This window comes from Mangifera indica, chromosome 6 (assembly GCF_011075055.1).
Source record: "Mangifera indica cultivar Alphonso chromosome 6, CATAS_Mindica_2.1, whole genome shotgun sequence".
In the NCBI taxonomy this organism is placed as follows: domain Eukaryota; kingdom Viridiplantae; phylum Streptophyta; class Magnoliopsida; order Sapindales; family Anacardiaceae; genus Mangifera; species Mangifera indica.
The window spans coordinates 18,650,405-18,794,583 of NC_058142.1; the positions used below are offsets into that span (position 1 = coordinate 18,650,405).

The 144,179-nt window shown below is 31.8% G+C and overlaps 11 protein-coding genes and 1 pseudogene across 17 annotated transcripts in view; 6 read left to right on the forward strand and 6 right to left on the reverse strand.

Annotated features, from left to right (window-relative positions):
- The first annotated feature begins 4,510 nt into the window (after nt 1–4,510).
- On the forward strand, nt 4,511–19,662 carry LOC123219107 (protein CHROMATIN REMODELING 4-like). The gene is given in 12 exon segments (XM_044640854.1): nt 4,511–5,361; nt 6,725–7,047; nt 8,593–8,694; nt 8,827–9,603; nt 10,134–10,229; nt 10,786–13,551; nt 14,808–14,965; nt 15,445–15,559; nt 16,245–16,327; nt 16,685–17,327; nt 17,416–19,418; nt 19,420–19,662. Coding segments are annotated over 11 exon segments (6,990 nt in total). The 5' UTR covers nt 4,511–5,361; nt 6,725–6,828; the 3' UTR covers nt 19,448–19,662.
- A 9,021-nt stretch (nt 19,663–28,683) lies between these two features.
- LOC123218226 (urease accessory protein D) lies at nt 28,684–32,420 on the reverse strand. Of its 2 annotated transcripts, XM_044639520.1 has the most exons (7): nt 32,291–32,420; nt 32,129–32,194; nt 31,922–32,041; nt 30,880–31,113; nt 29,970–30,052; nt 29,268–29,436; nt 28,684–29,117 (listed from the first exon to the last, which is right to left on the reverse strand). In XM_044639520.1, the coding sequence occupies exons 1-7, from the start codon at nt 32,399–32,401 to the stop codon at nt 29,004–29,006; spliced, it is 897 nt and encodes a 298-aa protein (XP_044495455.1). In that variant the 5' UTR covers nt 32,402–32,420; the 3' UTR covers nt 28,684–29,003. The 2 variants fall into 2 exon arrangements, with proteins under 2 accessions (XP_044495455.1, XP_044495457.1); XM_044639522.1 differs by lacking the exon at nt 31,922–32,041.
- An 836-nt stretch (nt 32,421–33,256) lies between these two features.
- On the forward strand, nt 33,257–34,947 carry LOC123219055 (50S ribosomal protein L7/L12-like). The gene is made up of 2 exons (XM_044640766.1): nt 33,257–33,440; nt 33,962–34,947. Exon 2 carries the CDS (start codon nt 34,065–34,067, stop codon nt 34,710–34,712), a length of 648 nt encoding a protein of 215 aa, XP_044496701.1. The 5' UTR covers nt 33,257–33,440; nt 33,962–34,064; the 3' UTR covers nt 34,713–34,947.
- A 288-nt stretch (nt 34,948–35,235) lies between these two features.
- On the reverse strand, nt 35,236–38,656 carry LOC123219763 (annotated as a pseudogene).
- Nucleotides 38,657–38,662: 6 nt separating this feature from the next.
- On the reverse strand, nt 38,663–40,098 carry LOC123219056. Of its 2 annotated transcripts, XM_044640768.1 has the most exons (4): nt 39,781–40,098; nt 39,498–39,573; nt 39,013–39,146; nt 38,663–38,731 (listed from the first exon to the last, which is right to left on the reverse strand). In XM_044640768.1, exons 1-4 carry the CDS (start codon nt 40,034–40,036, stop codon nt 38,727–38,729), a joined length of 471 nt encoding a protein of 156 aa, XP_044496703.1. In that variant the 5' UTR covers nt 40,037–40,098; the 3' UTR covers nt 38,663–38,726. The 2 variants fall into 2 exon arrangements, with proteins under 2 accessions (XP_044496703.1, XP_044496702.1); XM_044640767.1 differs by having other exon boundaries at nt 38,663–39,146.
- Nucleotides 40,099–43,476: 3,378 nt separating this feature from the next.
- Nucleotides 43,477–49,556, reverse strand: LOC123219151 (protein FAR1-RELATED SEQUENCE 1-like). 4 transcript variants are annotated; one of them, XM_044640913.1, is made up of 11 exons: nt 49,366–49,555; nt 48,619–48,720; nt 45,707–48,015; nt 45,549–45,605; nt 45,386–45,454; nt 45,210–45,278; nt 44,992–45,060; nt 44,825–44,893; nt 44,167–44,235; nt 43,990–44,091; nt 43,477–43,788 (listed from the first exon to the last, which is right to left on the reverse strand). In XM_044640913.1, exons 3-10 carry the CDS (start codon nt 47,978–47,980, stop codon nt 44,014–44,016), a joined length of 2,754 nt encoding a protein of 917 aa, XP_044496848.1. In that variant the 5' UTR covers nt 47,981–48,015; nt 48,619–48,720; nt 49,366–49,555; the 3' UTR covers nt 43,477–43,788; nt 43,990–44,013. The 4 variants fall into 4 exon arrangements, with proteins under 4 accessions (XP_044496848.1, XP_044496847.1, XP_044496851.1 ...); XM_044640912.1 differs by lacking the exon at nt 48,619–48,720 and having other exon boundaries at nt 49,366–49,554; XM_044640916.1 differs by lacking the exons at nt 44,167–44,235; nt 48,619–48,720 and having other exon boundaries at nt 49,366–49,556.
- A 1,264-nt stretch (nt 49,557–50,820) lies between these two features.
- Nucleotides 50,821–56,993, reverse strand: LOC123219066 (UDP-N-acetylglucosamine diphosphorylase 1). Its single transcript, XM_044640785.1, has 15 exons — nt 56,521–56,993; nt 56,385–56,439; nt 56,111–56,262; nt 54,234–54,273; nt 53,917–54,009; nt 53,723–53,835; nt 53,552–53,626; nt 53,088–53,127; nt 52,894–52,976; nt 52,724–52,801; nt 52,346–52,489; nt 52,022–52,089; nt 51,823–51,937; nt 51,564–51,720; nt 50,821–51,323 (listed from the first exon to the last, which is right to left on the reverse strand). Exons 1-15 carry the CDS (start codon nt 56,701–56,703, stop codon nt 51,226–51,228), a joined length of 1,494 nt encoding a protein of 497 aa, XP_044496720.1. The 5' UTR covers nt 56,704–56,993; the 3' UTR covers nt 50,821–51,225.
- Nucleotides 56,994–66,386: 9,393 nt separating this feature from the next.
- Nucleotides 66,387–68,548, forward strand: LOC123218617 (protein RGF1 INDUCIBLE TRANSCRIPTION FACTOR 1-like). Of its 2 annotated transcripts, XM_044640122.1 has the most exons (4): nt 66,387–66,855; nt 67,522–67,596; nt 67,684–67,824; nt 67,938–68,548. In XM_044640122.1, exons 1-4 carry the CDS (start codon nt 66,655–66,657, stop codon nt 68,262–68,264), a joined length of 744 nt encoding a protein of 247 aa, XP_044496057.1. In that variant the 5' UTR covers nt 66,387–66,654; the 3' UTR covers nt 68,265–68,548. The 2 variants fall into 2 exon arrangements, with proteins under 2 accessions (XP_044496057.1, XP_044496058.1); XM_044640123.1 differs by lacking the exon at nt 67,684–67,824.
- Nucleotides 68,549–77,664: 9,116 nt separating this feature from the next.
- Nucleotides 77,665–81,392, reverse strand: LOC123218164 (thioredoxin O2, mitochondrial). Its single transcript, XM_044639418.1, has 7 exons — nt 81,060–81,392; nt 79,909–79,974; nt 79,766–79,816; nt 79,555–79,634; nt 79,063–79,107; nt 78,531–78,625; nt 77,665–77,847 (listed from the first exon to the last, which is right to left on the reverse strand). The coding sequence occupies exons 1-7, from the start codon at nt 81,295–81,297 to the stop codon at nt 77,838–77,840; spliced, it is 585 nt and encodes a 194-aa protein (XP_044495353.1). The 5' UTR covers nt 81,298–81,392; the 3' UTR covers nt 77,665–77,837.
- Nucleotides 81,393–86,611: 5,219 nt separating this feature from the next.
- On the forward strand, nt 86,612–94,045 carry LOC123218881 (copper-transporting ATPase RAN1-like). Its single transcript, XM_044640536.1, has 9 exons — nt 86,612–87,061; nt 89,377–89,991; nt 90,285–90,714; nt 90,909–91,234; nt 91,577–91,635; nt 92,046–92,388; nt 92,669–92,842; nt 92,953–93,210; nt 93,394–94,045. Exons 1-9 carry the CDS (start codon nt 86,771–86,773, stop codon nt 93,868–93,870), a joined length of 2,973 nt encoding a protein of 990 aa, XP_044496471.1. The 5' UTR covers nt 86,612–86,770; the 3' UTR covers nt 93,871–94,045.
- A 21,527-nt stretch (nt 94,046–115,572) lies between these two features.
- On the forward strand, nt 115,573–116,515 carry LOC123218576 (GATA zinc finger domain-containing protein 11-like). Its single transcript, XM_044640067.1, has one exon. It carries the CDS (start codon nt 115,668–115,670, stop codon nt 116,343–116,345), a length of 678 nt encoding a protein of 225 aa, XP_044496002.1. The 5' UTR covers nt 115,573–115,667; the 3' UTR covers nt 116,346–116,515.
- A 19,680-nt stretch (nt 116,516–136,195) lies between these two features.
- LOC123219764 overlaps nt 136,196–144,179 on the forward strand; it is a 20,376-nt gene continuing 12,392 nt past the window's right edge. The window contains exons 1-2 of the mRNA XM_044641743.1: nt 136,196–136,245; nt 136,338–136,439. Of these exons, the coding sequence (XP_044497678.1) occupies nt 136,196–136,245; nt 136,338–136,439 (152 nt within the window). The remainder of the gene's footprint in view (nt 136,246–136,337; nt 136,440–144,179) is intronic.

A 144,179-nucleotide genomic window follows, 5' to 3' on the forward strand; every position in this document is an offset into this window, starting at 1 on the left:
TTTATATGTTGAAATGTATGTGTGTGTGTTATATACAAAACAATTATAAAAAAAACAAAGATATATATATATATTAAAAAGTAAACAGGTGACCTATCCCACGTTTTGAATTAGAGACTGTTTGAACTGTTAAATTGCATGAAGAAAAAAACTGTTTTATCAAATAAACAGTGAAGACAGTTTTTTTGCCACTGACTTCATTCCACGTTTTCACTGTCTTATCTAATGAATCATGAGTATTATTATAGCTTGTTGAAAAGCTCTTTGAATCCTATTTCCAATGATATATAACTTGTATGAATTAGAGATAGTTTGGACTGTTAAAGTATTGTATGAACCAAAAGGACTGTTTTACCAAATAAGCAGTGAAGATAGTTTTTTGCCACTGATTTCATCTCACGTTTTGACTGTTTTATCTAATGAATTATGAGTGTTATTATAGCTTGTTGAAAAGCTCTTTAAATCCTCTTTTCAATGATATATAACTTGTATGAATTAGAGACTGTTAGAACTGTTAAATTGTATGAAAAAGAAGGTTGTCCTACCACATGAACAGTCTCATAAACAGTATTTCACAGTTTTTGGATAGGAAAGAAAGGAGAAACAATGCTCAAATAAATTTTGGTACCACCACACCAAACCAAATTCCCTTAAAATTTAAAAGGCCAAAGGACTTATTCCTACTCAAGGTTTGTTGCATTCTCAAATTGGTTTCCGTTAACTATTAAAAACTCAAATATCCACTCATGAATAATTAAAATTAACATAATTAGTTAACATTATCTATTCCCCCTATAAGTTTAGAAAACTAACAATTTTCTCATGATTAAACTTTGAAATGTTATATTTTCCTCTTGGGTTTCTTTCTTTTCTCCCTCTCTTTTCCAGCACCATCACCGATCGACTTCTTTTTCCCTCCCCTTTTCTGTTGCCATCTCTGAATGAAAAAAATCTTCGACGAAAAAGACGTTCTTCAGCTAGAGATGATGTCAAAAAAAGGGACAGAGCGAGAAGTCAACTAGTGATGGTGCTGGAAAAGGGAAGATAAAAAGAAAGAAACCTTAAAAGAAAAATATAATATTTCAAAGTTTAACCTTATAAAAAATTGTTAGCTTTTTACATTTAAAAAAGATTTGAATAATATTTTATTATTTTTAATATATTAATAATTAAATAATAATTTTATCTAAAAAATTAATTAATTTTATTAATTTTAATTATTTATAAATATGTGTTTGAATTTTTAATAATTAATAAATACTAATTTAGTAGGACAACAAACCTTGGGTGGAAATTAATGGTTTGGCCAATTTAAAAACCTAATAACAATAATAATGATAAAAATGAAGCTTAGAGAGAGGACACTGAATGGTTTAAATCAACATATTTGGAGCCATGTGAAAGTGGACCTCCCTCTCTGAACCGTCAATCTCACAAAGCCAAATTGGTCAAAAAAAACACGTACGGCTCTACACTTTCAATCACGCATGACATGATCATATAGAAATTGAAAATATGAAACGTATGTTTTACATCATACATTTTTTTTTTTTAATATAGGATTCAAGTTTTACCCTTTATTTTTTAGATTAAAACATAAAACAAAATTTATGTAAACTATATCTAAAAAAAATAAAAGTAATAATACAATATATAAATATATGATATTAACAAGTATAAATAAATTGGTTTGTTATCATATAATTAAATAATTTTAGTACTAGAATTGATTCAGACCAAGTTTGAATAAGATTCAACTGAGAATTTATTCAAAAAAAATTGCTTAAGATTAATTTGAGATTAATAAGTTAAGGTTTGAATTCAATTTTAAAATAATTTAACTATGAATTTAATACAAACTAATTTAAACTTGAATAGTTAAATTAAATTAAATTCGACTTATTTGATTTGAATTCAAATAACTTGATAGAATGGGATAATAATTAAAATAGACAAAATTTTTTCCGTTTACACTTTTTTAGGCAAACGCATAGTAGTTTTATTTTTATAAGCAAAACTTTTTATAACTCAAAAAATACCCTCCCAGCCCTGTATACGTAGGCGTTGGAAGGAAAACTTGAGTGCGTGATGCGTGCAGAGTGCGCGCAATGCGTGCGGTGCGCGAGCAGTACGCGCACCCTGATTAATATATATAAACAAAGTGTGAGGGTGCGCGCACCCTTTCTTTTAAATATATATATATTAAATAATATAAAAAAATATAATAAATAAATAAATATATTAAATATTATAATATTTAATATAATATATATAAATAATAATAATAATAATTTTTAAATATATATTATATTATTATATATTATATATATAATATTATAATATAATAAATATATATAATAATATTATTTATATATATATATATATAAAATATATGCACTGTGCGCGCACTGCGCACTGTGCGCACTCCGCGCACCACGCACTCCGCACGCACTCACGCACTCTGCGCGTACTCCGTACGCACCCACGCACTCCGCATGCACCCACGCACTCTGCACGCACCCATGCACTCAAACCTTTCTTCCCGTGCCTACGTATACAGGGCTGGAAGGGTATTTTTGGAGTTACAAAAAAATTTGTTTATAAAAATAAAACTACTGTGCGTTTGCCTAAAAAGGTATAAGTGGAAAATTTTTTGCCTATTTTAATTAATATCCCTGATAGAATCTAGCCCTAATTTTAGATGAAGTCTACAACTAGCTCCTTGCAAAGTAGACACCAAATAGACTATCAAATTCTAAAAAGGGATAAGGACTATTTCCCACCCATTTTTTAAGCCTATCTCAAACCTATACCTACGTAAGATGAAAAACCTTTTCTCTCACCCATGACCAAACTGCCGTCCAATTTCTCAATTAGGGATAGGGGTAAAATTGATATTTTACTGTTTATATTAAAAAGTTATAAAGTTTATTACTTTTCACCCCTTTTAGGTTTTAGAACCTAACATTTCATCTTTAACCAAATTTTTAAACTTTGAAAACTAACATTTTCACCCCCAAACCTAGGGTTTCCATATTTTTCAAAACACAGCCGTCCCCAAAAACTTTCAAAATTAGCAGTTTCACCCTCATTCTTCAACTTCATCTTTCGACGTCGTCACTGACCTCCTCCTTCTCCTGGTGCGACGAAGAGATCTTCATCTCCTCATCGCACGATTCAATAAAGAGATAGAGATCTCTTCGTCACACCATCGTGCGACGAAGAGGTCTTTCTTCGTCGCTCCACCCAGACGACGAAGGACGAAGCTTCGTCATCCTTCGTCGCTCTTCGTGTCATCCAAATGCGACGACGAAGCGTCGTCCTTCATTTGTTCTTCTAGATTTGGATGACGCTTTGTCGTCCAGATCTAGGCGACGAAGGGTCATCCTTTGTAGTCAGAGATGCGAGATTAGTAGAATGCGTCGGTTATTAGTGGTGGCTGGAGAAGGAAGCAAACCCTATGGGTGAAATCTAAACTTTTTAAACTTTGAGGATGGGTTGAGTTGTTAGTTTTTAAAATCTGTAGGGGAAAATGGTAAAATTTTAAAGTTTTAAGGTTTTAAATAGTAAAATATCGATTTTGCCCCTGTCCCTAACTGAGAAATTGGACGGTAGTTTGGTCATGGGTGAGAGAAAGGGTTTTTCATCTCCTATGGGTATAGGTTTGAGATAGGCCTAAAAAATGCGTGGAAAATAGTCCTTTTCCCTTCTAAAAATCATGTATATCAATGTTAGAACCATCCAAAAAAGTAAATACATATTTGACATATAATATCATTAGACAAACCTAAAAATACTATCCCCAAAAAGTAAATGCGTATATACCATATAAATCACTAGACAAACATATAAATGTCGATAGATAGTCGTTAATTCATTGGTTTTATATAAAACTTGTGATGGCATCAAGGTAGAATGGAGCAAAGTTTCCTTTTTATTGCTACCCTCCTCCTCATCTTCCTAATATGTATGGTATGGGATAAGAGTGGACAAAACACAAACACACACACACACACGTATACAAGTAATATTATATACACAACAACTTCATCTTCGTCTGGGAAGATGGCCCCGATAAAGTTCTCCGTCTTCTACTGCTTCTCTGAAGCTGATCGGGCGTCCAAATAGGAGGAAAGAGACTGTCGAAGGGAGAGAATGCTTTGGGAGGGAGAGACCACCAGCAATAGAGTCGGAGATTTTAAAACGAAATCCTAAGGTGAAACTGCTATTTTTTAAAACTTAGGCTGGGGGAAAGTTTTGGTTTTTAAAGTTTAGGAGGGCAAAAAGAGATTATATTTTAATTCATTTTCAATATTATAGAGAAAATGATGATTTTACCCTTACTACTGTTAGTTTTAACTGCCCATAAGTGGGTATTTGGTATTATCAAAGTTAAAAGGGAAAACTTGCGAATACAAGATACCTTGGGTGGGAAATAGTTCTTTCGCCTAAATGGAATAGGCAATCCCTTGACCTTACCCTTCATCATCCCTTACCACTAGTTTAGAAAGCAAAAGGTAAACTGCCAAATTTTCTGAACAACTTCCCCTTCTTTAATACAAAATCATGTTTAAAAAAAAAAAAAAAAGAAACCTCAAAGATTTGAAAGGCCTTCATCGACCTTACCACATTTAGCAATCCTTTCCTTTCCTTTCCTTCTTGTGATTAGTGAAAACACAGAAAACTAAAACCAAATTACAAAAAACAATAGTGTTAAAAAGTAGAAGCAAACAACACAGAAGAAAGTGAACGATTAAGGCTGCAACACTGAAGTAAACATGTCATCAAACACTTGGGCGGATTTTCACATGAAACGAAACGAAACGAAACGTTCTTCTTCGATTCTCCTCTCAATTTCTTCTTGTTCTTGCTGGTGGGTGTTGGAAATTGAGAGTTGAGTTGTAGAAACGGGGCCACGTGGCAGGATGTGAGTGTTAGGTAGCTGTGTTGTAGAAACGGGGCCACGGGTTGAGAGGGAGTTTTGTTTTGGTTGTGTCTCTCAATGAGAACTGCCATGTCAGAACGTCCTATGACCCCGGCGAATCCGTATCTTATGCTCTCTCTCTATAAAAACCCCACACTTTCCCTCTCTATAAGCAAAAACACTTGTGTATCTATCTATTTATTTATTAAATTTTGTAACTTTCTCCGTTTTGTCTCTCCCTTTCTCGTATTTCTCTCATCCGTATGATAGAGCTAACATTCTCGCTTTAGCGACCTTCTATGTCCTAGTCGTTGTGTGGGTTTATTTGGGAATCGCTCACAATCTTGACTTTCTATCTGTGTTATCTCTTAATTGGGTTGTGTTGTGAGCAGCTATCGTGTTGATTGTTTTGATGCACAAACAAGAGAGGGAGATTGGTGAGCCTTTAAATTTGTGTGGGTACTGTTTATTTCTGTGTTTTATGATTTTCTTTTGGTGGGTTTCTGTATGGGTGTGCTTAATTTTGGCATTTTTAAGCTGATTTTTGTGCTGCTTTGGTGGTTTTGTAATGCTGGGGGGTGTTGTTTGTGGTTAGTTTTGAGTTTTGTGGGTTTGAGATGATTTTGTAATTGGCTTTTGTGTGTTTGAGTAGGTAAGTGAAATGGGTTCTGGGTTTAGCTTCAGTTTGAATATGTGTACTTGGTTAAGTTGTTGGGGCTTGATTGTTTAATTATGGAAGTTTGTTTTGTGGTGTATTGTTGGACATTTTATGACTAACTGGTTGATATATGTGTTGAACTAGATTGAACATGCTTTGTGGCTGCTGGATTGGTCAGTAATGTGTTATTCTAGTCATATGGTTATGGTTGGTTGGTGCTTCTATTAGTGCTCTGTTGATGATTATTTTGAAATGGCTAGCTAGGAATGTACTGATTTGATGTTGTATTAGGTCATTAGAGTTGTATCAACTTTGCATTAAGTTTTGTTAAGGTGTCATGCATCTTTCATTAATATTCACTTTCATGTCTGGTAACTATGGAGTCAAATCTTGAGTGAAATGTGAGCTGTTCCATTATGTTGACTAAGTTCATAATAATTCAATGTTGTTGCATTTCAATGTGTAGATAAATGCTGCAACCTCTTTAAGTTTCTATGATAGTCTTTTACTACTGTGATGCATCACTCAGTTGGATCGGTGTCACAGTCTTTATTTTAGCTCAGTTATTGGTCTTTCCATTTCTGTTTAACCTCTGGGCATTGAGTTTACTAACACCTGGCTGGATTAATCTTTAACTTGGTTTTTTATTCTAAAATTGAAGTTTTAAATTTGTCACTTGAAATTGTTTCTGAGATCAGAATTGGAAATGTTCGTTGTTTGTTATCATTGTGTTTCTTTAGCTGTATTAATGGATTCTTGTTCGTTTAGCTAAATATGTTCAGCTTTACGTCTTCTTTGACTGTTACTGTTGGTAGTACTTGTCTATAAATGTTAACTCTAATGTCATCAAATCAGATGATTAGTGTCATTTGCAGAAGTTGAACTTAGGTTAATATACATTGTGACTTTGATAATTCTCTTGCATTTTTCAGTTGATATTTTCTGTGCTTACCTATCCAAACACATAAAGCCTTAAAATTTTATATTTATATTGTAATGCTAATGACTTGTTTTCCCCCTAAATGGCTCATTTTGTCGTAGGTGATATGAAGTTCACTGACCAAAGTGTTGAATTCCCATTGTGTTTTATACTCTTGCAGTTTGCTACCCTGTCTAACCCCTTTTCTATTGTCTAAGTGTAGGATCACTTTTCTTAGATGTTGTCCCAGTTAGGACTTAGATTTTTCATTGAGCATGACATGCCTACTTTCGCTATTAGAGACAATGTGAGACCTATCGGTGGAAGATGAAGGATAACAGTTCTTCGACTAGTAAAATGATTAATAGAAACTGGGTCTTGAAGCGAAAAAGAAGAAAACTTCCATGTGGACCTGATCTATCAAATGGTAAAGAAGAAAACTTGGGAGGCTTAGAAACTACAAGGAATACCTCTTCTTCTAAATGCCGGCTGAAGATTGAAATAAATTCTGATCGGTCTTCATCCAAGAAGAAAGGAAATGATGGAGTGAGTAATCATTTCTTCTTTTTAGCTGTATCTCTTATTTTATTCTACTTTATCATATTGATTTTTGTGACCATGGACTGTCGTTGTCTGTGTCATGAATATCCTGGTATAAATGGCTTTTCTAGAAAATCTTGCTCCTTGTTTCTGAGGGTATTCAATCACTGAATCTGTGACTGAGCAGGTGCTGGAAAATATCTTTGCTATGTTTACCTGTGCAATTCTTGTGCTGAAAGATCATCATTAAATCCACCAGTAAAATCTCTGACAACATATAGACAGTTTGAGTTACTTCACAATCAGAAATGGACAAGGAAAAAGAAGAGGAAATGATTTTGCATAATTTACTTTCTTTTCTGCTATCTTTGTTAGACTTTATTTCTACTTTGTTATATTTTGAGTTGTGCTCATCCTGATGCATGAGTTTTGTTGGTTGCAGATCTTCATATTTTCCTTTTAGCATTTGCATGCTCCATTGCAAAATTTTCTTTTCATAATTCTTGTTGTTGGTTTTATACAACAGCCATATGGAAGATGATAATTAGAGTATTATAACTTCACATAATGCATTTGCTACTCATGTTAAGTTCTATAATATGATGAGTGAAGTGGCTTGATCGATAGGCATATCTTTATCAAGAATAGGAAAACTGTAACACAAAAATAGAACATTGCTGCTAATTTTTGTCTCTAAGATTGATAGTAAGTAGAGGGTAGTAGCAGTGTGTTAGGAACTCAAACTCTTATTCAACAAAAACAAAAGATAAAAACACAAAATATACAATAAAATAAAACTATTTCATTAATCAAATGGTTACAAAGATAAACTAAATAATTCAAGGAGTCAGGGCCTCTCATTTTGGACAGTTCGAGGAGTCGGGGACCTCTCATTTTCCGGCAGTTTGGGGCACTAGAAGCCTCCTGAACTAGCAAAGTTGGCTGCCTAAATTATAAAACCTTAGAATATTTTTTCTGCTTTTCCATTGTGCTTTGTGGGACTTCAGGCCTGAGGATTGCTGATTTTATTATTCAGGTTCAAAGTTGTGTTTCAAATAAACTTGTGTTTGATGACAATGTGTGTTTGGATAAGCTCAATTCTGTTGTGAAACACATGTCCTGTTGTATCCCCTCTCACTCAGGCTTTATTAGGTTCTGTGTTTTTCCTAACCTTTTGTGCTTTATGGTAGTTTGATCTTTTGCATCTTTTAGTTTTGTCTACAAAACTCCCAAAATCTCATTCATCGAAGTTCTTTTTGGCTCTCAGCCACTTATATATTCATCCCATTGTGATTGAGTTTTGCCATTACTTCTGTAGTTGATTTTGCACATAAGTTTCTGCAGTATTTTTTTTTTTTTTGAGCAAGTTAATCATAATTATTGTAACGAATAGAGTGAGGTTGAATACTGTTTGATAATATAAGGTTATATTCTGTCCTGTAGAGGGATCTTTTCTTTATAAATCCACTTTAACCTTAAGTATCTGTTATGTCGTAACTAACTGGTGGACTTATGGTCTATGCAATTTTTTTTTTTTTTTTTGTCTTTCAGTATTATTATGAATGTGTGATCTGTGATCTTGGTGGTAATTTGTTGTGTTGTGATAGCTGCCCCCATACCTATCATCTTCAATGCCTTGATCCACCTCTTAAGGTATGCTCACATAATCTGTTACAAGCCAGCAGTTTGGGTCATGAACCTTTTTTTCTTTTGTTGGATAAAGTAATCTACATTGCTTTTTATTCAGTTTTTAATTTCTTTCTTGTTATTGAATATAATTTGAAGCGCATTCCCAATGGAAAATGGCAATGCCCAAAGTGCAGTCAGAAAACTGATCATCTCAAGCCCATCAGCAATCTGGATTCTGTTTCAAAGCGGGCTAGATCCAAAATAATCACCATAAAATCTCAAAGTGGGATTAAGTCACCTGGTACTGACAAAGTATCCCAGATTTTCGGAGGCTCCGTTCTCTCTAAAAAAAGGTCCTTGAGTAAGGGGAAATCTGTTTTAACACCCTTGGAAAAGAAATTGAATTCCTCCCAAGTAGATGTTTCTGATAGTACCAAACCAATGGGTACATCTGTTGGTATTTTTGTAGAGGGGAGTTCATCATATGTGAATGTTGATAATGTAAAAGAACATAATATGTCTCCAACAGATTCTCCTATTGACAGGAAGTCCCCTCCTGCCGAGGATGATCTTGCTCTTCCTGAAGTGACTAGATTAGAGCCAAATGACGAAGCTCCTGAGGAGAAGCATGACTTGCCTTATGCTAATGGATCTACAGGAACTAAATTTGTACATGCAACTGTTACTTCATCAGACAAAGCTACAAAACGAAAAGTTGAGGCTAGTAACGAAGAAAGTAAAAAAAAGCATAGGACTGATAAGAAAAAGCGGTCTGCCACTGCATCTAAAAAACGGAGGTCCACAACCAACACTTCCAGTCCTGGAACTAGCACGGTTCATGAGAAGCAGCAACCTGTTAATAATGGGTTGTCTGCATCTTTGTCTGGGGAGAATGTCAAAACAAAGAGTTCAGATAGTGGGAGAAGAGATGAGGTAATTTTTATTATTTTTGTGTTTTTACGATATCCTCTGGCCATATGGACCATTTCCTTTCAATTTCTGAAATGATGTGGAGAACAAATGTTTTCGTCATGTTTTGTTTCTTCTTATGTTTTCAGCACCTTAGCCCGTGTCCAGTGTTGTTCTTACATTCTATTATTTTTCTTTATCTTCTAAATTTAGTTATGCTTAAGCAAACTTATATTCAAACTTTTCTACTTAATTCATTTTTCAAATGGTATGGATTTGCGAGTTTTGATCGGTTTTATCTAGGACAGATGCAAATATTATGGAATACGTAATGCTAAGTCAGTTAAATTCAGCAGCTAAATACCTTACATTGCACCTGAACTTTATAAATTATGGTTATCATCATCACCTCCATGTTAGAATTTTTATTCTTATACTGTTGGCCTTAATATTGTTGTTATTATGGCTGCTATTTGAATAAAAATCTTTGTTGTTTTACATTATGATTGTTCTTCTTAACCCTTATAACTTTTTTCAAATCATGAGCTACCCAGGAAGCGGCACAGCCATTAGATGAGCCAGAGAAAGCAAGGGTTTCTGTTGATGAAACACTGATGTGTGAAGATACTGTTTCCTTTGAACCTCAGCAGGTAAATTAATCTGCTTGTGTCAATCTCTGAATTATAAGAAATACACTTTCTTATTAGTAATTTGTGATGACATTAATACCCTGTTGAATAAAGGTTTTTCAATCGTAAACTTCCACATTTAGATTTCCAATCATAAATTGTGGAATTTGGACAGCATGGGAAAAGTTTTGAAACTTTTGACTACTCATGACCATTATACCTGTATTGAAATGATGAGAATTCTTATTTTATGTGACGTAGATAGGGTAAAATGGTAAAATTATTTGATGCAGTTTCTTTCACTTTGGCTAGCCAAACATGCTGTGTTGATAATTTGTAAATGAAGAGGTGTCTATTATTTTCACTAGTGGTTTTCTCCACTCTTGTATCTCTCTTCTTTTACTCACATTAATATATTTACCTACAGTATCCTATAAATAAAGAAATGATGAGGTGGCAATCTTTCCTTTTCTTTTTCTTTCCTGTTTGAATGGTTGAAATTATAGTTTCTGTACCATTTTGGCCTAGACTAATGCAATATAATACATATTATTGTTTTATACGATCTATGTCACAGGTTGATCGGGTTCTGGCATGTCGAATACAAGGTGGTGATGCAACCTCTTCATGCCACATATCTGTGACAGTTGGAGATGACTTGTGTTCTGATGATTTTGTAATGTCAGAAAATAAAAACAAAATGGAGGAAAAATCTTCTTGTGATATAGATCTAGGTTCTAGAGTTGTGGAAAATCTTGCTGAGGATTCTCCTAATTTTAGCAGAAGTCCTGATGAGGAAGTAAGCATGAAGAATGAAGTCAGGGTAGACCAAGTACATGTATACAGAAGATCTGTAAACAAAGAATGGAAAGAAGAAAATGACATGGATTTATCAGGAAAAAATGGCAATGATTTGGGATCTGCAATTGTAAATGGTAAAGAGCAAGATGAACTCGCAAAGAGCACAGAAGCTTTGGGAGAACAAAATGAAAAGATGGTGGAGGAGAGTGCAAATATTAGTTTGAGGAATGATGCATGTTCTATGGTTTATGAGACACCTATCCCCTGTGAAACCATTGACATGAAAGAAGTGAATACAGAAATGAGAACAAAGAGCAATGCTGAAAACAAAAATAAGGAGACCACTGTGGCCAAATCTGCACATGCTAATGGAGAGACAATATCATATGAATTTTTGGTTAAGTGGGTTGGGCAGTCCCATATTCATAATAGTTGGATTCCTGAAGCCCAACTAAAAGTGCTGGCTAAGAGAAAACTTGACAATTACAAGGCAAAGTATGGAACTTCTGTGATTAATATCTGTGATGAAAGGTGGAAGCAACCTCAACGGATAATTTCTCTCCGCACTTCCAAAGATGGGACACGTGAAACTTTTGTAAAATGGACTGGTCTTCCTTATGATGAATGCACCTGGGAGAGTTTAAGTGAACCTGCTCTTAAAAGCTCATTGCATCTGATTGATTTGTTTGATCAGTTTGAACGCCAAACAGTGGAAAATGATGCTTCTAAGGATGATTTACCAAGGGGGAAGGGTGATTGTCAGCAAAGTGAGATGGTTGCTCTCTCAGAGCAACCTGAGGAACTGAAAGGAGGTTTATTGTTTCCTCATCAGCTTGAAGCACTAAATTGGTTGCGGAAATGCTGGCATAAATCCAAAAATGTGATCCTTGCTGATGAAATGGGTCTTGGAAAAACAGTGTCTGCTTGTGCTTTTATTTTGTCATTGTATTTTGAGTTTAAAGCTAAACTACCTTGTTTAGTCTTGGTTCCACTTTCTACGATGCCTAATTGGCTTTCTGAGTTTGCCTTGTGGGCTCCCAACTTAAATGTTGTTGAGTATCACGGATGTGCTAAAGCAAGAGCCATTATTCGCCAATATGAATGGCATGCTAGTGATCCCAATAAGCCGAATAGAAAGACATCTTCCTATAAATTTAATGTTATGTTAACTACTTATGAAATGATTCTTGCTGATTCTTCTCATTTACGAGGAGTTCCTTGGGAAGTTCTGGTGGTTGATGAGGGCCATCGTCTGAAGAATTCAGGAAGTAAGCTGTTCAGCTTGCTCAATTCATTCTCTTTCCAACATCGTATTTTACTGACTGGTACCCCTCTTCAGAATAACATTGGTGAGATTTATAACTTGCTTAATTTCTTACAGCCTGCTTCATTTCCTTCATTGTCTTCTTTTGAGGAGAAGTTTGATGGTCTCACAACTACCCAAAAAGTGGAGGAATTGAAGAAACTTGTTGTCCCACATATGCTTCGGAGGCTTAAAAAGGATGCCATGCAAAATATCCCCCCTAAGACTGAGCGAATGGTTCCTGTTGAGTTGTCATCCATCCAAGCTGAATATTACCGTGCAATGCTGACAAAGAACTATCAGATACTGCGGAATATTGGTAAAGGGGTGGCACAACAATCAATGCTAAATATTGTGATGCAGTTAAGAAAGGTCTGCAACCATCCATATCTCATTCCAGGTACTGAGCCTGAATCTGGATCAGTAGGATTTCTCCATGAAATGCGGATAACAGCTTCAGCCAAGTTGACTTTGTTGCATTCCATGCTTAAGCTGCTATATAAGGAAGGTCATAGAGTTCTTATATTTTCACAGATGACCAAGCTTCTTGATATTCTTGAGGATTATTTGACTATAGAATTTGGACCTAAAACTTATGAAAGAGTGGATGGTTCTCTTGCTGTGGCAGATCGCCAGGCAGCTATAACACGTTTTAACCAAGATAAGAGTCGATTTGTCTTCTTGTTATCAACGCGTTCTTGTGGTCTTGGTATCAATTTAGCAACAGCTGACACTGTCATTATTTATGATTCTGATTTTAACCCACATGCTGATATCCAAGCCATGAATCGGGCACATCGAATTGGACAATCTAACAGACTTCTAGTATACAGGCTTGTAGTTCGTGCTAGTGTTGAAGAACGCATCTTGCAGCTTGCAAAAAAGAAACTGATGCTGGATCAGCTTTTTGTGAATAAATCTGGATCTCAAAAGGAGGTGGAAGATATTATACGATGGGGAACAGAAGAGCTATTTAATGATTCTCCTGGTATGAATGTTAAAGATACGGGTGAAAATAGTTGCAACATAGAAGAGGCAGTGAGAGATCTTGAACAGAAGCACAGGAAGAGGGGTGGTGGTCTGGGGGATGTGTACAAGGACAAATGTACAGAAGGCAGCACCAAGATTGTGTGGGATGAAAGTGCAATATTGAAATTGCTTGACCGTTCAAATCTTCAGTCTGGTTCACCTGATGCTGCTGAAGGAGATATGGAGAATGATATGCTTGGCTCAGTAAAGGTGAGGTATTATGCTTTTCTTGGTACATTCAATACATTTATATGGAAAAATTTTGTCGGCTGCTGATTGAAATTATTTCTTTATTTTACTTTTGTATTTACTTAAGCTATTGTGAAACAACTCATTGTGTTAGTTTTTTTCTCATCAGTCCTTGTCTGAAACATAACTTAATGCTTTACTTAAAATGGCCATGCCCTTTGCGATGTGGGAAAGAAGAGCTTTACTTCAAACAAGTCAATAAATTGTATTAAAATAAGAAAATCAAATTTAGGAAATCCGAATCTATCATTATAAGTAATCAATCCCACTCAAGCAAGTAACTGTTTGGTGTAACAAGTGACATCCTAAAGTAAATATTTTCTAAATGTACCAAGAATTCTTGTTTTGGTATCAATATCTTTTGGGCCACTGTTTTTCCGCCCATCAGTCCGCTATTGTTGCAATTTTCCGTTTCTCCTTGAACTGTCATTTCTTCTTCACTAGCTTCTTCATTGAATTTAATCTCTTTTTTTTTGGGTAAGCCATTGAATTTAATCTCCTTTGCACCTTGAGTTTATATTCATTATTCATCCAACAATGAGATACTTGGCTTACAAAGCTTTTGTGAAAATTTTCTGATCTAAATCCAGATAGTTCAAAGAGAGGAAATAGAGGTGTGAATAAGAAAACAAACATCTACCAAAACAATAAGGCAATAACATACTATGTAAATTGGTTACTACTGCAGTGTGGTCATAATAATTGTAATTTCCTTTTTTCTTACATTAAATTAAGTACTCACACTAATAGTTGATCCTAAATTTGTATGATGTGAAGTCATGAAAGTTGTAGTTCTGTATAAGCATTCAAAGTTGCACCACAGCTCTAGTTTGAAAGGTTGTTGTGAAGCTTGTTTTATTCTATGAAAAGGGAAATTAATCTGTCCAAATTATTCTGCTTATGCTATAAAATTATAAAATAAGGATGCAGTGGCCCTGACAAAGTTGATGTTACTGGACGTAGAAAGTAAAAGTATCACCCCGTTGTAACTGAAGAATTTGCAAGGTTACTATGAACTGCTCATAACCTTGGTCTATGTCAAGAAATCAGAATGGGAATAAAAAACAAGAGAAGATTTCTTTATATATTTTAGATTCTCTTTTTACATCATTTCATATTAGATGGTATTATGCTATCACCCACTTAATATTTAATGAAAATAAATTTTTACCATATACATTTATAATTGAATATTCTACCGGGTTCTTCTCAAGCAGTCCTTGGAATGGAATGAAGAAACTACTGAGGAACAAGGGGGAGCTGAATCACCTGCAGTTGTGACTGGCGATATTAGTGCCCAAAGTACTGAAAAGAAAGAAGACAATGCTGCTATCGGTCCTGAAGAAAATGAATGGGACAGGCTTTTGCGTGTGAGGTCAGGATTTTTTTTCTTTAGTCTGTTTATCATAGTTTCTCTGCAGTTCTATATATCTGTTAGCACTGCTGTGTGATGCTTTGCTAATTTGCTCTAAATCTCATAATTTGTGGGTTTGCAGTTGAGGTATAATTTCATCGGAAACTTACTTTTGTGCCATTAATATTCAAGATTTTTTCCATAGTAGGAAGCTTAACTAGTTTGGTCTATCTTGGTTGAGCTTAAGTAACAGTCATGTCTTTTATTTTTCTTGGTAAAATGCCATAAATTGTGCTGCTGTAAAGATATTTTGTTTAAATCACGACTGTTTCTATTTGATGTTTGTATTTTAAAGAATATGCATTGGTGGAAGTTATGCTATAACAAGGCCAAATAAGAATTTGGAGTTACAAATTTATAATGCGCCCCAGAAACATAGTATTAGAACCAAAGACTCGTTGGACCTTAATTATTCTTATTTGATTCTTTGCATAACGTAGATGGGAGAAATATCAAAGTGAAGAGGAAGCAACACTTGGTCGGGGGAAGCGCCAGAGAAAAGCTGTTTCCTACAGGGAATCATATGCGGCACACCCTAATGAAATATTGAGTGAGGTATTAATATGCTCTCTCTGCACACAAGCATGTCTGCTTCCTGATACATCTTATCCACTCATTATATTGCTGATGGAGATGTGATGTGGTTCTTTGATGAAAACCAGGCTATCCATTGCTTTCACTGAATTATCTTTCTATTTTTTTTTTCTCTTTTTCCTTACATATTGTCTCCTTGCATATTTGTCCAAAACCCCTTCCATAACTGAGAGAATGTATCAAACCTACCAAAATTTTGTCTATTCCTTTCAGTTAGTATTCATATTAGGTTTTTAAATTCTTCCCTCTCTGAGTCTTTCTGAATCTCTCATCTCTTACACATTAGTACTTAGGAAAGTTCAATTGTTGAGGGATTTGTTAGCCCTTAAGATTGAATGAATTTATGTCTTTGCAGACTTCTTGGTTCACATTTTTGTTTAGTTATTTTAATGTTTTGTCCAACCTTTTTGTCATCACAAAAAAACTGGTAGCATCTGCCTAAATTCTTGGAAACCTCTAATGATGACAATTTATTTATGTCAAAGCTGAAACTCCTGAAACATTTTACTTGACTGCATAACCCTGAATAATTTTGTGAGCTCTCTCTGAAGCATGTGTTCATTAATTGTATTGTCACTAGTTTAAATCTATTTAACTCTTTTGCTCTGTATTCAAGTTGGTTTCAATCATCAATGTGTCTTAGCAGAGTGGTGGTGAAGAGGAAAAAGAACCCGAACCAGAGCCCGAACGGGAATATACACCAGCAGGTCGAGCTCTAAAAGCGAAGTAGTAAGTATAGTTATTTTCAAGTGATCAGATGTCAGCATATACTGTGAAACTGCTAACTGATACCATTACTTTGTAGAATTAAAAAGACTAAACCATTGGAACTTGTCTTAAAAATTAAAGGTTGTGCTGTAACTATCAAACTCTTAGAAAGTTTGGTAGATTTGCAGATTATTAATAATTCCTTATGTAGCAGAGTATTTGGATATCTATGTACAGCTTATGGGCCTGTACAGCCTATAGCCCCTTGAACATTAGTGTAAAAAAAAAAAAAAATCAAGGTGATGATTTGCTGAATAGCCATGGTAAAATTTTTGACATCATGGTTTTTGTTAATTATTTCTAGTTGTTATTCAACAGTTCTAAGCTTCGTGCTAGACAAAAAGAACGGTTAGCACAAAGGAATGCAGTTGAAGAATCATATCCTTTTGAGGCAACACCTGATCGTGCTGCTAATAGGGATGAGGACGGGGATCAAGTGACTGAATCAGTTCAACAAGTCAGAGTGAATTCTTCAGCAATTGATTTGGAGGATGAGAAAGTCAGTTGGCCCTTAGAGGTACCAAAGAGCAACAGTGACTCAGCTCTAAAGCTGGGTAGGCTCTTAAAACACAAAATGGGTGGTCATTTGGATCTCTTTGTCAATCCTCTTGGTCAGCCCTCTCCTGACAATACCCCTCAAAATCACCATCATCAGGGCACAGACCATACGGGCACACTTCCTTCCAACAATTTGTTACCAGTTCTGGGGTTATGTGCTCCCAATTCTAGTCAAATAGAATCACATAGAAACTTTTCAAGGTCACATGGTAGATATACCAAGTCAGCTACCGGGCCAGAATTTCCATTTAGTCTAGCTCCGAATTTTGAAACTTCAGTTGAGACAGAAGTAAGAGGTCTGGAGGGTACTCTGGACAAATCAAAATTGCATGATGCATCGGCTGAAGCTTTACATCATTGTATTAGATGTAGCATGCCAGATAATCGACTCCCATTTAATCTGGTACTCTCTCTCTGTAGATTTTGAATGCTGTTCCATTCGAAAAAACGCTGCCCCATTTATGCATATGTTGGCTTCTTTTTCTGTGCAGTATCCTCTGCCCTCACATGGAAAAGTTTCTGAACATCTAGAAAGTGCTGCTGCTGCATTTGCTGAATTTCAGGAGAAGTATATGATACCAAATTTACCTTTTGATGAGAAATTGCTGTCTAGATTTCCTTTTCTTGCAACAAGCACAGGAGCTCCACATCAGGACTTGTTACCTAGCTTGTCACTGGGAAGCAGATTTGAAGCTGTGAATGACTGCATGAAAGACCTTCCAGCAATGCCACCATTGCCAAATTTGAAATTCCTCCCACAAGATGCACCCAGATTCAATCAGCAAGAGAGAGAAGTTCCTCCCACATTGGGTTTGGGTCAGACATCATCCACATTTTCTTTGATACCTGAAAATCACCAGAGAGTGCTTGAAAACATAATGTTAAGGACTAGATCTGCTTCCAACGTGTATAAAAGGAAACTTAAAGTAGACAGCTGGTCTGAAGATGAACTGGATTTTCTCTGGATTGGAGTTCGCAGACATGGCCGGGGCAATTGGACTGCTATGCTTAGAGACCCCAGAATGAAATTCTCCAAGCATAAAACTCCAGAAGATCTGGCAGCTCGGTGGGAGGAGGAACAGCTTAAGATCTTGGACAGTTCTGCTTTTCCAATGCAAAAATATACCAATCCTGTTAAACCTACCAAATCTTCCTTGTTTCCAAGCATTCCTGATGGAATGATGTCACGGGCACTGCAAGGAAGTAAATTTGTTTTGCCGCCAAAGTTTCAAACACACTCAACAGACATGAACTTGGGCTGGTCTGATCTCCCCTCTGTCCTGCCAGGTTTTGATCAAGCAGAGCAAGTTAATTTGCCTTACGAGCATTTTCAACCTATTCCAACTTGGAATCCTGATAAATATTGGGCAAATTTTGCTGGAGATTCTTGTGCTGGACCCCCTGGTAGACCTGGGACTTCTTCTAGTGTACCATTGGAGAAGCCATTTATGCTCAATTCTTTGGGAGTGAGCAATTTGGATTCACTGGGTAGCTCTGATTTACTGAGAAGGGGAGATGAAGACATTTCAGCGAAAAGTCGTAAGCTTCCCAGTCTATTGGACAGATCTTTGAATATGCTGCGTGACTCCAACAATAACTTGGGTGGTGGTGAATCAACCAGTTCTGGACTCCTTCCTGAATCAACTAAAGGGCTTAATGATTTCCGTTCAAAGGGGAAAGAAGTTGTTGGAAGTAGTTCTTCTAATAACAAACTACCCCATTGGCTTCGGGAAGCTGTAGGTACTCCTGTTAAACCACCAAATCCCGAATTGCCGCCTGCTGTTTCAGCAATTGCACAATCAGTTCGCATATTATACGGGGAAGATAAACCAACTATTCCTCCGTTTGAGATACCAGTGCCACCTCCTCCTCAACCCAAGGATCCAAGACAAAGTCTAAAGGGGAAGAAGAAGAAAAAGAAGAAGCGGAAGTTACATATGCAGTGGGACAGTGCTGTGAGCAGCCAGATGTTCCAAAGTAGCCTCCCTCATATCAATGCTGCTTCAAGCACTATTGTTCCTGTTGCACCATTCCAAATGCTCCCACCACACGTTACTGGTACTTCAGGGCTTCCTTCAGCAGAATCTGACCTTATGAATCCTGTCAATTTAAATATGATGAACCCGCCATCTTCTTCGGTGTACTTAATTCCCCTGAAGAAAATGAGCTCAGGGCTATCCCCCTTTCCGGAAGTGCTTCAACTGATGGCATCTTATGTGGCTCCAGGCCCACATTTGCCAGCAGTTTCAGGCATGTCAAGCTCAAGCTTCCTTGAGAGCAAGTTCCCGTTGCCAAAATCTTCAAACCAAGTCGACCAAGCAGATCGACAAGGTTCTCCCGAAACAATGAAGGCTCAACAGAGCTCACCCAGTAGCAAAGGTCAGCTTCCACTGGAACAAGAACAGCAAGATAGTGGCGATTCCAGCAAGACGCAAGCAGACCCTAGTCGAACCGAACAGCCTCCTGCTGTGGAGGAAATATCCTCCGAGGGAACTGTCAGATCATCCTGTGAGTGACAGTTAACCCTAGCCTTAATACACTAGTGAAAAAATAGGACAGTACTATTCTTTCATGCAACTGGAGTTTCCAGGCTTTCAATGATGTGCTCAAATTTTTGTATCCATGGTGCAGAGTGATGAATTAGCAGCATATATAGGATCATTTAGGACTCTTGTCGTGTAAAGTTTCTGTAATAGAAAAATGAAATATAGTTGCCTGGTTGATATTTGCTTCTATCATTTTCTTTTCTTCCCTCCAAATGAGCTTCACTCTGCATCTTCTTAATGGCTTTCTGCACAGGTTTACACAATTTTGGGTGCTAATGGCTAGTTACTATTGACAAGAACAGACTGATTGTATGTACAACTACATACTTTAAGAAATGTCATACCAACCAGCCTTTGTATGATCCGAAATGAGAAATAGGCTAATATTAGGGCTAGATTAAGCCCCGTGTTCAATTTGATTTGAATCAAATATGGATTAATTTTTTAGTTTAATAAGACAACTTAAGTCTGATTTAAATTTTTTTTTAATGATATTGATTATCCAGTGTTATATATCTTATGATAACTTGTGACAATATCTTTTATTAATTTGGATGAATTTAAACTCAAATTAGACTGATTATGAAATATTGGAATCTAAACTTAAATCCAACCCTGCAAATAATAGTTATAAATTATAGCAGTATAAAATTATTTATTTTTATATGTAATTAAATAAATAATGTGATTAGCGTTAGTTGAGGATTGTTGTCTGCCATTATTTGATTGCTTCGAAACTGGCATTATAGCTGATTTGCACATGCATGCCACCGTTTCTGTATACAATACAACCTTCCTTCTCTCCACGATTACAATATAATATAATTATATTATACTTTTCATTGAATCCTCTATTAATATTAATATGATTATATTATATAATATAATAATATTATTCATTTTCATCTGGCAGTTACTAACAAACCTGCAGTGTGTGGTAAAATATAACAAAATGCAAATTAAAAATTATATTTATCTGAAAATTAAAATTATTATAATACAGTGATCACAAGGTAAGGTATATTTTTAAAATTTTAAAATCTATTTGTAATTTTTTTAAAATTACAATGTAATAATTAAGAATTTTTTTATTATATTATCATTATTATTAAAAGATGCACCTTATAATATGATTCGATATGTGATACATGATATAATACATACGATTCAACCACTACGGTCAAACCCTCTTTTTCTTTTTTAATTATAATATAAATCCATTTGGGCTTGCCTTTAATAAGAAATAATAAATTATTAAGATGTGTTGAGCTAATTTTTGGAAGGAGAATGGTCTAATAATACTTAACAGTGGTCTAGAGCTTAGTTATACAATTTCATCGGAAAGTTCACAGCAAATGATCAGATCAGAATCACCAATTAGTGATAGTTGATAATCAAATGTATGAGAGAAGGCTATTGGATTATCCGATGTGAGTGAAAGCTTTTTAAAAAAAAAACATAAATTTATAAACGAAAGCCAGAAGGTGGATCATTTAAAACTTTTACAAAATAAATTAATTATATGTATATATGCAAGTAGTAATATCCTCATAAAAATAGAAAATCGAACTTTCCTATCCTACCTTACAAAATTAAGAAGAAAAACACCAGTTGCCTTTTCGCAATCACTGCATCTAATTGGATCACCCTCCTAATTACGGTATCAAATACGACAAAAATTTGATATTGATATATCATTAATAGAGATCCAACTCATATTTACTATCTTGTGTCGTACCCCACCCCTCCAAAAAATGGAAGGAAGGAAGCTAAGCCTGCGACGTTGGACAGGTAGAGGGTGATTTTGAGGTGGCAACGAACCTGGAAGAGAAAGAGTAGAATTTGTAGTAATAATCTTCGTCGTCAAGGAGGCTGCCAGAGCCGGAGGTGTCAAAGTTGAGAGAGTAGCTTAAAGGGTCGTAGTGGTATTGGAACGAACAACAAGGTCTGGTTCTGGAGACGTTGGTGATGTTTAAATGACGGTGCAGCATTTTGGAGCCATGTTTCTTGAGCGTTTTCAAGACTTTTGAGAGGGGTTTCTTGCTCATGCAGCAGTAGGTTGAGTCGCTTTGTGAAGCGGAGGTGGCGGCAGTGGAAGTGGTGGCGGTGGTTTTTGGCCAACGGAGAAGCCACATTTGGACCATCTTCTTCACTCAGTGTGTTGCGGTGACGCCTTGTTGGAGTGTGAAAAGGTTGATAAAAGTTTACTTATAGAGATATGAGCGTGTGGGTTGCAAGGATGAGAGAGCGCGTGGACCTTATTTGGATCAATTCTAATATTTACACAATAAAATTGTGTTAGTAGGGGTTATTTTATTTTTAAAATTTAACTATTCAATCATATAATAATACATCGTTATTTATATATAAAAATTATATATATAAAACACTACTCATGTCTATATTAAAATTAATGATTTATTAGTTGATTTGATGTAATTTTATTTTTAATTTAAAATATTATTATTATAGTATAAATTAATTAATATATATAGTTTAAATCTAAAATTTTCTTTTAATCAAATCTCAGTGTGAATACAATCTGATTAGATTGGACTCAAATCGCTATCAATTTGAATTAAATCAAATAAGAATTAAAGAAATTTCAGTTTAAGCTTAACTCAAAATCGACACTTAGCAATGATTTTTATATTTTTTTATTATCATTTAATAATGGATTTTTCTTCTAATGATTTTTCAATTAATTTTTTTTTACCATTGTTATTTTTTCAAATAACATTTTTTCTTCCTCGTGTTAGTATTCATCACTCAAATAATCCAAATAGAGTTTTGAATCAATCATTTTGAACTCAACCTAACCTGAAGCTAACCCTCAACTCAAATCACATTCATCTTGGAAAATTGATGTCAAAATATTTTTAGGCAAAGACTATTTGCACCCAAATTTTAATGCAATCTTAAGTCACACCCATAAAGTTTAAAAAACTCAAAGTCTCTACTTATAGTCGAATTATCATTAAAATTTTCTATTAAAGACAAAGATAAAATCATCATTTTATTAATAATATTAAAAAAATATATAATTCATTTTATTTTTTCCTTAAGTTTTACAAACTAACAATTTCATCCATGTCTAAAATTTTTTAATTTTAAAAAGTCACATTCCCCTCTCTCCAAACTTTAAGGTTTTTTTCTTCTTCTCTCCGGTCATCATCTTCGATGCCAATAATCTCTCTTCTCTATCCTAAATCGTTGGTTAATGCATAAAAAATAATTTGGAGTGGATCTCTTTCATCACTATCATGATCTTATTAACATGTTTATTTCTTTTCATTATGTGAAGCATATTTATTTACATAATTATATTATCATTATTTTTCTCTTATCTTATACATACATAATTATACAAAAATAAATTAAAACCTTATTTTGAAATTGACACTATTACTGTACTAAATTTATGCTCAAAACATAACAGTAAAAATAAATTTTAAAAATATCATATTCATAATTATTTACTTATGCAATATTACACCACTAATTTTGTGTATCACTTGATGACAAAAGTTTCAATGTATAGTGTTAAATCATACCATCATTATATCAAGTAAATTAAAACTTTAATTTTATTTTATTTTTTGGTAAAGAGTAACACTTGTTTGAACTAAACTAACTTTTTTATATTTAATCAAGAGATACTTTTTTAACATAATCAGATCTAAATCAATTATATCAAATATGAGAAAATCTCAAATTCAGTAACCTAGATTATGTTTGAACTAACCATATCAAGTAAAATAAAATTATGAGTCTAATAATTAATTCTATAATTATTATATTAGATAAATTAAAAAATTATTTTTTATATATCTACCTATAACTAGTTTCGAACTGATGTTATCTTATTGCCTGAGTACCCTGACTACATATAGGTACACTAATAAAATCATATTAAAGTAAATGGTAATGTAAGGAAGAGAGTCCCCCAGTCAACGGGGTTGGATCTCAATGGGTAAAGCAAGTGTGGAGGCAGAGAAAGGGAGATCACATTCACATGGCTGGTCAGAAAAGAATGAGGAATGAAAGAGGAAGAAGAAGAGGAGGCACATGGGCACGGCATAGCAAAGAGACATGAAATGAAAAAAACAGTAACGTTACTTTTAAACTTCAATTATTCTTCCTTTCTTTCTTTCTTTCATTTTGAGCAGAGATTTGCAAAAACACTTCTGCAAAAAGTCTGTCAGTGTCATATTCACAAGCCTTCTTGTGATTTGACTCATCAGATGCACCTCTCTCTCATATGAATCACTGTCCAGTCCTCTCTAAATCTATATTGGAATTGGATCATATTTTATACCCATTCAAATAAATGATTCAATCCTACTTTTGCTCTTATTCTAAACATAATTGCACTTATTTCCTATGCTTGCATGCACTTTAAAAAGCAAGCGTGAATTCAAATCAAATTCAACACAATTAAAGTTTAATTTGAACTTTAACTTTAACATAAAATGATTAACTTAATCTTAAAATAGAGAAGATGAAATATTAGAAAAAAAAATCATCAAAAAAGAACAAAAAGAGTTTCTAATAATACAAACTCCAACACTAATATTGATCTCAAATTAAATTCGAATCAACTCAATTTGAATTTATCTTTATTTATTTTCTTTATTAAAATATCATTATTTTGTTAGATTTTCAAATGCGAGCAAGAATTAAAATTGAAATTGAAATGAAAGTAGAAGTAGGGGTGGATTCAGGCTGAGTTGAGCCCAAACACCCCTCGACTCTAATTCGGCTCGTATTAAAAAACGAGTCAAATCTTTCAGTTTGAGTTTGGTTCGAATTTTAATCAAACAAATTTGAGTAAAACTAAATTGAACCGAATATCAACTTTTGAGACCAAATTGTCTTAGATTATATCTAGACCGTATTGAAAATTAGAGATCGTCCCATCTCTACGTCCAATTGAAACATTCCAAAAATGATCTCTCTATTTAGAGGATGATAAAACAGAAATAAAATCTAGAGAATATGAAAATGAATAGTTGGTTTAAAGATAATTTGATAAAGTTCTTACTGTGGTGACAATTGAGTCTTTTGTAATTAGAGTAAGAGTATCTACATAAAAAAACTATATCATGACATTCTTTAATCGAATTGAATTCAAGTTAAATTGAGTCAAACACTCTTTAACTTAAGTTCAGCTCTAATTAAAAAACAATCCAAATCTTTTAACGCGAGTTTGATTTAAATTTTAATCAAACAAATTTATACTGAGTTAAATTAAGTTCAATAGATTTTTAAGAGTGGACTGGCTCAGCTGATATCCAAGCCTAAATAGGGGACCAAAAAAGCTTTAATATCTGATGAACTTCTGGTGACAATATATATATCATGCACGTTAGCCAAGAATCGTATATTTCCCATATGGGTGTGAAAGTATTCATCTAATATATGCTTTCATTAATTTTTTTAACTCAAAAGAGTTTACTTGAAAAGAAAATTTGGTTGGCTCTGCTTTCGCTAGCCAAGTTCACCGTATCTAGCTATAAATTTCCCTTCTCTGACTCCACCTAAACCAAGATACCCTTTTGCTTGCTTTTTCAAAACCCTTGCTCAAAATCTCTACAATTCGAACAAAATAATTTTATATGACAATACATATACAAGCACTTTTAAGAGAATAGACACACGTACAAAAGGGATAGATTCAAATCGGTCCTATATTAAACAAGGGCTAATTCAAGTCCACCAATTTGATTGGTTGGTAAAATTAAATGTCAAAAAAGAATAAAAATCATCAGAAAAAAATAGTTTTAGTGTAATAGTATTAACGAGCTCTCACTTGAGTTAAGTTATTAATTTTTAACTCTAATTTGACTTATTTAAGCCAAACATAGATTTAAACCCAAGTGGTTTTAATTCAAATTCATTTTATAGATATTATATTTATGAATGTCTTATACTTTTAATGTATTATATCTTTAATCTAAAAGAATTAGTTCAAAATTGATTTAAAATAAATAAATTGAAATTCAAAATAGATTAAGAGGCAATATAATTTTGGATTTAACCTAAGCTGTTTTAAACTCAACTTATTTAAATTTTAGTAATATTTACACTATATTTTTGGATATTCGGGTCTAATGACTAAAATTAAAAATTCAAAAAAAAAAGGATAAAGGTGGGCATAACAGATCCCATATATTTGATGGTGTCAGTGTAAAGAGGTCACGCGGTTTCAAAAACTGAAGATAAAAAAATTATAATAATTGAAAGTTGTTTTCAATTGTGAAACTTGTTGGGCAGTGCCACAATTTTATTATTTTATTATTTAATTAATTAATTATTATAATTTTTAATTCCATAAAATTAAAACTCTAAACCTATGGGCTTATACTGTTTCATAGCTTCATGTTACTCTAATAAGAGAGATTTATTTATTTATTTGTTTTATATGTAGGTTTCACGTTACTCTTTTATTCTAACGAGAAAAGTCAATTATCCTATGCAAGAAATGTCAGAATTAATAGAGGGGAATCACCCATATGTTTTTTCTTGTTAAGACCTACACCAAGTTTTGACCCAACAAAGGCTGTTTTGGATAGATTTAATTTTAAATTAATTCAAATTAAATTTATGAATCAATCTTAAGTTCGGATTTTAATTTAATAGTTTAGTTTGATATCGACTGATTTATTTATTTAATGACATTATTTTTCTTATTAATAATATTATTTATCTTTTCAATAATATTATTGATAACCTTTTAATGATATTGTACACTTGTTAAACTAAAATCTAGCTAAGCATTAATGGTTTGATCTCTGAACTTGATCCAATATCATAGTCAACTTAGCTTAGATTGAACAACCCCTAAAAAGTGATTCATATCAACCGATAGTTGGATTGGTTGACTAACAATCATACCGATGTATTGTTTAAATTAGGCCAAAGGACTTACTCCCACCTAAATTTCATTGCATTCTTAAATTGATACTTATTAACTATTAAAAACTCAAACACCTATTCATGAACGGTTAAAATTAACATAACTAATTAAGTTTTAAAGGTAAAATTATCATTTAACTAGTAATATATTAAAAATAATAAAATATTTTTTATTTCTCTTTTAGATTTAGAAAACTAACAATTTTTCCTTCATGATTAAATTTTAAAAACTTACATTTCTCTTGCAGGGTTTCAATTTTTGGGGTAATTTTCTAGCCTCCAATGTTGTCTCTCCCTCTCACAATGTCTTCCTCTATGAAAATAATATTTAAAATAATTTTATTTACTAAATCATTAAATATTAAATTTAAACTACGTTTAATCAAAATTAAATATAACCTATTGGTCAAGCATGTCCATTTCCACTTTCAATTGCAAAAATTAGAAAAAAAAATTATTTTCATAAAATAGGTAAATAAAAAATAACACCAACATATATCTAAACATAAGTTTAGCCCTATTGTGCGTAACATACTCTACTCTGTCATGGCTAAGACTTGACCCGAGTCCCAATACTCCCAAATTTCTCAATGTTTTTTTATGTTGATGTCAACATATATTTATTGGTTTGTTTGACCGAGGTAACTTAACATTCAAACCGTAAATTTGGCTGGATTTGATGGTTTAATTGTAGTTCAACCTAACTCGATACTCTAAATTGGAATTGAAAATTCTAGGACAGGACTTGCCCTTGGGTTCCGTTAGACGGATCCAACGGGTCGATCTGATTAATTTCTTAATCAGAAATATTATTTTAATAACTTGCTTAAGACATGATTAGTGGATGATATTCAATTCAATTCAATGCCATGCATAAATAAATAAAAGTGAAGCACAATCAGGTCAAACATTTTGACTAGGAAATCATGTGCCGTGCCATGCCATGCATATATTCTCCAAACTAAAACTTTATCTTATTTTGCTAAATTCTATGCCTCAACCTTTATTTTAATGTTCTTATATATATTTTAAATTTTTTATCTATGACTCCACACTCTTGTACACCCTTGTTTTTAAGTTCAAAATATTTAATTTTATTTTTTGTCCCAAACATTGATATTAATATTTTATTTTTAACCATTAATTAATTCAAAGAAATTTAAATCTCATCCATTTTAAATTTTATCTTAATACAGATCACATGTATACTAATCCAGTTTGGGTTTCAATTGTTGCTCAGTTTGAACAAATTAAATTAAAGATAAATTTTCATCTTATCAATCTCTAATTATCTCAAGACTGATACATCAATATCGTCCTAATATATTTGATAATTTTTTTTATTTATAGTATTTTTTTTTTAACAATTCTTATACTTTTTCAAGGGTATTATTTCAATCTGAAGTGAGTCAAACTTGTTTTGATTCTTGTTTAAATTTAATTCGAATCCATCCTAATCACAACATTAATACTAATTTATTTTCCTTACTAAAAAAAGTCTCACAATATTATTGATTTCAGATGATATATTCATAATATTAATTTACAATCTTGGAGAAACTGAATAAGTCAGATTCAGTTCACTTCGTAACAAGTTAATTAAGTATATATCTATATAAATGAACCTAGTTCTTGTAGAATAATTAAAGTATAAATTATCTTTTGGAAATTCACAACCATTGGCATTGCATACATTTATGGACTATCTGTCTGAAGAAGATTTTGTATTTTTTGTGTAACACTCTTACCACAATTCATAGTCAAAATATTATCTACTTTAAACATAAAATTCGTTATAATTTTGTTTTTATGTTTTACAAAAAATGTTTAATCTATATTTTATCATCTATAAATAATGTGAAATGATAATATATAGCACTATTTATAGTGCTTTGTCGATGTAAAATTTATCTACAGTATTATATTCACTTCCCCATACAAGTTAAGATTTATCTTATTACTGCCCAAATATATAAACTAAGTGCACTAAAAAATTCTAATACCATTTATAACATCTTAATCCAATAATCTAACCATTTTTAAGAAATTGTCTGTGTCAAACATATAGTCTGTAACGGTTTCATTTTTCTGAATACCCATAGGATGTCCATATATACCTTAACATCTTTCCCCGTATATTGTTAATATGAAATTTGCTTACATCTTGTCATCAAATTTGTTTTATTGGGAAGATGCATGAAACTTGAGTTTCTTTCGTGCGATCGTACAGATGAATAGTCTATTTGCAGAGGACTAAAGCTGCAAATTTGTTAATGGGTTGGTAACAGAGCAAAATTTCGATGATAAACTTAATGAATCACTGTAATTTATAGAAACTGACTGTTATAACAGATCGAGAAGATCAATTCATTTTTATGTCCGAGTCAATGAAAAAGCTTTGCCACATAGTATTCATGAACATAACGTAAGCATATCAGGAAAAAGCCTCCATGTTCCTGTAAAATTTTGCAACCTTGAGCATCTAGAAAGGTTTTGTAACGCACCATTCAGATTCGGAGCATAATTTCTTGCAACTTCCACATAAAAGTAAAGAATCTACTTCATTTGATAGTCACAGGAACTTCAACAAGGCAAATGATTTTCATAGCGCTTTTTCAACAATACGGGGATACCCCAAGTAATGGCTCCATGCCGGCCAATTGATGCTGCAGGAACCTGTATACTGATTCAGTTGTCATGGCAGCAATTCTAACAACAACACCTATTCCCTGCAGACATAAAGAATTTAATGGAACCTTGAAGCATGTTACAATGACAAAAATAGTTTTCCGGATAAGTGCAGTGACACTCTCATTTGAACACTTTGACTGGGCTAAATTTCAGAAACTTCTGCAATCCATGAAACTGGTCAAACATACCTTAGGACCAAAGGCACTACAAGAAGCAATAAAGTTTGGTTTGGCCAAAGGATGATTCGAGTGTGTTTTCCCATGGTTGCTCAAGCCAATGGAAGGAGCGTATAATTGTTCAGACATCATCCTCTTCACATTTTCTTGAACTTGATTTTGAATATGCTTCAGCTTTGGCCTGTAATGCACCAATCAATTTAATCAATTTATTTAAATTTTTTATATAAACCTTCAGAAAACTACACTTCAAAACCATATAAACACCACACCAGAAATTCACTTTCTTACGTGAGATTCAAGTTCATACATTACACTTGGGATCCTAAAATATCACAGCCTCAACGCTCACACGGACTAACTATGTGCTAGCTCCCTACTAGCCCTAATCAAACATTACAATATCAACGTCACCACATGCGTCACACAATTGCGACTAAGAGACATGATGATGAGTCTAATATCAAATGATATAAACCTTAGGAAAACTACACCTTAAAAGCTAGTTGTTGAAATTAGATAACCCAAAATCATATAAACCTTACACCAAAGTCCACACTTTTCAATATGAAATATAAGTCTCATACATTAAACTTGAGATCTTAACAATTTCTAAAATAACCTTTTAGCATAATGAAACTAACAAAAACAACATTGAAAACTTGTAGAATTGTCAAGGTGGAGATAAGTTATAGTACATGATGAAGTATCTACCCTAAGAGTATGACCATTGCAATGACTTGGTAGTCTTGCATTCGTTCTGCAATATTGGTAATGCCTCCTTGTTCAAGCAGTACCTGTAACAACACAATTAATCAATTGTAACAATGAAAGATATGAAGACATGAGTCTACAAGTTTTCATGCGTGCGACTCAAACTTTTATATATTATTTTTTAAGAAACAAATGTAAAGATTATGTGATTTGTTTTTGTATATGTTGTATCAAATTAGATTCTTTAATTTTTAAACAAATTGGTGATAAAGAAAGCAAATGAAATTACATAATACAAGCTGGACATCAAATCTCTACCATGCCTACCACAAATAATATTACATTATGGCGATTGCCCTTGCAGTTTGGATCCAGCTACATGAATCACTATACATCGTTAACCAGCTGCTATACATAACATAAGAGTTTACAAATATAAACAGCAGGATGTTGACTTGAAATGGGCAAGTTTAGGAGATTTCAGGAGTAAAAAGTATTGAAGATATTATCAGAAACGTAGCACCATAAATGGCACAGTTATCATTCAATGAAACAAAGAATAAATGATGGCTGCTGTCTAATGACAAGCATATTATTATGAAATGTAGAGGTATAGTCATGCAAATAACGGTTAAAAACATAATCTGTATAATACCTCTTTTAAGTGAAATTGGCTGGTTCCGTGGGCTTAATTAGCTATATGACAACTCAATTTTGCGATTATGAGCTCTCACCTCCCACAAATATTAACAAAGATAAAACGTTCCCACTTCAATATCTAATAAAATACAAGAGACTTAAGGCATGCACATTTATTAATTGACAATGAAACCGATAAAGTTGCAAGTGATAAGGACATGTTAAAATTTTCCATATGAAAATTGACAATAATAATAGATAGACAAATTACCGTATCTAGAAACAAAGGCTGATCACCATCTGCAAATATGTTGTTGGTGCTCTTATAAAGTTGAAAATCCCATTTCTCCCCATTTTGATGGCGCCCACTGGTAATCCAGTCAACAATAACCAAATTTGAGTCTGAAACCACTCTGAAAAATTGTTTCTGAGAATATCTTGCAGTGGAAAAACATGTCACAGGGTCCGGAATCACAGCTAAAAGGGCACCACTCCCAACTCTTACCTACTGCACACAACGATAACCTGCTTTTACTTCAAACCATTCACAATACCAAATAATTTTTTTTATAAATTATGAATTTTATGTCTAATCCTACATCATATTAAGACTACATCTGCAAAACATCATATTGCTAAGTCTTTCTTCTTTCTTTAGATCAATGCACTAAACCACAGACATTAGTAAGAAAGACATAACAATTGATTAACACAGCCAGAAGCATGATACAACAAGATTTGATCACTAGGCAGAGCCATAATAAGGACAGAAAAATAATGAGATACAATTGTGTTTTGGAGCACTTTCATTGCCATTAAAAGGACTTTTCTGACAATTTCACAGTAAAAGCCTATGAGCCTATTTAGTGGGGTTTCTCTACAGGCCAAGAGAGCTTTTCAATCCTACAAGCACTTTTGCATTTTTTTTAGCTTGTTTGGCTATATTTAAAAGTGCTTATACATTTATAAAAATATCCACATTCAATTTTTTAAATTTCTCTTGATCTATTCTTAAATATTAAAACCCTTTTTGGTAAATTAATGAGAAAGATCTTTTATTTCCTGGCCAAACAACTAACAATTTTTTTATAAAAACGCTACTCTACTAAGCTCTTCTTCCTCTACTTGAACAAGCTGTGCCAGATGAACCCTAAGCATCTTCTAAGGAAAACTTTATAGCTGTTTTTAGAACAAACTAAAAGAAAGCCCTTTTCTCACAAGAAAAGCATTTAAGTACTTTCCCTTAACTTAAAATCAGTCAAAAGTGTTTTCTACAAAAGCACTTCCAATGGCATTATAGACAAGAATTTTACCTCCAAGATCTGTTCAGAACACTTAGACCCCATAGACTTATACACTTTGGTGGAAGCTTGAGTAGTTAAAACAACAGTGCAGGCATCTCCAATACTAAATTCACAAGCAATAGAATCTCCCTAACACACAACACAAACACATTTTTATTAAAAAATCAAAACTTGAAGAGCTGCAAGTCAAAACAAAGAGGAAGAGATGTAACATACAGAAACAATCCCACCACCATAAGTGAGAGTATAAATCCAAACCGCATCAGTTTCCGAAGAACCCACCTGCAATGAACCAGTAACGTTACCGGGTCAGCAATGTAATCAAGTAAAAATGAATACATGAGGGAACAAGAAGGGAGAAAAAAAAAGGTTAAAAACCTTATTAGGGATGAAGAATTTAAGAGGGTATCTGGAGAAGGATCTGGTGACAGTTGATTTGCCTCTCACTTTCTCAACGACCAACTTCCCTGTTAGTGCTTCTGTCTCCATCTCTGACTTCGAGGGTGTCTTCTGTGAGTTTACCAAGGTTTTTAGCAGCAAGGTTGTCAAACAATTTGGGCCGGGGAGGTCCGACTGGGCTTGGCGATCCAAAAGTTTCTTCGGACTTGTTGGGCTGGGCAAAGACGGGCCGGGCACATTCTTTCTTTTAAAATAATTTTATGGTTTTCATTAATGAGCAGATTTGAATACTTAAATTTGAATTAATTCATATTGAATTTAAAATTAAAATATTTTTATCTAAATTCAAGCTTTATCTCATCAATTATGTGTCGGTTTTGAACTATAATAATAATAAATATTAATTTGTATACTAATGATAATATAAAACCATATGATTTAATGATAACACTCAAACATATAATAACACGTTATTTTTAATATAAAAATTAATATTCATTCATTACAAAACATAATTTTACTCATACTTTTTTAATCATCAATCATAGGTTTAGATTTAAATCAACCTGAGTCATGAATATAAACGGACTCAAATTCAACTTGATTTTATTATGACAATTCGAATTGAATTCTTTCCAAATTTAAATTGATCAAAGATATTATCAGAAGTTCATCAATAAGAAAAATAATATTATCAATAAAATAAATAATATTAATAATAAGATAAATAGTATTATTAATATGATAAATAGTATAATTGAAATTTTAATTCATATTCGGTTTGAATCAAACTGAACACCAATTCTAATCGAAATTTTGTTTAAGTCCAGCCCTATAGCTCCTTGTACTTGTAAGGGTGATAAACCATAATCTATAAACCATTGGGGTTATTCAGCAATCATTAAACACATATGGGTTGAAAAAATTAACCAAAAGGAAAAACACCGCGATAAACCTAAGCAGGCCCAGTTGCTTCTTGTTTTGATTCCCCACTCTACCGTTCAGCACGACCCACCGCAGAGCAGCTACCATCACTGGTCCGCCACCCAGAACTAGCTGCCTCAATTTAGTGCCCAGAAACAAATTCCTGTAGCACTGGATTGCTTTGTCGTGAAACGTTCATTTAAGGGTAAATTCTTGACCAAAATATTGTAAATTGAGCGGATTTATATGTGTTTCTTTATATCATCATGCTTAATCTGAAATGGTTTTCATTAGCTTGTATATAATGTTCCTCCTCATAAAAAATTCAATCTTTATATAAATACTATGAGATTGCTTTTTGTTAGTTTACTCAATCAGTAATGGGCTGCTTTTTTTTTCTATAATTTTTGTGTTCAATAGTTGAGCTGCTTTAGTTTTAGTCCTTAGAAGACAAAATCTAAAGATGAATAATCCTTTCGTCGCGAGGAGGGTTTTTTTTTTTTTTTTGAATCAGACATGAAGTGTCATTTGAGGCGAACATCATATTATTGATAAAATTCGGAACAATTTTGTTCAGCTCATTCACCTGCCCAACTGACAGAGAGGGGAAAAGTTAAATGAAAAACTTAAAGGCACTGGATTCAAGCTGTATTTTGAATCTGAACTCACTATAATCGTAGTCTTTGTATCTGATTATTTTTATACTGTTTTTTTTTTTAATTTCAGGCTATGAGTTTTCTGCTGTAAATTGAAAGTGCTTGGCATTGAGTATTTATAAGTTAATGCGACAAGAGTATTTGAAGAGGTTGCCCTGAATAAAAAACAGAAAATGAGCTTCATATCAAGGCTAAGGTGTCATTTGCCAAACTGGTTTTCTAGAAATCCCATTGTTTATCCTATGGCAGGACTAAACTTTTTGAACTTTAATGGGATGGTATCTCGGGACTTTGGTCAAGCTGCAATGAAGGATGAGGAGGAGGAAGTGGAGATCGATCCAAGGAGACTCCCAGCTGATTATGATCCAGCTACGTTTGATCCTACAGAGCATCGTAGTCCTCCAACTGAGCGTGTTTTCAGGCTTGTAGATGAAATAGCTGGACTCACCCTATCTGAAGTTGCAGAACTGGGTGCTATTATAATGAAGAAGCGAGGAATGAAGGAACCACCAGTTGTGGGGGTAATGAAGCCTGGCGCAGCTGGTTTGGCTGGAGTGGCAATGAAGGCAACAGCTGCAGCTAGCAAAGAGGAGAAGAAACCTGAGAAGACTGTTTTTGAGTTGAAACTGGAATCATATGAAGCTTCTGCAAAGATTAAAATTATAAAGGAGGTTAGGAGCTTTACAGATTTAGGTCTCAAGGAAGCAAAGGATTTGGTAGAGAAGACACCATCGATATTGAAGAAAGGCGTGTCAAAAGAAGAAGGTGAGCAAATAATTGAGAAGCTGAAAGCTCTTGGAGCAAAAGTTGTTATCGAATAAATGGAAGCTGATACTGGGTAATTTGGTTCCCTTGAAGTTTTCTGATCTAGTTACTGTTTTCTTAGACACTTTTTGAATCTCCACCAAGTTTAGGGTGAAGATTTTATTAGTGGATGCTACTCACTGAGTTGATTTTTGAGTTTTATTTGGCTGTAATTTTGACCAGCAATGGCCACAAGTGTGTCAACATTTTTAGTGGGAGGAAATTCATGAAGTATCTTTTGCTTTCTTTTCATGCAGTTTACATGATTGGAGTTAGAAAAAGGAAATAAAAAATAATTAGACTGAGGCCAGATTATGTTAGTCTTATGCCTACACTTTTTAATCCTTGTTTGAAACTATGATCTTTGTTAGGAACTTCTTTAAAAATTATAATTTTTTATTAATTTAATTCTTTATTCTTTCCTTGATAGGGGAAAAATCCTGCATTTCTACAAGCTTTTACCATTAGAGTACAGTTTTTATGATTTGTACAAGGATAAAATTAATTTGTGTATGATGGATAAAACAAGAGATTATAAAATGGCAAATAATAATAACATACTTTATATCTCAAATAAGCATATTGGGTTAGAACCAATGTTTTAAAATTTGGACCGGATCAGCTAGTCTGATTGAGACTCGGTGGCTAGCCCGGTCTGAGAACAGCTTCTTCCAAACCAAAGGCCAAAATATCTAATGACAAAACCTTATACTTTCTCACAATGTGCTAAGATTGAAGCACAGGGCTGGATCCAAACGAAAAGTAAAGGAAAAGGTCAGTCAGCTTCAATGCCTGAAGTGCCTCACAGTGGTGAGGGGCAGGGAAACCCCATATTTCATATTTGTTACAGCAGTCTATGACATCCTTGTCTCTAATGCTGCCACCAGGCTCTGCGATCACTACTCTGCCTTCACATGCCTCTTCCACAGCATCTTTCCAAGATGTTTATAGAACAATTAGCATCCAGATTAATACAGATGTATAAAAAGTTTTATGTGACCTCCTCATTTGTGCAGGAATGGTTTAACAGGTGCATTATGTCTTAGGGTAATTACTGAGATAAAGCTTAAAGCTGGGGCAAGTCAATTTAAGATGTCATGATTACCAACTGGGAAGAAAGCGTCGCTCGCTAGAGCAGCTCTTTTAACCTCATCTCCTGCCTTCCTCATTGCTATTCTCAAACTCTGCAGACGATTTGGCTGTCCACTTCCCATACCCAGCATACAGTTGTGAAAATAAAATGGATCAGATTCTTTCAAGTCTACTAGACATTCCTATTTTCAGAAGAAAGATTACATAGCAATCAATAGAAAAGTACCAACCTTCGCTATGACAATGGCATTACATGCTTGACACAGCCAAGCAAATTTTGCATCATGAAGATCATTTTATTATGTTGTTTTATCAGAAACAACATTGAATTGGATATCTTGGGGAGTTAAATCAACAGAATCCTGAGCTAAACAGCCACCACCAACTTGTCTGTGCGAAATTTTTCCCTTCTTATTCTTGTTTGCCTCAAGGATCCTAAGAGTCTTCGATCTTCCATGGAGAATCTCAAGACACTTCTTAGTATACTTGGGAGCAAAAAACAATCTCATAAAACATCCGAGTTTCTCCATCTGTTGGACTTCTAAACTCTCAGATTTCCTTAGCAAGAGCCTAGAAACAAAAAAAGACAATTAGAATCGTGATGTAAAGGTTCACCATCTAGAATTAGCCAGGAATTCAATCATCAAGCACTAAAGCACAGGTAACGTCTAGCTTCTCAGTGAAAATGATGTGATTTTATCACACGGTCTTTAGATATACAACAGCAAAACCATTGTATAACTTGAGGCAATTCAATCCGATAGCTTAACTGAAATTCCTATGGATGAATTTAACATTGGGTGGAACTAAAAGCTAAAAGTACAGAATCACCTCATCAACTTCTATGTTGAAGGCAACAATACCACCAAACGTGCTAACTGAATCTGCTTTCACAGCTAAACTATATGCTTCAAGGATATCATCACGTGATGCTACTCCACATGGATTTGTGTGCTTTACAACTACACATGTAGGATTCTTAAATTCTGATACACAATTCCAAGCTGCATCAGCATCTAGATAGTTATTATATGACATTTCCTGCACCATGAAAACCAAAAGCACATGAGATGGAATTCAACCACCATATAATATCAGAAGCCAAGAAAAAACAACTACTATAATGGATTCTGCCAATCAACAAATCCTGTGAAATCGTCAGATCTCATTAAAATAGCCGTGATAAAACCAAATGAGTAAAAATAAGATCTATATCAAGTGTTTATATCACTATTTTACCCACTTCTATTCTGAACTATATGACCACACTGACTCACATCACATTTTCTAACAATAACTCAAAGTTCATACTCTATGTTTATTCCAGTTGCTAATATTCCTAAATACCAAGTTTGGTCTTCCTTTCAACTGTAAAACCAAGCTTTCATTAAGATATGATAAATAAACTGACTAGAATAATGTAAGGCATGGGAAAACACCTAATATAGGTTCCTTTATACATTTTTCTTTCTGTATTCAATGGATTCCATAGTCAAAATAGCACACAAGTATAAGTTTCCCTAATAACAAATTAAGCGTAAGTCAAACTTTTCAAAAAATAAACACTTCACTTTCCAGGCAAATTATTGATGGAGGTAACATATTCTCATGTTTGATGAATGACAAATAGCTCTGATACATACTAACCTTCCCATGATGCTGAATAGCTGTTGCAAGACCACCAGCATTAAACTCCAAAAAACTCTTGTCAACATAGAATGCAGCCTTCTGGTAAGGATTTTCACCATAACGAAGAGAGCTTTTGAGTGAAAGGGGGCACTGTTAAGTTTGGAGGGAATTTATCTACCCAAATAAATCAACCAATCAAAAGACTTCATCATGGTAGAGAATACTTGAATACCACAAATAAACAGTTCCCTGCAATCTACTTTCAAAGAAAACTCATCAAACGGTTTCGTTTTTTGGTTTATTAGCCAAGGGCATTTCTGTTGCACACCCAAAATAATTGCTCTATTTGATGGATTAGCTAAATCCATAAAACAACTTTGCGTCACTAAAATTAGATAGCTTTATAAGTTTTTATAATTGCCCCACTGGTAACAGTGTTGTGTATAACTAAACATACAAGGAAAAACCAATACCTTCCAAAGTCTGTTTCCACAGCCATTCTGAAACTGCAGAATCATAAGAAACATGCTGAAAAGCCTTCCAAGCAAGTTTTTTTTCCGAAAGAGTTCATCATCCTGATTTCCTTTTAAGAAATTCTAGGAGTGCAGGATAGTCTTCAGAATCAACCACAACCAAAACATCGTTGTGATTCTGTTCAATACATATATATATCAGATAATAACAGAATGTTAAATTTGGCTGCACACATATATGATTTTGCAAGTGGTTAATGACTTTAGACCAACAAAATGCTTCTGTTGTCATTGTATGTCAATTTATGACATGAAAAAGACCATTTATTTAACAATGATAAGAATGAGATAATAAATTTAGATGATATTTAATGGGATTGAAAAATATGAATGAATTCAGCTACATATTTTTTAAGTTTGGAGAGAAGCAAATTCATTATTATTATAGTCTTACATGTAAAAATTCAAAAATAAGAATTAAACCTTAGCAGTAGCTCTGATCATGGTAGGGCCACTGATATCAATGTTCTCGATTCCATCCTCAAAAGCAATCCCTCCAGCAGAACTTTATCATAGAATGGGTACAAGTTCACAGCGACTATATCAAATGTACCTTTACATAGATTGTTTTAGCAAATAGCAACCCTGTTCCAAATGTCCATAACAAAGGGAAAAAATTAAGAAAGAAAAAAAATCAATGATCATACAAGTATTATAATTGCATTTTATTATTACCCACCAATTGCATGTTCATCCAGAGCTTCCATATGATATTTTTGGTCCCTTCTAGCAAGAATACCCCCATGAACATTGGGGTGTAAAGTTTTCACACAACCATCAAGCTGCACTACAAAACTAATACTATTCTTGTAATGCAACAGGAAAAGCTAAACATAAAAAAAAATAAAAAAAGATATGAGTACCCTGCAAAAGGAAAACTTAAGGGAGTGAAAGATCTAACAATGAATGAGTTGAGTTTGATTAATGAACAAGCTCAGGGCCTAAATAAAGTTGAAGATGGACATGAATTTAACTGATCAAACTTGAAAAACATAATACTCAGCAATGTTTAATCAATCATTTCATATGTGATTATTATTTATTATTGAAACAATAAGAATACCATATAAATGCAAAACTGTGTTCCAAAGATATTTTAACATTTCCAGGAACAAGGTGAGCTGTTCTACTTTAGTCATTGACACCACAGCCTTTTCTAAAGAAGTAGCCGTTCCTCCAGTTGAAACAATTGTGTATCTGCATATAAATATAGAAGCCTGATTTTAATAATAAACCAATAAAACAAAAGATTTTCCATATATCAAGAAATAAATTACTAAAAATTCATTCATTTCACTGTTCTCCTCGCATAGACTAAGAACAAGATAAGAAACAACTATTTAAATGACCATGATCTTTGATTAAAATCGAGCAATTAGTTTCATAATTAGTCAGAAAGACTATCAACGTCCCACAAAAGAAAAGAACCATATGCAACTAGGCCAAAGCTTGACAGGGCAGAGCCAAATTCACTGATTAGAAATAAAAACAGCCTCTCAAAATTATAAAACTTCAAAACAATTAAAAAAGAAAGGTTGAAGAATCTACCCCACTTCTTGTAGTCCAATTCCAAGTAAAGCCAGGTCCTTCTTATCTGACAAAGATATCAAAGCTTGCTTCTTCCCTACAACAAATATTAACAAAACCCTCTCATAAACTAATAAAAGACAGAGCTTTTAATCAATAAAGAACTCAACATAATGTACTAACAAAAGCATACTAAAAACAAATAAAAATACGAACTTTCAATCAACATAACAACTCAAACACAAGATATGAAACACAAAAGTAGAAGTTCAAAACTTTGAAAGAGAAAACAAGAAAATGGTACCAGAAGCGGAAGAGCGCGAGTCATGGGTTGGAGCAGAGAGGGTTTGAGAGTGAGACATGGCTTTGACGGGACAAATCCTGGAACGCAGAGAAGAAGAGGAAGAAAGCTGGACATGAACCCAGAAGATAGAAGAAAAATATATTCTATCTTTGTGGAGAACAACAGAAGACACAGCGAAAAGCGACGGTTGGGCAGTGTTAACGACGGATGTAGCGGCGGCGGTGGAGGCTGTAGACGCGGCAGACACGTTGAACATGTCTATGAAGTGAGTGGAGTCGGACACTTAAAAATTGATTTTATGTAGTATATACGTATGTATGTATGTACGTCTGTGTTACATATGAGTGAAGAAGAGATAACGTCAAGGGGAATCCCAAAATTTGTGTCTAAAATCACCCAAAATTCAGGGTGTTTCAAAAATCTCCATTTTTAACCATTTGAATAAATAATAAAATTATGGATACATTATTTTATATATCATTTCTCGATTGAATAATTTTAAATTAAAAATAAAATAATATTATATCATATAATAATATATTATTTATTTATCTAAATTGTATATTAAAAATATATACATATAGCATTATTCTTTTATGGGAGGGTGGGAAAAACATGACATTTTTTTAGATAGTTTTGCACCATCCACCCTCTCATGAGTCAAGATAAATGACGTCACCGAAAATCTTTGAAATTATCGAAAATCCATATTTTCAAAACACCCTCAGTTTTCAACAATTTTTGTGAACTTTTGCAAAAAAAATTGTTGGTCTTACCCCTATCTCAAGGGTTGTGTGTTATAACCAACAAAATGATCAAAATAATGGATTTTGGGAAAAATACAAATTCAAAAAGGTTTTAGACATAGGTATAAAAGATCATCAATGAAGTTATCTACCTTAAAATATAACGGTTGATAGTATAAATTTGGGCGAAAAAATCATAAGTTATTCCTCAACCCTTGAGGGTTGTGTGTTATAACATACAAAAAATGGTCAAAATTGGATAGTTTTTGAAAAGCATGGATTAATGGCATTTTTCACATCATCTACCTCTCTTTCTCAATGTATATAAAACATAAATTATACATAAACCTAACCAACTGATGGGGCAAGTCAGGTTGGGTTAATCCAGGTGTGAGTAAAATAAGTTAAGTTATACAAGTAATCATCTCTAAAACTCGTACCAAACTCTACAGGTATGGATCAATTTGTATATTACCCATTAATATTAATTTCTCATATTTTTTTTGTTTTTATTACTTTAATATATTCATTTAATTTTTATTTCTTTTCTCTTCAAATATATAAGTTTTTTTTGTAAATGAAAGAAAATTTATCTAAAATTATAAAAATATTTTTTATAAATTTAAAGAATTTTAATATTAAATACGGAATAAATATTTATAATAAAGTGTTTAGTGTTCATATTCTTTAACTTTATTTTTAATATAATAAATGTTTTAATTTTTTGATAAATTTGAATTTATTTTATGTCAAGATAAAAATATATATATATTAAATTTATATTAGATATGTTGTAAGTTTAATGATGAAGAGGAAGAAGAAGGTAAATAAAAAAGAAATAACTAGTTGCTCAAGGATACCAACAGGCATGCCAATCCCACTCGCAAAAATTTATCACCCATTGGTGCGGGTCCACAACGGGTACAGATTCAAAAATGTAAAAGTCATATTTATTTTTAAGTGAGTTACCTACATATCTTACGGATAACCTATCCGTTTTGCTTGGTCTAATTGTATATAATTATTTCAATTTCAACTCTTATTAAATGTCTCAACTTAAATATACAACAATTTTTTTCTTGGGTTATAGAAAAGAAATAAATAGTATAATTATGATTTGAGATTAAGCAAAATTTTTATTTAATAGTCATTATATTTTTCTATTTTTGAAAAAATATACATTTAATTATAATTATTGTCCTAATAATTAATAGTATTATGAATTTTCAATAAGGGGGTGTTTGGTTTGGGTAATATTTGATTACTAAAATAGAAAGATTATCTTGAAGATAAATTACTTAGAAGATTACTGGATATAAATAATTACTATGTTTGATAAAATTTGATAGATATAAATAATTATTGTGTTTGGTTAAAGGTAATAAAAGATTACTAATAAATTATTTTACTTAAATACCCTTGAATATAATTATTTTTTAAATATTTTTTATATTATTTGTCATATTAATTAAAAATAAATTTATTTTTATCTTAAAAAATTAATAAATAATAATATAATTATAATAAACTCAAGATTACCTCAATAATCTTTAAATACCTAAGGTGAATGTGGTAATCAGATTACCACTTATATTATCTGTCACGTCAGTATTGGTAATAGAAGATTACTGTAATCTTTTATTACTGACAAACTGAACAAAGGAATAAAAGATAGATTACCAAGGTAATCATAAAATCCCCCAACCAAACGCACCCTAAGATTTTAAAATCTTTCACACACATTCATATTAACATAACTTCGAAATTCAAATCAAATCTTAAAAAATATTCAATAAAATTATGTATATCTAATTTAGGTATATAAATATATATAGACTTATATATATCATTACATAATTAGATAATTAAAAATAAAATAACACTCAATCATGTGATGACACAAATAAATGTGTACACATTTATATACCCAAAATTAGTATACATAGTATTACTAAAAAATATTTACATATAAATTCAATTAAGAGTGTTATGAACTCTAGGTCTAGATTGAATATAGATTGGCTTGAATTTCATTTAAGTCTTAAATAATTAATTCAAACTCGTTTGAAATTGTTAGAGACTTCGTTGGAAGTCTTCGATGAATGAATAATTTCCTCAACAGAAAGTATCACCAAAAAGAAATTCGAGCCAAACTATTAACTTAAAACTCTAACTTAAATTTTGTTAAAATAGAACCAAACATCGATCAAGCAAAGTTGGCTATGTTCTAAGTCCACTCCTATTTTCATTATACATAGTGTGCTATAATTTATCCCATTTCTCATAATTATAGGTGGTTTTGTGACTCTGAAGTATTTAATAATAGGCCAAAGGACTTATTCCCACTAAAAATATATTGTGTTTTAAATTTTCATCTCTTAACTCTGAAATTTTCATTTACCCACTTATAGGCTATTAAATCTGTAAGTTTTAAAGATAAAATCATTATTTCATATGTAATATTAAAAATAAATTTAAATTTTGTTTATTTTTCCCTCTTAAACCCAAAAAACTAATTATTTCCCTCATAAGCCGAATTTTTAAAAAATAACATTTCTGCCTCTATGGTTTAGTTTTCAAACTTCAACGGCATCGTCGACAGCCTCTCCCTCTAGACACTTCTTCTCCTTTCAATGATCTTTCTCCTCTCACCTAAACATCCAATTGGCATTGATTGAAGCTAAGAAGATGAGGAAGACAATTTGTCTTCCTAACAAAATTATTCATCTTCCCAACAAAGTTTTTCATCTTTCTGGCTTCAATTAATGTTGGTTAAAGGTTCAAATAAGAGGAGAGGGCAATCCGATCTGATAATTAATATAAGTTTAAATATCAACCCAAACCGAACTGATCATTGGGTCCCAGTTGGTCCGGTCGAGTTATAAAACACTAGTGTTTATTACATTCTGATAATCATAAATATTGTACATTGTCATATGAAAAAGGCAAATTTGAAATCCAAGAATGAAAACTTGAAATTAATAACTGAAACCTTAATAAATAAAGAAATTTTTGATTCGGAATAAATCTATACAACCTAAGAAAGGAAAATTAGACAACCGCAAACTGCACAATATTTACAAAATTAGCTCTTCTTAAACTGGAGCTTACAAAAACCTTACAAGGCCAGCCTTTATATGTTTTTGACATCTCAAGCTTTGCAAAGTGGTTCCCTCTGATAGAGTCCTGGAATTGCAGATGGAGCTTGTGGGAAAGCCGATAATGTCAAAGCTCATTGTTAAAATGCAAAAATCTAATCGACCTGTGAAAGGAACCATATTTTTCTAGAATTAGAGTACTGGTGATTTTGGATAACAATGAAGAGTAGAACAAGAATGAGGGATGAGCGCGAACTTGTTAGGAAAGACATTTAAATGATAGAATGTAATGCACGACTGAAAAACATGCAGCAATGGTACATATAAATAGCATAGGAATGTACGGTGGCAGAAAGGTTGAACACCTTAGACAACTTATACTACAGCAACTAACGGCTAAGATGTTTCGAGTGCAAATGTTTTGACAGCATGCCATGCAACTGAGAGGGTCCAACATTGGACTGGTCCTGGAATAAGAGTCAAAATCAAATATAAGAATAAGTGAAAAAAAATGGAGATCTTCTCATGAGAGGTTTGAGTACCATATCTTGTAAACTGTCTTGAATATCAAAACAATTTGGAATAGTCTGCGATCTGAATTGTAATTGCCCCTGCAAGCATGTCCTTAGTAACATTAACAGAAAATATAATTTGTGATTTTTATGTGTTTTGGGGTGTCGATAAGGTAAAATAACTGTCAAAAAGCACTGTCTCATCATCATGTGTTAGAAAGTGTTAGGATCCCAAGTGCAAGGTATGAGACTTGGATCTCACATTGGAAAGTATGGGCAACTAGTCTGGGGTTTATATGGTCTTGGGCTCTCCCATCTTAATAGCTAGCTTTTGAGGTGTGGTTCTCCTAAGGTTCGTATCATTTGGTATCAGAATCATCACCATGTCTCCCAGTTGCAATCATACGACGCGGGTGGTGATGCCGGCATTGCAATGTTCGCCCGGGGCTAGCAGAGAGCTAGCGCACAGCCAGTCGGCGTGGGCGCCGAGGCTGCGGAACGTGGTGGTACTTTAGGATCCCAAGTGCAAGGTATGAGACTTGAATCCCATATTGGAAAGTATGGGCAACTAGTGTGGGGTTTATATGGTCTTAGGCTCTCCCATCTCAATAGCTAGCTTTTGAGATGTGGTTCTCCTAAGGTTCATATCAAAAAGACATCTTTAGCAATCAGATAACAGAATCCATACCATTCCATGCATTCTTTGTTGCGCCATGTAATGAGCATCATGGATCGGTGCAATAGAGTTCAATTGTCCCTACCAACATGAACAAAAGCAGAAATTAGATACAGTACACCAAGATTAAACAAAAATGGTATTTAGTCAGACATTATTTAGACTACAGTATGCATTACCAGCCCTTGCATATTGTGTTGATTGCCATAGAAATCATCACGGTTTGGAGTCAGCGAAGTTAATTGTCCCTAACATATATCAAATGGCAAATGTAGGTTAAATGATTTTTTTTCTTTTTTTGGACAGAAAAAAAGGTCTTGTTATATTAACACAGTGAATCTTAAAATTTAATGACTCCAGATTTAGCAGTCCAACGAAAAAAAAGATTATCTCATACCATTCCTGGCACAATTTGTTGAGTTCCAAAATAGCCATCCAGGGGTGGAGCTCTTGAGTTTAGTTGCTCCTAAACATTGATACACAATTGGAATTGAATTTCAAGAATACTCATCTTTAAGGTAAGTATAATTTCTGATTCAACAAATTAGATTTACTATTTAAGTTACACCATACCATCCCTTGCATTCTTTCTTGCATCTCATAAGAACAGTCAAGGGCTGGTGCCCGTAAATTTGTGTGTCCCTACAACAAGTATGGAACCCACAGTAAGACATTCCTTTATAGAGAAATATCACAACCCACGTTCATGCAAATTAAAAGAAGACACAGAACGAACCATTTGTTGCCAACTGTCATGTATCCCAATGGTTATAGCCTCTGCTTCTGGATGTACCTGGTTAATATGCAAAAGTCCACATAGATTAGATGATTGTTTCAGAGAATGCAACACAAGAAGGGATGTAAGCATATTTACCAGTAAGAACTCAAACTAACCTGCTTTTTCTTGGATATACTATCCTTTTTATTTGTCTTTGATGTGTGGTTACCTTGGTCCACTTCTTCGTAATGTTGATGACCTTGCATTGGTGGTGAGGTTGATTCCATTACACTCTGGATTGAATTATTCACACTCTCACACTTTCTCAAAGCTTCTTCCAGTGCACTGAATACAATGGTGTAACTCTCTTGAGATAAGGACCCTTCATCACCCAGCTTAAAGGCCAGTCGACAGAGATCATTATAACGTTGAACCCTAGACTTGTCCACATCTGAAAGTTCTGTCCTTGTTTGTCTACTTTTTGCATCCTTCGTCCAACGTCTCAATATATACTGCGATGGAATGCTGTGTACACCAAACATTTGCAGAACGATCATCACATGTCTACAAAGAAAACCATTGAACTCAAATGAGTGACATAAACAAGAAACATGTGAGGTAGACTCATTCCACACAACAATGAAATCTTGATTTTCCTCAAAATCTTGAACCCTAAAAGTTTTCGTTGCTCCAACTTCGCTTTCTTTCCTTGGGTGACAAGCAACTACTCCCAAAACTTCCACCTGAAATTTCTTAAATATAGCATGTGTGTACATCGTCACCATTTGTTTCCCAAAAGGTGATGGAGATTTTAATCCAGGCTGTTTATGACGAGTCTCAAAATCTGCTTTTGCTTCCTCTTCACACTTCTCTCTCAATATTACTTTGTATTGTTCTATAAACTCTTTCAGTGTAGTTTTCCTCTGCATGTATTTGTCAAGAAAAGAGTTTATACTTTCTGATCTTTGCGTTGTAGACATCCCAGCCAAAAAGATGTCTCTCATGAATGTCGGTATCCACCGTTCACGGTCTTCATACAATGACTGAAACCACATATCATTTCTTAAATTGAACCTATCAACAATTTTCCACCATCTCTTTTCGAACTGTTCATTTGTAAACGATTTAAAGATGCATTTGTTAAATTTGGTCATAAAATTTTCATGCTGCCTCATCACATAACTGAGCTTCTCAGGAATCTTGCTGAATATATGCCATAAACAAAAGCAATGACGAGAATGAGGAAAGACTTCTGAAATAGCTTCTTTCAGGGCTTGGTCTTGGTCCGTAAGTATCACACCTGGAGCACATCCACCCATTGCCCTAAGCCATGCCCGCATAAGCCAAACATAAGTTGATTTTGTCTCATCAGCAACTAATGCACACCCCAGAAGAAGAAACTGACAGTGATGGTTAACACCAATAAATGGAGCAAATGGCAATTTATATTCATTCTTGATATACGAGGTGTCGAAAAAGACTACATCACCAAAACTACTACAATCAACCCTCCCTTTAGCATCAACCCAGAAAACATTTCTCAGGCGCTGCTCTTCATTCAAATCAATGGCATAAAAGAAGTTAGGATTCTCGTCTTGCATGTACAAAAAATGGTCAAGCATAACTTGAGCATCTCCCTCATCTAAAGTCAAATGTTGCGCACTGCCGGGTTGATTTGTGGCACTGCCCTTTTTATTCTCATGTTTCTTATACCCACCAGATTTTCTCGACATTGTAACAAAAATTCGTTTTGTTCTATCCCGGATAGCATGCAACGCATCAACATTACTATTACCTAGATCTAAATTCCTATGACTGCGAAAATAATATGCCTGGTCCGGGAATATCTCATGGTTATGTTCCTTAATGAAACTACGAATAATCCATCTACCATCTTCTTGTCTTCTCTTCACGTGCATGCAAGCCTTGCAATCTGTTTTTGACCAAGATCGATTAATTCTACCACGTTTTTTCTTAACAGGAACACTTGTCATGCCATTAGTATCTGAAACAGTTTCTGTATTCTCAGGTGTACTTGATTCTCGCTTGTTTCCATACCTAGTGCATACAAATTTTGCATCAATAAATTTCCCAGATATTCTAGATCTGCGGCTGGCTTTTATTATAGTGGCAAATCCCACAGACTTGGCATATTCTTTATAAAATGAAAATGCTTCCTCCTTTGATTCAAATTCCATTCCCTCATGAGGCTCTACATTTTTTACAGAATTCAAGTTTATTCCATCTCCAGCATATAACTTCTGCTGTCTACCATCTACCACTGTTTCCTTAACATTAGGCCCACTATTTTCTTTATTATTCCCAGAATTCACAATGGCTCCAGCTCTATTATGCACTTCATCATCCCCGTTGACCATATTAACATTCACATATGACCTACAGTCTTCCTTATAATATTCTCTGGATGGTTGTTCAAGATCTATACCCATGGAACAATCTCAAAATGAATTTGTTACATATGTACCTGAAAAGGTGGACATGAAAACCGTGACTTGCTAGATCCCAATCAATGAGTTACCACAATCATCCAAGAATTCCAGAATTTTATGTAACCTAATTTTACATGCAAACCAAACCAAATAAAAAGTATTTTTTTAAGTTTTTCAATTCCAGCTGTACAATGCTTCTAGAGGATATTTCACATAGCATCTTAATTAATGAGTAACTAACAGTCCATTCAAGGCAATCCATAAAAGGGTCTAAGGCCAAATCTGTCATGAGATTGAACATGCCATTGACAAGGAGATTACCAGGCAGCCACGACACATGGTCATATCTGTACTCAAGTCATTTCATGCTTGACTAACAATACACAAAACAGATTATGTTGATATTCACATGAAATCCCACTTATCAAGAAACAAGTGCAGTGCAAAGAGTATTAATAGTTTCCTATAGTCAAAAACATGTTTCCAAAGTGCTCAAATACACTTCAGAAAAAAGCATCACAAAGAAAGCACCATGATAATTACCTAATAATGTTACCAGCTAGCCAACGCAGCAAAACGAAAATGCTTAAAATTCACATATGATATATTACTAAATAGCATTGTGTCATAGCTCATACCTCGTTACTGAATTATTGTTGAATGTTAAAAATATAAAATTGCAAACAATGGCATTGTAGTCACAAAAATCCGTCAACTCAAGTCAGGGTACTGCAAATGCCCTGAATACAAATTACAGTCAACAGCAACCATTTCACACTAAAGCCAACAAACGAGTAAACATGCCATTGACAGAGAGATTACCACCGAGAATAATAACTAGTTAAAATGCCAGAACCCATTTCATTAAATTGGATTACTAAAAAGGAAAAAATACATAGGAGTCAAAAAAGGAGCATTTCACTCAAACTACATGCAGAACAATTATTCACAAAGTGCTTAAAATACCAGAAAACCCAGTTCACAATTGATTAACTAAGAACTAAGAACAAATAACAAATATTATAGTAAACGATCAATATTTTCAGTCATATGACTAAAAATTAACTCGTTAAGTAGCTTCAAGAAACAGAACATTAACGAAAACTGAAATTTTTCACATAGAGTCTATAAAGCGAGGTACATATTTACAAAGCGAAAACAAACAGAAAAATTAAAATGCCAAAAAACCTAGTTCACAAATTGATCAACTAAGCACAAAGAACACAAACAACAGTAAAAGATGAGGATTTTAAGTCATGAAGTAAAAATCAACTCAGAAAATAGCTTAAAAAACAGTTGAAAATCAGTAGCTGAAGGGGCAGACAACAGTAGGCAAATTAGCAAATCGGGAAAACAAAAACTGAGAGAAAGTAAGAAAATTTTACATGAACTGAAGTGTGATAATGATTTGAATGAGAGTGAAATTTTGATTTTGAGAGCGAGTAGGGAAATTTTTTACGGGGAGAATTGATAGCTAGGGCAAAGGAGAGGGATCATGTACTCGCAGTTTTGTATTTACGATACTCGCTCTGTGTTGCCTGGTGATGCCCATGTGTCATCTGGACCCATCTCCAGCTCCGCCATCCTTTGAATGTGGACGTGTGATATGGCAATGTGGGAGGTTTTAAACACCATAAGGGACGTTTGGTTCCAGATTTTCAAAATTACCTCAATAATCTATTTTTTATCAGTAATATTATAATATTTTTTTATTATTAACATTGGTATAATAGATAATATAAGTAATAATCTGATTATCACTTTTACTTTAAGTATTTAAAGATTATCAAAGTAATCTTGATTTTATTATAATTATATTATTTATTAATTTTTTGATATAAAAATAAATTTATTTTTAATTAATATGATAAATGATATAAAAAAATATTTAAAAATAATTATATTCAAGAGCATTTAAATAAAATAATTTATCAATAAAATTGTGAACCACTTTGGGTACACAAATGTGTATACATTTATATGTGTCATCATGTGATTGGATGATTTTAAATTAAGAATAAAACAATAACCAATCATATGATGACACATATGAGTGTGTATACATTTGTGTATCCAAAATGGGTACGCATAGTATTGCTCATAATTTATTAGTAATCTTTTATTATCTTTAACCGAACACAATAATTATTTATACCTATCAAATTTTATCAAATATAGTAATCATTTATACTCAGTAATTTTCTAAGTAATCTATCTTCAAGATAATCTTTCTATTTTGATAATAAAATATTATTCAAACCAAGCGCCCCCTAAAGGTTTGATGTAATTACCATTAAGTTTGAATGTTTGAAAAATGGAATTATAAACCTAAAAGTTTGAGTTATTTGAATTTGATTCTTGAATTGAATTCGAGTTTATTGTTAATTGGTTCAGCAAATTTGTAAGTTTATAATTCGACTCAAGTAAAATATTAATAACACTTACAAATTTTGCACTAAAATTGTTAAAATTTTATTTTTAATTTTAAATATAGTGGAGGAGACCAGGGAAAACTTTTTACCTTGTCTAATTATTAATAAAATAACAAAACAAAAAAGAGTTCAAGAAGAAAAAGAAGAAGAATGCCATGAAAGTTTAGTGGCAAATCTTTGATCTCGAAGCAAGCTTAAAATAAATAAGTCAAAAATTATCCAGCTCAAACTCAAATCATTTGAATTGAACAGCGATCTAAACTGAAGCTTGGATCCAAGCCTCCCTAACTAATATTATATTCCAAAGCCTATTTGATTGTCTATTTTTTCCTGGTCTAAAAATTTGTTTTTCTGCTGAGGAACCTGAAGATATATAATATAACCCAATAGCTCCAGAAAAAACGAAACTCAATATAAATCTCAACGTATTTATATAACTGTTCATTCTTTACGTCCGAAACTTTACATCCAGAAACTAAAAACGAAATATAACACTAACTTGATCACCAAATCACTTGAAAGTTTCACCCATTTGTGTATGCATGTATGTAGGTGGGCGTGTACAATAATACATGCGTATGATTGGAAAATGTAGGAGCACGATTACATGACAATAACTTGAATGCTAATAAAACTGCACCAATCTCATCTAACAAGTATATTAAGAAACTGTGTATCAGTACACAAACGTATACACTGCAGTGACCTGCTACACTCCATCTCGATGCAGGCATGGGAACGATTAACCTTTTCCAGCTCAGTTTTTTACTATGATGATGCCGCAGAAATGAAGAATATGAAGATTAAACTCAACTAGAAAGAAATCTCACAAGGTGCATGAAATGTTCGTCCACGGCATATAGCCTCCAGGTTTTCTCCAGCATAAGAACAAAGTGGTGAGACCTCCACACCTGGGTAGCAACCAAGCCAGAAGATGAGAAAAATACAGAATTGGTGAAGCAGCTAATGCTATTGAAATGAGGAGAGCAATATCAAAATTTAATACTTTTTTTAGAGAGCCGGTTTAACAAGAAAGTTATATCGTAGCATGACAACTATAAGTCTTCTATGTTGGTTGACAGCCTAAAGCTGTTGAATTATTCCAATGAAATGTGGTATGTATATCCACACAACGCAAATCAAGGAATTACCAGTTGCATATAAGGGCACCGAATGTGTTAAAAAGCCACCAGCAGCAACCACCCAACGAGTATGGAGTCGGAGAACAAGTAGCCGAGCACTGTCCGGGGTGTCAAAATTTGATCCGTTGGCATTTTTCACAGGTGCAAACTCCTCCTCACGCAATACCTGAAAATCAGCAGAAAATATTTTCCGGAGAAATGGTAACATCAATCATAAATAAGAAACGAACCAAATGACTGAAATGAAAAAAAAAGTAAGGAAAGTCACCTCAAAAAGTGCAGTTGAAGGAGCATAAGGAAAAGCGTCAAATATGAACTGTTCTAGTTTGAAGCCCATCGTATATCCATGGATAGAAGGTATTTTTTTCTCAGCAAGATGGTAACTGCGTTCACAATGCATAGAATTAACATTTGCATAATGATTAAAAATCCAGATCACCAACTACAAGAAAGATAAAATCACTAACACGCTGTCTTTTTCAAGGCCATTTGCCACTTGGTTCAGAAAATCCAAAGTGAACATGTGTAGGCAAACCTGAAAAGTAAAAAAATTGTAAACCAGTTCAAATAAAAACTTTAGTAGAATGCAAAACATAATTTATCTTGCATATTTATATTGTATTTTAGTTTGATGAAAGTTTACAACAAAAATTAAGTTTGATAAAATTCGCAAAAGCATGACAACACAAAAATAAAAAACATATACTACCAACGAAAATCAAGCAATGAGCATTATATTATTAGTCAAAAGTAAGCAGTACTATGCCAAAGTACAAGGCAAGAGACTATACATTACTCCAACAAAAACGAAGACGTCCAGTCTCCTGATTGATTGCAGAAGCCAGTGACGGATCTAACTCACTGTACTCAACCACAGTGAGTGGTCCACCTTTGCCTCGCCTTACAAACACACCAACCTTTTCTTGGGGATATGCCTGTAACCACAAGCAGAGGAATTAACACATGTAGCCTTATATACTTGCTTGATCTAGTTCTTATATATAACAAATAAAACTTCATTGACAAAATGTTTTGAGCAGGGTTAAGCAGAATAATGACAGCAGCTATACCAAAAATCTAAAGCGACCACCTTCTCAAACTCAAAATCAGATTAACGTCAGTCAACTTGTATGATTGAAAGTTCAAGTCAGATGCAGAATTTTAGTTACCTTTCGGACAACTTTTGCAGCAGAAGCTACGCCTTTATCAATAAAATATCCCAGGAAAGTTGAATCAGCAACGCGAACCTGCTTTCAAGACACTAATCACTATATCTTTAAATAAGGAGATAAAATTTATCAGCAACATAAAGACAGTTGATATAGACAAGAAAACTAACCAGAGCATTGTCAACTCCATAGCAGTCCACATATTTGATCCCTCTGCTGGCCATATCTTCTAACAGTTTTGAATATTTCAAAGCTGATCAACAGAAAACATCCAAACCGGTTAATAACCAATAGAAAAACCAAGAATTTTCTTTTTCATTCAGCAGAATTGCAATACCTAGCAAGTTACTATTTCAAATGGTACCTGAATATACTCCACCATTTCCATCTGGAGCTTTAGAAACCTGGCTTTAAACAATTAAATTCAGATAACCACCATATTGCACAAGAGGTGTGAAACTTAGAAGTTGGATAAAAAAAAGGTAAATATGGAAAGGCCAGAAGACAAAAACCATATCTCAATAATGGTAGCTACTGATAGGAAGCACTTGTTTCACATGCCTAGTAAAACCAGAAGCACTTTTTGTTTTTCCAAATTTCACTATTATCTTATAAAAATTTTCAAAAATTACCAAATTAGATAACCATCTTGGCATTCCTTTAGCAAGCCTTTTCTTTATGCAATTAGTGGGTTGTTTTAGCTATGCAGACTATTAAGGACACAATTTCCATCTCATTAGATCTGCATGGCTCAGAAGTTAACAAAACCAAGGAGCAGTTCAGGAATGAGGACTCTTAATCAAGTTATTTACAAAATGAAAAACATACTTTGTATGGAGTCTCCATAATAAATCTACCGTCCTTTGAAACACAAGGTATAGTGCCTTGCTGGAAGAAAGTGACCTACATCAAAGAAGTGTCATTCAGATAAAAACAAAAAAAGAAAATGGTAAAGGATAGAGAATCTTAAAAAAAAAAAAATTACTGAAGGTGTCTTACTTGATCTGCTTCAAGACCAAAGTACTTATGACTTTCAAAAAACTTGCGTGTGGCATCATCAGTAAATGGACTGGTCATTATGTACCAATGAATTGTGGCGGAACCAGCAGAACCTACAACAGCAGACAACTAAGAATTATATTACTGTGTCAAATGAAGTATACACACACAAAACTTAGAAAGATAATCCTTACCTTCACTTGCAGCTTGAGCAGCTAATCTTTGGACACACAATATTCGCTCAGCTTGAAGTTGAAACAGAGACTTCCCAGATGGAAGTCCAATATCTAAAAAGAAAAAAAGAATTAGAAACAATATATAATTAAAGAAACAATTTCTTTTAATGAATTTAACAAAATTTCTGAAGTAGTTTCAATAACTTGAACAATAAGCAGTAACAGATCATTACCACCTCAAACTCCATACAAAGGGTTTCACAATTATTTTCATTTACACAACTTTGAAGAAACCTGAATGGCAGAACAGGATCAAAAAATGAAAAATTACTCACTGAAGCATCCCTTTGGATCTGAACTTCCCAGTCGAGTTCCCTGTATCAAATTCCCAACATGGGAAAACATTAAAGAGGCGGTTACATACAGTCTTAAAAAAGAGGAACAGATGTTAACTTGTCAGAAACCCAACCGCAAGGGACATATATAGAAGGAAAGAGTCACAAGAATGGATGCCTGTGGAGACGGAACAAAATTGTCCTGAAGTGCAAATGGAGATATAACAGGATAATCCCCACATTGTAATAAGACAAGAAAAACTTACAACACTTCTCACTATGCTAGTATACTAGTGAGCATAGATATACTCATATCAATCCCCACCAGCCTCATGGTAATCTATATGAGCTTTGGAATTAGGATGACCATTGAATATTCATAGATACATTAATTCCTTTTTCTAATGATTCTGATAGTTAATAGATATCTAACTTAATTTTGTTACCATCAAAGTAAACTTAGAAATATATTTACACTTTCTAAAGCCAAATACAAACAAATTATTAATGCCAACATAATTTTCCACAATACATATTTGATATAAGATTTCCCCACAATCAATCAAGATTGAATAGTGTACAGAACTCCTGGTACACTATGATATAATACCTCTAAAATTTTCCCAGGAAAGAGGACCAAAAAAATAATGATAATAAGGATAAAATTTTCCTGAACCCAGAAAGAGAATTGAGAAATTGAAGCAGGGCAGGTAAAAAGCAAATGCTTATGACAAAAATTTTATCTAATGTTAAGATATAATATATCTACAGAGTTCTGTCCCAAGAGAAGCTAGAACACCTAATAATAAACCCGTTCTCAATTTGAACTCCACACTCTTGAAGGTAAAAAGTTTGTACAGGTCAAAATTAGGGATTGATGGAGAGAAAAAAACATAGCAAGCAGCCTTCCACAAAAGCATGAGTAACTCTACTTTGCCAAGACTGCATTTTATTTTACTAGAAATAACTGAACCAACTATAAAGGGTAGTTCTCTTTTGGCTTCTTTTTCTTTTTTTAATTGTTTTGCTTTCAGAAAATATACAACACATTTTTTTCTAAAAATCAGCAAGCCTCAATAGTAAAACCTCCATATTATGTTATTGAATAACATAAAATGAAAAAATTCGGAGCATAATGTGATATTCCTAGAATGAATGACCAAAATCTTAGATTCAGGTCGAAGGAATTAGTTCCAATATAATTCTTTGCTCTCTAAAGCTCTATGGGTCCCTAAATTTGTCTTTAAGCAACTTAAGAGTATTCCTCCTTTACACTCAAACCAACAAATATTTTCATGCCAATGTGCAGAAGGGCCTACACAGGCAGGTAAACATAAGTCCTCTCTGTTATAATTCCAATCAATATGGTACTAATGTTCTAAAATTAATATTTGTTTCCACTGTCACAAATTACCAGCTAAGCAGAAAACCATTTTGCTTTATGTTATTAGTGTATACACCTTAATTATAAGAAAAAGGATAAAGGAATCAACTAAAGCATCATTTTTGTGGATAATAAGGAGTTACAGAATTGAATTTTAGGTAAACAGCATCTATCAGCAAATCGACATTAGTCGGAGTCCCAACTACGCAAGATCATAATAACCAAAAGGAGAGAGATATTCTTAATGAAACCACCCACAACAGGTCTAACCAGATTGTCAAAGCAAACAGTGATCATATGGCCCATGCTTTCCATTATCAAGTAAAGATGTCAAGAAAAGCAACATCATAGCAAAATAATGGAGATAGACACAGCAGCAGTAAACAATAAATTCCCTTTCCAAGTGCATTATATTGCACAACATAAAAGCAAAAGGCAATTAATAAATAGTAATCATGATTATATAATTATAATAGTAAAAAAAATAAAGTACCTGGCCGCCAGATAAAAGCAAAACAGCTAACTTTCCTTCATAAATAGCCTTCAAACCCATCTTCCACCACCTCTCTCTTTCCTCCATCGTCCTCTCCTCCACCGTTGACACGCTCCTCTCCGGCACCGGCTCAATCGCTGCCACCGGCAGCCCTGTAACGTTACCTCAAAACCATCATCAAAAGTTCCATCCTTTACCATCAAAAGACATTTCTCTAACAAACATATATACATATATACATATATATATATAGGTTAAAAAATAAAAATACAACCTTGAGATCGAAGCGAGCATCGAATGATCCGATCGATTCTCGAAAGATCCAAACTCTACAATACAAAATCAGATTAAATTTAAAGAAAAAAAAACAATATTAATTAAACAAATTGTGGGAATATGGAGAAACTGACCTCGATGTCCTTAACGAGGAAGTCACGTTCGTCGGGCGAGAGCTCGTCCCAGAGGGCGAAAGCGTCTTCTTGTCCGTAATCTTTAAGGCGTTCAAGCAGCGCCTGAGGTGGGGGCGGAGGGGGAAGTAAAGCCACCGCCGAGGTGGGGTTGGTCTCGGAGCCGACCACCGTTGGTTCCCTCATGGTATCCAGATCTCTGTGGTGGGGTTTGAACTTTGATTCGATATGGGGTTTGGTTGGAAGGATTTATAGAGGGAATCAGAGAAAGATTGAAATGAAAGGCAAATAAAGAAAGGGAGATCAGTTGGCGTTAGAATAACCGCCTTTCATTTCTGGTTTAGTGAGTGACGGAATCAGTTAAAGATGAAGAACTTTCAACCACACTCAACACATGCAACATGTCATGGACTCATTATTACCGCAACATTAGTTTCATCCACGGAACGGTGCTACACCTCGTTTTACCGACAGTATGGGAGGAAATTTTCCCTACACTGGACCGATATGGTTAATGATACCCAATGGCAATCTTATGTAGGGGTAACACACAGTATCAATACTGTTATGGTGAAAATTCTACCACCCACGAGTACCTGAAATCAGAATAGAAGTAAAAAAAAAAGGCCAAACGACTATTTCCCACCCAAGGTTTGACGTTTTCTCAAAGTCCCCCCTTTAACTATGGAAACACTAAATACCCACCTATGGCCGGTTAGATTTAACAAAACCCTAACGCCTGAAAATTTTATCTCTTTTTGCCCCCCTAAACTTTAAAAACTAAAATTTTCCCTCAGCCTAAATTTTAAAAAATGGCAGTTTCACCCTAGGGTTTGGTTTTGAAATCTTCGACGACCGTTCCGACTCCATTGCCGACGACCTCTCTCTCCCGAAGCAGTCTCTCCTTCCAGCAAATGCTTTCCTCCTATTTGGAAGCTCGATCGGTGTCGGAGACGACTTGGGAGACGAAAAACTTCGTCGGGGAAGACGAAGTTCTTCGTCTCCCCAGACGAAGCCGTCGTCTTCGTCTAGGAAGACGATTGTCTTCCCAGAAGAAGACCTCTGGGAAGACGACCGTCTTTCTAGACGAAGCCGATCGAGCCTCCAAATGGGAGAAAAATATTCGTCGGAATGAGAGGCTGCTTCGGGAGGGAGAGACCATCAGCAATGGAGCCGGAACGGTCGCCAGAGATTTCAAAATCAAACTCTAGGGTGAAACTGTTATTTTTTAAAACTTAGGTTGGGGGAAAATTTTAGTTTTTAAAGTTTAGGGGGGCAAAATTAGCTTCTATTTTAGTTTATTTTTAATATTATAGTAAAAATGACGATTTTACTCTTATCACCGTTAGGGTTTTGTTAAATCTAACCGGTCATGGGTAGGTATTTAGTGTTTTCATATTTAAAGGGTGGAAACTTGAGTCGTTTGGCCAAAAAAAAACTCAAATAAGATTTTTACAATAGTTTGGTTTATTAAGTTTTAAAAAAGATTTTGACAAAGTACTATTATAAGATTGAATTTAGCGTAAATAACTTTTAATTTAAATTTAATTTAATTAAAAAATTATTCGATTTAAATTCAATAAATCAAACATAAAGTTAAATCTGAACAGGTTTTGCTTAAATTAAATTACCCCTACTCCTTGGAATATGAACATACAATAATGTTAGGTAAGATTGGGCAAGCATTATGGATATATTGGTAATATATGCATCTTGAAAAATTGAAATATACTTGTTATAATTATTATAATCATTTAACTTTATAAACCTACAAAAGTTTAAATCGTGTTATAATTCGTATGGAGTTTGTGATGTTAGCCAAATGTAATATAGTGTACAAGATGTATGGAAAAATGCCTAAATTGGAGAAGTGATGCCTTGAATATTTTTGAAGGGCTAGGGTCCACACGTATGTATGCCTCCTACCCAACAATTTATACATTTTCTCTATCTCTATAGATCTATCATTGTAACTTTGTATTGCTGTAACATCTCAATTCCCAATGCCCAAATCTTAATTTGATTGTCGGTTCCTAATCTTGATAATTTAAGAGTTTTTAAATTATTTAATCAGTTTTATTTTAATATCTTTAAACAATATAAAGTATATATGTAAGATTTATTTAGAAATATTAAATTCATCCCCTTTTGGAGATACACAAAGTGACTCGATATATTCAGATTTAAGCTATTTCAAATCAAATTTGAGTCATTTTAAGTTGAATTCAAATTTTTTTTTAAATTGAACTTAAGTTTCAATTTATTCATATCAATTTATTTCTTTTATATTCAAATTGATTTTAAATTAAATTTTATTCGTGTTTAACCTAAAGTGAAACCAACTCTAATGGGATCAATCAAACAAATACTACAATATATTTACGTTAAGAATGATTTTTTTTTTATGTTCACATTGAATGAATTTCTAATCCAGAAAGTTGCAGATCTTTCAAGCAAAAAAGGAATTCAATATTTATTTATACATGCATAGATCGACTTTTCTATTTCATATATTTTAAGGCAAATTTTTCATGAATTTCAAGGTTTATTATTTTTCATGAGTTTGAAAATTTCTATATACTCCCCTAATTTTAGCCAATTTAATTAATAATAAAATTATGTGTATGATATATTAATATATAATTTATGATTTTGAATTAAAGATAAAATAATATATAATTACATAATAATATATCATTTAAATATTTAATTATATACTTTAAAACGGTGTATATTTCCTTAATTAATATTTTAGTCTATTTCATGTTAAATTTTTGAAAAAAAAAATTCAAAACCTTTGAACCCTTCGAAGCATTTTGATATTAATAAACTTAAATATTAATCAAATTATTAATTGATATTTATCATCATGTAACAGTAGTCAATAATTTTCAGATTGATTAATAAATAAATCTTTGTAGTGAAGTTAAACAAGTTTAAGATACAATAATTAAGTTTGGCCAAATTAATTATCTCCTATGGATGGCTTGTCACGATCAATTAACAAATTTCAGGTAATATGGAACAAATAATTGCCCAGCAACCGGGTCTCCGCCACCTTCCTACAAAGGTATCAATTCACTTTGAACGAGCATTCCATTCAATTTAAGTTAAATTTAAATTTAAATTTTGGTTTAGTAATTTGATTCGAGTTTAATTAAAATATCTTTAATCAATTCAAATTTATTATAATAGATTTAAGCAAAATTTGAATTTATTTTGTTTTGGTTAAGATTGACTCGAACCCAATCTTTTCAAAAAAGTATTAGTATGTATAGTAAAGTTTATTTTATGAAAATGTAGAATTGAATCTAAATCGTCTATCAATTGACTCTATACTACACTTGAGATTTAATCCCTTAACAACTTATTCCATATGTGGTAGGTTACAATTGTATCATACTGTAGTTATACTTGTAACTTTAGCTGTGTATCACTAGCATATGATTAGCTTTCTTTGACATTGGCATTATTGAATAAATTATGGGGGAAAGCTGCTGCTTACATGTCAAGTCAAGACATTTATCTTTGTCAGCCACCCATAGTTGATATGGGAATACCAACCATAAAAGTTTAAGCACATAAATTAAAAATATATAAACAATTTAAGCATCTTATAATAAAATAAAAGAAATAATGATCCAAAATGTGATCAATCTAATTTATTCGAATGTCAAGACATTTTATATTATATTCGAATTTTAATAAAATGGTAATTGTCTATCTTTCAAATTGTGATTTATCAGTGTATTATGTTAATTTTGAGAGAAATTAAGATAATCCAATTCTTTTATGGACGAATATATCAATTTTCCTTTCTCGATTTCATTGGTTATAAATTACTTTAATTTATATATTAAATGTTGAGTTGAGGGTTATTTGAAGAAATCAATGGGTTGAAAATTGTAATTGAGGGTCAGTCAGACAATTATAGTTAAGATTCATGTCACAATTAGGGTTATTTCATCATAAATTCATGTTTTTAATTATATATGTTGCATGACTATGTATCGCATAAGTATCATGCATATGCCAAAATAAAATGTAGATTAATAATTAAATTATAGAATTATTCATGCATTATTTTGTGCCTCCAAATTTTCATGATTATATGTAGAATATTTGAAAAACGCCAAAACACTTATTCCCAATCAAGGGTTAGTCTATTCTCAAACTCTTACCTACTAAATTTAAAAAATTTAAATATTCACTTATTAATTATAAAAATTAACAAAATTTGTTAAATCTAAGGATATAATTGTTATTTAACCAATAAAATAAAAAGAAATAAAATTTTATCTCATTTCACTCCTTAATTTTAAAAACTAACAATTTTTCCTCAACCCTAAGTTTTAAAAAATTACATTTTCCCCATATTAGAGTTTACTTTTCTTTCTCTCATTTTTCAGCCACCTTCTCTGTCTCTGATCGACAGCCTATTCCCAGTCTCTTCATTTTCTTCATCTATCGAAGATGGGCGAAGTTTTCTTCATTTTCAACAAATCATCTTGTTATGGATTTTGCTTTTTTTTTTTTCCTTTCATCATGATTTGTTATGAAGAAAACAAAGATAGATGATTTGTCACGATGATGAACTGTGTGAAGGCCCTTGCTAGCGTTGACTAATCATGACAGACGATTTGTCATGATGACAAAGATAGGCAAATCGTCCATTGAAGACAACACATCGACAAACAATTCATCTTCTTCGTTTTCAAAGGATGATTTGTCTGATTCATTTTTGGTCACTTCATTTTTTATGGACGATAAGGCTGGAAGAGAGATCGTTGGGAGGGAGGGAGGGAGGGAGAGAGACTGGGCATGGGTAGTTGGTCGGAGATAAAGAAGGTAGTCAAAAAATGGGAGCAAGAAAAGTAAACCCCAATAGGGGAAAATATAACTTTTGTAAATTTATGATTAAGAGAAAATTGTTAATTTTTAAAATTAAAAGAGAGAAATAAGAAAATTTTTTATGTCTTTTATTTTGCTGTTTAAATGATGATTATATCTTTAGATTTAATAGATTTTGTTAACTTTAATGACTGATGAAAGAGTATTTAAATTTTTGAAATTTAACAAATGAAAGTTTAGAAATAGACTAAACCTTAAGTGGAAATAAATCTTTTGGCATGGGAAAAACAACATTTAAAGTATTCAATTATTACATTTTTTTTTTTTTTTATTGATGGACCAAACTTAATTTTTTCATTAAAAAAATTGAACTTTTAAATTAACCAAAATTTTCAATTATCAATTAAAAGGAATAAGCATTCACTATACATTGTTAAAAGTATTAAACTAATTATTTTGCTTTAAAAATAGAGTAAAATAAACAATTTTAATTATATTTGTTTAGTACTTTTAATAGAAAATATTGAGATTTTGATCTCTTTTATCAGAAAATATAAAAATTTGGATTTTTTAATAGAAAATTTGGTTTCTTTAATTGAAAATTTTAAGTGTTTAATGCATTTAATAAAAAAATATGGGAGTTCAATCTATTTAACCAGAAAAAAAAAAAAAAAAGAGAGAGAGAGAGATTGTTTGATAACTCTTTTGATTGTTATCTGTTTGAGAGTATACATTAAGTTTTTAAATATTAGTGAAATATATTTTACTTTCATTAAAAATTCTTGAGGAGATATATATATATATATATATATTTCATTATGTGTATAACTCCTTTTTTTCATCTCTTGAGTTTTGATGGTCTGAATTGAATATGCTATGGATTGATTCAGCCTTATAAGATAGTAAACAATATAAGATTTATAAGTTTGTTATATATGTGTAAACCTAATGTAGAGTTCAACCCTTGTTTATTTATACTTATGTTTTTTGGGCACTGATCATTCATTACCCAAAGAAAGTTTATTTCAAACTGCTAATTTTTTTTCTTTATATGCCAAATTGAGAGAGATAAATAAATATTCAAATAATTATATCATTTTGGTCTTTTTCGCATTTAAAATACAAATCAATAATACTTGATAATTTTATCTTCAATAATTTATTTCCATGAAAATAAGTTTGAAGATGAGGAAATTAAAATTCATACTCTATTTACTATAAATATTGCAATTTTAGATTGAAAAGCCATGTAATTAAAGTTAATGTTCATGTAAAAGAGACCGTTTGAATTTATACTTACTTTGTGTTAATTAATTACTATAATATTTTGGCCTTATAGAAGATGGCCTATTGGGCCTTTCTGGGCTTTTGAGATTGCAAAAACTATTTTAGGCCCATATTTTCAAAATAATTCATACTGTCACTTGTGTTACAATATGTATATTTTTTTCACATAAAATAAATTGTTAGGCATAATTATCAAATTATGTTATTAATGGGATGTGTAATAACCAATAAATTATGATAAACCAAAATTATTATAATAATTTATTATTAATTTTTGGATGATAGAATTACTCGACAAATTAGTTTTGATTGGATAATAACTCTTCGTATAATCTTTGATTAAAAGAAAGTAAAGAAAATAATTATTGTAAATAACCGTCAAGAAAAAAAATTTAGAAACCTTATAAGAAAAAATCATTGTAAAATAAATAAAATAGAAAATTTAAAGAGAATATTTGGGAAAGCTTGTTGCACATGTTTGGCATTCCCATGTGCAATTCATTTTTTCTTTTGCTTTGGAATTTGATTTCATATAAATTATTCTCTTTAATTTTATTTGATTAATGATAAGTTATGAGTTGGTTCGCATTTAAAAATTATTTTACTTTGTATTTTTTTGCAGCAATTTTTAAATTTATTAGTCATAATTTAATGGTGGTTAGGTTAATTGACTAAATATTTAATTAATCGCTTAAATGAACCATTGAAAATATAATATTGCACATTTCCCAAAATTATTAGACAGGACGGGAAGACTACAATTTGGTGTTTCGAGTCATTCAATAAATAAACAAATAATAAATTCAGATATTCGATGGAATTAAATAAAAATATAATAAAGGGGAGCCGTACCACCAAACCCATTTACAACGGCAAATCTCCAATTCTCACCCAAACTTTGATAAAAGAAAATAATTCAAAGTTTGAAAAGTCTATTGTTCAACCCTTCTACCTATTCCGTTAGCGCGACCAAACCATTCGGTTTTTAGCATAGATTACTAATTTGTCTTTTTTAGCAAAATTACTAACTTATCTTTACTTTTTTTTTATTATAATAAAATTATGTCTATGTATTTTAAATATATAAATAAAAAGATCTTTGCTATATATTTTTAAATAATAGAATAATCTTAAATTAATAATAAAATAATATTTAATAATTATGAGTGTACTCAGAATCTATTATACCTAGTAATATTACTCTTTTTATTAAAATTATATAAAATTCCTAAACTCACTGTAAATATTAATTATAATTTTATTATGTTTTCTGTTTTATTTTTCCTTCTCTTTACTCGCTGCCCTCCTCTTCAGCACCACCACAACACAACACATTCTCACCAGCTTTTCACTCGCTTCCCTCGTCTTTATCAGTTCCAGCAGCACCCCACCCACATTTTCATCATCACCAATGAAAGATCCAAAAGTAGAAAACGATGAGATGCACTTGTATCCATCCATCATCACCAACGCCCAATCTTTGTTTATGTCATCACAGTCACTGCCACTATCACACCAAATGCTGTAGAAAAATTATTCATGCAAAAAAGTTTGTAATTGATTCTTCTTCACAATTAAAAGTATTATCGTCCGTCCATAACGAAAATGGCAAACTAGTAAATCCCACCTATACGTATTATTGATGATTTTCTCACATTGATTTATTAAAAAAATGCATCATCAAATCTAGTATTCTCAATTAGAAAAAGGAAGGCAAATTTCTCAGCGAGAAAGAAGAAAAACAAATGGAGATTTCCTAAGGAAGAAGACAATAAGGAATAAAGATTTTCACCTAGATTAGGAAGGAGAATGGAAAAAAGGAAGATAAATTTTAAATTAGATTTCTAAAGGAATATGAAGAAAAAGGAAGGGATATTTTCAATTAGATTTTCGAAGAAGACCAGAGAAGAAAATGAAGAGAGATTTTCAATTAAAGTTTCAAATGGGAATGAAGAAGAAGAAGAAGAAGAAGAAAAATGAAGCAAGATTTGTTAATGGGTATTCAAACTAATAATTATGGCATCCAAATAATCGATATCATAAATTTGAGAATATTTTCCATTTGAACCCTTCAATTATATTTTGTATCTTTTTGAGAGACAATCGAATGGTCCTCACAAAGGTAACATAACCCTTGAAACGGCTTTATTAAGATTCATTTTCAGATATTTCCTAATATGTTAATCTTAAATATTTGATTCAATCTTTGAACAAATCTAAACTTACCAAAAACGTCTTAAACAATAAAAAGAGTAAAAAACTCAAATCTAATCTAATTAATGATGTCGATAATTATTTAATTTCATTAATTAAAGGATGTGAAGCCAATTTACCAGAGAAGAGAGTTAGGGACCCAATCACTTAAAAAAAAAAAACAAAAAACAATGGGGAGGGCAATTTGGCAAATTAACAAAATTGGGCGGTCAAGGCAAGAATTAAAAAATGTAGTGGTAAAATAGGTATCTTCTGTCTGTCTCTCTCCTCGACTCTCAAACTAATTTTGTTTTTTTTTTTCTTTTTAAAAAAATATGTTAGATTTTTATTTAATAACAATAATGAGATAAATTTAGAGTAATTTTAGTTAACATTATTTTAAACTTTAGTTTTTATCTATTTGATTACAATTAAATTAAATTATGTATATCTATTTTAAATATATAAATTAATATGTATTTCATCATATAATTGAATGATTTTAAATTAAAAATAAAATAATATTTAATTATATAATAATAAATAAATATTTATTTATTTATATAAAATAAGTATATAAAATATTTTTTATTAATTTGATAACATTAGCAAGCGCGTTTTCAAAAAAAAAAAAAAAAAGAAACTGGGATGCTTTGATTATTTAAATTTAAATTTATGAAATTTCTTATAATTTATAAAATATCTTCAGTTTATATGGCTAAAAAATCACGTATCCTTGTACAAGATTAACTTTCTTATAAGAAAAGCCTAACAAAATTTGAATCAGGCAACTAATATAAACTTTTATAAAATTGTCACAATGTTTAAATTTAATTCCATTTTCCCCTAATTTTATATGAAATCATTTTACATGATTTAATTATTACTTCAATTCATACAAAATAATAGTACATCAGCTTTTCAAGTTCTTACTAATTAATAAAAATTATTTTCATAATCTATTTTTTATTATTTATATTATTTTATTTGATTTATTAGTAATAAAAAAATTATAATAATATTTTATTAATTATAATGATACAATAAATAATATAGATGATAATCTAATTATCACTTTATAATTTTGATAATATTATAATTATATTTTTTATTAATTTTTTAAGACAAAAATAAAATATTTTCTAAACCAAATCCCTCCTCTGGTTAACCTAATTACAAATTACCCTAGAACTATCAAATTTAACAAAACCACCCCCTATGCTTTAAAACCTTTTGGGATCATTAATTGCAATATTTGTTAATAACCTTATCATATTATATAAATAAAACTCCCCTTATTGGTTGAGTTTTTAGTAGTTTTTGAAAATAATATAGTGTTTGAGAATTCGGATCTGTCAAAGTAACGGCTGGGATTATTCCTTAAAAGTTTAAGATTGCAATTAATTCAAAAAGAGACAAATATATAAACCATTCCATCAAAAAAGCCCTGTAACTTTAAAAACTAACAAAAAACCCCTAAAGGGTAGTTTCTAGTTTGTTTTAAGCATTACACTTCACACTTGTACAATGCACCGTCATTGTCCTCTCTCCTCCTCTCTCTTCTTCCTGCTCTCTCTCTCTCTCTCTCTGTAGAAACGACAAGAATTCTGTCAAATCCACCATATAAATTTGATAGAATTACACTAAATATGTACCTGTTCTCCATATGCAAACTTGCACAAGTCTTGTTTTCTGAGTAGGGTTTTCAAAATCACTAAGCCAGACTAAGTAATATTAATCTAGCAAGAGGTAGTAGTTATAAATTTATCAGAAAAACCACAGAGAAAGGCCTGATAAATTGATTCGATGGGAAGAGAGGAGTACTCTCATGGTGGGGGGATGAATAAGCCTGCATGGCTTCAGGGTTTGATGGCTGAGACTTTCTTTGGAGCCTGTGGCTTCCACGAAAACCGCAGGAAGAATGAGAAGAATGTGTTTTGCCTCGTTTGTTGCCTCAGTCTTTGCCCCCACTGCCTGCCTTCTCATTGCTCTCATCCCCTTCTCCAGGTTCACTTCTCTCTTCTTCTGCTAAAAGTTTTGTTCTTTTTTTTTCTTTCAATTCTGATATATTAATTCTTCTCTGTTGAATCTCGGTGATTTTCCAGGGCAATTTTTGAAACTTTTTTGAGTAATCAAATCATACCCTTGTCCAATTTTCTTGAATTAATTTCCTCCATGGAACTTTTTTTTTTTTTAATAATAAAATTCATCCAAATCCATCTGGTAGATGCTAAAAATTCAGTACAGGAGAATATGGCTACATTTTTTTGTAGAAATTATTAATAATTAAATTATTTGTTTTGGTATTTTTCCCAGTCTTCAAGAATGTTTAATGTTCAGGTCCTGTATCATTCTTACTTTTTTGGAGATTGTTGTTTCCTATATTATATATATAAGAAGACCTTCCTTTTTATCCATTTTTTCTGCAGACCTTCCCTCAGCTGTTGCTTTCAAAGAAAGTGAAACTTTGACTCAATTTTTCTCTATTCAATTACTATTCTTATGACCGTACTGCAAATTTAATTTCTCCTTTCATTTAATGTTTTTACCATGACCATGGGCGGTTGGTTGCCTAACTTTTCACCTAAAATTCAATCACAATTTGTAAAAAAAATACCAAATTTAATTTCCCCTAATTTTAACAATTTATTCGATTTGGATGTTGTGTCACAGGTGCGACGGTATGTTTACCACGATGTGGTTCGATTAGGCGATCTCGAGAAGCTCATCGACTGCTCCTTCATTCAGGTACTTGTAATATTTTTATTCGCGAATTGATTGGTAGTATATGCATCCGATGCTGGTGATGCTAATTTGTGCAAACCGTGGTGGCAGCCCTATACAATTAACCATGCCAAGGTCATATTTGTGAATCAGAGGCCTCAATCCAGGTCCTGTAAGGGCTCTGCCAATATGTGTTTCACTTGTGACAGGATTCTCCAGGACTCTTTCCATTTCTGCTCTCTTTCTTGCAAGGTTTTTGAATTTCTCCTTATAATTAAGGTGTTTACTTAGCTTGGAAGTGTGACTGATTGATATACCTGTGTGTGTGTCTCTCTCTCTCTCTCTCTGTGTATATATATATATAGGTTGATTACATGGTGTATCGAGGGCAAGATCTCTCAAGCATTCTCTTCAGGATTCATGAATCCGACTTTGCAATTTCACAAATTGAGGGATTGAGAGTGGACGGTTCAGAGATTATCGATGACGATGGTCTAATTACGTCAAACTCCATCCTTGAGGATCCTTTGCAGGACAAAAATTCCTCGTGTTCCAATGACAATATGGGCAGTTCGGAGATTTCACATGCACCAGTTGTGGTTAATAAGAAGAAAAAGGGTTTTCTCCCGGGGATTGTTCTGTCCCTGAGCAACAGGAGAAAGGGTGCCCCTCAGAGGGCTCCTCTTTCTTAGATTAAGCATGGGATTAACAATAAGATTATCTATAAATACATATTATTAATTAATTAGGACGCTTATAGGGTTGACGGCTGTGGATTAATTGATCACGATGTAATTTAGGATGGGAGATTTCATTTTCTGTTCTTGTTTTCGTTTTCGAATTCGATCAGAGCATTTCTGTTGCTGACCATAGGTGAATGTAGAGAGATTTGAGCCAAATTGTTAGCTAGTCTCTTGATTTCACCAATTTTGTACTTGATCATGTAATGGAACTTGCAAGTATACATACTTATGTATGTATGTGTGTGAGAGAGAGAGAGAGAGAGAGTGAGTGTGTGTGTGTGTGTGTGTGTTATTTCTATAACCTTTTTAGCTTATTAACTGTCCTTAGTTGTCATTTCCTCAAATTTTCTCATGAAAAAATAATAATAATAAAGATATGTATTACCGAATGGAGATAATATAATTCTCATTTTAAATAGGAGAAGAGGAAATGCTTCTAGACCTAATCGGTAATTTTTTATTTTTTATTATAGAGAATTGAGGTAAATCTTTGCTAGATGGCAAATGTTAAGTGCTAGTTAATAATAATTACTGAATCAACCAATTCAGTAATGTTACAATGTTTTTATCTAACAAAATTACATTTGGGGTTTGAACCATCAATATTAAGAAAAATTGGATAGGACGTGAAAGTTTAAGTGTGAATTTAGAGAATCTAGATTCAACAACATACTCTCATAAATTGACTTTAATGCATGCATTAACAACTTTATATGTATCTATATTAAATTGAAAGGTTTTGGTGGAAGGTTGTAGGATCAATCTCTCTAAGATTTATCGACTAAGTGGTCGAGTTTTGTTAAATGGGGTTCCTTGTCATAAAAAAAATTTGTTTAAATCATGTAAATGTTAAAAAACATTGAATCATATAGTCTCACAAAGTTGAATGTCATATAGTCTCACAAAGTCTCGAGTTTGAATCCCAAAGCAAGATTAGACAATCTTTGAATGATCAAATATTAACATATTTTATAAGTAAAATAGGTAAAATTATGAATAACATATTATTCAAAGGTCAAAGGTCTATTTCCCATCCAAGTTCAGGTGTATTCTTAAAGTCACACCCCATGAAGTTTGAAAAATTAAAAGTCTTACTCATCCGTTTAAAATCTTAGTTAAGGTTAAAAATAAAATTGTCATTTAACAAAAAAAATTTAAAAACTAAAGTTTTATTATCTTTATCTCTCTCAGTTTGAAAATCTCATAATTTTCTCTCATCCAAAGTTTAAAAAATTAACATTTCCCCCCTAAGATTTGGAAATCATTGTAGAAGATAACGAAATTTGTCATCTTATTCAAATCATAATCATTTAGTTCACAATTTGAATGCTATATATTTTTTGATGTGAGATTTAAATTTTATATCTTATACTTGGAACCGTAATACTCTGACATAATTAGAGATTTGAAAATTCTTATGTGATTGAAAGTTGATACATTTCGTCCACATGTAAAATATGGAAAAGACGTTAAATGATGAGGTAGTCAAAGCCAAAATAATTTGGGGTTTTAATTGAATGTATGGTAAAGATAAAAATGTAAAATGAGAAAGGACATGGGCCAATATTGTTTCAAAATTTGAGAAGAAAACAAAAACATTCAAGAGTTTTGTTCAAAGATTAGCTGGTCAAGTATCACGTAAACTTGAAATTCTTGGAATTAATGATGGATGGTTCACGGGATAAGTTAAACGCAAGTTTGGTAAGTTTTCAATATCATGTCCTTCTAATCAAGGAAATGGATTGACCCAATTGAATATTCATTTTTTTCTATTATTGAATTTAGTCAGCCTTTTGTAAATGTCTCTACACTGTATCTATAAATATCTTTTTAAAATGAGGTCGACATTACTAGAAACCAAAATTTCAATGAACTTTTTTCATATTCAAAATGGGATAATAATATTTAGAAGTATGGTTGGATGGTTTGATTCAAATAGAGTTTTATTTATTTGATATAATTAGATAATTTGAGTAAGCATTGATCGTTAAAAAAAATCTAAAGATATCAAACTATCATTTTTTTTCTAAATCGAAGAGAATGTGCATTCAAATTGTTTTTATAAAAATGAACAAATTGTTTGTTTTGAAAATAAGATAATTAATTTAATACCCGTAATTAAAAATAATGAAAATTTGGTTTATTCCATAAGAAATTAAGAAAGTGTGGTTCTTTTAATAATAAAGTTTGAAAGTTTAAATTATTTAATAAAAACAAAAAACAAGATTTAATTTCTTTAATAGTAAAAATATGATAGTTTAATATATTTAAATATTGTTTTCATTGTTAAAACCTATAACCCTTTTGTTTTATAATATTATTTATGTTCGAATTGATAAATCATATGTTGCAGTGGGAGTGGTGGGGGTGAAGAGTGGGAAAAAGGAGAGTGAAATTTGGTACAAAAGGTTGACAGGATACACAAAAATGTTGTCCATCTACATTTGGTTTTACTTGTTACCCTTTGACCATCAAGTACATGAACAGCTTCACTTCCCATTCCTATGTGTCATTTCTAAAGTGAAAAGCATATTAGGTACAAAATTTTTGAATGTATTATTCATTGTAATAATACATGTAAAAAAAATATTTGAATAATATTAATTATTTTTTAAATAGCTTTTTTCTTTTAATGAATTAGGATGAATTGCATGTTTTTCTGTTTGCTGCTTACGAAATGATAAGAAAAAAGACTTTGATTCTTTAAAAAAAATTATGAATTATGAGAGAAATTGATCAAGAATTAGGCATTCACAAAGGCAAATAAAAAAGAAGAAAGACGGGGGAATTTGTGCTTCATTGTTGTTAGGGTTGGATTTGAACCGAATCAAACTCAAACTCAATTCAATTTGTATATAGTAGAGTTCGTCGAGCTTGTGGAATCAAACTCGAATTCAATTTAAATTCGGTTTGGCTCGTTTTAAACTCGAGTTTTTTACTATTTCGTTATTAAAATGATATCATTTTAATACATATTCATCAAAACGTCGTTATTTTGTATTAAAATTTTTAATTAAAAATTTTGATAAGTAACTCAAACTCAATTGAACTTGTAATGAGTTAATTTGTTTCAAACTTATTTAAACTAAATTCAATTCAAATCTAACCAAGAGAGGGAAAGAAAGTGGTGCCTCACTTGATAGATAGACTAGTTCCAATCGTGATGTGTTGTAAGCTTACGAAAGTGACAATGGTAATAAACCCAAGTCTCGGTCTCGGTCTCGGTCTCGGTCTTAATTTTGCTGACAACAAGTCACTTTCAAATTTCTCTTTTAATCTCAAAATGAGGGTGAGACTAAAACCAAACTTAATTAAAAATTATTTAAATTTAAATTGAATTTATAATACTTTGTTTAAACCCATTTGAATTCATATATAGTATTATCAAATAGATAAATGAATTAATCTTAATATAATATACTAAACTAAAATTTTAATTCAAAAAAAAATTTGTTCAAATCAAAATAGTTTAGATTCAATAGGAGTTATGAGGAGATGAATCAATTCTTAAAAAATAAAAATAAAAATCATACTCAAAATAAGGGAAAGAAGATACAAAATATCTATAAGAGATAAAAATTCCTACCAAAGTGTATAGATAGATTCAATTCAAATTAAGTTTAAAGTTATTTTTAGTTTGAATTAGATCTACAATAAGTAGAGTAAACAATATTATTAAAGAGATAAATTATGTTTTTAGGGAGATAAATAATATCATCTTATAGATAAACAAGTTGATTTTAACCTGAGTTATCAAATTGAATTCAAAATTAATTTATTCAAATCAAATCAATTAGGATAAGATCACCCTATCAATAAAAGTTAAGGGGGGATGATTAATTCTTAAAAAATAGAGGGAAGAAAACCCCACTCAAAAGAAGGGAAAGGAGAAAAAAATGCCCATAAGGGATTGAAATTGAAGAGAGGGAAAGTGCCGAAGGGCTTTGAATTGCCAACAAGGAAACATAAAGCTTCTTCTTGGAATGCCACTTGCTTATACATCAATACATACAGTTATAATTTGAGTGATATTTTTGGAGCTTTATCGCAATGGAGAACATATTATTAGGCAAGTGGAGTCAGATTATTCACATGGTTTGTCACATTCTACTCTCCTTCTTTAATAAATTTTAAAAAAAAAAAGTGTAAGAAAAAATAATAAAAAAATTATAACCTAGGCACAATGAGAGAGACTTCTGTACATAGTGAAACTTCTTTAGAAAATAAATAAAATATTTTAAAATATCGTTTTAATCATATACTTAAATAATAAATTTATATAATATGGTATCTTAATTATTTTTCTCTTTAATTTTTATTATTAGTTCGATGTCATCTCGAAAAGTGTTAAACCAAAAAAACTTATCCAAACAATTAACGATTAACTATAAGATTTTTTATTAAATAATATCTACTATTCACTTCTCATCAAGGAACACGGATAAAATCTCTATCGCATGACAATAAAAAGACTAAAATAATTTTCCTAGTTTCATTCGTAGCAATAAAAGAAAACTATCCTTTTCTACGCAATCGGAATCATATTTGGTTAATTATGAATATTCTCATCTTGTTTAATTGGAATAATAATAATTCACTAAGAGCATATTTAAATTAGAATTATTCTTACAAGGAGAGAGGAGGTCAAAAAATGTTAAAAAAAGGGGATAAATAGAATTATATATCATGTCAATGATTTTACAACATCTCCCATCAATTTAAACAAATTCAAGCTCAAATGTTTACAAAATTTATCCTAAAACACGTGGATATGTGAGAGTATATGTGTATCCGATTGCATAATAATATATAATGAGATTACGGTTTAGAGGGGCAAAATCAAATCAATTTATCGATGGATTTGAGTTCAAACTCAAATCGGATCAAAGCCATGGTAGTTAATGTCATAAAAGAAATGAATAGTATCATTGAATAAATAAAATTTAATTTAAACTACTAAATTATAGCGCTGGATCAAGATGGACTAATTCAATCTAAGCATTAGATTAAAAGTTGGATTAACTTGGATAAAACCCCCCTTAAATCAACCTTAGAACAATAATTATTAAAAATAAAAAAGGGAAGGAAAAGGAAAAGGAAAGAAAGCCCATGGGCCTAAACATGGGCAGATGATGGGCTTAGATGAGAATTCCAAGATTATTTGTGTGCATTTCAAGGAGGAATAAGTTCGAGGAAATCAAAAAAGTTGAAGTCGGTCACAGTGTGATTGATTTGATTAGAGTTGTTGTCATTATCTGAAAGATCGAATAAAAAAAATTCAACGGCCAATCTTCATGCAGGCTCGTGAGTCGTGAAGCAGGCTATCCGACCCAATCAAGAACAAGATGTGGGGTGCCCCAGCCAACTTTCACTTTGAAATTTGATTTTAATTTTAATTTAATTTGTTGGTCAATTAATATGAACTTCCCAATTGGCCACAATAATTTTGCCGAATGGAGATTGAAGTAGTAAGTTCCAAAAACTTGCTCGGTTGCCAGAGAATTTATGTTAAATAAAGGAAAGTACAAAATTAACCATATAATGTTATCGAACATTACACTGTGACTTGTTGTGGTTTTGAGTGTTCACTTGAATTTTGGATGTAAAAGGATGAGTTGATTTGTCGATATTTGCTATGAAAATCTACCATTTATATATATATATATATATATAATATTATTGGATTAAAAAAATAAAGAAGAATGAATGTTGAACGTGAAATGTGATTTTATGGCACAAAAATAGTATTAATAAAGAGTGAAGTGAGGGGTGGTTGAGGTTAAATTTGCCAATGATTGATTTATTTGCAAAAGATTAAAAAAAAAAAAAAAGAAGGGCAAATTCTAAGAAGAAATAGATGAGGTGAGACCGTGAGAGACTTTTAGGAGACATGAAATAAAGAGAAGGGAAAAGAAATTAATAAAAAGAAAAAGAAATGGAGCGACTTCTTTTAATACAATCTTTAAAACTAGAATAAATTCATCGAGGGATAAAAATATTTGTGAGGCTTGGCTTGGCCCACCACAACCCAAGGGATCAATTTTTTTTTTTAATGAGAAAATATTTTCAAATAAGATAAAATTTAAATTTAATTATTAATTTTATAATTATTATATTAAATAAATTAAAAATTTTAGATATCTAAGTAAAACTTCATTTAAAATCGATTCATTCGTTTTGAATTGGAGGAAAATGAGTTGGAATGTTTTAAAAATCAAATTTGAAAAATAAGATGATTCCGAAGCTGTGACATGTAAATCGCAATGACAGACAGACACAGACAGCCCATCTCTATCGTATTCATACCCCTGCACTTCGTCAGCCTTTTTATTCAACTTGTGGCAGCTGCTTCTGAAGCAGAAGCAGAAGCAGAAGCCAGAAGCCAGAAGCCAGAAGCAGAACAGCTGGTTGGTTGTCATACAAATTGTTACACCTATAAGCTATAGACTATAGGTCATTGCACTCTCTTTCTTTATTTTTTTTCTTGACGGCTTATTTTTTTAATTTTGTTTTTATTTTTCAGCAGCATACCTTGCTGTTACCATTGGTTTTTTACAAGCTTCCTGTCTCCCTTCTTTTTTTTTTATAATTTTATTTTCATAATTTAGCTAATTTTATTTATTATTTCCAACCACAAAATTGTTGAAATCGGCTACTATTCCACCCATAAAACCCGACGCATGGAAAGCTTCAACAATTGGTGGTGGCGCTGTCCCGGTGAGTGCACGGAGGATAAAGGGCAAATTTTAGTATATCAATGCATAATTCTTTTGAACGAAGGAATGATATAAGAATTTGTTAGTAAATAAATTATTACAATATAAAGAGTAAAAAAATATATATATATGTTAAAATTTTTTATTATTTATATTAATTTAAAAATTATTAATAATATCTAGAGATAGTATTTATTAAAAGTATATTCAATTGATTCTTCAAATGTGGATGCCATTTTAAAATCAATAAAGAAAACAATCATCCGAAAATTAATTTAATGTGTATAATATGTTTATATGTTAGAATTTTTATTTTTAACAAAAATCCTATCAGATTTTTATCTTTAAAAAAAAAAAAAAAAAACTTAAATTTAAATAGCTTACAATTTTTTATCCCTACCAATTCATTCATTAGGGTAAGGGAGCGTGGTTTTTGTCCATTGATGTGGAAGCGGGATCCTGTCTGTCATACTTTATAGATGAAGTGATGTTCACTTCCAACACAGCACATGCAAATATGGATCCGCAAATTATTGGGGCCATCCATGGAAGCTTTTATTATGTAGGCTTCTTTCTTCAACAATGGCTACCTCCTTCCTACACTACATCATCAGCCAAGACATAAAGTAGAAGCAAGTGACAGGAAATAAAGAGAAAGAAAAGAAAAAGTTTCACCAACCACATCTCTACCTACCAATCACCACTATCAATTTTTTCACAAAGTAGGGTCATATATGTCTCCTGCTATGAATCAAGGTTGTGATGTATTTTTCTCTTATAGTGGTTTACATTTTTTACTCGCCTAGCTGTATCTATTAAAATGATTGAATAATTTTAAATTAATAATAAATATTTAATTATATATTAATATTTGTATTTATTATTAATATATATATATATATATATATATATATATATATTTATATTACTCATAAAAAATATTATGAAAAGAGAGAGTCACATGTTGTAATTGAAATATCTCTATCATTATATCACATGTTATGTGATGTTATTATATTTCCCTTGATATTTAAGAATCAAAGTTTTTGAAGACATATTATTTCTATTTTATAATAGAATTCAACAACTCCTTAAAGGTAGAGTCTAACTACTAGTCTATCATTAAAATCTTTTATTTTAGTTAGTACAGATATATTAAAAAGTATTAACAAATATATTCAAATTCATTTATAATAATATAAAATCAAATAGAGTCCTCTAATTTCATAATTATGATTTCTATTTTTTAACCAATTGTGAACAAAATGACAGTTCCCTTCATTTTTATTTCTCCTATCAGTGCGGTAATGCAAGAGGGTTTTATAGTATTTAACTTTGAACGTTATGCATTGTTTTGATGGTATAAAGTTTGGGATATTGTTATATGTATGAACCAGACATTCCAGTCAAAAGTACTTGCGAGAAAACATGAAAATTGAGATGGAAATGGACCCAAAAACTGTCACAAAATCAGAAGTTTTCAGGCTCCATGATTGTCCTAGTCTTTTGACCAATGGACTCCCTGCCAGTTGCCATCACCTCTTTCCCAGTATAATTCATCTCTTTCTGAAAACCCCACCAAGTTGTTCCCATCTCTAATCAATTATTTTATTTTAACCTTCTCTCAACTAGATTGGTGCCCTTTCTCTTGTTGCAAATATCACTTCAATTCACGATTTATTTCATATTTTCCTTGCAAATACCACTTCACTTCAGGGTTTATTTCATATTCTACTTGCCAGATTGTATAATTTGATGTCCACCCCCATTTTGATATTAAGAATTTTGTAAAGATAAATTTGAATCAAACTGAATCTAAACAAAAGTCAATTTAAGCTCAATTTCAATCTATATTGTCTAACTTAGGCTTAAATTAATACACAATATCACCTCAGGGTTGTCAAAAAGGTAAAAGACAATTAAATTAAACTTAAGTTAAATGCTTGAGTTCAATTCATTTATGTAGAATGAGGATTCAAGACGAATATGACTGAACTTAAATCTATCTCTATGTTTTTAACACTTTCCAAAAAAAAAATTTGACAAAGTTATATATAGATAGTATACGAAATAAACCCTGATTTATTAATACGTTCCCCATTCCATACCCTTGTTTTTCTTGTTGGGTTGAAAGAATTTTCAATCAATCACCAATCCCTTATTATAAGAAAATGTCACAGGTTTCCAAGGCCCAATAAAAGCCAGACCCATGACACACTGCAGTCATATTTCTTATTAATAATGAATAAAATGAAAATTGAGGTATATTCAAATGGTAAGTAGTTGTGGATCCAATTTTGGATTTACTCATCCGGCAAAATCAAATAGGGTTCTTTCCGTCATTAAAAAAAAATACATATATAAATATTTTTTAATAACTTTTCTATATTTTTAATTAATCACAAATTTTATTAATTTATTTATATTAACTGATATAATAACATATAATTAGATAATAGGACTGTTTAAATGATACTAAAAACTTTCTCAAATAATGAAATATATAATAAATTTTGTGATTTCATGTTTTAACAACCACTATTTATGGAATCAATTTTGCAAAACCATACTAAACTCTTGTATATTCTTATTTACTCACTGTAAATTGTCATTTAAAGAAGTAAATTCACTGATGATTAAGAACAAGTCTGGTATATAATGCCTTGAAAGGCCAAAAAAGAGAGCCAGCCTAAACAAAAGCAGTATCGTACCATCGTTCTTAGATCCTTCTGTCTTGAGAATATTACAATCTCATCAAATATAAAAATCTTTTTCCAGAATCGTTCCCTGGATTTTCTCTCTTCATTCAGTTCTTCCTGGAATGAAATATAGAAATGAATGCTCAGTTAAGAGTCAAAACCAGACAATAGCTATAACAGAAACGATGCATTTGCAAAATCATTGTGGGATCAATTTAGCATGATGCAAGATGTAATGAATAGGCCCGGAAGAATGGCCAGAAAAAGGGGGTAGATACAAGTCCATCAGTTCTGGCATCGATATAGAACAGCTGAAATGACTCAACAAATGCCAAGATTAGTTTGATTCAACAAGGGAAAAACTCCTGTGCAACAAAAGCACATACAACCAGCCAATGAGGAGACGAGTGTTTGCAACGTGATCTTATGTATCTCCCAAAAAGGGTAAGCTAAAGCACATAAAATTTTGAATTCCAGTCAATTCCTTACGTATATCAGCATTTTGTTTTTCAACTAACTCTCTCCAAAGGAGTTGAGGGTAGACTTTGAGAAAATGCAGAAGTTAGCATTTGAGAATTGCTAATTCTTGATATTCTATTAAAGTTGAATCTACAAGTTAGAAACTGTAGAATAATTTTTAATCAAGACTCAAGTTGTAAGTTGTAACATCAAAGCCATAAGGCTAACTACCTTGGTTAAAAAGAAAAAAAAATAAAAGCAAAACAAGCATTGGATTCACAAACACAAATATGTGTAATCTTGCAATTTCACAAATGCGAAGCACATGAGCAAACTTTTACTTGTAAAGTTTTTCCATAGTGTCCTTCAGGCGTGCAACATCCGCACCGATTATTTCAGCTGCCTTTTTCCCATTATTAAAGAAAAGAAGTGTTGGCTGCAGCACAAGTAGAAAATTAGCAACAAAGAAATGAAGAGTGACTAGTTAGGCTAAAAATGATACGGCCAATCAACATTCAGCATCATCCATATTATTTCAAACCTGTAATTATAAGGTACTATTAATTTTCTTTCCATCAAAAACACAAATGAGGGAACTAAAGATTATCAAGTAAATACGAAGAAAAAGGCACAACAGCAAAAAATACTGTTATCTTTTTTTCATACCTTAAAGGGTGAACCTTGAAGCATATTTCTTAATTGAGAAAAATGTCAATCAAAAGATAAATGAAGAGAACAGTACAGTTCAAGATAAAAACAAAAATAAATATGCACTAACTCAAGCAGTTTGTTTCTGCTGACTATATCCGAAGGCTATACATGCACATAATAATATTAAAATTGTAATGCAAAAGAAAGAAACAAGTTATTCACCACAGCAGTAATATTTAGCTTGCCCAATGTGCTTCCAAGGCCTTCCTGCAATAGAATGACATCATTAGCTCCAGCAACATGACAAAAGGACAGTTAAGCTACCATCAAGCAAAATAAATCTTAACTCCTTCATAGGCAGCTATACATCTAATGATAACTGAGATAGGGAAACTGGAGTAATCAAGCTCCTACTATGTAGTTCATCTCATATATTGTTCACTACAGTATTATCTAAATGCTGGTTTAATTAAGGAGATTGCACTAAGATTTCAGCCACAACAGTGGACAGGGAAAAAAATGTGTCACGAGAAAACTTCCATCAATGTGTTATGGTTTGTAAGTAGTTATAGAAAACATATTTTTACTGTGCAATAATAAAGATTCGCATACTTTGTCGTACATAAGGTAAATAATTCAAGCAGCAACATGATCAAAAATCAGAATGCCCAAAAAAAAAAAAAGCCAACTATATAGCAGTAACACGGATCCTACCTGATCAATGTCAATCTTATATGTCTTTACATGAGGGTATTTTGCACTCAATTCTTCCATGACAGGAGATAGAAACCTGCCTGCACAGATAAATACACTTATAAAAAGTTCAAAAAGACCATTTATAAAACTGAAAAGTGGTTAAATAACTTAGAAGACAATAAAATATGGTTTACAGTATATCACTCCAGCCAAAAAACTAAGAACTTACAGGGCCCACACCATACAGCAGTGAAATAAAATATTGCCGGCATAGAATCATCTATTACAATCAAATACAACAAGATTGTGAGCAAGAAGATGTTTATAATGGTTGAGCGATCAAAACTTTCAAATACAAAAAATGGAATGAACCTTTAACTTTGCTAAGTGAGCTGTCAAACTCTTCTCCTGACTTGATGAGAACAATTTTAGAGGCACCTGAAATGATGTCCAATTCAAATCATTGACTTGGCAGTAATTACAATCATTCATCAACACCTCAATAACTTACTCCTATTTCATCAAGCTTTTGATTAGTTATTCCTTTAACATTAGCACATTTGTGTATCAAAGAATGGAGAAAAAAATCACAAATAATCTAAAAGATGCAAAGTCAAGATCTCTTTCCATAGAGATATATAAACATTAGCACGAGTGTATCTTCTGACTGCCTTTTCCATGATTCCATAAATGAGTTACAAATAATCTATTATAACTGAAAATTCTAATGACTACGAAATTATAATCAACTTATTTCAAACTTAATCCCTATTATGTGAAACAAAATCAATTTAACAAGAAAATTTATACAAGTCAAATGAATTATTAAACCTATTGGTGCAACTGGAATTTAAAATATCTCCTCTTCTACAAGATGCAAGTTCAACATCGCTTTGCTTAGAAATATATGACAATTTACAGGTATTATCACATATATCTTCTAGATAATGGAATCAAAAGCCAAAAACTTGTCCACAGGAAGCAATCTTTAAAGAAAATTACAACCAGACATTTAAAATGCAATTAATATACACAATTCAGCAACTACTACAGGATTTAGAGTCTTTGAAAGCTATCAGGGATAAATTCATGGTATGAAATTTCTATGTCAAAACTTTAAACTAGAATATTGACATCATCATTTAACTAAAACTGAATTTTTAATGATACAAAAACATGATTGAGATGAAAAAAAGCACCCAAGCAAAACATGCATTGCAGCCACTCAAAAAGCATACAAGTAAGCAATGCAATGTAGCCATTACAATAGAATAGCAGGCAACAATGGCAGGCTGGCAGCAGAAAACCAATAACAAGACAAAAACTGCCAAGTAAATCGTGCATTGAACCCCTTCAATTCCTTGGCTTTCCTACAACAAGATTGCATTTTTCTAACAGAAGAGTAAAACTGGCCAAAAAAAGAAAACTAAGTAAAAGAAGCAATATAATTCCAACAAAATCGAATAACTGACAACAATGGCAACAACAGAAAAAAAAAGAAAAAGAAAAAGAAAACAGGGTACCATCTGGGGATGAGCAGAGGGTTCTCTGGAGCTGAAAACATGGAATCTTTTGGGTGGAGAAGGCAGAAATATGATTATTGGAAATGGGTATTTTGGGACTTACAGAGGTGGGTGATGAGAATGATTTTGAAGCTGAAATTAGGGTTTTTTTCAGCTGAGATTGTGAAGAACCCAGAAAGGAAACTTGGCGATGAAGAAGAAATCTTTGCAGCACAATTGAAACTGCATTTCCTCTCATTTTCTCTGTCGCCGGCAAAGCAATAGGATTCTGGTGCGAGGGTTTATGCGTTTTGAGGTTTAGCAAGTTGCCATTATATTATATTATAGGTTAGAGTGAAAATTTTATATTTTAGGGCTTTTCTGGAAATACCTCATCTTTACAAATTCTTGGCCATCGAATAACATTTTCGTCCAAATATTCCAAAATATTATTTTCAACACCATCTTCAACCATCGTGCTTGGGAGTACCTTTTTCTATAAAAGTCAACAAACATCAAAATTGTTGTTGAAATTAAGTTTTGGCAACTATGGTTGGATCCTGAATCGAAGCATAACCCAATTTAGCCCAATTTTAAATCCAAGTTTGGGCCCAACATAGCCAGACCATTAAAAGAAAGGCACAAAATGGGTCAAGTCTTTGTACTACAAACGAGCACTTGTTCGGTTAAAAATTTCTCCTCAATCTCAAGATTTATGCTTGAATTATCATGTCTATAGTCATGATCGTGGAGAAAGCTTTCAACTCTTAACTTTTTCAAACTATGTAGTTATTGTCTTAATTTTGCTTTTATTCAAATTATATTATATGAAATGATATGGAGCATCATAAATATTATATTAAATTATTGGTTTTGATTAGAGTTGGATTCGATATAAACTCTAATCAAATAAATTAAATTCAAACCAAATATTTGATTTGTTTTCATTAAAAAAATACACCCAGAAATTTTTTAATATCATACATGTGCATAGAAGCTGATTTGAGCTAAAAAGTGATGAATAATATTATTGGAGGGTAAAATGAGTTAAGTTATCAATTTCAATTCAAATTTGACTCATTTAAGACTCGAGCCTGAATTGGCTTGAAATTGGAGTTGATAAGCAGGCCTAACCAACTATCTCAGCTGAAGGAGTAACTTCTCCACATTGCATATAAATTGTATGAGAAAATGCCTAACAAATATATGATTGTTTGTTTGATTGCTTGCTTGCAACTAAACTCAACAAACTGCCCCTTCATTTGACAGTTGACTCTGAATCTCAATTGCCATAAAACCCAGATAACTAGTCTTTTATTTGGTCAACCACCTTGCACCAAAACCTTAACTAATTACGAATCAATCAACTCAACCGTTGAAATTGACATTCATTCTGTAAAATGACAACACCAACAATTGATTATAACATTTTTAATGGATTAGGTGCGAAAGGGAGGCACTTTTTACTTTTTTTTTAAATAATGGATTCGAGATTGATTTGGGTCGAATTGGCTGAAACTCTACTGATCGAATTAGTCAAGCTTGAGTTTGATTGAAGATTGATGTCTTGTTGCCATGTCATACTAGAGATCGCCTCGTCGAGGAGTCTTTTTCTTCTTTGCAAATTCTTTTTTTTTTTTTCTTTTTTAACAATTATTTTTTGTTTCTAATGACTTTTTCCTTTCTCTTGCATTATTGATTGCTAATTTGAATAAATCGAGTTCAAATTCAAACTAGTTATTATGAAATTAAACCCAAATTAAATTGACCCTTATTTATATTTGACCTAACTTAAATCCACTTTATTTAATTAAGGTCTTATAATTTTTATTTCAAATATTTTTGAAGTTATATATTGTATTCATTTATTCAAAGTTATATATTTGATGAATTATCTTCAGCAAATTGACCTAATTATATTCTCTCTACTAAAAAAGTAATATAATTTCCCTACTAAGTTAGGGAAATGTTATGCTGTTGGGAGATGTTAGACAATTCCCAACCCAACAACCTCTATATATATATATATATATATAAAATATAATGTCATTTTGCAATAATCCATGAACAAAACATTAATAGAAAACATAATTTCTTATTCTTATATGCACATAACTTACGTAGACAATAAGATTCTAATAGGACTTAATCCTAAAAATATGATTTTTACATCATCCCATATATGAAAAAGATTTTTGATATGGGTAAGGATGAAGAGCCGGATGGAGATAAAAACAATCCCAAAAAATTGGGATAATGATGGATATATCCCCACCCCATACCTTTATTATCACCTAGCTATTTATAAATTATAATTTTTAAAAATATCTATTATATTTTTAATTATTAAATGATATTATTATAATAGTAATTAAGCATATGAGACAGGGGATAAAGAGAGAATTATTCTTTACGAGTAGGTGGCATAAATTCTTTGTAATCTTTATAGTGGAGACGATGATATATCCTATCCTGCAAGGATATAAATGGGGATAATTGTCTTTACCCATTTATTCCCAATTATTATTTTTAGATTTTTAGATGTGTAAGTATAAAATTTAAAACTTTTAAAATTTATTAACATTTTATTCAAGCTTATTTGTGAGCTCGGAAACTCGTTGAGCTGACCATAGCAAGCTCAAGCTTGCAACTTGACTTAATTTACATCCGTAAATGGTCCATGCATTTGGGTGCCAAATCATTCCCACGTTTTGCCACAACATGGTAGAATTTTAATTTCTTTGATTGATTTTAATGAGTTGTCTTGTTCTTCTTAGTGGAATTTTCTTTCTTTTGTTTTTTGTTTTGTTGGGTTATTATTGGTTAGTGGAAAAAAAGTCATCTTTGCAATAAAATAGTAAAAGTTTGCTAATGGATGAAAAATTGGATTCATTTGCTTGTTTGTTCTCTTTAGTGACCGAATAAAGAGTTTTTGGTTATGCATGCAAGCAATGTATTGGGTAGTCCAATTGTGATTAAAGTTGAAATAAAATGAATCAAATTCAAAAGATGAGAATGAAAAGGTGATTATAAATACGTATACCTAAAACACCTCCTAAAGTTATTGAATGATTTATTAATTAATCCAATAATAAATCACCGTCTAGAGTGCAGGGCAAATTTGTGTTGTGGAAGGAAACCAATAATTTTGGATTAATTCAAACGCACTTTGGATCAATTTGAAAGAAGATAAACAATTAAATCATTTAATTATATAATTAGACATCAATTTTTTTTTTTTATAACAGTTAATAACTATCTTTTATGTATAAAATATTATTCATATAAAAAATGTTCTGCTCACATCCAAGAGAAATCTTATACTCTCATCAGTTACTTGGTGGGCTTAGATCTTGTACCTTGCCAGCCATGCCATGTAAATAAACGAAGGGCAGACTCTATCCGATTATTTTTCCAGTTTTAACTTTATAATTAACAATATTTCACATGTATATGGTAAATATTATACGTATAAATAAATTTATATAGTCACACGATGGAGACAGAGTGATTGATTTACATATCAGCATGGGAACGTATCTCTGGTTATTTTTAAAGTATAATGACCTTTTTGACCTCGATGATTGTACCGAAGTAGAAAGACATTTTCAAAGGAAAGGGCGAGCTTTCGAAGACTTTATTATTTGCATTGCGTAGCTTAAGCCGGAAGCGTGGACCGTTCAGCCTGCCTTAACTTTAATTGCCTTGTTCTCTGACCACTGTCGTTTTCAATAACAAAACTACTCTACGACACGCTAGCGGTAATCCTCTACGCAAAACCAGCAACAAAATTTCACATTTCCCGAAATACCCTCTCAGTACCTTCTCATTATTTTTTTATTTATTTCCCACATTATTCTTTCTTATTTTAGACGGTAGTTAAACCCTCTCTCTCTCTTTATATATGTACATATATAGTTTCTAGTGTAATACAAGTATATGAAATTAAAAAAAAAAAACACTGTCAGAACCTAATTTTTAAATATATAGCTGAATTGTCACGGCCCTATCAATATTTAAGAATATTAAATTTGTAAATAACGGTGGAATTAAGGTGAAAAAATATCTAAAGAAGGATATATTCAAAATTGGTTTGAGTATTTGTTTAAGGTATATATTATCATTAAAAGATTGTCAATAAAAAAGATTATATTATTAAAGTGAACATTATGAACATAAAAGTTATTAAAGAGCCAAACTTACGATGAATTGTCCAAACTAAAACATTAATTTAAATTTATCTTAAATTATATAACTTTTTTTTAATATATAAGGATTTTAATAATTAATATGTTTATAACATAAGAATTTCTTATTTAATTATTAATTAACCCCCTCCATTGATTTGTGGCTTGTATATTTGATATTATAAATGTTATTAATATTTTTTTTCAAAATGTGTAAACAAATATTTTCAAATGTCCCAAGGAGAATAAAAGAAAAACTAACTTGGAAGTTGGTAGTTCAACTAAAAGAAAGTTTGACCTTCTTGAAATTATAATATAATAATGGAATAAAATAATAATATTAAACCATTTCTTAATTTTCAAAATAAATAACATATTTTAATAGCACTAACATTAAAGAAATTCAAATTAAATCAAATTTGAACTTGATTTAATTTACAAAAATGAAGTTTCAACTCAAATTCAAATTTGGGTTCGTCGAGCTTGCTGTAAATGAGCTTAAACTCGGTTTGAGCTTGAGCTTTAACTAATTTGTTATTACATGACGTCGTTTTAATATATATTGATCAAAATGACATAATTTTGTATTAAAATTTTTAATTTATGAGTTTGACAAACAACTTAGCTCAAATTTGCAACTTTGATCTCAAGCTCAAGCTTATTTAGGGTTGAATTATTTTGTACTTATTCAAACCAAATTTTAATTCGAGCTAAAATAAACTTAATTTGAATTTAACCTTAATTAATATAAATATTTAAAATAAAACAAATCAAATAATAATAATAATGAAAGTTTTTTAATATTACATTCAAAATACAAATACTTGTATATAAAAGGTTATCAGCTGGAATCTTGGGCATGGAATGAGAGGATTCAAAGTTGGATTTATAATTTTATAAAATGAATATGAATATACATTCTAATGTCTTCTAATATGTTTGTATCCAAACAGCAGATTTCACTAACTTTAACAGTGAGCTTTGATGGTTGGACTCTATTAAATGAATTAACCAATTAATCAAAAAATTAGTTTGATTAATTAATATTTTTGATTTAATTTAAATTTAATTAATTTTCAAATAAGTGTAACTTTGATTTATAATTTTTTTAAACTAAAAATTTAATTCAATTTAAAAAATTATCAAATCATTTCGATTAGTCAATCTTGAAATTTATTCTCTAATTATATATAAAAAAATTAAAATTTATTTCCATTTTGACACGGCCACGCAAACCTGTGTAGTACAAAGCCACCAATTTGTTAGTACAACTCGAGAAAAAAAATCCTTACTTGTAAGAAAATCGAAGTTCAGGGGTAAAATAATAATTTGACAAATCCCACCTTCATCCTCTTTAGTTAAAATATTGCTGTCTTCACCAGCTCCCTCGGAAACTTCTCTCTCTTATTTCTCTTTATTTGTATTTTCTGAAAATCCCTCCATTTTATCTCTCTAAATCTTATTGCTCTTTCCCTTTCTCTCCAACTTTCTCCCTTAGAAGCCTTTCTCTTCGTATGCTCGGTGGTGCTTTTTTCGTGTTTTGAAATGGCGCCGAGCATCAGGGACTTGCAGCTCACACAGGTCAACGGGTCGAGCCGGTCTGATGATGACATGGAGGACGTGCGGCTTTTGGATTCTTACGACCAAAGTGGGGACAATTTGATGAGAATAGAAGAGGGTATGAGCCGAATTCACGTCCGTGTCACGGGGATGACGTGTGCCGCCTGCTCGAATTCCGTAGAAGGAGCTCTGAAGGCGGTCAACGGAGTGGTTAAAGCCTCTGTTGCTTTGTTGCAGAACAAAGCTGATGTCGTTTATGATCCTAATTTGGTTAAGGTGAGGTAGCTTGATATGGGTTGCTTTTAGTTTTTTTGAAAAAGACAGCAATTTTGAGGTTGTTTAGTAGAGTTTGATTTGGTTTAATTTATTTTTTCTTGGGTGATTGAACTTGGTGGGTTTCGATAATGGGTTAGTGTTAGCTTTTGAAAATTGGTGCTTTATGTTGTTGATGTTAAAAGGTGGTTGTTTTTGCTTATGAAAAATGTTCGTGGATTGTTTTCTTTGTAAATTTCTTATGAGAAATTATGAATCATATTTGCTTTCATTTGTCACAATTTGGTGTAGTTTTTGTGTTTGGAAAAAAAAAAACTGAATGTGTTTAACAAGGTAGTGATGACTTTGATTTGTGTTAATTTTCTTTGTGATTCATTGTTTTTGGTGCTAGTTTCTAAAATTGGAACTTAATGTTAATTTTTTATTTTTGATGATAGGTTAGTGATGTTTTCATGTTCTTGAAATTAAGTTTCTATTTTTTGTTTTGGTTGTTGTGTGTTCTGTGTTGGGTCATAGATGACAGGCTAGCTTATGCATTTTGAAAAACTGGAAAGCCTCTTTTTCAGGTGTAAAGTTAATATTGGTTGTTGCTACAAGTTGATTTAATCTGTTCAAGTTTTGTTGTATTGTGGCTTTGTTTGTTTTCGTTGGATTACTTTTTGGTGATTTATTAGATAGTGGCTTAGTGTAGTTCTATGATTAATAGGTCCTTTCTCAGGTTTTTGATATAATAAGCAAGTCCTGGTTTTGCTTGATCATTGAAAATTAAATTAGTTTGGATGTTCATATGTGGTGCATTTCAATAAATCAATTGTTTTATGTTTTTAAAGTTGGAGCAGGATTGGGTTTTTGGTACTTTATTTTATGTCTTAGCTTCATGTATTGGATTTCATTTTTTAAGTTGATCAACTTTTTTTGGTTATCATTACTGGCTGGTTGAATCATGATATTGTTAATTTTCTAATGTAAAAGTTCTTAATTATAATTTGGGATTAGTTGAGTTCATTTATCTATAGCGGATAGGTAAATTGGTTGGGTTTAGCTCTTAGAAAGTAAGGTTTTATGAGATGTCTTCTTTTCTGATTAGTAAATTTGTCATAATCACATATTTTTTGGATAAATGTCCAGTAATCATGTTGTAACTTGTTTTAATTTTTTGATTACAGATAAGTTATGGAAATTGAATCAGAATTAAGGTTTCTTGAGCTGGATTTCGAGTTCATTTTTTTTCTGTTGATGCCTCAATCTCTTATGATTGTTTGATTAATTATGGATCATAAGTTTTTGTCATGGACTGTCTTGGGTTATTGCATAGTAGGTTGTGGGCTAAAGCTGTTGTTATTGTTTAGCTTTAATCTTTAATTGAAGTAGAGTCGGTGTTGCTGATTGTTGAAAAAATGATTATGGATTGTGTCTTTGGATATTATTGTCCTCATGCTTGCATCCATTTGAAGGGTTAAATGATGTGTATTTGTGTGCATGCATACGTGCATGCTTGAATGCTGCCTGCTTGCATTTGGGTTACTGTCATGATTAATATTAAAATAAAGTTTTCCTTGTCATCAAAACTCTCTTTTGACAGTTATTACTGCACTTGATGATGTTTCTTTTGTGTGTTTTTCTTTGTTTAAAATTTGTTGCAGTCATGATTAACATTAGCCAAATAAAAGTTACTTGCATAAATCCTAGATTTTCCAAATCCTGAAGACCCCCCCACCCAAAAAAAGTATAAAAAAAAAGGAAGGAAGATTACAGCTTTCACTTTTCTTTGGTGCTATATTTTCCTATCCAGTCAAGTCAAAAGAGAGGGAGCTGTTGGAGATAATATCAAACCTTTGAGGCATATGATTTAGTCAAGTTGACCCCTATAAACTGGTTTTCATGGAGACTAATATCTTGAATTCCCAAACTCGATATGTAGTTGAGTGGGATGGAAGGGCATTGCTTTATGGATATGGTTTCGTTGTATAGAAGAAAGATTTTAAAGATTTATACACAGATTTAAAACATAACATTTGGATCAGTATTGAAAATCAGCGGGCATAAAATCGTATATAGTTTTTCATACTCCATTTGGGATTCTGTCTGGTTGACCTGAATACATTTAAACTTATTCACTAACCATGTTCTACATCCACTTGCATATATGTGTGCTAGGGATGTGAGAATTGTCACACGTGTTTGCTTTTTGAGAGGACACTGTTTACTTTACGTTAATTTCCCTCTGTCAAATTTCTCCTGGGCTTTTGTTTTAACTGTTGATTGTCTTCAGAAGTTGAATGTGGTTTCTTTACTGATATTCTTGACTGCATATATAGGAAGAGGACATAAAGAATGCAATTGAGGATGCAGGATTTGAGGCCGAAATACTAACTGAGCCAAGTACATCTGGTCAAAAGTCACATGGAACACTAATGGGGCAGTTTACAATTGGGGGTATGACATGTGCTGCCTGTGTGAACTCTGTTGAAGGTATTTTGAGGGATCTTCCTGGTGTCAGAAAGGCAGTAGTTGCTTTAGCTACTTCATTAGGGGAGGTTGAGTATGATCCTACTAGAATTAGTAAAGAGGATATAGTCAATGCAATTGAAGATGCTGGTTTTGAAGGTTCATTTGTACAGAGCAGTGAACAAGATAAAATAGTACTTGGGGTTACTGGAGTGTTCATTGAGTTGGATGTACATATCTTAGAAGGTATACTTAGCAACTTTAAAGGAGTGAGACAATTTTGTTTTGACAGAATATCAGGAGAACTAGAAGTTCTTTTCGATCCTGAACTTGTCAATTCAAGATCCATAGTTGAGGGGATTGAGGCAGGAAGTGATGGAAAGTTTAAATTACGTGTTATGAACCCATATGCAAGAATGACTTCTAGAGATGTTGAGGAAACAGCAAATATGTTTCAACTTTTCACCTCAAGCTTGTTTCTCAGTGTGAGTTTTTTCCTTTCTTTCCCTCCTTACCAACATACATAACTGCAACATGTATTCTACACACATGTTTATTGTGTGGGCCCCATTGAAAATTTTGCATTGAAGAACATATATACACTGCATTTTGGCTTTTACCTTAACAAGTTCAGTAAGAGAAGGCATTGATTCTTTGCAGGAATTTAGCATCGTAAACAATCTTTTTATATTGTATTAAAATAGATCATTAATATGTAGCTGGCTTTATAGATGTTTGTATTTGTATACTAACTTTTTGCACTTTAAATTTGGTCCAGATTCCTGTCTTTCTCATACAAGTAATTTGTCCTTACATACCATTGTTGGATGCCTTAATACTCTGGCGATGTGGACCCTTCCTAATGGGTGATTGGTTGAAATGGGTATTGGTGAGTGTTGTTCAATTTGTTATTGGGAAGCGTTTCTACATTGCTGCTGGCAGAGCTCTAAGAAATGGTTCAACTAACATGGATGTTTTGGTTGCGTTGGGAACTTCAGCTTCTTACTTCTACTCTGTTGGTGCACTTCTATATGGGGCACTTACAGGGTTTTGGTCTCGCACATACTTTGAAACTAGCTCCATGCTTATAACTTTTGTTTTGTTGGGGAAGTATTTGGAAAGTCTTGCAAAGGGGAAAACATCAGATGCTATCAAGAAGTTAATTGAACTTGCTCCAGCAACAGCACTGTTGGTTGTCAAAGACAAAGGTAAGTTCTTTTTCTCTCTTTTGTGTCTTCCCTCAAAACTGTTAAGACTTTCGTTAACTTTCATTATCTGATATTGAATGGTCAAATTTTAAGTTTAATTAAGAAGGATATCCAAGCACAGGGTAGATTTATGTGATGCTGAAAATATGGAATTTGACATAAAAAACTGAGCTATATGATTTATTGGTTTCTAGGAGGAAAGTGTATCGGTGAAAGAGAAATAGATGCTTTGCTAATTCAGCCTGGTGACACATTAAAGGTTCTTCCTGGTGCTAAGCTTCCTGCGGATGGTATTGTGGTATGGGGTACAAGTTATGTTAACGAGAGTATGATAACCGGGGAGGCTAAACCAGTTCCAAAGGAGATTGATTCATCAGTTATTGGGGGTACAATAAATTTAAATGGTGCCCTTCACATTAAAGCCACCAAAGTAGGATCTGATGCAGTTTTAAGTCAGATTATTAGTTTGGTTGAGACGGCCCAGATGTCAAAAGCTCCCATTCAGAAGTTTGCCGATTTTGTGAGTTCATATATTCAGTTAATTCACATTGTTAGTTTTTGAAATAGTTTGCCTTTCATGTAAGCACAATCTGAACTATTATATGTCAATCCCTTTATCATGCTTTGGTTGCAAATGTGAATAATTAAATATGTCTTGAATGTAATCTCAGATATGTAGATATATAGGAAGATAAGTTGATATTGATATTGCTATGTAAAATGGAGTTGGAAGAGGAATGCTGAAACCATCTGCCAAATACATAAGTATCAGTTATAATTTTTTAAATGTCTAATAATAGATTGCTAACTGTTATAAACTCAATTCTTTTTTATAATATCATCTTTTCTTTTTGACATGCAGGTTGCAAGCATTTTCGTTCCTACAGTGGTTGCTTTGTCGTTGTTGACCTTTTTTGGCTGGTAAGTTCAAATAACATTCTTGAGCTCTTTCCTTTTTACTTAAAAATTCTATGGGATCATTAGGGTCTCAAAAGTTAAATTCATCAGAATGTCTTGTGTTTATATCCTGTCGCCAATTGAATTATAACACAAAGCAAGTTGTCCATGTCTTAGAACCTGCAAGCATGTTTTGGATTCACTGATAAGTCCATTAAATTTAGCCAAATACATGAGTGTGAAAGTTAAATACTGCTGTTTGCATGCTCTAAGTAAAACAATTTTAAGCTTTTGGGATCTTTGGTGACATTGTCGACAACGTAATATTCTAGCATCTTCTCTTGACAGTAAATTTGTGAAGTTGTTGGAATGTTGAGACCATCACCATGGTATATACCTCCAGTTAATTGTATGTTTTTTGTTATTGTTTGTAGGTATATTGGTGGAGTTGCTGGAGCATACCCGGAAAGGTGGTTGCCTGCAAATGGCAATTATTTTGTTTTTGCTCTCATGTTTGCTATATCAGTAGTGGTAATTGCATGTCCATGCGCTCTTGGCTTGGCCACACCTACTGCCATCATGGTTGCAACTGGCGTTGGGGCCAATAATGGTGTTCTTATTAAAGGAGGTGATGCTTTGGAAAGAGCTCAGAAGGTTAAGTACGTGATATTTGATAAAACAGGTACCCTAACCCAAGGGAAAGCCACAGTTACAACTGCACAGGTTTTCTCTGGAATGGATCGTGGTGAATTTCTTACACTTGTGGCTTCTGCAGAGGTAACTTCAGTTAGCTTGACTAACCTTTTGCTGGTCCCATATCCTCCCGTTTTCTCAAAGAGCTTAAGTCTGCTATAAATTAGAGTGATATGCTGCAATAGCAAGTTGTCCCATTCAATTTTGTACTAAAGGGATTCCGATCTTTGTTTTGCTTTCTTTTTTGAATATATTTACTTACGTATGATTCAATTTTGTGGTGCTAAAGGAGGGAAATCCTTTTTAAAATAGTAGGCAACAGAAGGCTGTCAACAAAAGTAATTTTTCTTCTTCCATTTAATAGGCTAGCAGTGAACATCCATTGGCAAGGGCAATAGTGGAGTATGCACGCCATTATCATTTTCTTGAAGATCAAGACACAGTTTCCAACATTACTGGATGGCTTCTTGATGTGTCAGATTTCTCTGCTCTGCCAGGGAGAGGTGTACAGTGCTTTATAGAAGGAAAACGTGTTTTGGTGAGTTTTTGCTCTAACAAGATTGTTATTGACTGTACTTTGAGATTTCGAGAAATTTTCTTAATTATTTTCTAAGGTTCTTAATAGAAGGCTATATGTTTCCTGAGCAGGTGGGTAACCGGAAGTTGCTGACTGAAAATGGAATCACCATTCCAACCCATGTAGAAAGTTTTCTTGTAGAATTGGAAGAAAGTGCAAAGACAGGCATCCTTGTAGCATTAGATGATAACTTAATTGGTGTTCTGGGGGTTGCGGATCCACTAAAGAGAGAATCTGCTGTGGTTGTGGAGGGCCTTATGAAAATGGGTGTGAGACCAGTCATGGTGACAGGAGATAATTTGAGGACAGCGAGGGCTGTTGCTAAAGAGGTTTGTGTATAGTCTTCTATTTGTTTTAACTTTAAATCCCATGTCTGGAATTTTGACTTACAAATTTCATTCCGGCTATAATGAATTAATTATTGCTAGAAATCGATATCCAATGTCTAACCTGCATTGAAAAATTTTATAATCTGTTTGAAGCATGAGTTAAAATTATTTGTTTTTTGGCAGGTTGGCATTCAAGATGTGATGGCAGAGGTTATGCCAGCAGGAAAAGCTGATGCCGTCCGATCATTTCAAAGAGACAGAAGCATAGTAGCAATGGTTGGGGATGGGATCAACGATTCACCTGCTCTGGCTGCTGCTGATATTGGTATGGCAATTGGAGCAGGTACAGATATTGCCATTGAAGCAGCAGACTATGTTTTGATGCGGAATAACCTAGAAGATGTAATCACTGCCATTGACCTCTCCAGAAGAACCTTTGCTCGCATTCGGTTGAATTATGTATTTGCCATGGCCTACAACATTGTTGCAATTCCTATTGCTGCTGGTGCTTTCTTCCCAGCCCTAGGAATCATGTTGCCACCATGGGCGGCTGGTGCATGTATGGCTCTGTCTTCTGTTAGTGTTGTATGCTCTTCATTGCTTCTTAGGAGATACAAAAAACCAAGACTTACAACTATACTAGAAATTACTGTAGAGTGAAAAGGAAATTAAAATTGGATAATATGAGTGAGTGAATCTTAAATTTCTCAATTTTGTTGTATTTTTTTCTTTTTTACTTGACATTTTCCACAAGATGGGGCTGTAATTTTACCACCCCATAAAATGTAAATTGTTGGTTGTTTTATAATATCCTCATCATGCTCCTTTTATTCAAGCTCCTGCCTCACTTTCTCCTCCCTCTCGGAAGGGCTGTGGCAGTTTTCTTTTAAAACAATATATATTTTGATTTTGTTCCCATATTTGGTTTTTCTTTCAGTATCTTATGTTTCTTTGTAGATTGTAATTATCTTAATGAAGTTTGAGGGATTTCTGAATTATAAAAAAATAAATGATGTTCTTTTAGTAGTTTTTGGTATTTGTTTGAGAGTAGAATTACATATGCAAACAATTTATTTTAACTTCTTGTGTGTGATTAAGTGATATTTTAGAGAAATTAATTAAATTGCCCCAAAGTTAAGGGGGCAAAACAAAATTACTCCTGTATTTAAATTTTAAACGAAAATACCTTATAGTTGTGTAGAGGCGAAAATATCATTCATATCAAAATCGACGAAAACGACGCGTTATGCCATCAGACACAAAAAAACAGTAAATTTAAACACATGTTTTCGCGCAGTCGACACCTTTGATTTTCTCAGGCAATTTTTGCGATGTTTCCGTTGATGAAAATGGACAAAAAAGTTAGTAAAACAATCCTTGTCGTCTCTTTATGTATTTTGGTTCAAAATTTATGCGATTTGATATGAAATTTGTGTGTTTAGCGTTAGGGTTCCGATTTGAAAAATTTGATGAAATTGTTTGATTTGTTGGTGATTTTAATAAATTTTTTTAGGGCTTTTGTGTTAGATTAGATATAAAATTGATTATTGTTGAAATAAAGTTTGAAAAATGAAGTTTGGGAAGTGAAATGTAACCACACAAATTCGATAGTGACCATGCGAATAACGCGTTGACCACACGAATTCGTGTGGTGAGATTTGTCCAAGACAGAAAAGTTTTGTGCATTTTCTAAACTTCATGGACCACACGAAGTCGTGTGATTGGGGGTGAAAATGCGAGTTTTAATTGTGTGGTGGGGCGAAATATAAATTCGAAAAGTTGGTTGACACGCGAGGTGACGGTCAACCCATGAATTCTTGCGGTTGACAAGCGAATTTGTGTGGTGGGGGCAAAATGTGCTTTTCCAAAGTTATCCGCCACGCGAATTTGTGGTTGGATTTAGGGGGCAGAATGATAGTATGCAAAATTTTAAGGCTTTTTTAATATTTTTCATATAAGGAGCAAATTTAAATTTGTGCATCTTAAGGTTTTTTGACGTGTAGAATTCGAATTCGATATTTATTTTTTTGAATAAGGTCTCTATGTTTAGAATTGAATAATTTATGATATAAAATTGATATAAATTTAATATGATCATAGTTTAATTTTGATACAGGGAGCTGAACAAAAGAGAAAAGGTATGAAGACAGGGATAAAATGCGATTTCCTTTCGAAAAACACTTCAAGGCTCAAGTTACTACACGTGGATATAAAGATGTAGGAGTTGTGATTAAAAAATTATTAACAAAGAGGCAATTACAAATTTTTCGACGTACCTGTTTCGGACACTTCTTGGACTCGAAGGATAACCGATTTAATGGGGTTTTAATACACTCATTCATCCTTAGAGCGGTAAATAAGGTGACCTCGAGAGAAAAGTTATGGTTTCGAGTTAATGATGTGGATGTAAAATTCAGTCCGTATGAGTTTGCCATTATGACAAACCTTTGATTCAGTTATATGATAGATATTGACATCTATATTCCATCGAAGGCCATAGATCGGATCCTTCAGACATATTTTCATTGGTATAAGTTAGTTATATATGTTGATTTGAGTCGTGTTTTCTAGTAGAGGTAGTGGGGGGAGGACGATACTGATGCAGTAAAGTTAATGCTGTAGTTTTATCTTCACATGAGGTTATTAGAAAGTGATTTGAAGAAAACAATTCCGCAGAAGATATTACAATTGGCTGATAATCTTGATAGGTTTAATACATACCCATGGGGAGTATGGGTGTGGTAGATGACATATTGCTCCATATGTGATAATATCTCCTGAATTTCTATAGATTTCGACGTGAGAAAGAAGAAGGAAAACTAGCTTAAACAGTATAGTATCATGGGATTTCCACTAGCGTTTCAGGTAATTGTGGCATTTATTAATTTTAAAAAAATTTTGATTAAAATAAAATTGATTTAATACGATTGTAAATATATATAATAACCGATTTAAGTTGAAATTGCAGTTTTGGATATACGAGACATTGGACTCACTACATCGATAGGTGGATATTTCGTCAGTTTTAGGAGCTATCCGAATATTGAGATGACACACGAAAGATATTCCGGGATGAGATTTTATCTCAATTGTCTCCACTAGAGATGTAGTAAGTATTAATTTGTTATTGATTAACATATGTATAAGGTATAATAACAAAGTGCACATAAAAAAAATTTTGCAGGATGATGTTAATTTCCCACTAGTTTTATCTCTTGTAGAGAAAGGTATAAATTGGTATGATAATATCGTTCGATACACATAGATGTCAGATAACCAATCTTCTTCGTCCACATCACCCTTGATGTCATCAGGAGATGCATCATCGAGTCCTCCTAACGTTAGTTCTTCGATCGTTGCTCCTCCTTCTACTGAAGCTCCTATTCAACCTCTTCTCACTGGACCTTGTTTGATCAGTGACCCCCCTGTCGGTGAGCACATATCACCGAAGCCTGTGCCTTTGCCCCCTACCATTGAAAACACATCAGATGATCCTTCTGTCAATAGACCAGATTTTTTCATTCATTACTTTGATGCTGTATTGACTTGATGGAAAAATCTTATCTTAGATCAATTCACTGGTATGAAGACTAGAATAGAAGATATGTTTAGTCAGATTAAGGATAGGATGACTCGTATGGAGGATATATTGAGTCATATAAAGGATATAATGACTCGTACAGAGGAGACATGATTTCATCACCACACATATACTGTCTGACAGGTAAAAAAGTTAATAATTTACTAGATATTCCATCTATTTATATATGCAACAATGTAAACCCTATAATAATTGTATATGTTGTTACAGTCTTCTTGTGACGATGGGGATGGATTATTGATAGGGGTTCCGACATTCTCGTCTCCACCTACTATCAATGTGAGTGCTAAATGTTCTAAGTATATTGGAAATGATACTTTAGAAATACTTTTTGTTTTCCGTTAACTCGTGAATATTGAAATTATTACAACGTCAGTTGTTTGATGAGGGACTATCTAGAGGAGATTCTATATTGACTTTTGATAGAGGCGATGATATATCATTACATGAGGTTTTTCTAGTGACACTTTCTATGATGGTTCAAGTAATTATAACGTTGTTTGTAAATGTTATATCCGAATTCAATAATCGTTAATTGATTACTTGTTAACGAGTTTCTATCGACATTGTCATAGTGGCCTAACATTTTTAAGATTGTATCGATGGAAGATGTAGAGATGACATCGGCTCCAAAAGTAGATGTATGTATATTATCGACTGTGCATCTATTAATCTCGATAAACATGAGTCTTTGATGAAAAAATATAAATTGTTAATACTGTTACAAGACGTTGACGATGATGGATCACCTCACATAGTTTTTCCATCAACACCTTTTGTGATGATTCCAATAAGTATAATATTGATTGTTAATATTATATCTCATTTACACATTCGATTATTGATTTTCTTTAAACTTGTTATTATCAACATTATGACAATAATCTGAAGTTTTTGAGGATGGATTGATAAAGGATCCATAGATGACATCAGCTCTAAAAATAGATATACGTATATCATGACTGTATATCTGTTAATCTTGATAAACGTGACTCTTTGATGAACCGATATAAATTGTTAATACTGTTATAGGACGTCAGCGATGATGAATCACCTCACACAGTTTCCCCATCAACACCTTCTGTGATGATTCCGATAAGTACAATATTGATTGTTAAAATTATATCTTATTTACATATTCGATTATCAATTTTCTCTAAACTTGTTACTGTTGACATTGTGACAACGGTCTGACGTTTCTGAGGCTATATTGATGGGAATCTAGAGATAATATCGACTCCAAAAGTAGATATGCTATCGACTATACATCTGTTAATCTTGATAAACATGACTGTTTGATGAACCAATATAAATTGTTAATACTGATACAGGACGTTGGCGATGATGGATCACCTCACACAGTTTCCCCGTTGACACTTTCTATGATGATTTCAGTAAGTATAATATTGATTGTTAATATTATATCTAATTTACACATTCGATTATCAATTTTCTCTAAACTCGTTATTGTCAACATTATGACAACGGCTTGATGATTATGAGGCTACATTAATAAAAGATCCAGAGATTACATCGACTCTAAAAGAAGATATATGTATACCATTGATTGTACATCTGTTAATCTTGATAAACGTGACTCTTTGATAAACCAATATAAATTGTTAATACTATTATAGGGTGTTGGCAATGATGAATCACCTCACGCAGTTTCCCTATCAACACCTTTTGTGATGATTCTGGTAAGTATGATATTGATTGTTAATATTATATCTCATTTACACATTCGATTATCAATTTTCTCTAAACTCATTACTGTCGACATTGTGACAGCGATCTGACGTTTCTGAGGGTACACCGATGGGAGATCTAGAGATGACATTAGCTCTAAAAGTAGATATACTATCGACTGTGCATCTGTTATTCTTGATAAACATGACTCTTTGATGAATCAATATAAATTGTTAATACTGATACAAGATGTCGGTGATGATGGATCACCTCATACAGTTTTCCCGTTGACACTTTCTGTGATAATTCCGGTAAGTATAATATTGATTGTTAATATTATATCTAATTTACATATTCGATTATCAATTTTCTCTAAACTCGTTACTATCAACATTGTGACAACGACTTGATGTTTCTGAGGCTATATCGATAGAGGATCTAAAGATGACATCGGCTCTAAAAGAAGATGTATATATACCATCGACTGTACATCTATTAATCTCGATGAACGTGACTCTTTGATGAACCAATATAAATTATTAATATTGTTACAGGACGTCGGTGATGATGGATCACCTCACATAATTTCCCCATCGACACTTTCTGTGATGATTCCGGTAACTATAACATTGATTGTTAATATTATATCTCATTTACATATTTGATTATCAATTTTCTCTAAACTCGTTACTATCGACATTGTGGCAACAACTTGACTTTTTTGAGACTGCATCGATGAAGGATCCATAGATGACATCGGTTCCAAAAGTAGATGTACGTATACCATCGACTGTGCATTTGTTAATCTCAATAAACATGACTCTTTGATGATCCAATATAAATTGTTAATACTGTTACAGGATGTCGGCGATGATAGATCACCTCACGTAGTTTTCCCGTCGACACATTCTGTGATGATTTCTGTAAGTATAATATTGATTGTTAATATTATATTTTATTTACACATTCAATTACCAATTTTCTTTAAACTTATTATTGTCGACATTGTGACAACAACCTGAGTTTTTGAGACTGCACCAATGGGGGATCTAGAGATGACATTGACCCCAAAAGTAGATGTATGTATACCAACGATTATACATATTCTAATATTGTGATATTATGATTTTCTGTTAACTCCTTACTATCGATATTACGATAGTGTCCCAATGTTGAGGAGACCACGTCAATTAGGGATCCCATTATAACATCTGTTTTGACATTAGAGGTATATATATTGTTAATTGTATACTTTATAATTTTTGTTAAACAGTTTGATTTACTAATATGAAATATTAATATTGTTATAGAATATCACCGACGACGATGAATCACCCTATGAGGATGCCCCATTATCACCTTGAGTGGAGGTTGAGATAAACTGTTGGAATAATCATTGCAAATTGTTACTTTTGTTAATATCAATTGTCATTTACCTTTGATCTGCTATTACAATAAGATTTCTGTTTGGTCTATCTCAACACACTAAACAAGGGAAAACAGGTGATCGATATTGCCTCTCAAGATGACGAGGTCACTGGATGCAGAGCCAAATCTTTTTGAGAAACGTCATGTATAGGCATAGGAAAAATAACCAAAATTGCCTTTTGGGGTACACTCATGGATACATTTGGATGGTTGTCTGACGAGGTGAGTTCACTTGATCAATTAATTTTATTTTTAGTATAGAAGATTGTTCAGGTGCGTGATGGTGTTATATTTTTTGTTTTACAATATGTGGATTCGTTTTTGGGTTTATTACGTCGATAACAACATGATGATACTGTGAATGTTTGTTAGAACTGGATGACAATTCTAACTTATTTTGATGGATATATTTCTCATGAGTATGTCCCATGGATGAAAGATCAGTATAATTACCAGTTTCCTTTGCTCTTCACACTATTGGTGGTTGTGGATTATCCACCTGATTTACATTTACAATCCTGGGGTGTGATCAATGAGGTTAGTATTCGAATCTCAGTTACTTTTCAAGGAATACTGAATTAAAGTCTAATATATATATTTTATCAATAGGTTTTTATCCTGATAAACTTTGATAATGCACATTGGGTGACAGGGGTGTTGGATTTGAAGGAATGGAAAATTATAGTTTACAATTCCTTATAGAGTTTTACTAATGATCCGAAGCTATTTAGACGAAAGATGTTGGGGTATACGTCGATGATACCATATTTGCTAGCTACGATATCATTTTGGGCTCACACAAGTCAGAGTCTATGGGACGATCCATTTGTATTGCATAAGGTGGTGGACATACTACAACAAGCGCCCCTATCAAGTGATTGTGGTATGTTCATGTTACAATACATCGAGTGCTTAGTACTTTGCCAATCATTATCTTTTGAAGGGGAGAACTCGTTACGCTTACACATGCGTTTAGGCACACAACTATTTTTCAGGATATTGATTGACGATTATAGTATATCTCATTTGTATATGTATATATGTTTATTCATTCATATGTATATATGCATATCTATATATTGATTCATTTATATGCGTTTGCCGTTTATATAATTACTATAAGCGACAAGTATAATGGATTGACAGTCTCCGCATAGACTGTACGATAAAAAGAGGTGCTGTAGTATAGACACACCCATTGAATGCAAGTGGTGAGCTTCATATGTCTGACAACAGTAATAACATGCATGAAAAGAATCTGTGATAGTTGAAATTTTCTACATGTACATATCCACTCTATAAGGCGACTAGGGCATCATATTGGCCATTACCAGGAACCTGGTATAGTTTAGATGTTATAGGATGCATCTCTAAGTTTAAAGATTTTCGCACATGTTTGATAATCTTTTCCTTAACCCAAGGTGTTACAAGACTGGTACAAGTATCTGCAAATCATATAAATACAAATAGATATGGTGAATAATTAAGTATAAATTTACATACACACATTTATAACATGTTAGAATTTGAATATGTACTTATTTGGATGATTTCTTCTTTCATAAACCATCATTGCAATGTACTTTTGATGAACTCGATTAGCATAATAATAAGTAAACTTCGAGCATATTTGACTAGTGTATTAAACGATTCAGCGATATTGATAGTCATTATATTGTACCTATATCTTAAAAAATATGCCCCGTGCCCATTGATCGAAACCCACCTCACACAGGTATACGACTGTATCAGGGTGCATATGGGCCAGTGACTTTATTAGCTTTTGGAATTCATACTCCGTGTACGTCGTAGTTGTTTTCCAATACATCTATACGACTTTTACATTCTTCTTGTACTTGGGTTACATGTTACAATGAAGATGATGGCAACAATAACCATGGGACACACCAGAGAATACTTCAACCATTGTAGAAAATATACTTACATGTCGATATAAAATAATGGCTAAATGAGATACGTCACCAAAACAATCCCTTAGCTTTATTAAAAACTAACACCATGTGTCATGGTCTTCCTTGGGATCGATGCCAAAAACCAATGGATATATCTGATTATTACCATCTAATATGACAATGATAAATAATTGATACAAATATCTATCCTTTAAGAAGGCAGCGCCAATACAAATGATTGATCGAATATGTCTTTGAAATGCATAAATACTACAACCCAATGCCATGTAAAAGTGTTTAACTCATTCCTGCTCATCCGTTAGTGTATGTGTCACAGTTTCCAGATTACAATGTGCTAAATTATAGCAATATAAATGACTCATTTAGTGTGTCCCTCAATGTTGAAGTACTAAATTTCTCGCCTGCCATGCTTGTGCGTATGATATATCAATTTTATATCGGTCAGCAATATCCACAATGATCTCTTTTGGTCGATAAACATAATCAACTAATATAAATTTAGTCTTTAAAATTTGTCCTAAAGCTCGGGGGCCTGCTTGCCTATGATGAGGTAATATCTAGTCTCTAGAATATGTGTGATGGCTATCCAAACGAAGTAATTTAAAACTATCACTTTCACCCACCCTAACTGTTCGTTCATGCTACTTACATTCTTCGTTAACACATTTAACCACCCATCTGCGTGTGTCTGACTTATGCATTGTAAACTGATATCCCTTTTAAAGAGTATATTGACATATCGTATCAATGACATGTTGTTTACTTGAAAATAATGCACCAACTTTTGGAGAATCACTATCGCTTGACACTCTTGGGCTTTTAGATGTAAATGACTGGTCAGGAAAATGATTTAAAAGTATTTAAATCATTCATGCTCATTCGTTAGTGTATGTGTCATAGTTCCCGGATTATAATGTACTAAATTATAACAATACTCTGACAACAACATAAACGACTCTTCTAGTGTGTTCCTCAATGATAGAAGTACCCAATTTCTCACCTGCCATGCTTGTGCGTATGATATATCAATTTTATATTGGTCAACGATATCCACAATGATCTCTTTTGGTCAATAAACACAATCAACTAATATAAATTTGGCCCTCAAAATTTGTCCTAAAGCTTGGACACCTGCTTGCCTATGATGAGGTAATATCTGGTCTCTAGAATATGTGTGATGGCTATCCAAATGACGTAATTTAAAACTATCACTTTCACCCACCCTAACTGTTCGTCCACGCCACTTACATTCTTCATTAACACATTTAACCACCCATCTACGCGTGTCTGACTTATCCATTGCAAATTGATATCTCCTCTAAAGAGTATCTTGACATATCGCATCAATGATATATTGTTTACTTGAAAATAATGTACCAACTTTTGGAGAATCACTATCACTTGACACTCTTGGGCTTTTAGATGTAAATGACTGGTCAGGAAAAGAAGGTAACCAATGAAATGCATTAATACAAACATTCCCACCATTAAGATTTGTTTTCAAAAAACTACTTGTACTTATGATATCTTTATTAACATGTGTTTTTTCTTCAACTTCTGATTCCTCGATTGAAATATCATGCACAACCTTTTTGTTAAATTCATTCCACTCTAGAAATTTTTCTTTGTTCCCATTAAGAAAGTCTTTCGCACGATATAATGCATCAACATCAACATCATTTATATATGCAAAATCTTCTTCTGAAAATTCTTGTTTCGAATTGATCATGATATTTTGAATCTCTTTTATATCAATAGTTTGATTTTTTGGATAACTACTTGACTCACCACCGTGCTTGTAAACTCTTATCTACTTGTTGAGCCTTATAATTATAATCATTAACTGTAGTTGTTAAAAAACTGGAACACATTTTTTAAAAATGTTAGACAGACTGTCAAGAATCTCAACATCTTCATCATTCGAAATTTCTAATGGAATGTCGTCGTCAAGATGCTTTGGTTTCATGCTTAACTGAATATTAAATATCCTTCGATCTTTATTACACTTATCGCTCACCGTTTGGATTAATTCTTCGAATGTCGTGTGTTTTGGAATTTTAATCAATTTTCTATTATCTCCAACATATTTTATAACATTGTTATCCCTTTCTATCCATTTTTCCCTGTATCTAATTGAAACATATCTAGTCATTTAGATTAATTCTACAATAAAATATATAATCAACATAAATAATATGACTGAAAATACTATTTACAGATTTCTATTGCACAATTATACCTATTCCATAATTCAATTATATATTGTGACTATTAAAATACTTTGATTAATGTGACACTAATTTGTGAAAATATCACTTTACCCCTATGTTATAAAATATAATTTTACTCTAAATATTATCTAACATATCTCTAACACCCTTTATTGTAAAATATCATTTTATCCTCTAATATTATCTAATCTAACTTCTAAAATCCTTTATTGTAAAATATCATTTCACCATATACTACTATAATATTTACAACATAGCCCATGTAATTTTTATTATTTCACTTTTTACACACAACTATAATTTATTATATAAAATATTATATATAATTGTATTATTAATAAAATAATAATGATTGAAGTAATAGTAGGTATAAATATCTTGATATCACGAACTTTTCTCTTCTCGTTTGAAATCCTAAATACGAATTTCTTTTCTTTTTCCAGAAATCTCTCTCAGATATATTAAAAATGAAGGAAGATATATGGTTTATATAGAAATAAAAGAAGGATAATTTTGGTATTATATTGGGGCATTTTTGTTTAAATCTCTTAAAATAAGGGTATTTTGTTTAAACCCCAAAATTATGGGTAATTTTGTTTATTACCCTTAAAAAATGGATAATTTAATTAAGAAGGGTAGTTTTGGTATTTTATAGGATATTTAGGGCATTTTCGTTTAAATCTTTTCATATATGAGTATTTTCGGTTAAATTTCAAAATTTGGGTTAAATTTTTTATTGCCCCAAAAAAAGGGGTAATTATTTTAATTTCCCGATATTTTATCTTTAATTTTCTGTTTGTGTTTTTTTGTATGCAAATTTTATTGGTTGTTATTGATAAAAAAAAACATGATTCTTGATTAATGACTTTTTATATCACCAGCCTCAACTTTCTCTTTTATTGATTTGATTGAAATATATAAAAATTAAAATTATGTGAGCAGATAAATTTTACGAACTTATTTATACAAATCAAGGTAGAAATATGTGATTGGGTAATGTGATTTTTCACTTTCTCTCTCACTTTAAATCATTGAATTATATAATTTTACATTAAGTTGTATAAATAAATTACTAAGATTTGTTTGTATATATAGTATTACTCATACATAGATTAATACTTATTTTGTATGTGATTTTATTGTTATTGATCTTGTATAAGTATTATTATATATAAAAATAAATCTTATTAGTTTGTTATATAAAATTTAATGTAACAATATCTAATTGTATGATTTTGAGGTGAGAAAGAAAAAAGAAAATCATGTCATCTAATTATGCTATCACTTTAGTTTGTATATTTTTATTATAGATATGTTAACAGGAGTTGTTTGTACATAATTTTATTATGTTAATATTAATAAAAAACTACAAAGACTAGAAGATGACATTTGTGTCATATAATGTTAGATTCATAACAAGATGAATAATACTGGATGTATAATCTTGAATGTACAACCTTTAATATGAAATAGGACTATTTCCCACTTAAGTTTTAATTCAATTTTTAAAAACACATTCGTAGGGTTTCAAAAATTGAAATACCCATTTATGAGTTAACTGCTGTCAGAATTTTGAGCTAAGAGTAAGATTAAAAGTAAAATCGTTATTTTGTTAATAATATTAAAAAAATATAAAATTCATTATATTATTCCCCTAAGTTTTAAAAATTTCACTATTCCCTAAAGTTTTTTTATTTTGAAAAGTCATATCCCTCCTCCCCCCCCCCCCCCCCAAAAAAAACAACCCAAAAAAAAATTTAGGATTTTTTTCACCTTTTTGTCTACTATCTTCAACGCCGATGACCTCCTCTTTTCACCTTAAACCGTTGGATGCGTCGTCTAGATAATTTGTCTAGCATAGTGGACAAGTGGATTCGATCGGAGAGGTGAATAGACGAAGATGATGACGGTTTAGGGTGAAAAAGTGAGGTCGTCAGTGCCATAGATAATGACCAGAGGGATGGAAAAAAAAAAACCTTAGGTTTAGGGGGGGATATGATTTTTAAAGTTAAAAAACTTTAGAAAGGGGTAAAATTGTTAGTTTTTAAAACTCAGGGGGAAAAATTTAATAAATTTTATATATTTTTTAATATTATTGATACACTAATGATTTTACCTTTAATTCTAACTGAAAATTCTAATAGCAGTTAACTCATGGATGATGTATGAGTTTTTGAAACATCGTGAATATACTTTTGAAATTGCATTAAAACTTGGGTGGAAAATACTCCTTTGGTCTATGAAATATGAATGTAGTTTTTAAAACCTAAAGAAAAAATATAATAAATTTTATTTTTTTTAATAGTATTGATAAAATAATGATTTTATCGTTACCCTTAACTAAAAATTTTAATAGTAGTTGGTTCATGAATGGTGTTAGAGATTTTGAAAAGTCACTAGTATATTTTTTAGATTGAACTAAAACTTGAGTAGAAATAGTCCTTTTAGCCTATGAAATACGAATATATATATATATATATATATATATATATATATATATATATATATATATATATTCCAATCGTGAGGGATGATTATTTTTTGTTTTATTTTTCCTTCAGTTTATTGACTAATTCTTGGCATTACCTGCTATCTATCAAAGTCGTGGAAAATGTTTGATTCAATTAAATGCATTTGCATTTTTGAGGCCAACATTGACCAAGACAATAACACCATTTTTAAATTTGACTGACTACAAAACTCTCAATTTATGCCCCCTATGAAGATAATGATCCTCTTAGAGTCAATTCTCCTTTTTATTTGTCCATCTTTGACCAACTATAGTCCTTTCACACTGCATTTTGATTTTATACTTGTTTTCTTGAAAAAAAAAATCTTATATATGGGTAGATTTAAACTGAACTTGAACATAAGTTAGTTTGTGCTTAATTTCAATGCAAAATTAACAGTGTAAGATTGAAATAATAACATTAAAAAATAGGAAGAATTATTAAGAAAAAATTATTTAAAAAAAAAAAGAATAATCCACGAGATGAGCTCTTAAGATTGATGAAGCACCCAATTTTCAACTTATAGTTTTTTGTCACTAAGAGTTACAAAGCACATATTTGCTTGTATTTTTTCCATCCAATTTTTTTCCTCAAAATTTTCTTTTAGTTTTAAGAAGATATTAGTATACACATTTAAATCTATTTATAGAAGTATGTGCCAGAATATATATATATATATATATTAGATTTACAAGTGTGAAGATTGAAATTTATGTTATATAAAACTAATTAGCTTGTGTTAAAACCTAATTTACACACTTATATACTACTCATTTACATTTATTAGATGTGAGAGTTGAGTGTCTAACATTCTCGTTCAAATACAACCATTTAGGTTGTTAGATTCGTCGTTTGACACAACTAGTTTTTGGTTGAGTGTATTGTCACTTGTATCTAGAAACACTTTAGACTGTTAGACTTACCGTTTGACTTATATTCTAATACTGTATCATAATATATATATATTAAATTTATAAGTGTAGAGATTAAAACTCATATTACATATAATCAATTAATTTATATTAAAATCTAATTCACATATTTATATTTATTAGATGTAAGACTTTAGTGCCTAACAAATCACATTTAACCAATTATTCTATCCGTAGTGGGCAAGCAACAAACTTTTTCCTTGTGATGTGAATTGTTCAAAGAATTTTGATAACAAATCTAAAAGTAAAAGTCACATCTATAAAAAGACATGCTGAACAAGATCAAGATTTTTATTTGTAGAAAAATCAAAAGGGTCCACCTAGTTTTCTTCACAAATTGCTTTAAAGTTGATAGTGGTTTAAAAGTCGATTTTGTTATAAATTTCAAAGAAATAATAAATAAATAAAATTAAACTCAAAATTTAATTGTCTAGTCGAGTGATATGCAACTTTCAGTTTGGGTCATTTGTTACATGTTAAGGATTTTGACATTCTGGATTATTTTAAATTTGATATTTCACTTAAAAGTTTAAGATTAAGATGCTCAAGTACAAAGTATTGTACTTGTTATACTTAAAATTATTATGGTGATGTGTTGGCATGCTAATTTAATTAAAAAGTTAATTAGGTTGTGTTCATTTTCCTGTTTATTCCCCCTCTATTTTATGTGAGAAAATGTGTCGTATGTGCTTGTTGATTTTTTTTTTTTCGAAATAGAAATGAGAAAAATAAAGAAACACATCTATAACTAAAAATATGAAAATGCTAAGAACAAAAGAACAAATTTTATGTTTTTATTCCTTACTTAATTCCAATATATCTTATATATTACAAGGAGACGTTAGCAAACATTTTGTTATCTTTAATTTCTTTTTCAATAAAATTATGTGTATCTATTCTGAATATATAAATATATACATAATTGAATAATTTGAAATTAAAGATAAAATAATATTTAATTATATGACAATAAATATAAGTATGTACATAATCATGTATCTAAAATAAATATACATAATATTACTCTTTTTTTTACTAAAAACCTCACTTGGCAGAGGTTGACCATCAATCCAGTAAACTTTGGGGAGGCCTCACTTCAAATGAAAATATCTAAAAAATATTGGGAAATTGAAATTTTTAGCACTATTTTATTCTGTGTATACAAAATTGCCACATATCCTAAAACTTTCACAAATATACCACAACAGTACTCACATTCCTCAAAATACCCCTCTTTAATCTTTCATACAGAAATTCTCTCTCTTCTTCTCTGCAACTTTTTTTTCTCTTTTTCCTTTTCTTCCAAAGTGATAAATGAATCACTCTCACTTCTTCCTCATCTTAAAAAACAAAAGCAGGAAGGAAAAAACTGAATTTTTCAGATTAAGAACTCTGCTAAGTGAGGATATAAAAAAAAAAGAGTAAACCACAAAAAAACTTAACCATATCCACTTTATACCCTAGAAGAGATGACCATCGAAGAAGATCAATCAGTAGGATTTAACTGCAAAAAAAAAATTATCATTTAAGGATTAAAACTAAAAAAAAAAATTTACGTTTAACTGAAAAAAAAAAAAACGTTAGCTGGGTTGGCGTTAACACCAAGGGTTGGCGTTACGCCAACCTATAAATATTAAAGCAGACTGTCATTTCAATCAAGTTGTGCCTGCATTTTTCATTGCACACAGTTTATTATATTATAATATAATATAATAATATAATAATATAATATATTTTATATATAATTATATTATAATATAATATGATTATATTATATATAATTATAATATAATATAATATATTAATTATATATAATATATTATAATTTAATTAATATATTATATTTTAATTATAATATAATATATAATATTTTGTTAAAAAGATTAGAAAAAAAACAGGTAAATATGTTAAAGCAGACAAAGGGTTGGCATCATTTCAAACAGGTGAAGGCATAATTATAATGATAATATAATATAATATAGTGATATATTAAATTAATTATAATATAATTATAATTATATAATATTAATAATATATATATATATTAATAATATATGGCGCCATGGGTTGACGTTCCGCCAACCCTTGGTGTTAACGCCAACCTATGGCCCCCATACTCCCTTTGCATATATTTTATAAAATATAAAATTATATTATAAAATTATATAATATATTAATATTATATTATATTATAATATAACATATTATATATAATATATAATTATATATATTTTATTATATATAATATATTATAATATATAATTATATATATAATTATAAAATATATAATATTATATATAATATTATATATAACATATTATAATATAAAATATTATATAATATTATAATTTAATTATATAATTATCATATATTATATATTATATTATTATATTATAATATTATAGTATATAATATATTATATTAATATTATAATATTATATACATATATGCCAACCCTGATGTACAAGGGTTGGCGTTACCCAGTAACTTTCACGTTAATGTCAACCCATGGCACAAATTCTGCATATATTATATAATAATATAATATTATATATTATATATTATAATATATATAATACCTAATAAGGGTTGGTGGAAATGCCAACCCTTGGCGTTTCCGCCAACCCTTACTAGTAATGTATATAATATTATATATATATATATATATATATATATATATATATATATATATATATATATATTATATATAATATTATATATATTATATAGTATAATATTATTAATAATATTTATAATATATTATATAATATAATATAATATAATATATGTAATATATTATATATTATAATCTATATTATTATAATATAATATATTATATATTATAATATTATAATATATACGCCAACCCTTGTTATATTATATATATATATATATATATATATATATATATATATATATATATATATAATAAAATATATTATAATATATAAAATATATTATATTATATATAATATAATATATTATAATATATTATATATTATATTATATAAAATATATTATATTATAATATTATAATATATAAAATAAATATATAATATATTATATATTATATATTATATATTATATTATAATATATTTTATATATTATATATTAACGTTAACCCTTATATAATATTATATATTATATAATTATAGAATCTTGCAGATGCCCACCTTTTTATGTTGGGTTATATATTACACAGTTAACGCCAAGGGTTAGCTTATAATTAAGCAAGGGTTGGCGTGACGCAACGCCAAGGGTTGGTGTCAATGCCAACCCTTATTTTCCAGTTAACGTAAAGTTTTTTTTATGTTTTTTTTTTCAGTGAAATACAAATTTTTTTTTTTCAGTTTAAATCCTCAAATGCTAATTTTTTATTTTTTTTCAGTTAAATTCTATTAAATGATCTTCTTTGATTGTCATTTGTTTTAAGGTATAAAATGGATGTGGTTGAGTTTTTTTGGGGTTGCTCTTTTTTTTTTTGTTATCCTTACTTTGAAGAATTCTTAATATAAAGAATTCGGTTTTTTCCTTCCTGCTTTTGTTTTTGAAGATGAGGGAGAAGAGAGAGTGATTCCTTTATCACTTTGGAAGAAGAGGAAAAAGAGAGAAAAAAGTTGCAGAGAAGAAGAGAGAGAATTTATGTATGAAAGATTGAAGAGGGGTATTTTGGAGAGGGTAAGTACTGTTGTGGTATATTTGTGAAAGCTTTAGGATAAGTGGCAATTTTGTATACACGGAATAAAATAGTGCTAAAAATTTCAATTTCCCATAAATATTAGTGCGTATTCAAATTCATTTGCAGGGTTGTGGAGTCGAATTTGGGGGGGTCCTTTGACTTTACACTTGAGATTCCATGTATTAATCAACTAATGACTCTACTTGTTATGTGTCCGTTGTTTGTTTTGACATACTGTATTAGAAGCGATGAACACATTTTTAGATTTTGAGAACATAAAACCACACCTCTTATTTCTATTTTTGAATCTACTTTTGAAAACAAGTCCACCAAATACAATATTTATTATCACTTAAAACTTGTGTTGATGTGACTGATAGATAGTTTCGAACCAAATTGAATTCAAACAAGGGGCATATTGAATTCATAATACCTAATTTCAGCTAAAACTTATGTGAATTTATGCATATATTATCATAGGGTTATTGATATATAGACTGAACAAGGATACTAAAAAATGAATAGTATCATCCAAAAGATGAATATGAATTTGAATTCCATTTGAATCCATCTCTAGTATGTGTACAATGAATAAATAAAAAATATTATTAAGGAAAAAAAATTCTTGAAGTCAACTTCAGGTTTTATACATGAAAAGTTGTGAATGCAAGTATAAACATTTTAATTACATAATTACTAGAAGAGTCATCTATGCAGAACTTCTAGATCACATAAAAATAATAAAAATAAAAATTATGTATTACTTGTTCACAATTTAACTTATTTAGCTGGCATAGAAATTATAATAATTTTAATAATTAAAATTTGAAATTGACAAGATCAGTTGAAGTTTCCAATGTGGAAATTGCGAGATTTTTCCAGAAGCATGGGGTGGTTGAAACAAAATCATGTAGACGATTTTGTTCATTAAGGCTAAGCATAAGTAATAATAATACTGATCATAAATTTTAAATGTTTTTAGATGAAATTGTGAAGATAATTTTACACGTTTCATTAATTAAGAGAGGAATCAACAAGGATTTTCAAGGTGCAAATGTTTGGTGGTATCTTTCTTTGGAAACATTTGCATAAAAAAATAAAAACACACTCTTGGGCGAAAGATTGCAACTGCTTTTGCTTGTAAAAAACGCTTTAAAATAGCAGCAGCTAAATATGCCTTTTTTATTTGAGTAATACTATATGTAGAGATAAATTCGAATTGAGATATGTTTGAATAAACACTGGTTTGAGCTCAACTCAAATTTAAAAAATTTAGTTTGAGCTTGTTTTAGTAATGAAATCATTAGAGCTAGAAGTCGTTAGAAAGCGTAGGAGAAGAAGAAGATAAAGGGCAATTGGAGATGTTTATGATGATGATGAATTGTCAGAGAAAAATAAAATTTGTCAAAGAAAATGAATCTATGGTTGACTTTTATACAACTCACTAGTTTTGAGTCGACTCAATTCAAATTCAAATTGAAGCTATTTCAATTTGAGTTTCGTTTGTTTGAAGTTAAACACTAAGTCAACTCAAATCTAACTCTAACTATATATATAAATGATGAGTACTAATTGGTACAAAAATTAAAAAAATAGATATATTATCATGTTATTTTATTTTTAATTTAAAGTTATCTAATCACATGATAACACATCTATTTTTTTCTACTAGTTAGTACCCACTATTTGTGCGTGAAGTCTTATTGTTTTTTTAAATGGAAATAGATGCTAACTTTTTGAAATGCTGAAAGTTTTTATTATGGATGAAACCTTGTTATTGGTTCAATTAGATAGAAAGCGCTTGTCTGTTAAAAGCACCTTTTAGAACTGGAAATGCAAAATTTTTTAATCCCCTTGTGCAGTTTGATTGAAATGGAAAACTTGGATGCATTAGATGCACATTTAGATCATGCATGACATGTATATACCACTCTAACGACGGGGTGTTTTCGATAAATTTTTTTAAACTCATGTTGTGCTAGTCATTGAATATTGTACATGACACATACATGATAGATTTGAGTTGAGCTTGAATGATAAATAGTAATATGGAAGAAAATGACAACTCATTAGATAAGAAGAAGAAAAAAATCATAGAAAATGATTATTAATTTTAGGTAATTAAATAATAAAAAAATAAATTATTATTAAGATATTGTCCACTTTAAATATATATTTATTTTTAGACAATCTAAAAGATATTTTGATAATTTATAAGCTCATATGTTATTTAAAAAATATTTTTTTGGTGTTTACAAGTGATGTGAGATATATATGCATATTTAACATTTATCTTATTATGGTAGGATTTGTTTAAGGATATTATACAAATTGCCTTGGAAATTTCTCTAAAGGTTGGTTTCAGTCAATTCAAAATCTAGAAACTATGGTTAGGCTAGTTTAATATGCTTGAGAGATGAAAATGCTTTCGTTTCATTTAACGGGCTGCAGAAACAAAAGAAAAGAAAAATGCTTTCATTTCCATTACATAGTGAAAACTATCATGGGAATGACATAATTTTCTTAGCACGTGTAATATGAAAAGTGGAAAATGGATCTATAAAAACAAAAAAGATGAAATCATATTTTCAAACACTTCTTTAAGTAATTTGAAAAGGGTTTGATTTGGAATATTGTTTCTTTCCGAAGTTAAAAGAAAAAAAAAAAGTCATTCCTCATCAAATAATGCATCAGTTTCTCTTTTGGCACGCCAAAGAGAAGAATATTATACACTACATTAAAGATATTAAATGGTAGTAAGATCAATGTAATTTTGTGGTGTTTTTCAAATTTATTTATTTATTTTTGTTAAGAAACCCAAAGAAGAACAAATAACAAAGAACACAAATATTTTGAACAAAAACAAAAGATTTACGTGAAAAACCCAATACGAAAAAAATCATTGGTGAAAAAGAAAAAATATTAATATAAATGAAGGATATTATAAGATAAAGAAGAGGTTATTTATCCCTTCCTAGTTTTGCAGCACTCTCTCTCACACTTCTATTTACATGCACTATAATACAATTTTTATGTATAAATCCTAATTGATAATACTTAACACATGTGCTCGTGTCCACAATTAGTCACACCAATTCTGTCACTAGGTTGCTGTTTTTTACCCCCTGAATGCTGTATTTACTCAAGTTTAATGAAAAGTTCATCTATTCAATTATGTGACCTATACCACGGAAGCCCCCAATAGAACTTATACAACATTAGTGTTGGATTAGAATATTAGGCCTATTGGCCTAATCTCTTTATTATCATACTAAATCTCTTTGAAAATCCACATTTTGAATTCTCACTCTTTGAACTTAGATAATCTCTATTTAGAATTTGAGTAATCCCCATGCAACAATTTTTATAAATGAAGAAAAAAAATCATACAATCCAACTGTTTCATCTCATGTCAGTAGATGTTCTGAATCAGATTTAATTTTGTCTCTTAATGAAGAAAGAGAAACACCTTAAAGTAAAAAAAAAAAAACAAAAAAAAAGGTAATTGCTGATGAAGAAGTTGTGTTGTGTCCAAATCCTAAAAGCCTAAATTGTGGCATGAAAAAATGGATAAATTCAAGCATGCCATGCCACAAAGGAAAAAGAAAAAATTAATAATAATAAAAACGTGGTCAAAAGGAAGAAATCTGGTGGTTGTTGGGTCATATTTTCATTCATTATATTCTCCTTATGAGTCTGTCTTTCACAACCCATGTGAAGCAAGATGCATGTTTAAATGTATTTTATCAGAAGACAAAAGTATTTTATCTTCTTTACACTTTTTAAATGTTTTTTTGACCAAGACCCTCTCCAAAGCTTCCAAAATGATAAAAAAAAAAAAAACAAAAAACCAAGATAGATTTATCATGCCATTTATGTGTTACATTTGTTAAAAAAAGTATAACATATTTTTAAGAGAATTCAATAAAAAACAAAATTAAATCTGGTTCCACGAATAAATAGTAAAAAATAATATTTTGTTTTAGGATTTAACAATACTTTATATACAAAAAATAAATATTAATAAATACAAATAAATTAAGATATCATCATACAACTAGATGATCATATCAGTTTATTTAGACCCATTAATACGTATCATTTATCAATAAATGTACGATAAAATTTGACTAAACTTATTCATAGATGATGTACTCAGTTGGAAGATGAACCCATCAGAGTCAAAAGCTGAGGTATGCACTGATATGATCACCTCATTGAAATTACCTAATTGTGTGGTTTCCTGGAAGCAGCATAACTTTGGCTTTAAGTCATTAGCTTTCACTCTCACCAGGAATTGTCAATAGTCTGCATGTTCACTTTGACCACACAACCTGTCACTATAAATCTACATGGAGCCACCAACCTTTTTCTTATTCTTTCTATAACACAACATCCTTAAATTAAGAGTGTAAAAGACTGATCTCACCACTAAAAAATCTGAGCGGAACCATGGCAGCTTCTGGTGAGTGGATGCAGTTCTATCAGCAAAACCTGGAAGGAGATTCCATACCATTTTCTGATGCCTCTTTGGTCACTACCAGTAGCTCATCCGAGAACATTTTAGGCCCTGGAAACTTATGCTCAACAACTTCTGAACCATTGAACCCAAAAGGGTGTGTGTCAAAACCCATTCGGAGACGATCGAGAGCTTCAAAGAAGACTCCCACGACTCTCCTCAATGCGAACGCTAACAATTTCAGGTCCCTGGTGCAACAATTCACAGGTTGTCCTAGCTCAACATCATTTTCATTTGGGAGCAAGAAGGGTCCGGTCAACTTGAGTTTTGGCCTTGGAAATGAGCAGAATCAAAGATATGAAACTTATGGGACGGCGGTTTTTGGCAACAGTCAATTCTATTCAGATAATCAGCAGTCACAGCAGTTGAGGCGACAGGATCAGATATGGCAACATCAACAACAACAACAACATCATCATCAGGGACAATTGTGCCAAGAACAGCAACAATATTTGGTGTCACTTGGTCATCATAATGTTAATAATGAAGGAATTTTCAGCTCTAGAGTCAATAATAACATAGAGATACCAGAAGGATTCAGCTTGGATGATATAGCTTTCAATGAGCATGGCAGGGATGCTTTTGCAAATCAACAAAGTGACTTCTCGTAAGGAAAATTCAGTGATCCAAGAATTGAATCTTTTCTTTTTTCAACCCACCAATATGTAGAACCAAAGTTCAATTGTCCCAAAAAAAAACAAAAAAAAGACCCCATGTCTCCAGCTATCTGTTATTTAGAGAATTTTTCTTATTGTTTAGAAATGAAAAGTATCTTTGGACATGGATCAATTCAGTTTTATTTTTAGTAAAAACTTGTTCATTTATTCTATCTTTTCCTTCTATTTATTATAATTCAACATAATTTTTGAATTGTTAGTTTTTTTTTAAATTTTAAATTTTATGAATTATACTAAAACTCAGGGGAGGATAATGAATTACCCTTAATTATTTTGGGAAAAGGACTATTTCCATCCAAGTTTTAGTTTAAATTCAAAATTACATTCGTGATAGTTGAAAAATTTAAACTCTCACCTATTACCTAACTTTTGTTAATTTTTTTTATTAGAAGTAAGAGTAAAATTGTTATTTTACTATTAAAATTAAAAAGATATAAAATTAATTATCTTTTTCCTCTTAGATTTTAAAAACTAACAATTTCACCATTGTCTAAATTTTTCAAACTTTAAAAAGTAACATTTTCACCCCCAAACCTAGGGTTTTCATATTTTTTAGGGCCAAACGACTATTTCCCACCCAAGGTTTGGTGTTTTCTCAAGTTTCCACCCTTTAACTATGGAAACACCAAACACCCACCCATGGCCGGTTAGATTTAACAAAACCCTAACGGTGGTAAGGTAAAATCGTCATTTTCGCTATAATATTAAAAATAAACTAAAATAGAATATATTTTGCCCCCCTAAACTTTAAAAACTAAAATTTTCCCCTAGCCTAAGTTTTAAAAAATCGCAATTTCACCCTAGGGTTTGGTTTTGAAATCTCCAGCGACCTCTCCGGCTCTGTTGCCGACGTCTTCTCCCTCTCGAAGCAACCTCTCCTTTCGACGATCTCTTTCCTCCCCCTTGGAGGTCCGATCGACGTCGGAGACACCTTGGGAGACGAAGAACTTCGTCTTCCCAGATGAAGACGAAGCCGTCGTCTTCGTCTGGGAAGACGAAGAACTTCGTCTTCCCCGACGAAGTTCTTCGTCTCCTAAGGCGTCTCCGACGCCGATCGGACCTCCAAGGGGGAGGAAAGAGATCGCCAGAAGGAGAGGTTGCTTCGGGAGGGAGAAGCCGTCAGCAACGGAGCCGGAGATTTCAAAATCAAACCCTAGGGTGAAATTGCGATTTTTTAAAACTTAGGCTGAGGGAAAATTTTAGTTTTTAAAGTTTAGGGGGGCAAAAAGAGATAAAAATTTTAGGCGTTAGGGTTCTGTTAAATCTAACCAGTCATGGGTGGGTGTTTGGTGTTTCTATAGTTAAAGGGGGGACATTTGAGAAAACATCAAACCTTGGGTGGGAAATAGTCGTTTGGCCTATTTTTTAGACTGCAATCACCCCAAGAACTTTCAAAAATGATAGTTTCACCCCACTCTTCAATTTTAGGTTTCGGCATCCCTTTTGACGTCCTTCTCCTCTTGACCCAATGAGAAAAAGTGGTGCAACGAAGAGATAAAGATCTCTTCATCGGATTAGTGTTTACAATTGGCTCAGGCATTAGAGAAAGCTGGAGAGGATTCCGAAAGAATGCCAAAAAGTGAAGTTCAAGAGTGGGGTGAAACTGTCATTTTTTAAAGTTTTGGGGGGCGACTATAGTTTGAAAAATATGAAAACCCTAGGTTTGGGGGTGAAAATGTTACATTCAAAGTTTGAAAACTTTAGGCAAGGGTGAAATTATTAGTTTTTAAAACTTAAGGGAGAAAAAATAATAAATTTTATATCTTTTTAATATTAACAGTAAAATAACTATTTTCTAATAGAAAAAATTAATAGAAATTAGGTCATAAGTGGGGTTTTGAGGTTTTCAACTACCACAGGTGTGATTTTGAATTTGAGTTAAAACTTGGCTAGGAAATAGTCCTTTGCCCTAATGTTAATAAAATTTAGTCATTTTAAAATAACTGAGTAATTCATTAATAAAAATTATTAACTTATTTCATCAGCAAGAAAATATTTATAAATTTACTTGGTATTATAAAAAGAATTATTATTATTTACTCCACTTTTTCAACCATTTTCAATCGAACTTGATTCATATTGGAAGAAGAATCATGTCTACTTACTCTTAAAAAATCCTTTATGCTTGACCAACGGGAGAATATGTGTGTATTTCACAAGTTTCACATTATTTTCAAGATGAATTTGAGTTTTCAATGTATTATCACAAAAATTGTTAAGATAATAGTTTTTGTAGCTACGCTATGTATTCTTTATGTGACCTTATTTATTGTAATGCTTTATGAACTACTCATAAGCAACATAACAGTAAACTTTGATAATTGGAAGAAGATTTCCTCAAAGTAAAAAAGCTTTCACTTAACTAGCCATGATCGAATAAATTGTGTCACGATGCTTACTATTGTAGTTGCTTTTGTTTGTTTTGCTGTAGTATCCTCTTTTGGGAGATACATTCTATTCAATATACATTCTAGGCTTTTGTTTAAGCCTAGTGAACCTGTGTTTTGATTGATTTCCTAGAACTTGAAAGTTAATTGTACTTTATCATCCAAACCTAATATAATAAATTTGAACCTGAATTTTTCATTTAATGGATAAAGCTTGGAAAATTGGGAATTTCATCAGAGAAAGGATAAAGATTGATGTTTAAGCTTGGGTGAAACATTAAAATAGTGCTCTGCTTCTGCTAAAAGCTTATTAAAGTTTTCCTTATCAATGAAAGGTTTGACCTTCTCATTAGTTGATTATTGATGTAGTTTTCTTTATGAATACAACTGTTAAGTGCTATTAGCTCTCTCTCACCTGGTAAGATTTTCCTTACTTATACACTAAAACCTAGCTTCTTTCCTAACCATCGTGGGACAACCCAATAAATTTTTTACCAGTTCAGACTTTTATCTTAAAGTACATTGCTTTGTTGTCTTTTATTGTTGATACAAGTTGATTATGCAACTTTTATTGTGATCATATTTGTAAGAAATTTGAGTCTTATAAAAGCACTTTGAGTCTTTCACTTCTTTCTGTTGGGCATTTATAATGCCCTTCTTGTAATAGCTTTGTGAATTAGTGATAAATATAATGCAAAAAAGATAAATGCTCAACCTTTTTTAGAACTTTATTTGGTATTTTGTTTCATTTCTACAATTAGTTCTTGTTTCATTGTTGGAGTTAGGTTTGTTTCTGTTCTTATTTTTTATCTTCTTTTATAACCCCAAATCATACATTGTTTGTCTACAACATCAACAACCTCTCCCTTAATCAGACATCCCAACTGGGGTGACTAAGGAGAGTAAGACTCAAATTACTTGTTGATTGGCCTTTGGGTTACCAAATTGGAACTCAAATGAACCTTTGGGTACCAGGATGGAACATGTAATATAGGCTTTAAACGAAAGATCAAACAGCCAAAGTAAGACTCAACTTGCTCCTCGGTTGGCCTTTGAGTTACCAGATTAAAACTTAAATAAACCCTTGGGTTACTAGGTTGGAATATGTATTATAGGCTCTGAGACCACTTATTAGGCCTACCAAAGATGTTATTGAGCCTCTTTCACCCCAAAAATTAGCTAAGAGATGAGGCTTGCTTTTGTACTTATATTCTCGGGTCCAATTTCTTTTCCAACCAATATGGGAGACTCAACATTAACTTTTTAGTATATTTATGCTTTTGATGAATTTATCTCTCTTTAATATGTAATTTAAACACTGTTGAGACGGTACCATAAGATGGAGAGCTGTGAAGTTTGTGAATAGAAGTTTCGCTGGTTGGTATTGTAAAACAAGATCAATGAAACTGTAAAGTGTGTCTTAAAAGTTATTAGAGGGTAGTTTCGTTATTATTAGATTTTATATGAGCTATGCGGTCTTTTAGAGTCTAAAAAGGCAATATAGTCTTTAACTGGGTTTTTAAACCTAAGTATAAAAGGTTTGTTTTATGATTTAGGGAAGGTTGGCTGTATTTTCTACCTTTTCTTTTGTGTTTCTTTGTTCTTTGTACAAAGGTGCCATGCTTTGTGTTTTTTAATCAAGCCAGAGAGAAATCCTCTGGTTTTCTCTGGTCAAGTGAGCGTTTTGAGTTTAGTGGAAAGCTTATATTAGAGTTTGGTTTCACGATAGATTATTATCGTGAGTAGTATCGATTAAAGGGTTTGTAAGTTGTACTTGCTTATGCTTAATAATAGATTTGATTAGAGCCTTGTCTTTGCCTTGGATGTAAGGTTTCAAATTGAAACCTGAATCAAGTATTTTCGGTGTTCTTTTTCTTGATAATCTATTGATGATCTTGCATGTGTTCTTGCTAATCTACTTTACTAGTATTTTGATTCTTGGCTAAAATATTCTTAATAAAACCTAATCCAAAATTAACAAGTGGTATCAAAGCTGATTAGGGTTTTTATTTTGAATGTTTTGCTGAATCTTGGTGTTATTGTACAAATTGTTGCCTATATGTGCTTTCTATTATTATTAATCCCTTTTCTTGTTGAAAGATTAAAAGAAAATTGTTAATGAACGGTTATGGGCTAGATCATAATTGATATTGAGAGGCTTGATGGCAAGGGTGACTTCAACATGTGGAGAAAGAAGATGTATGCAGTCTTTGTGTATCAAAAATGCATAAAGGCTTTAAGAAAACAATCTGATTTCCTTGAAGGTATGATTGATGCTGAGATAGCTGAGGTAATGGAAACAACTTATAGTTTGCTTACTTTGTATTTGTCTGATAATGTTTTGCGTAAAATTGATGATATTGATATTGTTGCGAAAGTGTGGTTAAAATTAGAATCCTTGTATATGACTAAATCATTGATAAATAAGATTTACTTGAAAGAATAACTATTTGGGTTTAAAATGGATTCTACTAAGTCTTTAGATGATAACTTTGATGATTTTCATAAAATTGTTATTGATCTGAATAGCACTAATGAAAAAATATTAGATGAAAATGAGACTATAATAATTTTGAATTCTTTATCTCAATCTTTTAGGGATGTCGAAGCTACTATAAAATATGGTAAAGAATTTTTATCATTGGATGAAGTTTGGGTGCTTTAAGGTTTAAAGATTTAGAAATAAAATTAGAAAAGAAATCTATTAATGAGGGTTTTCAAGTTAGAGGTAGACTAGAAAAGAGAAACAATCAAATGAATAAGAGATTTGCTAGGTCAAAGTCAAGATTAAAGAAGACTTGTTGGTTGTGTCATAAAGAAGGCCATTTTAATAAAAATTGTCCAGAGAAAAAGAAAATACATGCCAACAAACCTGAAAATCTAGAACTAACAAATTTTCTTAAAAGTTATGAAAGTGTAGAAGTATTAGTTCTTTCTAAAAAAGGTTAGATGAAGAGTGGGTAATATACTCTGATTGTACTTTTCATATGACACCTAGAAAGGAATGGTTTATTGATTTGAAATATATCAATATGGTTAAAGTTTTAATTGGCAATGATGATTTTTGTAATGTGGTTGCAGTTGGGAATGTCAAGTTTAAAATGTTTGATGGTTCTGTGAATATCTTGAAAATGTTAGGTTGGTGCCTAAGTTAAGAAAAAACTTGATTTTTCTTGGTTTGCTTGATTCAAATGGTTTTTCTTATAAATTTGAAAAATGTGTTTTAAAAGTCATGAAATGCTCTTTAGTTGTAATAAAAGAGAAATTATCTCATGGTTTGTACATATTAGAAGGTACTGTAGTGTTCAATCTAATGCATTATGTTCATGATAATTTGAATGAAATAGTCTTATGGCATAAAAGACTTGGGCACATTAGTATGACTGGTCTGAATGAATTATGTAAACAAAAACTTATTGACTCAAACAAAATTTTTATTTTGGATTTTTGTAAAAACCGTGTGCTTGGAAAGTCTCATAAGCTAAAGTTTGCATTTGTTACACATAGATCTAAAGACATTCTTGATTATGTGCATTCTAATTTGTGGGGCTCTCCCCAAGTCCTTGACTCATTCATACTATTTCATGACATTCATTGATGATTATTCTAGGAGGGTATAGGTATATTTTCTTAAGCTAAAGATAAAGCTTTTGACTGCTCTAAAGACTAGAAAAATTTAGTTGAAAATCAAACTAATAAGAAAATTAAAGTACTTAGAACTGACAATGGCCTAGAATCTTGCAATAAGTTTTTATTTTTTATTTTTGTAAGAGACATGACATACTTAGACATAGAACATGCTCAGAAACACCACAACAAAATGGCTTAATTGAGAGAATGAATAGGACAATCTTGAATAAGGTTAGATGCATTGTAGTTGATTTTAGATTGAGTAAAAGGTTTTGGGTAAAAGCTGTGGCAACTACTTGTTATTTGATAAACAGATTTTCCTCATCTGCATTAGGCTTTAAAACTCCAATTGAAATGTGGTCAAATAGACCACCTTCATTGCATCATTTAAGACCCTTTAGATGGCTTGCATATGTTTATATTAGTTAAGGTAGACTCAACCTAAGAGTATTAAAAGCTATTTTCTAAGGTATCCTACAAGCACTAAATATTACAAATTATGGTTGTTAGATGAGCATAAGCGTGTCATTAGTAGAAATGTCACTTTTAATGAATTTAAATTCTATAAAGACATTTTTGTTTAGATAGACAGTTTTGGTAGATTCAGTTTGAGGTGGAGACACTTGTGTCTGGTTCTCAAAGTAAATTTGATTCAGTTATTCAGTCTCTAGAGTTTGGTGAGGGACTTAATTTGGGTTTGGATACAATTCATGTTTCAAAGTATGAAATCACATACTCGAATTAGCAGCCTTTACATAGAGTGAAGATAAATGTCAAAGTTTAGAGAGTTAAAACTTGTCTAATTACCAACTTGCAAGAGATATCAAGATATGCTCAAGTTGATCTTATCTTCTATGCCTTTCAAATTGGTGACTTGATTAAGATGAATGAACCTTTGAATTATACTCAAGTTTGTGAGGGTAAGTACAATTCAAATTGGTTAAAGACAATGGAAACTGAGATGAATTCTTTAAAGAAGAACAACACTTGGTCACTTGTTGATATACCACTGAATAAGAAAGTAATTAGTTGCAAGTAGGGCTTCAAAAGGAAACCAGGTATTCCTGGAATTGAGCAGCCAAGATTTAAGGCAAAAGTTATGGCTAAGGGGTTTTCTCAAAGAGAAAGAATTGACTATCATGAAACGTTTTCTGCTGTGGTTAAACATACCTCAATAAGGCTTATATTATCTATTGTTGTTTTGTTAGACATGGAACTAGAAAAAATGGATGTCACAACAACATTCTTGCATGGAAGACTTGAAGAACAAATATTTATGAAGCAACCCGAGGGGTTTGTAGAACCTGGAGTTGAAAACAAAGTGTGCTTGCTTTGTAGATCCTTGTATAGACTGAAACCCTTCGGTTTAAGCTGAGGTGGAGTTGTGTGAAGTATGGCTTAAAAGTTATCAGAGGGTAGTTTGGTCATTGTTAGATTTTATATGGGCTATGTGATTTTGAGCGTTTAAAGGGGTAGTATAGTCTTTTATTGGGTTTTTTAAACCTAAGTTATTAAAAGGTTTGTTTTGTGAATTAGGGAAGGCTAGTTGTATTTTCTGCCTCTTCTTTTGCGTTTCTTTGTTTTTTGTACAAGGGTGCTATGTTTTGTGTTTTTTAGTCAAGCCAGAGAGAAATCCTCTGGTTTTCTCCAGTCAAGCGAGCATCTTGAGTCTAGTGGAATACATGTATTGGAGCTCAGGTTCACAGCAGGTTATTGTCGTGTGTGGTATCGATCGAAGAGTTTGTAAGTTGTACTTACTTATGCTTAATAGTGGATTTGACTAAAGCCTTGTTTTTGCCTTGGATGTAGGGTTTCAAATTGAAACATGAACCAAGTACTTTCGGTGTGTGTTCTTGCTAATCTAGTTTATTGGTATTTTCATTCTTGGCTAAAATATTCTTAATAAAACCTTATCCGAAATTAACAAAAACCAAGGAAGTCATGAAAAGCCCAAGGAAAAGAGATATCAAAAGCATGGTAATTTATATTTGTCTGGAATATATCAGGTCTATAAGTATAGAGATTGAAACTGATAGTATGTAAAATTAATTGACTTGTGTTAAGGTCCAATCTATCACACTTATATACCACTCACTTAGATTGTATTTATTATAAATAAGACTTTTAGTCTCTAACGCCCTTCCTCATGTACAATTACCATAAGCTGTTAGGTCTGTCATTTAGCTGAGTTCGTTTTTGGATGGGTGCCTTCTAACTTGTATTCACGAACACTTTAGACTGTTAGACCTACTGTTTGACTTGTACTCTAATACCATGTTGAGAATATATTTGGCCTATGCCATTTTTTCGGCAAGCTCCTATCAAGCCCTTGTTAAGCTTCTTCAAGCGGAGCACAATGTGCAAAGGATCGGGCTAGTGGTGCTTGTGACTTTTCTTTTCCTATTTTGACAAAATACTAAACAGGAAAGGAAACTATCCAACCTTTCAAGCCCTACTAAGTCAAAGGGGGTATGTTGTTGGTTGCTTCAACCCCACTTCTGCTCAACATCGATCCTCTCACATACTTCCTCAAGTGGTGGAACACTCAATGCCCAAGCAGTTACACGTTGTTGATTTCATACTCCTCTGGTAGAGCCAACAACCATTTAGTGAATTGTCTTGTGTTACTATATTTCTAGACGTCTACTGAATCCTTCATGATGTTTTGGTGGCAAAAAATTCTAGGTTTTTCAGATAATGAATCCTTCATGAGTCAGCCAAACAACTTTCATGTTTTAGTGTTGCAGATAAGATTATAGAATTAATCTTTGAGGCCTTCATGTTAATGTATGATTTGCTATATAACTATGGCCTTTGTAGACCTGCCCATGGGCCGGTTTGGCCCTTGAACCAGAACGAAACCGGCCCACCTAAAACCGAAACCAGAACCGACAGACCCGGAATCGGACTGAACCGGAACCGAAACTGGGGTTCTACGGTTCAGTTTCGGTTTACATAAATTAGAGCCGTGAAACCGTCGGTTCACACCTGGTTTATGAACTGGAGGTTTACTGTGCTGAACCGAAAAAATTTGAATTTTTTTTGATTTTTTTTGAATTTTTTTAAAAAAGCTAACGGTTCCCTGCGCAGGGAACCGTTGGCTTGAAGGGAAAATTGCAGGGGACCATCCCCTGCAATTTTAAGAGAAAATGCAGGGGACCAATCCCCTGCAATTTCTCTGAATCTCAATTCACCCCCCCTATTTTTAATTTTGTTCAAAAAAGTTTTTTCCTATATATACTCCTTCAAATTCCATTCTCTCAAATTTCAATCTCTCCACTCTCACTCAATCCTTCAAACTCTCATTCTCATTCTTTAAACTCTTCATACTCTTTTAATCTTTCAATTCAATCAAATTTTCTTAAATTTAATTAAATTCTTTCTTAATTTTTTATTAATTTCAATTTCAATTTTTTTTATACAATTCATAATTAATTATAGAATATATTTCTATAATTAATTTTATTTATTATTTATTTATTATCTTTTATAATTAATCATATAATTTATTTATATAATTAATTTTATTTATTATAATTAAGTCCAAGCCTTTCTTTTAATTTTCAATTATTGTAATTAATAATTTAAAAATTAAATCAAGATCATGTATTAGAATTGACTGTTCAATATCGGTTTCGAACTGAAACCGTCGGTTCCGAACCTGGCCCATGAACCAGAACCGACGGTTCCGAACCGTCCTGTTACGGTTTCGGTTCAGGGTCCTTATGTTTTCGAATCGTGAACCGGCGGTTCCGAACCGAAACCGGCGGTTCCGAACCGAAACCGGCGGTTCATGAACCGTGGCCAGGTCTAGGCCTTTGGCATTGTCTCTAACATCTTTAGTTAGTTGCATCATAAAGAAGGTATTTGTTGGCAGACGTCTGCAACTGCGTCAAAGGCCTCATTGACCTGGAAGGACAGTTGACGACAATCCTGGTTCGTACTCTATTTGTTTGATAAATTTTTATGGTTTTGGGCCAAATACATGCATCGTATTACTAAGTAGTATATTTTTATGAATGTATGCATATGTTTAAATATGAATAATAGACCAACGTTATGCGCATTTTATACAATTGACTGATTTTAGATATGTTAACCTATTGACATGAATTTAGTACTACCCCTAAAATTTAGATATCTTAACCGGCTGCTAAAAGATTCTGGTTTGCATGTGGTTTTACTTGTCTTCATTTGTTGGATTGTTGAGTTTCCAACTTACCTAATTTACTAGGTCTCATCATGTCTTGTGGAAAATGTGGGACTAGAAAATGTGTCTGGTAATTCCTTTGGTTTCTTTAGGATTTATGCCCAGACCATTTTCTTCCCCATTGTTTGCTTGTGACATGATGATGCCTCCGGGTAGGGCTTATCATAGTTCTGGTTTTTTGACCTTGAAGCTCGGATTGGTTAAATTGTGCCCTTAAGGGCACCTATTAAGCCACTAAAAGGCAAATGTTTAATTGTAACAATGCACTCTGTTACAAGAAGCCAAACAAAACCTATACTTCTATGGTTTTAACATACGTAGTTACTACACTCTGAGATTATTTTGTAACTTACAACAAGCATTATGGAGGTGAGGCTGGTGTACAGATTTTTCAATCACATTTGACTTTTTGGAAGATTGGAAAGTGCCATTTGAGCAGGGTGTAATTTTACCTCAGGTAATTATATCATAAAAATCCTAAATAATGGAAGACCAGATGTTTTGCTTGAAACTTCTTGACATTCAATGTTGGGTCTCAAATACAGCAGCAAGTTCTCTCATCATTGCCTGACAGTTATAATGAGCTCTTAGATTTTGCTTCTCACACAGTTGAGGGGTGGCACCATCATTTCATTTTGGCTGCAATTTTGTTGAAGTGTTGCCATCAGAGAATTTCATATTTCACTACAGAACAGGAATTAGTTAAATTTGGGATGCCTTCCTACTTATTTGTAGGCTTATATGTATATCCATGGGAATGCACCTAAAATTTTTATTTTGTTTTGTTTTGCACTGATCTAAGTGTGGTAACTAGTTGGCTTGGTGCAGTTATTGTATTTTGATCAAGATGGGAGCGGGGGATCGAGCCTTGCACTGCAGGTATCAAGCAGCTCTGTTCTGTTGTTTTTTCGAGTGTTTATTGTATTTTGTTTTATATTTCCACTGAAGCAAGTGCACCTTCCATTTGTCTATGAAACAGTTCTCTTCATTTTAGGAAGGGGGTGGTGGTATGCATTATTGACATAAGATAGAATTGCCTTCTTGAGTTCTTTTAATTAGCTCTGAACTGCATGTGCAGCAGTGTATTAATGTTACAAGATTTATGTTCCATACTTATTGGAGACTATTCCTTTCAATTATAACACTATTATGCATACTAAAATGTCTTGCTCATCTGGGTTTACTTACCTTCTTTGAAAAATATTCGGCAATAGATCATGGCTGCACTAATCTTGCTAACTTGCGCAAAGAGGTTTAAGCCTCTATTACCGAGTACACTGTATTTCTTTATATTATTGTTTCATAATACCGTTATCCTGTACCTTTAATCCTTAAATTACTAGAGAAAAGCTACTCCTTGATTATCAAAACCTGTATCTGTGGTATTTTCCTTGCACTGTTTTAGTTTTTAGGTCCGTGTATCTAGCTCTTGATATGAGAATAAATTTTTTTATCAGTTCTAAATCATCTTTCATTTCTTATTAGACCTTTGCTTTTTGTTGCATGCAAACATCATCACTTTATTTTTAAGTGACCACATCCATTCTATATTTGAACTACCTCTGTTTATCTTTGTTGCCTTCTTAAATCTTACACAAGTTATTTGATCTCTCCCAAATGCAGGAGGACAACACAAAAACTGAGGAGGTGACAGCTGCTGGCATGTATTTTCTTGGTTTCCTGGTTCACCAGTTAGATCAAACAGCCAACTCGGTAAGTCGATGATAGTGTAATATATCTTGGTGACTATCATGTTTGAGTTTGATTTTGCTCACTTTTAAGTTATGTTTTATAATTCTTTTTAGCTGGCTGCTGCAAAGGATCCAGATGCTGCCTGCTTTAAAAAACTGGATATCTGATGTGTTTTAAGCTCAATTGAAACTTTTAGATCAATAATTAGGTGAGTTGATGTAAGAAACAAACTAGTCTTCAAAAAGGATAATTCGGTCAAGCAAGGAAACAAGCACAAACTAATAATATGTAAGGTTTTAAAAACTAAATGACTAAAGAGAATCTAAAACTTAAAGGAATCATCACTAGTCAGGGATAATTAACACACAAAATAACAAGATAATTGACCAATAAATACCCAAGGCTTAAAGGACAACCCACCAGTTAAGGGGTTCCACCGCTAAACTCCAACCAAAGAAGAGAATGGATAAAAGATTAAAATTGCTTAAGCAACAAATAAGTTTTTTATTCAATGATGTCTACCCTTGATACATGAAACAAGTAAGCCTTTTATAGACTTCAAAATACAATAGTTTAATACTTTTGAATTCAAATAAAATGATAAACTATACAACTGAATCTCCAAAGTAAAAGAAGTATTAGTTTATGTGGTTTCCAAAAGAGGGAAACGACAAGGAGCCACCAAGGATTGTCAACCTTGTCTTTACCAAAAGAGAAAGCCTTGAGCCACCCATATGTCTTCCGAAGCCTTGAGCCACCCATATGGCTTGTCTCCTTCTATAAATGTTTCATTGACCTTGCTTGAGCTTTCCTATGAAGAACTAATACACTCTTAATAGAACTTAGCATAATGAAACATACAATTACATTAATGAAGGGCTAAATAAACATCAATTAAGCAAAAAGACAACACCATTGGACTTGGATGCTATTCTTAGGCCCAAGTGAACACATTGCACCCAATTGAGTGATTTGAACCCATTGGAGCTATTAAAGCCAAAATGGCATGGTCCAGGCTAGATTCGAGCCGAGTCAAGCCGAGCTTGAGCTTGTATAGGGTTGGCTCATTTCGGGCTCGTTTGAGCCAAGCTCAAGCTCAAGCTTGAGCTTGAGCTCAAATGGGCTCGATTCGAATCCAGCCCTAGGCATGGAGAATGTGCATAGGCTTGACCATAGTTTTTGGAGCTTGATTGTAGCATATGGGCCGAATCCACATCAATATCTTTTAGCCATGTGAAGTAATTGAACTGAAGGCAGACACATATACATTTGCTGTTTATGGTCAGTTCTTTAGTTTCTGTTTAGTGATGTGTTGTGTTTTTCAATATTCATTTGGGTGAACTTTTTGTTTCTACTACATTTCTTCTAGGTGATAATTTTTTTTTTAAAGTGTAAGCTGCACAATAGAAGCCCTTCGTGCTGGCCCTTTTAAAGAAGAAAAGGAGTTCTTAGAGCTGTGGAAGCTCATTTTGACGGACAGATATTTGAGTTGTGGTTAATCGCTAGTCTGTTGAATATCATCCACCTATCCTTAAAAGTAAAAATCATGAGTGATCTATGTTTTTTTTAATATTCTATTTTAATTTTATTATTTTGCAAACTATAGACAAATATATAGCTAAGAAATTGTTGATAATGATTGTTAATAATAATTGTTGTAGCCTTATCTAACATACATATACTAATTTTGCTTCTTTTGACATGCAATTAATACAGGAGTGGTACCTTTTTTAACGTCCGAATAATGAAGAAAGTGGCAAACATATTGACATCCAATTAACAAAGAAAGTACAACTATTTTACAATTAATGAGTAACACATTCATTGCCTTTTGTTTATAAGTTAATTATAATTAGATGTGTCTATAAATACATTTATGGATATACAATATTTTGTTATTACTTAGTTATTAGTTAATTTGTAATAGTAACAATTTGATAATAATACATGTTTTTTAATTAGTTAAAAAAATGTTTAATATGAATTGTTGTAATGTGACTATTATTTTTCATTTAAAATTAAAATTCTTGTTCCAATATCACTATACAAACAAGAACAAGATTTTTTGTCCCAAATTTACCATACAATCAATGAAAAAAATTTTGTCTTTAATTTATCATATCTTTAAGTCATCATACAATTAAAGACTGAAAAATTTTGTTCTTAATTTATTATATAATCAAAGACAAAAAACTCTCTAATTCACTATATAATTATGGATGAAAAAAAATTGTCTCTAATTCACTATATAATGAAGGAAAAGAAATTTGTCTCTGAATATGTTCTTTTTAAGACGAAATAAAGTTATTTGAGATAAAATATAATTCGTTTATAGATAAAAAATTTTGTCTCAAAATGTGTATTATTTTATAGTGAAAAACCATTTCGTCTAAAATAACTTGTTGTTAGAGATGATTTCTTTTTTGGTGGGAATTATCCTTTGGTAACACCTTTTTTTGACAATTTGATTGTTTATTTTGATTGATTTTTTTGGACAAATTTTTGACTTTCTGAGATGAAAATTCTCGTCACTTTTGATGAGATTTGTTGTAGTGAATGAATCAAGGCAGTCTTAAAGGCTATATATCTTTAGATGTCAGGATATATTTTCTAGGATATATGCTCTTAATTAAAGTACCCTTTTTCAAATTAATGGAGAACATGGAATATAAAGCAAGCAGTTTCTGTTTGCCAGCATCTAAATTAAATCTGTTCTTGAGCAAATTAAAATATTCAAAGACAGCATGATAAAAAGGAGCCATCTTTATATATAATTAATACTTTTTATTTTGTATGATTGACTGAGAACCTTCCTGAGAGCTTGTAATAACAAGTTGAGGACTCGTCCAACTTTATGAAAAAAGGGAAGACAGATTTCTAAAATCATTTACAAATAGAGATGGCAATTTGGACCCGATTTTAAGGGCTCCGACTCTCCCCGACCCTAACGGAGAGGGGATTCCCTGATAAAAACGGGGAAAGGGATGAAAAAAATCCTCGTAATCGGAGACGGGTCGGGGACGGGGATACATATGTCCCCGCCCCACCCCGCCCCGGCCCGCCCCTCCCCGACCCTCCCGCCCCTCCCCGACCCTCTCGCCCTGCCCCCTAAATCTAATATATTAATATAATTTTTTTTGAACTATTAAATTCTATAAACTTTTACATTATAATTTATTAAAATCATAACTTTAATTTTACTAATTTTTGAATTATCAATTATCAGTTTTTACTAATTTCTGAACTATTAATCTAATATATTAAAAAAACCTTAGAATCTTATTATCATAAAATACAAATGCACCAAATTAATTAAATTGGAAGTTATTGCAAAATTACCCTAAATCACATACATATTTACTAAAAACTATAACCTTAATAATTTTTATTACAAAATTGCCACCCATCTTTTAACCCTAAATCTAAATCCCCTTTTCCTTCCATTTTTCCTCCACAGTCGCACACTTCCTCTCCCAGCCAAAGCTACCATTTTTCACTCCACAGTTGCACTGCGCACTCCCTCTCCCAACCAAAGCTTCTTTGTCTTGTAGTTGGAGGTAAGCTTTTTCCTTCCATGATTGCACTAGCATGCAAAGACTTTTGATATAAATATATTTCCTTCAACATTTTTTATCCCAAAAAAAGAATAATTTTCAGCTGCTATATTTTTCAGCTATATTTTTTTATGCAAGGACTCTAATTGTTGTGCAATCTATATTTTTTTCAGCTGCTTTGGGTTTTTGCTTGCTGGATTTTGTTTTTATTTTATCTAATTATGCTTACAATTCCTTTATATTATGATGTTACCCGTCTTTACGATGAGTTTATCATAGAAATTGACAGATTTTACTAACAAAATTGCAAAATGGGTCAGAAAATTGACTGTTACACTTCAAGGGTGGAAAAAGATTAGTATGAAAAAAACATTCTGCCTAGACCAGAAAATCAACTGCACAGGGTTTGACTAAATTATGCTCCAGACCCTTGATGCTTTGTTTAGGGTGCCACCATTATTTGATGGTGCAGTTCACTGTACAAACTTTTGTAGCCTTGACTCTAACAATTATTGGGTTCATTCTGCCTCCCAATGGTTTATTCTAGCTAAGTGACTTGAATGTCGTAGCACAATATGTATTCCCCTGTAAAACTTGCATGATTGTTTGCTATGTCTTTGTTTCCTTGGATTTATGAGGGTTTTTTCAGCTTCAGTGTTGAAATTGCTATCGTGTTTCTAATGGAAGTGTGGATAACATGATTGTGGCTCTAGATCTTTAAACTTCAATTTTGCTTCTAAAATGTTACTATACCATCACGTTGTAAGTTTTTTATTTTGGTTTCATCTGCTCCATTTATTTCAGTTTTGTTTGTGTAGCCCCCATATAACTGTTTCTTTTTCTTGGAGTTGACATGGAAAGCAAAAAAACATTAGTACGAGAAAATTTTGTGAAACATCCACATTCTGTTTAAGTGATTTGTGTGTTATAATTATTCTTATTTAAGTGCTTGTATTTGACCCAAATTTTTTGAACTTAGTTTTAGTAAAAGTAAAGTTTATTGATTGTGATTCGCATTATGGGTTTTAATATCTATGTTATATATTAACATGTATTTTAAATTTTGAACTATTTGATAGGAATGTCTGCTGAAAACTCTTTGTTAATAAAAGAAAAAATATTGAAGATGTTAACATGCAAAATTCTCAATCCTTTAAAAAACTAACATCTTCTGAAAGCGGTCCTCATACTGCAACTTCGGTAGGAAGTAATCAGATGCAATTGCCCGTTGATGAAATTAATAAATCAAGTCAGGAGTTGGATAGTCCTTGTTCAAGCCCTCTTCAAAATGCACCTGACAACTCTCTTGTTACTGATCCTACTGGAAGGTGTAAATCAATTGTATGGCAACATTTCAAGAAAGTAAAGGTTGATGGAAAAGACAAGGCGGAGTTTAACTATTGCCACAAACAATTGGTTAGTGGGGGAAAAAATGACACTAGACATTTACATGATCATCATAAAATTTGTTCAAACAGAAAATACCATGATGTATCACAGAAGTTGCTTGTGGGATCCCATAGAGAGAATAATAAGTTGACATTATCCACTTATCAATTTGATGAAGAGGCAGGTAGAAAAGATCTTGCAAATATGATTATATTGCATGAATATCCTTTAAGCATAGTAGATCATTGTGGGTTTAGGAGATTTTGTAACACTATTCAACCTTTGTTCAAGATGGTCTCTAGAAACACCATTAAAAAGGATATAATGAACATTTATGATGTTGAAAAGGGTAAGACAATGAAATTGTTAAACAAAAATTTAGGGAGAATTGCAATCACTTGTGATTTGTGGACTGCAAGCAACCAAAACAAAGGGTACATGACTATTACAACCCACTTTATCGATAACAAATGGGAGTTATAAAATAGACTTATAAGGTAATTTTTTTTTTTTTATGTTTAATGTCTTTTAATATATTTTGTTAATATATACATTCATACATATATATGTATTCAGTAAACAATTTTTTATTTGAATTGTAGGTTTGTTTATGTTTTTGCCCCACATACAAAAGATGTGATTTCTGAGGTATTGGTTGATTGCTTTTATGAGTGGAATATTGATAGAAAATTGTCCACATTGACTGTGGACAATTGTTCCACTAATGATGTAATTATTGATGATATCTTGAATAAATTGCCATGTTCAGCACTGATGATACATGACTATTACAACCCACTTTATCGATAACAAATGGGAGTTATAAAATAGACTTATAAGGTAATTTTTTTTTTTTTATGTTTAATGTCTTTTAATATATTTTGTTAATATATACATTCATACATATATATGTATTCAGTAAACAATTTTTTATTTGAATTGTAGGTTTGTTTATGTTTTTGCCCCACATACAAAAGATGTGATTTCTGAGGTATTGGTTGATTGCTTTTATGAGTGGAATATTGATAGAAAATTGTCCACATTGACTGTGGACAATTGTTCCACTAATGATGTAATTATTGATGATATCTTGAATAAATTGCCATGTTCAGCACTTATGCTTTATGGTTCATTGTTTCATATGCGTTGTTGTGCTCACATTCTCAATTTAACTGTTCAAGATGGTTTATCTGTAATTAGTGATGAAATTGCAAAGATTCGAGAGAGTGTTTCCTTTTGGAGAGCATCACCTAAAAGAGAGCAAAAATTTGAGGAAGCAGTCAATCAGTTGGGCATTCAAAGTACAAAGAAGTTGTCTCTTGATTGTAAGACTCGTTGGAACTCAACTTATCTTATGCTTAATACTGCTTTGATTTACAAAGAAGTTTTTTTTCAGTTAAAGCTTCGTGAGCCACAATATAAATGTTTACCAACGGAGGAAGAATGAGATTTGGCACAAGATATTTGTGGGAAATTGGAAGTATTTTACAATGCCACTCTACTATTCTCTGGTACTAAATTTTTGATTGCAAATAAATATTTTCCTAAAATTTGTCAAATCAAAATTCATTTGACAAAATGGCTCATGTGTGAGAATGTCATGATAAAGAAGATGGCTGCACAAATGATTGAAAAATTTAACAAATATTGGAGTGTGATTATGGTGTTATAGGTGTGGCCATTGTTTTAGACCCTAGATTGAAAATGAAATTGTTAGATTATTTCTTTCCTTTGATATATGGAGATGATGGCAAATATGAAATAATTAGAATTCAATAGTATTGTCATGATTTGCTTTATGAATATCAACCGGAGCATGGAAGTAGTACAAGTCAAACTTTGTTTGTTTCATCTCCTTCTCAATCTAGTTTTTGTGGTGATGAAGAGTATCTAGTAGATTTTGATATGTTTATTGAACAAGAATCAAGTAATATCTTGAGAAAGTCAGAACTGGAATGTTATTTAGAGGAGCAACTTCTACCTAGGAGTCCAGACTTTGATATATTGACCTGGTGGAAGTTAAATGGGCCTAAATATCCAACCTTGCAGAGGATTGCTCGAGATATTCTTGCTATTCCAGTCTCTACTGTTGCTTTTGAGTCTGTTTTTAACATTGCTGGAAAGGTAATAAGTCCATATTGCAATAGACTTCATTCAGGTACATTGGAGACATTAATGTGTTCTCAAAATTGGTTATGGGTTGACCTAAAAGGTAATAAAATGAATTTTTATCAACTTTAATATAAAGTTAATCATTATTAGATTTTGTCTTTAATTTTTTTTATTTTCTTGAAAAGTGAAGAGTCTTGTTCGACAATCTACGATGATAATAATTCAGAAGATAGTAAGTATTTTTCATTAATCTCTAAAATGTTGGTTTTTAAAATATTGCAAGAATTTATTACCTATTTTTTACGTGTTGTAGTTGATAATTGATGATATGGATTTGAGTTTCACTGTCTAACCTTGATGTTTGACATGTAAGTGAATTTCGATTTTCTAGTATATTTTAATTAGTTTAATATTTTTAATTACAAATTCTTCATTCCACTACTAATTCTCAGATTTAATTAATGATTTAAATCATGATCTTTAAACTTGTAAACAAGTATAACGTAATAAATAATCTTCTGAGTTACTGTGTCTTCATCAAAATAAGGAGTTTGAAAATTCACCTTTTTACTGATGTGATTGCAAAATTTTAGGAACTTTTCAGCCTAAGTCATCTGAATTCTGTATTACAAACCTGTCGGTGTAATATTTGAAATACTCCTGTACTTGGGCAAACAGAAGGATTCTTATGATTGTCTTTCAGTGTTATGTAACTATTTAATCCCAACAGTAGCCTCCAAAACGTATTGCAAAAGGCTAGCTTGTACATTTTGTACAATCATTAATACTTGAGCGTTAGACTTACCAACTATGTTGGCTTTACCACATAATGCATCCAAGCTCTGCTGCTCTATTCTGGAGTCAGCAATATTGGCTCTAGCAAAATTTAATTAGTCTACAACATCATTAATTTTTCAGTTATGACATGTATTTTTCTTGAAAAATTTTGCAGAAAAGTAGCAGATAGGCCAGAGGATCAAGCTAAGTGGGGTGAGATTGCTGATGTTGTAGCAGCATTGTCTATTCCAGTTATTGCTAATGCCTATGTTTTTGAGTATGATGATTTTCAACGCTTTAAAAGTGCCAGATATTGTCTAATTGTTTTCTTATTTCTTCAAACTTCATAGTGTGATGGAATTGGCAATGTCAATTTATGAAGCAATGATTTGGACATTTAATTATACATATTTTATTTTATATTACAGGAAAATGTGCTTGAAAGATTTAAATATTTTCTATAAAAGGTGGAACATTATATAGAAGTTGTGAGATCTTTTTGATATATTTTTGTTTAATTAATTTCATTCTAATAAAAAAGGTACTCTTTTGTAGTTTTGTAAAATTTATTTATTGATTATTAGAATTATTAATAATGCACCATTGAAGAGTGTACATTCATAAAATATTAAAAAATTAAAATTTATTGACTAGGAACATTGAACGAAGTGTCGAGGCAACAATTTACAAATAAATAAATAAAATTTTAAATTAATAATTGGGATTAAAATACAAGGAAATTATCATATTAACTTTATTAAAGAAACTTAATTATTTTTTTATTAAAGGTACTGAACTGTCAAAATACAAAAAAACCAAATTTTTTGATTTTTATAAAAGTGACTAAACTTTTGGATTTTTTTTAAATAAAAATGACTAAAGTTTTAGTATTTCTAATTGAAGATATTAAACAAAAATAATTAAAATTATTTGTTTTATTTTGTTTTGAAAATTATGTTATTAGTTTGCTGCGTTTAATAAAAAATAATAAGAATTCATTCAATATAAAAATCTAAAAATTTGGTCTATTTAATAAAAAAATTAGGAATTCAATTCATTCATAAGAAAAAAAAAACAAAGTTTGGTAAGTGATAGTATGATACCTATAGGTTTTTATTTTGCCAATCATTTATCTTGATTGTTCCATCTTTTGACAATCAATCGACCAACCCTAAGATTAGTCGACCATATACATTGATGAGTGGTGTTATGATATGACAATCAATATTCCCTGTTGATATATGACAAAATTTTGAAATTTCATGCAAAGATCATATGAATAATATTATATTATAGATTTCATAATTAAATTAATGGTTTTGATTATGATATATAGATGAAAATTCTTTCCTTTGACAATGGGCTTTGGCATGGTCTCATATAATTGTAATATCAACTATGAAATTCATTTTCATACATAAGAGTGGTGACTATAATACTATAAAAAGTTTTCGTGTAATAAGCCAAAACAATGGAGCAGTTGAAGAAGATAGAATTTTTTTTTTAAGTGGTTTGGTTGTTAGAGCAAAACATATGCCTAGTATGTTATTATGAAGAAGAGGCTCAGTCCAATGCTGTGTTTGAGGCCCAAGTTTAGTCAATTGTGAAGCAGCTCAATATTCATGAATTCTAAACAAAAGTTCTCAAGACGGTGAGTTTTGGCTTAATACAAAACACATTAGATTGGAAGAGAAAAACGTACTTGAGAAGCTTCCAAGTACACGAAGTTCAAAAAACATCTTCAGCAGTTCTCTTGTCTTCTACATTTTTTTCTTCTCTTTTTAGTTTTGATCTCAAATTGTTAAAGTGAGTTGGTTTTGAATCAACGACCATGATGTAATTTCTTGTTCACAAGATTAGTGATCTTTTGATTTGTTGAGTCTTTGTATTTTTGAACACTCTCAAAATCTTTCATGGTATTAGAGCTACTGACTTGCGACTAATGGCTTAAGATTCGGGATTGTTCACTGCAAGGAGTCTGATGACTCTTGAACAGAGGTTGATTGGTGAAGAGTCTAGAAAAGTAGTTTGAGTGAGCTTCAACACTTTTCCAATTTCAAGTCTACAAGCTATAAGTCCAAAGTTAACCAAGAACAATTATCGGTATTGGCGAGCTCAAGCTTTATACACAGTAGGAGCACATGGGCTGAGGGAGCATCTTATAAGATTAGTCTTGCACCCTGCTCCATTTATGCTTGCCAGTATCTTACAAGATTAGTCTTGCACCCTACTCCATTTATGCTTGCCAGTTTTGATGTTGCTTTAAAAAGACTCTAAATAACTAAACCCTGATTACTTTGTTTGGATACGGTTTGATGAATTATTGATGAGCTGGTTATTTGCGTCAATCTCAGAAGATATGTTTGGTACTGTAGCAAATTGCCGAACTACTAATGAAGTGTGGAATACTTTAAAGCAATATTTTGTGATTGAGTCTAAAGTAAAAGTTGCTAGTCTTAGGAATACATTACAAAATTTTAAGAAAGGAAATCTTTCTGTGTAAGAGTATATTAGGAGAATTAAGGAAATGTATAATACTTTAGTTGTATATGGTCAAGAAATAACAAAAGAAGAATTGATTAATTTTGTTATAAATGGCTTGGGACTTGAATTTGAGCCCATAATCACCATTATTGTGACCAATCTGGTTTATCAAGTGAGAAAGTTTGTTTAGCAGATGTTAAGTTTGCAGAAGTATGAGTAGAGGCTTAGTAAAATTCTTGGTCTTTCTAGTCAATAGTGGTATGATAGGTGGTGATATAAATGCATTGTATTCTAGTTCCAACTCAAGACAAACTGTTGGTGTAGAGAGAAATGGGTAGAAGCCATTCAGACCTATGACAAATGACAATAACTCCTGTACACAAGGTAAAAGTAAAGGAAGTTACTTTAACAAGCCTAAGGTTATTTGTCAATTATGTGGGAAAATTGGTCACATGGCCTTACAATTTATCATAGGTTTGATATTACATTTTTAAGGCAAAGGGAAAACCAAGAGAGCAATAATCACATGGTTAATACTGTTTGTCTTACTATTTCTAGTCCAATTCTAGCTACTTTTGCGTATTATTATGTTATCCTCACCAGTCTTAATAACCATCAGTGTACTCTCAGTTTTAGTCTCATAGCTACAACAACCACAAGTGTATTCACAGTTTCAGCCACCACAGTCAGTACAACACAATCATCAAGGTAGAGAAGGAGTGTCATAGATTCAACTAGTCCCCAGTTCCAATCAAGCAACAACCCAAGTAGTATAACAAACAAATATGAAGGGTAGTACAACTTGTGGTATATCAAATTGTTCCTCAAAATCTTATTATGTTTGTCTAAGTACTATAGAGGATTTGAGTTGGTCATGGACTCAAAAGCATCTGATCATGTCATCTTGAAGGTTGATCATCTAGCCATTAAAGAGGATTATGTGGGATTTTAACAACTCGAAGTTGGGAATGGTGAGTGTTAAAAATTTCTTATATTGGTTCCATTTCTCTGTCTACATTGTTTTACAATAAGTTCTTACACTTAAAAAAACATACTATGTGTTCCCAAAATAACCAAAAACTTGTTAAACATTTCCAAGTTTACTAGATATAATGATGTTATGGTTTAGGGTAAATATCACAACACTCCTTTTTTTGGATAATAGTATTCATTTAGTTAATTGATTAGAACTTTTACAATGTTTGCCATAGGAAGTGAGTAAAATTATGCATTCATTGGATGCTCACAATAAAAACAGTGAAAAGGAAACTCCCAAAGCTTTATTTACTAAGGAGAAAGGAATAACCTTATCATGTCCACATGGCATTTAAGAAATACTATTTATTGTCCTTCTAAGAGACAATAATTGCAGGAATTGTCCATCTATTTAGATGTGAAACAGATTGGTTTTGCTAAAGTGTGTATTGAATTTGACTTAGCAGTAGGTTTCCCAGACTTTTTTGATGTTATCTTGCCCAATAGAGAATTAGTTATGATATCAGTTGAATACCAATAGAGACTGAAATCTTGCAGTTGGTGCAAGAGATTTGACCATCACAGGAGCTTGTGTGCATGCGATCCTGAGAACAAAGTCAAAGCATTTGAAAATGGAAAACCTTCCAAAGGAGGGAGGTGTGGGGTGTTGAAGGAAGGGTGGACCAAAGTGTGCAAAGGGAAAGTAAAAAAAGGATATGGAGTAGAGTAGTAAAAGACAAGGTAAATTTTTTTAGAATAAATTTGATGTTTTTGCTAAATTGAGGCCAACGAGGAAGGTGCTTCTATCGAGTTGATTAGTGAAGAGAAAAATTTTGCTCTAACTAATGCCTCTGGTAAAGATTTTATAGAAGTTATGACAATTCCATGAAGAGTTATAAGCATTGATCTAAGAAATGTCAAAGAGGTGTCAAGCTCGATAAGAAATATGGGAAAGAAAGTATGGTTATGTAGGTCTCAAAAGGCTCTCAAAAACTTTTGAGGAAAATTCTATTAAATGATGGTAATCCAATTGGTGAGTTGAAGAATTTGGAGTTGAATTTTAATCACTTGGTTGAAGAATACCCACTTAACACTATTGATTTTAACCTTCCTTCTGCAAAGAGTAACTTGGAACCCAAGCATGTAACTTTTGCGATAAAAGGCAATCTAGTGGAATTGATAAATTTGACTCAAAATGTTAGCAATACTACCTATGTTGGAGAAGTAGAGAAACAGATAACTCTTGGAACTTTTAATTAGGTTCAAGAGGTTGAGTTAAGTGAGGATGAGATTTCTCCTTTAAACAAGCCATTTGGAAAATTGATCAAAGTGGATGAAAAAGACCTCAAGAAAAATAAGGGAGATAAGTTGAGCAAAGATTAAAAAAAAGGCTTATTAAAAAAAGTTGAAAGAATGCCTCCCAACTCATCTCTCAAAATTTACATCAAGCTACGGAATATTAGGGGCTTAATAACCCCTTAAGAAAAAAAGAGATTAGACTTTTTGTCTCTAGAAATAATCTTGATTTTGTTGCTATTGTTGAAACTAGAGTTATGGATAACAACTTGGATAAAGTGAGTAAAAATACCTTTGGCGATTGGGAGTTTTGTCACAATAATGAAACTAATCCTAAAGGTTGGACTTAGATTACTTGGAACTCGCAAAAAATTACAGTGATGATTGTTGAAAAAAAGAACAAAGTATTCATTTTGAGATTGAGCTTGCAGGTGGCATTGAAAGGAGAAAACTTTGGAAAGACATTAACTGATTTAAAAATACCTCTAATGGATTAATGTTATTAGAAAAAGGGAGGAAAGATTGGGGGAGTGGTTAGATGGGAATTCCATGAAGAAGTGTTGAATAAATGTTGCAGTGAAGCTTATCTTAAAGACCTCATATTCATGAGGGCTTACTAAGGAGAAAACCGTATTGCTTGCAAGTTTGATATAATCGTAGTAAATTGAAAGTGACTTGAAATATTCCCAAGATCTATGGGGGTCTTCCATCTCAGTGGGTTCTCATACCATAGCCCATGCGTTCTTATTAGTGGGGATAATGAAACAAAAAGGAAAATAAATTCTTTAATTTATGGGTGAAGCATGAAAATTTTTTGCCTTTGTGAAGAAGCTCAAGAAAGTGAAAATGGCCTTGAAGGAGATTAATAGAAAGGAGTATTGGAATATTTCTAAAAGAGCTAGATGTGCTAGGGAGAGATTGAATAGGGTCTAAGGGGCCTTGATAAACACCCGCAAGACAATAGTCTACTTGAGGAAGAGAAGATTTGTGCTAGGGAGCTTCGTAGACTTAGTTGGGTGGAGAATCCCTTATGAAGCAAAAGTCAAGGATCAAATGGCTTAAGAAAGGGGACCAAAACACAGGTTATTTCTTCAAGTGCATCAAGGGGAGAAGGAATAAAAATGCCATAAATGGGCTCTTCCTTAAGGATGCCACCTTTACAAGGGAGAAAAAGTGTATTAAGGAGGAAATAGTGTCTTTGTTCAAGAATTTGCTTTGAAGTCGTGGTGATGTTTATTTTGACGGTGATTTTAGGGGCCTCCTAAACTTTGTTGTCCTTAAAGAAGTGGCTCTTGATATGGTTAAGGAAATTACTAGTAAGAAGATAGGGGGGACGTTGTTTGGCATAGATGGTAACAAAGTGCCGAGTCCTGATGGTTTTGGATCTCTTTTCAATAAAAAGGCTTGGGATATAGTTAGTAACGATATAATTAAGGCCATCAAGTATTTCTTTCCTTTGGGATCTCTTCTCTGTAAGGTCAACAACACTATTATCTCTCTTGTGCCTAAATGTGAAAACTCGTTAAGGGCTAAAGATTTTAGGCCAATTTTGTGTTGCAATGTTATTTATAAATGCATTGCATAGATTATGGCCCATAGATTTAAGAATGTGCTTCCTTCTTTTATGAACAAATTTTAAAGTGCCTTTGTGGGGGGAAGGAAAATAAGTGACAACATCCTCATGTGGAATGAGCTTCTTCACAATTACCATAAGAGTGAGAAGAATAAGAAGAAGTGTGTTATTAAGATTGATCTCATGAAGGCCTATGATATAGTGGATTGAAGTTTCTTGATAACTATTTTTAAGAAAATTGAAAGTCACCCTATGTTTCTTAGGTGGATAAAGGAATGCATCATCACCCCCTTATTCATAGTGACCATCAATAGGGAACTTGGAGGTTTTTTCAAGAGTTTTAGGGAACTTTGCCAAAGAGATCCTATTTTCCCCTATCTTTTTGTGATTATAATGGAAATCTTCTTTAGAATCTTTGAAGACATGGCTATGAAAAAGGACTTTTTGATTGTTGACATTCTAAGATATTTCAATGTATAGAATTCGAATTTAAATTTTGTTCTTTTGATTTTCACCGTTTTTGGATATATCGATTTGTACTTTTCATATTTTCGAATAATTTTTTGATTCTTGACATTGTAGGGTATTTTAACATATAAAATTTGAATTTTGGTTCCATTTTTTTGATTTTCACCGTTTTAAGATATATGAACTCATATGTTTCAGATTTTTGAGTGATTTTCAATTGTTGACATCTAGGGTATTTTAACGTATAAAATTCGAATTTCATTTTCGGTTTTTCGATTTTCGCCGTTTTAGGATATATTGACTCATATTTTTTAGATTTTCAAATGTTTTTTTTATTATTGACATTCTAGGGTACTTTAACGTATAAAATTTGAATTTCAGTTTCTTTTTTTTTATTTTCGTTGTTTTACTATATATCGACTCATATTTTTCAAATTTTTGAATGATTTTTCAATTATTGATATTTTAGGGTATTTCAACATATAGAATTCGAATTTCAGTTATGTTTTTTTTTATTTTTACCGTTTTAGGATATATTGACTCTTATTTTTTAAATTTTCTAACGATTTTTTGATTGTTAACATTGTAAGGTATTTCAAACTATAAAATTCGAATTTTAGTTTAGTTTTTTTGATTTTTGCCATTTTAAGATATATCAATTTGTATTTTCAAATTTTCGAATGATTTTTTGATTGTTGATATTCTAGGGTATTTTAACGTATAAAATTCAAATTTCAGTTTAGTTTTTCAGATTTTTATCATTTTTGTTTTGATTGTTTTTCTATTTTTTTATCTTTTTATTTTTTTATTTGTCATTTCTACATTTGTTTACATATTTTTTTTTTTATGAATGTCTTACAAATTTTCAAAATTTTTTGTAGGATACTTATCATAAAATGGAAACGTGTTAAAGGTGAGCTATAAATCTCCGATGTGTCCAGACACTTTCGGGCAGAGGTTATATGTCGTACACAATGCACCGCATTGTCTAAGATTACATCTACATTGACCTCGAATCAGCTTTGACTGTTTGAGATGACATGTTTTGAGCATCTCCTTCGTCTACCCGATGCCAAATTTTTAAGAGTGTTGATTCATATATTCCTCCTACGACAGCTACATCGGCCGTCCGTCAAAGATTAGTTATGGTTTAGGGTTAATGGAGTTGATGTGAGATTCAGTCTGTTTGAGTTTTCTTTAATGGCAAGACTATCATTTAGC

Coding starts and splice junctions, on each gene's coding strand:
- LOC123219055 (XM_044640766.1), top strand. CDS start 34,065: ATGAGCTTCATATCAAGGCTAAGGTGTCATTTGCCAAACTGGTTTTCT.
- LOC123218617 (XM_044640122.1), top strand. CDS start 66,655: ATGGGAAGAGAGGAGTACTCTCATGGTGGGGGGATGAATAAGCCTGCA. Junction 66,856..67,521: donor GCTCTCATCCCCTTCTCCAG/GTTCACTTCTCT, acceptor GTTGTGTCACAG/GTGCGACGGTATGTTTACCA. Junction 67,825..67,937: donor TCTGCTCTCTTTCTTGCAAG/GTTTTTGAATTT, acceptor ATATATATATAG/GTTGATTACATGGTGTATCG.
- LOC123218226 (XM_044639520.1), bottom strand. CDS start 32,401: ATGGAGACAGAAGCACTAACAGGGAAGTTGGTCGTTGAGAAAGTGAGA. Junction 31,114..31,921: donor GTTCTGAACAGATCTTGGAG/GTAAAATTCTTG, acceptor TGTGTGCAGTAG/GTAAGAGTTGGGAGTGGTGC. Junction 30,053..30,879: donor AGCCTTTGTTTCTAGATACG/GTAATTTGTCTA, acceptor GTGTTGTTACAG/GTACTGCTTGAACAAGGAGG.
- LOC123219151 (XM_044640913.1), bottom strand. CDS start 47,980: ATGGGTATAGATCTTGAACAACCATCCAGAGAATATTATAAGGAAGAC. Junction 45,606..45,706: donor GTATATCCAAGAAAAAGCAG/GTTAGTTTGAGT, acceptor CATATTAACCAG/GTACATCCAGAAGCAGAGGC. Junction 45,061..45,209: donor AACAAATTGTGCCAGGAATG/GTATGAGATAAT, acceptor GATATATGTTAG/GGACAATTAACTTCGCTGAC.
- LOC123218881 (XM_044640536.1), top strand. CDS start 86,771: ATGGCGCCGAGCATCAGGGACTTGCAGCTCACACAGGTCAACGGGTCG. Junction 87,062..89,376: donor ATGATCCTAATTTGGTTAAG/GTGAGGTAGCTT, acceptor CTGCATATATAG/GAAGAGGACATAAAGAATGC. Junction 92,843..92,952: donor TAGAAGGAAAACGTGTTTTG/GTGAGTTTTTGC, acceptor TTTCCTGAGCAG/GTGGGTAACCGGAAGTTGCT.
- LOC123218576 (XM_044640067.1), top strand. CDS start 115,668: ATGGCAGCTTCTGGTGAGTGGATGCAGTTCTATCAGCAAAACCTGGAA.
- LOC123219056 (XM_044640767.1), bottom strand. CDS start 40,036: ATGTTCAACGTGTCTGCCGCGTCTACAGCCTCCACCGCCGCCGCTACA. Junction 39,574..39,780: donor CTCGCGCTCTTCCGCTTCTG/GTACCATTTTCT, acceptor TATTTGTTGTAG/GGAAGAAGCAAGCTTTGATA. Junction 39,147..39,497: donor ATTGGACTACAAGAAGTGGG/GTAGATTCTTCA, acceptor ATTTATATGCAG/ATACACAATTGTTTCAACTG.
- LOC123219066 (XM_044640785.1), bottom strand. CDS start 56,703: ATGAGGGAACCAACGGTGGTCGGCTCCGAGACCAACCCCACCTCGGCG. Junction 52,802..52,893: donor ATGGAGTTGACAATGCTCTG/GTTAGTTTTCTT, acceptor TCTTGAAAGCAG/GTTCGCGTTGCTGATTCAAC. Junction 52,490..52,723: donor CTGCAAAAGTTGTCCGAAAG/GTAACTAAAATT, acceptor TTGTGGTTACAG/GCATATCCCCAAGAAAAGGT.
- LOC123218164 (XM_044639418.1), bottom strand. CDS start 81,297: ATGAGAGGAAATGCAGTTTCAATTGTGCTGCAAAGATTTCTTCTTCAT. Junction 79,975..81,059: donor CCTCTGCTCATCCCCAGATG/GTACCCTGTTTT, acceptor ACATCATTTCAG/GTGCCTCTAAAATTGTTCTC. Junction 79,108..79,554: donor ATAAGATTGACATTGATCAG/GTAGGATCCGTG, acceptor ATTCTATTGCAG/GAAGGCCTTGGAAGCACATT.